General features: G+C 42.3%; 2 protein-coding genes and 1 long non-coding RNA gene across 6 annotated transcripts in view; 1 reads left to right on the top strand and 2 right to left on the bottom strand.

Annotated features, from left to right (window-relative positions):
- LOC121629653 (kinesin-like protein KIF2A) overlaps window positions 1-10,494 on the bottom strand; it is a 20,507-nt gene extending 10,013 nt beyond the window's left edge. For 3 of the 4 annotated variants that reach the window (XM_041969356.1, XM_041969357.1, XM_041969358.1), the window contains exons 1-7: window positions 10,317-10,494; window positions 9,427-9,521; window positions 5,422-5,541; window positions 4,863-4,917; window positions 4,249-4,368; window positions 750-850; window positions 194-289 (exon numbers count right to left, since the gene is read on the bottom strand). In XM_041969356.1, coding sequence (XP_041825290.1) covers window positions 194-289; window positions 750-850; window positions 4,249-4,368; window positions 4,863-4,917; window positions 5,422-5,541; window positions 9,427-9,521; window positions 10,317-10,488 — 759 coding nt within the window. In that variant the 5' untranslated portion in view covers window positions 10,489-10,494. The remainder of the gene's footprint in view (window positions 1-193; window positions 290-749; window positions 851-4,248; window positions 4,369-4,862; window positions 4,918-5,421; window positions 5,542-9,426; window positions 9,522-10,316) is intronic. The other variant, XM_041969355.1, reaches the window with a different exon arrangement.
- Window positions 10,495-19,825: 9,331 nt separating this feature from the next.
- Window positions 19,826-37,063, top strand: LOC121629667. The gene is made up of 3 exons (XR_006008410.1): window positions 19,826-19,926; window positions 26,574-26,582; window positions 37,053-37,063. It is a non-coding gene; the product is annotated as an uncharacterized LOC121629667 (long non-coding RNA).
- A 2,654-nt stretch (window positions 37,064-39,717) lies between these two features.
- On the bottom strand, window positions 39,718-90,632 carry LOC121629662 (zinc finger SWIM domain-containing protein 6-like). Its single transcript, XM_041969371.1, is given in 19 exon segments — window positions 39,718-42,714; window positions 42,717-43,130; window positions 43,132-43,403; window positions 45,462-45,485; window positions 45,488-45,550; window positions 45,621-45,663; window positions 45,666-45,769; window positions 46,685-46,851; window positions 49,026-49,101; window positions 49,104-49,160; window positions 57,506-57,766; window positions 59,890-60,030; window positions 60,891-61,037; window positions 61,126-61,302; window positions 62,074-62,253; window positions 65,856-66,006; window positions 67,526-67,674; window positions 68,846-69,202; window positions 89,886-90,632. Coding segments are annotated over 19 exon segments (3,387 nt in total). The 5' UTR covers window positions 90,313-90,632; the 3' UTR covers window positions 39,718-42,537.
- Window positions 90,633-114,595: the final 23,963 nt, after the last annotated feature.

Here is a 114,595-nt window from a genome sequence, read left to right as displayed (position 1 = left end):
AAGGTGAAGGACAGGCTGAATTATTTGCTCTCCTCTTTCTCTGCATCTTACTTAATCTACTCTTTTCTTTCTTTCCTTCATTCCTCTGGTCTTTCTGACGCCATCTTTTCTCTCCCTGATCTCCAAATCCAGCTCCTCCTTTAACTTCTCTAGCCTTTATTCTCTAGAGGGAGGTGTCCATACGCCGACTCACCAGATCGTTGGAGGTCAGAGGTCGGTAGTCCAGGCTGGCTCTGAAGTCTCTGATCATGCACATGATCTCGTAGTTGGGTAAGTTAACATCCACCTCCTGCAGGGGGAGACCAGGCAGAAACATCCAGCTCAGACACACAGAAACCAGGTTCTGATCCTCAGATCAGGATTCAAACACCGTCAGGTAAACGGTGCAGGAAACCTTGGAAGATATCCAGATGTTAGGAAAGAGTTAACTGTAAATTCTGCTGTTCATCTGGTGTAAAAGTGTCAGAGGAGTCAAGCTTCATTCATTAAAAATATTAAAAACAAAATTAAATAAGACTAAAATAACTAATTAAATAAATCTAAATTAAACAAAACAAAAACTAAAGACAAGAAAAATAAAAACAAAACTGAAATAAAATAATAAAATGAAATGAAATTGAACTGAATTAAATGAATGAAATATTTTGTTGTTTCTGCTGGTTTAAAACAATCTTCCTCTGTGATGGAAACAGGAAATGTGAGGCATGATTTTAGCATGTGCGGTGAGGGTTAGTATGATCTACTCCTACCTGAGCTCTCTTCTCTCTGAGCTCCTGCTGCTGGAGGCGTCTCTTCTCTCGTTTCTCCTGCAGCTTCTCCACCTCCTTCACACAGTTGGATTTCCTCCGTGCTGAAAGGAACCAGCACAAACATTCAGCAGCACATCCAGCGAAGAGGCTGAGAATCAGAGCAGCGATAAACAAGAACCTCTGTTCTGTGTTTCAGAGAGAAATTCACCAACTTTTCTTAATCCACCAGAACATGATGAAGAAAGATTTAACATTTCTGGTTTATCTCAGTTTTAATAAACAAATTATTAAAAAAACAGCAGAAGTCGCTTCATCAACATCTTACAAAAGACATGTCCTCTTCATCAGGTCCACTACCTAGTACCGGGTCCTCCTCTTCATCAGGACCACCACCTAGTACCGGGTCCTCCTCTTCATCAGGACCACCACCTAGTACCGGGTCCTCCTCTTCATCAGGACCACCACCTTGTACCGGGTCCTCCTCTTCATCAGGACCACCACCTTGTACCGGGTCCTCCTCTTCATCAGGACCACCACCTTGTACCGGGTCCTCCTCTTCATCAGGACCACCACCTTGTACCGGGTCCTCCTCTTCATCAGGACCACCACCTTGTACCGGGTCCTCCTCTTCATCAGGACCACCACCTAGTACCGGGTCCTCCTCTTCATCAGGACCACCACCTAGTACCGGGTCCTCCTCTTCATCAGGACCACCACCTTGTACCGGGTCCTCCTCTTCATCAGGACCACCACCTTGTACCGGGTCCTCCTCTTCATCAGGACCACCACCTTGTACCGGGTCCTCCTCTTCATCAGGACCACCACCTTGTACCGGGTCCTCCTCTTCATCAGGACCACCACCTTGTACCGGGTCCTCCTCTTCATCAGGACCACCACCTAGTACCGGGTCCTCCTCTTCATCAGGACCACCACCTAGTACCGGGTCCTCCTCTTCATCAGGACCACCACCTAGTACCGGGTCCTCCTCTTCATCAGGACCACCACCTAGTACCGGGTCCTCCTCTTCATCAGGACCACCACCTTGTACCGGGTCCTCCTCTTCATCAGGACCACCACCTAGTACCGGGTCCTCCTCTTCATCAGGACCACCACCTAGTACCGGGTCCTCCTCTTCATCAGGACCACCACCTAGTACCGGGTCCTCCTCTTCATCAGGACCACCACCTAGTACCGGGTCCTCCTCTTCATCAGGACCACCACCTTGTACCGGGTCCTCCTCTTCATCAGGACCACCACCTAGTACCTTGTCCTCCTCTTCATCAGGACCACCACCTAGTACCGTGTCCTCCTCTTCATAAGGACCACCACCTAGTACCGGGTCCGCCTCTTGATCAGGACCACCACCTTGTACCGGGTCCTCCTCTTCATCAGGACCACCACCTAGTACCGGGTCCTCCTCTTCATCAGGACCACCACCTAGTACCGGGTCCTCCTCTTCATCAGGACCACCACCTAGTACCGGGTCCTCCTCTTCATCAGGACCACCACCTAGTACCGGGTCCTCGTCATCATCAGGACCACCACCTAGTACCGGGTCCTCCTCTTCACCAGGACCACCACCTAGTCCCGGGTCCTCCTCTTCACCAGGACCACCACCTAGTCCCGGGTCCTCCTCTTCACCAGGACCACCACCTAGTACCGGGTCCTCCTCTTCACCAGGACCACCACCTAGTACAGGGTCCTCCTCATCACCAGGACCACCACCTAGTACCGGGTCCTCCTCTTCACCAGGACCACCACCTAGTACCGGGTCCTCCTCTTCACCAGAACCACCACCTAGTACCGGGTCCTCCTCTTCACCAGGACCACCACCTAGTACCGGGTCCTCCTCATCACCAGGACCACCACCTAGTACCGGGTCCTTCTCTTCACCAGGACCACCACCTAGTACCGGGTCCTCCTCTTCACCAGGACCACCACCTAGTACCGGGTCCTCCTCTTCACCAGGACCACCACCTAGTACCGGGTCCTCCTCTTCACCAGGACCACCACCTAGTACCGGGTCCTCCTCTTCACCAGGACCACCACCTAGTACCGGGTCCTCCTCTTCACCAGGACCACCACCTAGTACCGGGTCCTCCTCTTCATCAGGACCACCACCTAGTACCGGGTCGGACCTTTTTAATCCTGGTGTGATAGATGGAAGCAGGTGGTGGAAACCTTCCTCTGAGGTTTTCTCCATATTAACATGACAGCATCACACAGTTGCTGCAGGTTTGTCGGCTGCATCCATGATGAGAATCTCCCGTTCCACCACATCCCAAAGCTGCTCTACTGGACTGAGATCTGGTGGCTGTGGAGGCCGTTGGAGTCCAGTGAACTCATCGTCATGTTCTAGAAAGCAGGTGGAGATGATCTGAGCTTTGTGACATGGTGCATTATCCTGCTGGAAGTAGCATCAGAAGATGCTCCACTGTGGTCATAAAGGGATGGACATGGTCAGCAACAATACTCAGGTAGGCTGTGCTGGTTAAACCAGGCCACGTTGGTACTAAGGGGCCCAAAGTGGACCAAGAAAATCTCCCCCCACCATTACATCAGCAGCAGCCTGAAGCGTTGATCCAAGGCAGGATGGATCCATGTTTTCATGATGTTTCCAGCAGATTCTGAGTCTAGCATCTGAATGTGGAGCTGAAATGGAGACTCATCAGACCAGCAACGTTTCTCCATCTTCTATTGTCCAGTGTTGGTGAGTGTGTGTGAATTGTAGCCTCAGTTTCCTGTTCTTAGCTGGCAGGAGACACCCGGTGTGTCTTCTGCTGCTGTAAACCATCTGCTTCAAGGCTGGACGTGTTGTGTGTTTAGAGATGATGTTCTGCAGACCTTGGTAGGAACCAGTGCTGACTGGACTTCTTGTTGGCTTTCTATCATCTCCAACCAGTCTGCTCATTCTCCTCTGACCTCTGACATCAACAACTGGATATTTTCTCTTCTTCAGACCGATGTCTGGAAATCCTGGAGATGGTTGTTCTGATTCTCAGTTTGAACTTTAAGTCGTCTTCACCATGTCTACAAGACTACATGCTGCCATGTGATTGGCTGGTTGGATATTAGAGTTAACAGGAAGTTGAACTGGTGGAGCTGATAAGGTGGACGGTGAGTGTATGTTGTTATTGGTTTGAACACCAGAGACGTAGCAGAGAAACGACTGTCTGGATTTACAGATTGAAAATCAACTAAAAAAACTCCAGAATTTGGCTTTAAGGTTATTCTGTTAAAAAGATTTGAGAGTTGAATTTTGTTTGAGTTGGTGTTATTTGCATCTTTATGTTGATTCAAACAGCCAGAGAGGAAAACTGGAACAAGTGCTGCAGTATGAAGCTGCAGGCAGTGAAAGAGGCTTTGACGCCCTGAAGCCCACAGCTGTGTGGGAGCATGACATCACTGCTGCTGGCCGCCACTCAAACCCTCCACCAGAAAACAACAGAGACACTGGAAACCACCTCTGACACCAGCTATCCATAACTCAGACTGTTACCGTTCTGCTGCTGGATCAGCGCCTGGTTGACTGCAGGCTGAGGGACGATGGAGGGTGGAGGTGGTTCTGCAGCCTGGCTGTGCTGGCTGGGTCGAGCCCGGGTGGTTCCCACCGCTGCAGCTGAGGAGGAAACACAGTTACCATCAACCAGAGGAAAACCTGAAGGATCAAGCTGGAAATGACCTCTGGTTTCGGCATGGTGGAGAAGCAGCAGCTGAATTCTTTCCATATTCAGCTTTTTATTTGTTTCTTTAACCAGGAAACAATCGCAGAGTCCTGGCCGAGGCAGCAGAACAGAAAGCACGCACACACATAATCCAGAAACATCCCCATCAACACGCAATAAGCATGTCAAATAAAACCAAATAAAACCAGCCGCATCTGCATGCTCACACAAACATGAATATTTTACTCCCAAATCTTTTACCTCTAACCTGCGTTTCTATTTTATTTTGTTGTGTTGGCATTAAAAGTTAGAAATAAATAAAACTTAAAGACCTATAAGGAGTGTTGATGTGATTTTACACATTTGTTTTGTTGTGAAATTAATTTGTACATAATATTTGTAAAACTGGGAAAACTTCTCCAGAGACTGGTTTTCAGGTGAGACGTACCTCTGTTCTCTCGTGGAGCGTTCTCCGGTTTGGGAATCGCTGTGGTCCGTCGGCTCTAAAATAAACACAGAAAATAAAAGTGTGTGAAAAAGCATGTCAGGAAAATCCACTAGCTCCCGACAGCTGAACGTCTCTGACCTGCTGCCACCACGGCAGCTTTCAAATGTCCCAAATCTGATTTATAGTTTTCCCTGCAGACGGAAAGTAAAGTGAAAACAGCTCCATCTTTAACCCTTTAACACCCAATCCGTCACTGCTGATGTAAAATGACGCGTGTCTTCCCATCCCTGGTCTTTTAAGGGTCAAGCTTGAATAGAAATGTTTTATTAGCTAATAAAATATGAAAATCAACTATTATTCTGTTTAATAAAAAGTAATATTTCCGTTAGTTAGATGATTCAATAAAAAATAATTTACATTTTAAATAATCAAGTTTAATTTCTTAAATGAGTGTCTGGTGTTAAAAGATTCTTCTCTATAAAATCCAAATGTCTAATAAACATGCCAAACAACAGCAGGACATGTGTTGGTTTACTGGTGGACACTGGTGAGGACTGACCTTGGGGACTTTGCTGGTTTTGGGGACATTGGAAGGAGGAAGAGGAGGCTCAGGACTTTGTGGTATTTCTTCATCAGGAGCGACGTCTGGATTCAGGATAAAGATGCTCTCCAGGTCGATCTGATGCACAAACCAGGCACAAGTAATTAATGCAGCTGTTATTCATTCACAGGACTCAGAAAACTACGAAGTCAAGAAATTTCTATATTTCTTTCTTTTTTTACTAAATGAAGATCAGCCTGATTTAAGCTCCACACACAGCAGCATGTAAAGCAGAAATTAGAGCTGAAAGTTGGAAGCTTTGCCTCCAGATCTGACAAGTAAAGCCAATGAGGATGAGACTCTCTGCTGCATTCTCCCGAGCAGACAGCAGAGGGTGACATCTCTGGTCCAGGAAATTATCCTACTTTTTACTTTATTTAGCAGTTTTCCTGATAAGGTTGTAAGTCTTTTTCAGCTGTTGTTACAGAGAAGTGTCTGATGTGCTTTAAGTGGTCTTATATCTAGAAACAGAGACTATTTTACATGCTTTTATCTCTATACAGCAGCCTTTATACAGCTAAAAAATAATCGGCTTCTGATGTTTCAGCTGTCAGACTTTTACCAAAAACCAAGAAAAAAGCCACAAGCCTGTTTTAGCCTCCCTAGAGGCTCTTAGTATGCCTTAGAATTGATTTTAAGATCTTATTATTGAATTTTAAGGCCTTTAATGGCCTTTCACCCTCTCATTTATCCAACTTTTTAGAAACATATGAGCTTGTACAAAGTCTGAGATCCTCTGAGAAGACTTGTACTTGTCCCACAGACCAGGTGTGAGTAAAGATTGGAAGAAACTGCCTGAGGAGCTCAGAAAAGCAGAGGTGGCGTCTTCCTTAAAATCTCCTCTAAAAAAAATTATTTTTATAGACAAGCCTGTCTTGATTTTATCTGACAAGGGGTATCATGATTAAAGGTTTTAACTCAGTTACTGAATCTTTACAAAGCCGCTGGTTATCCTGCAGGAGGTGAAACATATTGGATGGATTTCTTGTTATATTCTTATTCAACCATCCACACCCACTAGGCCAGGACTACTCACTTCGGTCCAACGAGGACTGCAGTCCTGCAGGTCTTCTATGTATCCCTGTTCAACACACCTGACTCAAAATAAATGGATCCAACAGCCTATGAAGTTCTGCACAATGACTCAGTAATTTGAGTCAGGTGTGTTGGAGCAGGGAAACAATGAAAACCTGCAGGACTGCGGCCCTTGTGGAACCAAACTGTGTAGCCCTGCGCTGGGAGAAACTTGTCTTCTCCAGAGACACATTTGAGGACATTGTGGACTAAGGGGCTAGCTGTGCAAACAGTGGGAGACCAGTTCTACGACCAGTTCTACCACCTGAGCTGAGAGCATTCATGAAGCCCACAGAATTATGGGTGTGCAAAGTGTCCATGGCTGTGTCCGAATGTCCACCCTACCCCCTAACCCCTCATTCACTACACTTTCATTCACTACAGACTACACTGTCTTGGCGATTCGGACACGAAGCTGCCTATTTTTTCATTGCTACAAACCATGTGACTATCGCCATCACCACGGCAACCACAACCCGTGTCAAGACGTCATTCCAAATCCAATCCAAAGTTGTGTGTGAATATTTTATTTTTATTCCTTATGTTGTATTTTATTCTTTGTTTGTTTGCTTATACGTAATTTCGCGCAGCTCAATTTTTTTAGCCTCCTTGCGCCATTTTGAGCTTCTGCCCGCAATGCATTGTGGTCTATATTGACCCGTTTAGTGACCATCGATGCTCACTACTTTTGAAGTTGCATTGTGGGTAATTTTGAGTGCCCTACTTTTTTCTCTCAGGACAGTCGGACACTAAGACAAAATGGTGTGACCTCTATACAGGGCACCATGTAGGGAGTAGGGAGCACATTCGGACACAGTCCTCGAGTTCACAGAAAGTTCCTCAAAACAGTATTACAGGTCCAGAGTGTAAGAATGACTGTAAAGATGGACATAGCAGGTAGTGAATGTACGGTGGCTGTCAATGGCCAAAATTCTTCCAGACCTAAAGATGTTTTCATCTGTGTGTGGATCCAGTGGCCTCAGGTGCAGTGATGACTGCATTACAAGTAACTACTTCAACATCTGTCTTCTTCTATGGTGTTTTCCCAAACAGAGCTCGAACTCCTACTTAACAAAGCCGGTTCTGTGGTTTTAAAGCTTCACACAGAGGCAATGTGCTGGCACAAATGTGGGCGCTGCCATGCACCATGTATGCCATCGATGATTGAACTTTGATTTTGTTACATGCTGCACCTACAAAGTATCCAGATTACAGGCATTAAAATGACAAACTAAAGAAACACATTTCTATATGAACACCAGCTTACTATCTTCATCTATTCGTTTTCAGATATTCAGATTTTTACCTTTTAGACAACAATAAAAAAGTAAACCCATCATTCCTCCAGCCACTAACTGTGAACATCTGGCACGAACATTTTGCTCATTTGTCATCCCAGTTTATCTTGACACACACCATCGGGTATAAAAGAAGCTGGAATTTCCTTTTAACTGGGAATAAAACAGCACCATTCAGACCCGAGGCGATGAACAGCAGACAGGAAACATCCCCGGGTGACGTTTAAACGCTTACTGCCGTTTTACCACTGACCCCATTTCATCCTGCAGAGGAGTTTCTGATTATAACTCATCCAAAGGCCTCCCTTCTTCAGCCATGTGATACGCCATGTTGAATTTGCCTCGCAGCCCAGAGCTGTTGGAGATGAAGGCTGACGGAAACGGGAGCAGCTCTGCAAACAAACGCTGCTTAAAGTCAGAGGAAGATCGCACAGATCCTCTGGTTCTTCTCTCCACAGCATCACAGACACAGAAGCTCAACAGTCAGCTTCACCCCTCATGTCCTGAGAGAGATCACTCAGAGAAGAGCAAATGGGACTCATAGTTTCTGGATCTTCTCTGACCTGGGATTTCCTAAAAACTGGATCCAGCTTTCTCCTTCCTGCATGTGTGGCACTTCAGTTAGAGATTTAATTTAGTTTAACAGTTGAGAGTTTATTTGTCAGAGAATATCCTCAATAAATACCTGAAATAAAGTATTGTCTGACTTGGAACAGGAGCAACAAAAGCCTGGAAAAGTAACTGGTACAAATAAGAACTGACTGGCAACAGGTCGGTTACACGACTGGATATAAAAGCAGTATTTCAGAGAGGCAGAGTCACTCAGATGGAAAGATGGACAGAGGTTCACCAATCGGAGAAAAAGTAGGTCTAAAACATGTGGAACAATTTCAGACAAATATGCCTCAATGTAAAATTATGAAGACTTTGATACTGTTTATGATTTGTTGAGAATAAAATATGGGCTGATGAGACTGTTTTTATTTATATTTTACACTGCATCTCAGGTTTTTGGAATTTGGACTTTCAGTCTTGTCCAGTGCATACAGAGATTCCTTCTGATTTGCTGAATCTTTTGATGATGTACAGTGATACCAGTGATTTGTACCAGTTAGTTTTCCAGACTTTTGTTGCTCCTGTTCCAACTTTTTACAGGCGTGTTGCTGCCATCAGAGTTACAATCAGCTCGTATTTTCTATGACATGTTAAAGAAATTAAACATCCGATAAGTTGTTCAGTTTCTGTTAAGAATAAAAAATATTTTAAACTTTGTTTTTATCTACATTTTACACAGTGTTCAAACTTTTTAGAATTAGGGTTGTGACTGGGACATCAGCCTTGTCCCAAGCACACAGAGATTCCTTCTGATTCACTGAATCTTTAGATGACATTATACAATGTAGATGGTGTGATCTTCAAAGTCTTCACAACGAAACGATGAGGATTTTTGGACCCAGTTAGTCTCAGATTGATGAACCTCCGTCCAGTCTTACATGTGAGAGACTCTGCCTCTCTGAAATGCTCCTTTTTTGAGATTTTAAAAAATCGTTGCACTTTGTTTTTATTTTAGTTTTACACTTTTTCTTTTTACCTCTTTTCCTTTGGTGTCCCCGTTCTCGATCCACTCCACTGTCACACTGTCGTTGTCTTCATGCAGCGATGTGACCATGGCCTGGTGTATCCGTCCTGCAGAGACCATGTAAACATATATAAAGGCTTGATCAGGTCTGCACTGGCCCCTAGAGTCAATGACAGCAGGACATACACGGACACAACAGCATCGCTCACAACCAACGTTTAATAGGTGAACACTAATGCATGTACATGCACTTTTCTATTTTCAGTGCTTATAGGTTAAACGTTATAATTCGGGTACTCAGTAATGGGTGTGGCTGATAAGAGATGATAGGACACAGACATGCTGGAGAAGTTAGATATCTGCATTTACTAGCTGTTAATTGGATTCCTGGTCATCAGTGAGTCATTATTATTAAAACTATTTTTTAAAAGCCAGAGAGAGGAGTAGAAATCAGCTTCTTAAACATGGCTGTATGCAGTGAGAGGGGGGAGGCCCATGCAGCCATCCTGCAGGCCACTGCTGGATGCTGCAGTGCACCCCATCCTGTGCTGGAGGGGGTTCAGTCCTGACGCGGGGGGAGGGAGGCAGGTCAAGTGACGGTGTCCACAGCTGGACAGCCGCACAGGTGGACCCGCCCGCCTCCTCGGGGCTCCGCAGGCCGACCGGCGTGAGTCTGCGCGACTCCCAGATGACAGCAGCGTGTCGGAGAACACCTCATCAGAGGTTTAAACTCTCCCACACTCCTCTATCCAGTATTTCTAACCGTTCACCCCGATAAAAGGGCTGTGGATCAGATGATGTAGCAGCTCGCTAGCTAGCAGAAAGACCCGGTAACGGTAACGGTTAGCTCCTCTCATCCGGACCAGCCGGATGGAGAGCGGTGTGTGCGAGCGGGGACGTACCGTCGCTTCGCTTTATCTCCACGTAAATGCCAACAAAGATCTTCCCGAAAACCCCGGCCATCGCTCCCCGTGTGGTATTTATGGTGCCGTCCGGTCCAGGTTGTGTTCTGCTGCGGAGACTGAGGTCACTAACGGTCAGGCAGGAGGAGAGGAGCTGGTGCGCAGTGCGCATGCGCGGTCTTCTCCCTACAGCCTGAGCAGAGAAGCATCTTCTGACCACTTCTCCCAAAATCACTGCTGATGTACAGCCTATAAATAAAGAAATAAACAAAAACATCTCTGGAGAGGATTTATTCTGACATTCCTGAAACTCAATATTTCTGCAAATATTTTATTTAACAACTTTATTCTATAGAGCAATAAATAAATATGCAAATACAGACATAAATGCATTAAGAAATTTGTTGTTATCATTGGCAGTATCAAGTGAAAAATAACCAGAATCACTTTAGAATTTATATTTGTAAACCCACCCCCCAAAAAAGAGCAACAAAGGAAACACTGAAGTCTAAATTTGAAAATAATTTAGCTTTTAATCCCTTGCTTTGCTACAAAACCTTCTGTGTTTAATCTAATTAATTATTTTTATTTACTATATGGTATATCTTAATTTTTATAATATTTATATTTGTTTCTTATTTATTTTGTATTTATTAATTAATTTAATAATAACTATTTTATTTTATTCCAGTCTTTTTTTTTACTTTACTTTTTTAAAACTATATTTATTTTGTTTTCATATAATTGTAATTTAATTTAGAGTTTAAAGGGCTACCAGGGAGACCCTGCAGATTTTCAGGAGATGATTTATCAGACTTGTTTTTTTATTCATATTACAAAATTTTTATTATTGGTCAGAAATTTAAAAGGTAAAGAATTTAGACAGGTAAGAATCCATTCAATGCAACTAATAAAGTTCATTTTATAAAGCATCAGCCCCTGATGGAAATATTTTACAAAGATCTAATAACCCAGGAGGTATCTCACACCCCTGAACATGCTGAATGTTCTCAGGCAGAAACATTCATTTACTTCATTAATGTTTATTTTAAGTTGAACTCATTGAGACACAGGATCTAATTTTCAGTGACCTGTCCACAACACAAAGAAGTACTTACAAACATACAGAACAAAATAATGCAGCAGAAACATTAAATTCTCCACAGTGATGCTCTGCAGCTAAAGAGAAACCTGCAGGATCAAAATGCTCTTCAGCTGTGATGAAGTGCAGCAGGAAAACAGCCTCTGAGATGAAGACAGATGATAAAATCAGGCTCTGCGGAAAGCCAACAAAACCTTGCACGAGCTAAAAGTAACTGAGCAGAGATGTACCAGCAGTCAGTCCCCAAAACAGGACGTTCGGGAGCTGAAGGAACGGCTGCAAGATGGAGAAGAAACATCAAGACCAAATAACCAGCAAACTCAAAAGATCCAAAATGTTCAGGAAAAATCAGGAGCTGCAATGCAGACATGGACCGATGAGGAATTAAACCAAATCCAGACACAACAAGCGCGGTACTGAAGATGCAACCGGACGAAGCTGAAGAGCTGCACGCGGAGAAAAAGCTCTGGTTTCTGCAGGAAAACTTCATTTTAATCTCATTATTAATCTGAAATAAGTCGTCAACTTTGGAGAATAAACTGATTCATTAATTATGGTTCTTAAGTGTAATTAAATAAGATGAGTTCATGGAAAGTGGTGATGCAGGGGTTTGTTGCACAATGTTGTTAACGTCTATTAACAACTAATCAATAGCCACAACTAATTACTAACCACAACTAATTACTAACCACAACTAATTACTAACCACAACTAATTACTATTAACAACTAATCACTAACTATTAACAACTAATCACTAACTATTAACAACTAATTACTATTAACAACTAATCAATAGCCACAACTAATTACTAACCACAACTAATTACTAACCACAACTAATTACTAACTATTAACAACTAATCACTAACTATTAACAACTAATTACTAACTATTAACAACTAATCACTAACTATTAACAACTAATCACTAACTATTAACAACTAATTACTATTAACAACTAATCAATAGCCACAACTAATTACTAACCACAACTAATTACTATTAACAACTAATTACTAACTATTAACAACTAATTACTATTAACAACTAATCACTAACTATTAACAACTAATTACTAACCACAACTAATTACTAACTATTAACAACTAATTACTAGCCACAACTAATTACTAACTATTAACAACTAATTACTAACTATTAACAACTAATCACTAACTATTAACAACTAATTACTAACTATTAACAACTAATTACTATCCACAACTAATTACTAACTATTAACAACTAATCACTAACTATTAACAGCTAATCACTAACTATTAACAACAAATTACTAACTATTAACAACTAATTACTATCCACAACTAATTACTAACTATTAACAACTAATCACTAACTATTAACAACTAATTACTAACTATTAACAACTAATTACTAACTATTAACAACTAATCACTAACTATTAACAACAAATTACTAACTATTAACAACTAATTACTATCCACAACTAATTACTAACTATTAACAACTAATCACTAACTATTAACAACTAATTACTAACTATTAACAACTAATTACTAACTATTAACAACTAATCACTAACTATTAACAACTAATTACTATCCACAACTAATTACTAACTATTAACAACTAATCACTAACTATTAACAACTAATTACTATCCACAACTAATTACTAACTATTAACAACTAATCACTAACTATTAACAGCTAATCACTAACTATTAACAACTAATTACTATTCACAACTAATTACTAACTATTAACAACTAATCACTAACTATTAACAACTAATCACTAACTATTAACAACTAATTACTAACTATTAACAACTAATTACTAACTATTAACACCTAATCACTAACTATTAACAGCTAATCACTAACTATTAACAACTAATTACTATCCACAACTAATTACTAACTATTAACAACTAATTACTAACTATTAACAACTAATTACTAACTATTAACAACTAATCACTAACTATTAACAACTAATCACTAACTGTTAACAACTAATTACTATCCACAACTAATTACTAACTATTAACAACTAATCACTAACTATTAACAGCTAATCACTAACTATTAACAACTAATTACTAACTATTAACAACTAATCACTAACTATTAACAACTAATCACTAACTATTAACAACTAATTACTAACTATTAACAGCTAATCACTAACTATTAACAGCTAACTGAGGTCACCTATTGCATGAAACTTTGCAGTTTTACTTTGGGAGCTTAGTAGTAGTTGAAATGACTTAGTACTTTTTGAAAGTACTTTTTTTTTTTTATTTGTCGATCAACAATATTATATAATTTTATTTTTCTAATAAAACATTTAAATAAGAAATATATGTTAGATAAATTTTTTATATTTACATTTTTAAATATGTTTTAAATTAAAGTAATATCTTTCTTTTGTTGTGTTTTTATCTTGTTAAACTTGCTCATCAGCACAGAGGAGCAGCTTCCCAGTCTGGATGTTGAACCTTTATTTAAACCAAACAAACTATATTTCAAACGTTCGTTTGAAAGTGACTCGTCTGTTAGTGAAATCCTGAGTCAGGGAGAGAAATTGAGGATGTGCAAATTGGGGGAAAAAGGAAAGTGAAGAGATGTGAGGCCAGATGAACACAAGATGGCAGCAAACGTCCGCTGGTGACACAGCTGCTTCGTCCACGTCCTCATCCAGAACGCTTAATACCAGTTCCTTAACCTACATTAGAGACATAATTACTGTCTATAATATTTCTACTGAAACAGGTTCATGTACTTATTTCTCTAAAGTTTTTAAAGAGCGACCTCTTGCAGTCGCAGGAATAAATTTGTGTGAATGTGTGACTCAGCATCATTAAAGACCAGGGGAGGGATCATCTTCAGGCTCCTGAATCTTTATCTTTACGTTCCCTCCTGTATGTTTGGACTCCTTACTGAGCTGAAGCATCCCAGCAAAGTGCAGCCATCTCCACACTTCAGGAAAACCTGTAAACCCAGCAGAGGCCTGGAGCCGGTGGATCCCTGCTCTACAGGATGCAGTGAGAAGCTGTCTGGAGACACGTCTTATTGTAGATTTATTAGCCTGAATTTAATTTCCTGTTTCTATTTGCTTATGTTTAAATAACTATGAAATCTTTTCTTACATCTCATGGGATGACATGAATGATTGTATTTCTGGGGGACTGTTGTCAAAGTGTGAGGATGAAGACGAGGATGGGAGGATCGACTGCAGCAGCTGAAACTGAATCAGCTGAGTGACATTTTCTAGAGTTTTTATGTTTCTATAAAAGGGTTTAAGCTCGTCGCTTAACCAAACTACTCTGACATGTGGATGTCACCGGAAACTGAATGCAGACCGCGTGTGCGAACATATTTCTGAGGAAAATTTGCATTATTTTACATACAATTCTGTGTAGTGCTGCAGAGATGCATTTTGCAGACATGGATTATTCATGGCCTGCGCAGAGACTGCATGTGGAAATCTTTTGAAGATGTTTTGGGACTGGGAGACACTTCTTTCCTTCTCTTGCTGTCACTTTGTTAATGCCTGTAAATGCACCTCCCCCTGCTGGAGTTCAGCTCAGCAACATGAAGTTCACCCCGTCTCAGGTGGACAGAATCAGGGAGCTGACGGGTGACATGTCGAGGAATGTGGATGTCTCTATCATTAAAAAACCTTTTCTTTATTTAAGAAACAAAATAGAGCAGTTACTTATTATACATGAGCATCAGCTGAAAATACAAGCTCATTTTTTCATTAAGCCTGACCAAATTTACCAAAAAAATCCTTCCAGCTGTCGGGGAAATTTACAGCTTTTATGGAAATTATTTGCTTCTAAGAAGTAGAGACAGACTTTCTAGGTTGTGAAACCTTCTGGGTAAATATTTAAAACACATACTTCAGGGTTAAGAGACATTTTTTACGTTTGATCTGCCTCTTCTGATCTGAATCCTTGAAGAAAATAACCTGTGGGAACTCCCACATGTTGTTAAATATGGAGTCCTTCTGGAGATTGCTTTCAAAGCTGGATGTTAAATTTCAAGCCAAAGAATGAACAACTTCCATCTTCCTTAAAGTCTTTAGTTCACATCCAGAAGAGATTGTAGATGACTGTGTTATGGCACCTGTTATTACAATATGTTACTACAATCCCACACATCTAACACTTAAGTTCAACTAAAATAATAATATTTATAATATATAATAAAATATAATATCTCTATTATTTTTCTTTACAATATTAAAATGTTTTATCACAAGAACCATGGAGAACATTCCCCTTTAACGATGCCTTAACTTTCCCAATATTTTCCTGTTTCTTTCAGAGTGGTCAGAATTTTTTTGTTGTTGTTGTTGTTCTTTCTAATCATGACAAAGTTTAGCTTTTTCCTCATGAAACTTTTGCTTTGTTGGTCTGTTTGACCACTGCTTCATTCATTTTGCAGGTCCTTGGTATTTAAGGTGCAGTGTGTAAGAATTACTGACATCTAGTGGTAAAGATGGGCATAGCAAGCTGTGAATGTACGATGGCCAAAATTCTTCCAGACTTAAACATGTTTTCATGTGTGAGTGGATCCAGTGGCCTCAGGTCACTGCACATATTTGGATTTTATCTTTTTTGAGTGCAGTGTTTTAAGACAGGATGTCAAAATGAAAAATAACTGTAACATCACATGTGAGGTTTAGCTGAAAAGAATTAAACCAAACAAGACAGGTAAACTGGTTTAAATATATCATAGACCCCAGAGGGTAAAAAACAAATCTATGATGATTGATAAGAAGATATTAGGAAATGAAGCTGAAATGTCCACTAAAAAATAATAAATAAACTTTACCCTTTACGGCAAATCACAAGATGGCACCGCAGGAAGGTTTAAACCTCGATGCGGGAAGGTTTAATCCTCGATGCGGGAAGGTTTAAACCTCGATGCGGGAAGGTTTAAACCTCGATGCGGGAAGGTTTAAACTTCGATGCGGGAAGCTTTATACCTCGATGCGGGAAGGTTTAGACCTCGATGCGGGAAGGTTTAGACCTCGATGCGGGAAGGTTTAAACCTCGATGCGGGAAGGTTTAAACCTCGATGCGGGAAGGTTTAGACCTCGATGCGGGAAGGTTTAAACCTCGATGCGGGAAGGTTTAATCCTCGATGCGGGAAGGTTTAAACCTCGATGCGGGAAGGTTTAGACCTCGATGCGGGAAGGTTTAAACCTCGATGCGGGAAGGTTTAAACCTCGATGCGGGAAGGTTTAATCCTCGATGTGGGAAGGTTTAAACCTCGATGCGGGAAGGTTTAGACCTCGATGCGGGAAGGTTTAATCCTCGATGTGGGAAGGTTTAAACCTCGATGCGGGAAGGTTTAGACCTCGATGCGGGAAGGTTTAAACCTCGATGCGGGAAGGTTTAAACCTCGATGCGGGAAGCTTTATACCTCGATGCGGGAAGGTTTAAACCTCGATGCGGGAAGGTTTAGACCTCGATGCGGGAAGGTTTAAACCTCGATGCGGGAAGGTTTAAACCTCGATGCGGGAAGGTTTAAACCTCGATGCGGGAAGGTTTAAACATCGATGCGGGAAGGTTTAGACCTCGATGCGGGAAGGTTTAAACCTCGATGCGAGAAGGTTTAATCCTCGATGCGGGAAGGTTTAAACCTCGATGCGGGAAGGTTTAGACCTCGATGCGGGAAGGTTTAAACCTCGATGCGGGAAGGTTTAAACATCAATGCGGGAAGGTTTAAACCTTGATGCGGGAAGGTTTAAACCTCGATGCAGGAAGGTTTTTTGGGTGCCTGTAAAATAGGTCCTTCTAATACCTGATGATACCTCTCTGCATATGAATGCACATCTTCTAATTTCCACGTTATGTCGGGTGCTGACATGAGTTGTCATAGCCGGCACACTGAATCAAAGGTGACTCATGAACTGGAAGGCCCCCACCCCCTTCCCCTGCACCGTGATGCCTCGGTATCTGCTGTTAATTAAAAATGTGAAGTTCTGCACAGAAGAACCAGGCCCGAGAGGTCGGAGCCATTCTCAGCCAGGACAAAGATGACAATGGCATTACTATCCATTTTTCTGATCTCATTTCCATGCTGGAGGCCGTGGCAGCGGGTAATGGTTTCCGGCAACGATGGGGCCCTTAGTCCTGTTCAGTGGAGCTGCAACACCCCTTCCACCCCCCTCAGGGATTCATCGGCAGTTAGTTATTATTTCTCTTCTGCTGATGTAATTTAATGAAGAAAAAAGTTATGATTATGATTAACCTCACCACCGTGCTTGTATGCATTAAACAATCCAGACCGTCATTGTATAACTATGGTTTAGTCCAATATGAAAAAAGTAGTTTGGGATTCATATATAAAAGCTGCACCTTAATCCACAAACTGAGGAGCTGAGCTACATTGCAGTGATTGTCAAGGAGCAGGCCAGAGACCTTTAATTGGAGGGTTAGAAACCGAGGAAGAGGAGGAGGGTGGTGCTGTTTTCTGGGGTGAGAGCAGAGACTCCTCCTGGGAAAGGGTGCTTCACTTTGAAGAGAGCGGTAGGAGTGTGTGCAGCAACCCCCCTCCCTCCCTTCGACTTGCAGGCTTTTCTGCAGGGCCATGTTTGCTCATTATGTTTTCATGGTTTGATTCCAGACGCCTGAATCGAATCTTTGGACCCAGGAGAGGCAGACTCCAGGGGAATGGCAATGAGCTGGAGACGCTCGTGTATTTTTCAGGTCGGCTGTCGACATGGATTGATGTGGCTGATGTCAGAAATGCACCTCTGACATGTTAGGAATATGTTACTGGGATTCTTTGACTGACAAGTCGCCTTAGATACCACGTATGGATGACTCTTCCGTCTCTTCTAATGACCTTGAACCAATTAACATCACATTATATTTCTTCATGCTCGCTCGTCCGTGTTAAATGTTCCTTCTTCAGGCTTGACCGAGCTCTCCAGCCTCTTTATCCGGCTCTGCATTTACTTCAAATTATGTCACACAGATGACAAAGAAGAAATCAGTGGGATGATCTTTAGATGGTGCTCGAAGACGTTGGACATTACGATCAGTGTTTAAACTCCTGATTTATGTCTGTAAATCTGTCTTTGTTCACTTTAATATCCATCAAAGGCACTTTTAAAAAGGAAAATTATGGAAACAACAATGAGACACACAAAAGTCAGAAGATACATGATTGTTGGGTAACATGCATTAATCTACCTTTTTTATACTTGTTATGACCCCTCTGTGATCTAGGCCCTGTCAGCTGGGCTATCCCATTTTTTGTTTTTTTCTTGAATTAAATACTTTTTTTAACCATTTCTCAGGTATACAGGTACAAAAATTAAAAGCATATCTGGATATTTTTTTAAATGTCAGTGAACTTTATTTGTAACAGAAATTCATGAAGGTCTCCTCAAGACACTTTCTATGGATCCATTGTAGTCCAGTGATAATCCAATAAAAGTCATTTACTAAATAATCCACATTAGAGCAGATTAAAGTAACTGTGTTCGTGTAAAACAGTTCATTAAAATAATGACGTTGCTAAGGAAACCAACAGATTAGATTTGATTCAGTCCTTCATCCTGAGCTGCACAAAGAGACAATGGAGAGAAAAACCTCCATCAGGACCAGAACCAGGAAGGAAAACCTCCATCAGGACCAGGATCAGGAAAGGAAACCTCCATCAGAACCAGAACCAGGAAGGAAAACCTCCATTAAAACAATAACCAGGAAAGAAAACCTCCATCAGGACCAGAACCAGGAAAGAAAACCTTCATCAGAACCAGAAGCAGGAAGGAAAACCTCCACCAGAACCAGGAAGGAAAACCTCCACCAGAACCAGGACCAGGAAAGGAAAACCTCCACCAGAACCAGAACCAGGAAAGAAAACCTCCATCAGAACCAGAACCAGGAAGGAAAGCCTCCATTAGAACCAGAACCAGGAAGGAAAACCTCCATTAAAACAATGACCAGGAAAGAAAACCTCCATCAGGACCAGAACCAGGAAAGAAAACCTTCATCAGAACCAGAACCAGGAAGGAAAACCTCTATTAGAACCAGGACCAGGAAAGGAAACCTCCATCAGAACCAGAACCAGGAAGGAAAACCTCCATTAAAACAATAACCAGGAAAGAAAACCTCCATCAGGACCAGAACCAGGAAAGAAAACCTTCATCAGAACCAGAAGCAGGAAGGAAAACCTCCACCAGAACCAGGAAGGAAAACCTCCACCAGAACCAGGACCAGGAAAGGAAAACCTCCACCAGAACCAGAACCAGGAAAGAAAACCTCCATCAGAACCAGAACCAGGAAGGAAAGCCTCCATTAGAACCAGAACCAGGAAGGAAAACCTCCATCAGAATCAGGACCAGGAAAGAAAACGGCCATGTTCCTGGACCGGTTGGGGGTGGAGAGGACAGGAAAGAGGGTGAACTAGCAGCAGAACTCTAATCCAGGGATTCCTGCTGAGAAAGAAGAAGAGAAACACAAATGTATGAACAACAACGTCAGATGTTTCTATGTGGACGGACCAACAACAGCTGCAGCGTTCTGGATCAGATGGAGACTTTCAGAACTTTTCTGGATCAGAACAATAATCAGTTGTCCAATCTGAGAGTAACAAATCCATCCATCGAGTTTTCCAGCATAACTCTGAGACAGGATGTTCCTCATTCTGAGTGGGAATGAGTTCCAGTCTGATCAACGTAAAGGAAGAAAAGCCTCGATGGCAAAAGAGGTGACCAGGAACAGCACTGACTTGTAAGTTACATGTAAACAGATCAATTAAATCGACTAGTTTTTTTTCTTCTTGTCGATCTGGTTTAGATTTTTAATGAGATGCACTAGCTCATGGGGTGTCAAACATACAGTCCGGGGGCCAAAATTGACCCACCAGAGGGTCCAATCTGGCCAGAGGGTGAATTTGATTAATATGAAAATCATATGACATAGAAGATATTAATTGGAAGTTCATTTGTAAGACTTTTAGGTTGTATTGCATTTTTAAATAAATACAATATGTAAATAAAGAAATAACTAAATTATGTAAATGAGTAACTGATGCAAAATATGGCTGAAACTGCACTTATTTTTCTCTAAATTTCAGGTTTATCATGTTTTCTGTCATTAAATATAAAGATCCTAGTAATCTTCTTCTTCTTTGCACAAAAATAAAGGAAACAAGGGAAAGATTTCATTATTTATGGGTTATGATGCTGTTATTTTACTGGTCCAGCCCACTAGAGATCAAATCATGTCTGTGGATCCCTGGACTGGAATAGGTTTGACACCCCCCTACAGTGTGAAACAGAACCCAGTATTCCCAGAAATCCTTCCAGCTGCCACTCTATGACCTGGGATTCGGTTTAATCTCGTGTCTCTGGCAGCCATGAAACCTCCTCATTTTCTTCTGTGACTTGTCAAACACATTAAATTGATGTCTTATGAGATGTTTGCACTGTCCATCGATTCCTCTCCAATTTCTCCAGCTGGCGCAACCTTCCTGTCTCACCACTTTTCACTGATTTCAACATGGCCGTCCTCCATGGTGGGACGATAGAGATGTTATCCAGCCCATTCATAAGCTGTCAGGTGACGCCGCAGAGCAGGTAACGGCTACATTTTTCTCCGGTGATGATGCCTCAACCGCTGCCTGAATCGAGATTAAATTTCTTTGTCAGCTTTTATATGAAAATGTAAATTTCTCAAGCAACTGTCTGAACTCATAGCTGTGCTCACAATCCATTTTATTCCCCCCAGTGCTCCCAGCAAGCAAGCCAGTGGGATGCTGGGGGTTGTAACACACTGCAGCACATGACACCTGGAAGATGATGAGGAATGACTGGGCGGCACTGTTAGCAGATGAGTGTATGAAGACAGAATGTAATGCATGTAAAGTTGTGTGGTTCGCCCTCCAGGAAAAAACGTGTAGTTAGGAGAGGAACCTGGTTTGACTCCGCTCTCCAGTGGTTTGCATTCAGATAAACAATAACATGCAGAGAAAATGAGTCGGAACAAACAGAATAAACATGAATGTTCTGCTTGCAGCTGGAATAGAAGAATACATGAAGTCATGCAGCAAAATGTGAAATATTCATTTAAATTAATTAAACTTTTATGTGATGTATTTTTGACTAACGTAATTAAGATTGCATTAAAGCAAACCCTGTAAGAACAGCACATGAGCTACAGGTTACATCATTTCTTTTAATGTTGTAAAGGTCATTTTATGACTCGGTGGTCATTTTTTATGAAGACTTTCTCATTTCTGATATTATTTTGTCTCACTGTTTCCTCCTTTTTGGTGATTTTATCTCGTTTCTTTGTCTGCTTGTTGACTGAGGACTGATTTTCTTGTGAAGTGTATATAGTAGTCCAGGTCCAACCTTAGAAATGTAATTGTTCTGCATCACCCAAGTTTTTGTTGTCAGGCCACAGAAACCAGAACTAGAGGCAGATATTTTAGTTTTTAAGCTCCAGTCTTCTACACCAGTGGTTCCCAACCTTTTTTCTTGGGGACCCCCTTCGTGCCAATACTAAAAAGCCATGGACTCCCTGCCCCATCCTATGCTGGAACTATATGCATTATTACATTGTGAGATTCTCACCATAAATCATGTATTCTGGCTTTGAAGAAGCCAAAGTTAAATTAACAACTTGTAGCTTTACTTTGTGTTCTTTAAATAGGGACAATATGTGGACATTAATCAGCCTTGGGACCCCTTGTGTACTTTTGGGGACCCTTTGGGGGTTCCTGGACCCCAGGTTGGGAACCACTGTTCTAGACCAATGGTTCCCAGCCTATTGTCCTTGAGAAAGACCCCCTTCATGCGACTACCAAAAAGCTGTGGACCCCCTGCCCGCCCCATGTTGAAACCATGCTTTGTTTTATTCTTTCATAAGCTGCTTCTCACCATAAATGCTGCATTCTGGCTGACTCCTTTAAAGCCGCAGTTAAGCTAATTATCAACATACAGCTTTTTATGTTTTATTTAAATAAGGAGGAATCATCTGCATGGTGGTATTTCTCAGACATCCTAATAATGAAATGGTGCAAAGTGTTTTCAGCCTCCTAAAACACTGGTTCCATGTGAATGAAACACCCACATGATAAAAAGATCCACCTCAACTCGTCTCTGTGTGGACATTTAAATTAAATCACACTGTCTCTGAACAGTCAAAGCCTCGGGGACCCCCTGCACTTCTTGGAAAGCATTTCTCTCCTCTTGGCTTCCTCTTTGGTTTCTTTTTAGGCCTTGTTTTCTATGCTTGTTATGTTATGCTTGTCTTCTGTTTATTAGGAAAATTAGGTTTCATTCAAGTAAAAATGGGATGTAAACTCCGGCCTTGTGTTTAAAATAATGATTCATTTCTTTTTTTATGTCTTTTAAAACTTGATGCTTATCAAAGTGGCTTCCAGGTTCTGGATGTGGAGGAGCGATGCTCGATCCAGCTGGAATCCTTGGAGTCCCTGCATCGACAAAGCTGCTGGAGAGAAAACACTTTTCCCCATGAAATATGCATGGTGTGTTCAGCAGAAAATATGTCACTGCTGTCCCGCTCAGAAATGCTTTCCATGATCCGTCTTTCATGAAAAATGCATGTGTGGTTGCCTGAGAACTTCTGCGCAGCCAAACTTCAGTTCGATTAGGAGGAAATCAAAGCGTGGATTCTCCATACGGAATAATTTATCCTCACTGAGACGCACTGGCTTCCCAAAACTTGCAAGACATTAAATAAAGGGGGAGGGAAGACTCTTTTTTGCCTCCTCCATCCTCAAGCTACAATACATTTCCCTCTGTGTAGACGTCTGCACCAAGAACCAGGAATAACTCATTTTAACACTATCACACTACTTTATTTACACAGATGCATCAGACTTCTTCCTTTTTCTGGTGAAGAGTAGATTTATAACAGTGTTAAACCTGCCTCGTCCTCCACCTCTAACACACTCATCACCAACAGCTGGATTAGTGTTGTCTCATCTGCGATTTATAACTAGATATCTGTGGGAAGAGGCTGCATTTCGCAGTAACTGGTGACATATGCAGATCTACTGGCTGATGCTTCCAGCTGACGTCCAGTTACAGCTGCAAACCTGCGGGAGGTGCTGCGAGCCGCTGGACTAACACGGTCTGTTTGGTGTGTTTATCTTCTCCTTCAATGATCACAGGACGAGTATGACAAATAAGACAACGGACCAGACAGAATGAGGCCCGCTGTGTGTTCTTTTGTGCCCTGCAGCAATCAAACGCTCTCCAGTACACAAAGATCGCCGTGTATTTTATCTTGTTAATGCCCTCATACGTTTACCTTCATGTACAAACCTCCATCTGCTGATAACTCGGCTTTGTTATGGTCCAGTGATGATTTTAAACAAGATAGTCACCTAAGACCTAAGATCCTGGCTTCTCTTCACTGGCTTCCTGTGAGTTCCAGGATCGAATTTAAAGTTTTACTACTCACATATAAAGCTCTAAACAACCTTGCTCCACCATACCTTAAAAACCCCGAGTCCTGTACTGTCCCATGAGAACACGAAGCTCTCAAACAGCGAGCCAACTTTTGGTTCCCTGTGTTTCTATAAGTCGATGGGGAGGCAGGGCCTTCAGTTATCAGGCTCTTCTCCTGTGGAACCACCTCCCAGTCAGTGTTCTGGATGCAGACTCTGTCTCTACTTTTACGACCAGGCTTGAAACTTTCCTTTTTGAAAAGGTCTATAGTTGGGCTCAGATTGGGTCCGAGTTTATTTTATGTCTTTTGCAGGACTTTGTCATCAGTTAGTTTTATTTTTTTTACATTTTACTATTAAAATTGATTTTTACTGTCATTAACGTTCAGCTGTTCGCTTGAGTGTTTTAGATTATCTTAATTTTTTTTTACTACTTACTAGAGATGCTGTTCTGTAGACGTTGGTTGGAACCAGTGCTGACTGGACTTCCTGTTGCTTTTCTATCATCTTCAACCAGTCTGCCCATTCTCCTCTGACCTCTGACATCAATAACTGGATATTTTCTCTTCTTCAGACCGTTCTCTGGAAACCCTGGAGATGGTTGTGTGTCCCAGTAAATACTCAGACCAACAACCATGCCATGTTCGAAGTCTCTTAAATCCCCTTTCTTCCTCGTTCTGATGCTCAGTTTGAACCTCAGCAAGTCGTCTTCACCACGTCTACATGACTGCATGCTGCCATGTGATTGGCTGGTTAATAAGCAACCATTAACACAACAAACAGAATGGGGCAGCCTAGGTGGAGTCCAACACGAATTGTGAAAAAGTTTGACTTTATGCTGAGGATACGGACAACGTTGACCTTAGACAAAGCTCAGTGATTGATTTTCCAATTGCTTCATCAGATCTGAGGCACTTTGTCTCAGACACTTGGGTGAAGAGAGGGGTGGAGGTGCCATCTGATCACCACCTGATGATGAGCTGGATCGGGTGGAGGGAAAAACTGCTGGAGAGACCTGGTAAACCCAAAAAAGCAGTGAGGCCTGCTGGAAATGTCTGGTAGATCATAGCATCCAGCACAATGACATATGATTGGCATTGTAAAAAGAGTGGATTTTAGCTCCAACCATGGTTGATTTCTCACTCTAACCAAGTTCATTTTCGGCTAAACCCAATCAGGATGGAAATGTTCTAAGAGGTTATTATTTAAAGGGAATGAACATTTATTTTTATGACTGAGTTGGAGGACTTGTTAAAGCTGCAAAACACAGCTGCATGTTCAAAGCTCCACACAGATGGGCTAACTGTGGACTGACTTCATCATATTCACACACCAAGGGTAGAGTTATTCGTACTACCAGAGAGGGGAGACAAATCTCGTTCTTCATAACCTCTCCTGTTTGACAAACACTCACTTCCATGTTTTGACTAAAATCCTTCGCATCTACAGAGAGAGAACTTATAACAGGGCATTTATAAAGCTGGAGCCAGTTTTGTGTTATTTATGAAGGCATTTATTTAGCCAGGAATCACCAGAATGACCTGACCTAATGTAGACAGGAGAAACACCCCCACAAACACTCTGATAGAAACATCTTCAGCCTGTACAGCGAAGCAGGGACCCGACATTAAAACTCAGACTGTATATCTGCTCACGGCTGAGCAGCTTACTGTAAATACTGCCGTCTCTGTGTGCTGCATCAGACAGATTTATTCGTTCACCCCTCAGAAGCAGCTTTGACCTGATGGTAGGTGACTGTTGCTGTGAAAAGCGCTCAGGGCGGTGTGTTTGTAAGCCTTAAAGTGTGTGTTTCATCATGACAGCATTGTCCCAGATGAATACTGCAGGCAGAAGGTGGGAAGATGGCAGAGTGTAAAGCTGGAAGACACCAAATGCAACTAAAACAAACCCGTTTCATGTTGCATGTTTATTTATTCAAAAGAAATCAAGATATAAAGTCAAACCTGCTTGTGTTGGATATCGTGGTTATTTTACTGTATACTGCAGCCTTTTGTGAAGCTTTGCAGTATGGAATTAGGGGATCAAGAGTTCTTTACACAATTCATATCCATTGACATTTCGTGAGCTCACGGGTTGCACATTGTGCCCCTGTGGAGAAAGCAATCGATGGCCTCAGCATTTCTCTGCGGAGCGACACCGTCCTGCAGCCCAGCGAGTGTGTTCGCCACACAAGGCAGGATCTTGTACCTGCACGGCCCAGGAGACAGCTGTGCACACAACGCTGCAGATTCACACAAGGTGAAAAGGTGGTCAGGATGCTGCTTACTCATCTATTCTGCTCACGCCAACACCAAGAAGCCAGACGGAGGAGGAGGAGGCGGTGGGGGTGTAGCTGAACCCCCACATGTCATGGTGGGGGCAGTGCATCATTGCCATGGAAACCCAGCTTCTGTGATAGTGGATTCTGGTCCTCTACTCACCAGGTTGCTGGTTTTTCTGAGTTTCAGGGCAACCGCGGGGACAGATTGTAGCCACTGGGATTAGCTTTAACTCTGGTGATAATTGGACTGGGGATCAGTGAGCTCCATCTTCATGCTCCATCTGTTTTCCCTGCCTTTCCACATGAAGGCCTTCTTAATCTACTATTTTATGTAATAATTTGTGTTTGAGTGAAATGACCAGGATTGCAAATGTCCCTTCAAAGAATGAGGAATTTTTCTGAGAAAAAACTCCAAAAAGATCTAGAGTTTACAAAGATAAAGAGTGTCAGATTTTCCCATCAGAGCCCTTCACGTTAAAAGGGCGAGTGACAGAATAAAAGGTTTTATTGGTTTAACGGGCGGGCTGATGAGCTGAGCATGCTGGGAGCGTTGGCTGGATGGCGAGTCTCGGAAAAGTATGAACAGATGTGCTGTGAAGAGGCAGGTGTGTGTTACAGGATGCTGAAGCTACGGGGCAGTTAGAAGGTGAGGTCCAGAGGTGAGAGGGCACAAGGCATGATGGGTAAAGTCAAAAATAGGGACATTATACACAGATACATTAATATAATAATATTATTGTTATTTGAGTGTCTGTTATAAACTATTAAAAATATTAAACAGCGAAACAACTCCTGCCTGTTGTGATTACTTTATACTAGTGAAATAGTTCATAACAGACACTCCAAAATGATAATACCAATATTATCATTAATAATAATATTATCTGACTCCTAATGTATCTATGCTAGCTAGCCGTCAGCTTTCATACAAACCAGGGTGCATTTTCACTTGAGCTTCATGTGATTCTTTATACATCTTTTTGGCATGTATTTATTTACTCTGCAATAAACTTACCCCAGCTCGCTGCACCAATGCCCTTTCTGATAAGAGGCTCAACCACAGACTGTGTATAAAGATGGGCGGAGCCTCCGTGACTTCACCCTTAGGTTTCTGAAGAGCTGGCAGCAGCGTCAGAGGCGACATCTACGTGTATATATCTATGGTCGTCGCTCCTGGAAAAGCCAAAGATGGGCAAAGAGGTGGAGCTGAGAGGGAGACTGTGAAGGTTGGGGGTGGATGATTGACACCCATCAAACTCCAAGCTGCCTGTAGCTAAGAGCTAACTGTTGAATCCATCAGGAGAAAGCGTCTGGCACGTTGATCTCCTGATCCATAATGCTGATTGGTGCACCTATCGACTTGCAGCAGCAGATTCAAGAAGTTGTAATCGCTGAGTTGAGGTTGTAACACATTAACACATGCAAAATATAAATGATTACACGTAATCTATGGATGATAACTTGTAGCTGTAACTTTACAGATGTGCAGATTTATGTTTACACAAATAAATACTTTTCTGTGCGTTCACTTTCAACACACGTTTCTGTGAAAATTGGACTTAGAAATGCACATTTTATCCACACGGTCTTACATGCGCTATCTTCCCTTAACTTCAAATTCAGCTCATGTGTGTGTGAGTTTTCTTTACAGCAGATCATTTTAACATATCGTTAAACTTCTCACATTGTATTCTACAAGTTTTTACATCAAGTCTACAAACTTGTTCATTTTTTGGCACATTTTTACTTAAGATGAATGGTCTGTACCTATACAGCGCTTTTATCCAAAGCGCTTTGCATGTACGTCACATTCACCCATTCACACACACATTCACACACTGATGGCGGAAGCTGCCATGCAAGGCGCTCAACCACGACCCATCAGGAGCAATTAGGGGTTCGGTGTCTTGCTCAGGGACACCTCAGCATGAACTCACCGAGCCGAGATTGAACCAGCAATCCCTTGGGCTGCAGGACGACCACTCTATCCACTGAGCCATGTCGCCCCCAAAATGAAGCTGTAAGTTCAGAGCTTCGCCTTCTGGCTCAGCTCCTCATCACTGCAGATGCTGCACCGACCCGCCTGTTGACCTCCCGCTCCATCCTTCCCTCACTCCTGAAATACCTGAGTTCCTCCACTTTAGGCAGGACCTCATTCTAGACCTGGAGAAAACACTCCACCTATTCCAGCTGAGGTTTCCTCGGCTAGTTACTATTTTTATGAACTGGTTTGTAACAGTTATTATAAGTTGGACCAGCGTGAATCATGTGATGGATCTGTATTAACTGGATTATAACTGCAGTTCAGTGAACTAGCCTGTAAAAGTGTTGTGTGATGACTTTGCTGTGACTTGGATCTGTATAAATAAAGATTAATTAAACTGACTTTGATTAGACTGAACCCCAGATGCCTCGTGACTCTTCAGTGTCCAGTTTAATTCTTAAAACTCAAAGGCCAAGTTTTTTTTTTGTCATTTTTAGTCCATCTTTGTTTTGTTTTGTTTTTTTGTTTTTGTTTTTTTTTTAAGGTAAAACTACATGTAGAAGCTGAAGCTTTTAATCCCAGTCAGCAGCATCATGATGTTTCTCAGCTGTCAGACTGGGAGGTAAAATGATGTAAAATGAATGTATGAATAGATGTAGCAGCATAAAGGTCGACCAGAAGAAGAAAGCAGAATTTATTACTAACAGAACTTTGTAGAAATAACACACAGACCAACAGTGACCAAACCTTTTCTCATCTCATCGTTCTCTCAAGTTTTGGCTTTCAGGAGAAAAAATATTGTTATTGAAACAAACACACAACAGAAACTATTTCCATGTTTCCACTTTTTCCTCATTTCCAGTTATTCCTGCTACTATTTACCTGCTATCCTCACTAAACCAACTCCAGCTCAGCTGCTTTGTGGCGCCACCGTGCATCAGAAACGTCTTCTTGGCTTTATTCCAGCCATAGAGGAGCATTATTTTTCTTCTTTTCACACACACATAGAACTTTCTGCTCACTGGTTGATCTTTGGCTGCTCCTGATTGGACGTTACCGTCAATCTAAGCTCTCTGATTGGTGGAAAGTCTGACAGGAAGTGGCTTCATCATCATGTCCAGGTCTAAATAGAGGTCTCTTAGCAACATAGTAGTGATGGTGATGTTTTTATGGTGAAATGTGATAAATAATGCTGTTATCATGGATCATTGTGGATTTACCAGATAGAGTCTCTGAATAAAACTACATTTAGTGGCTGGATTGTAAACCTCCTGGATGGGATGGAAATGCCTGGAAAACATCAGTAAATCACCTAAAGTGTAAAATATCCATCACAGTTTACCCCACAGAGTTACACACCACCAATGATGACTGATGATGATATGAGTGATAGTGCTCAGGAGATCAGGAGAGTTTTAAGGGTTAATCTGAAAGCTTGTCTTCACCTTTCATCTTAGCTACTACTTCAAAAGAAATTTCAATCTGAAAATTGCAAGCTGTAAACGAAGGGGCTATTTTTACTGTTTGTTTAGCTTCAGTCCAATCAGCTGACAAGTCCTCATAATAAACCCTGAATATAGCGTCAATATAGACCCGAAGATTCCTTAAGCTAAATTGCATCAATCTTGTTTGCATGCTGAACAACACGCTTGCCTCTGTCCTATAAATACCAGCTCAACTGGTTTCCTGAGCTGCATCATTTCCATCCAGCTGAGAAACAGAAAACAACACACCTGAGCCACAAACAGCAAAGATGACTGTAACTAACACCACACACATCCCACCGCCTGCAATATGAACCCTTCTGTCTAGACGCCCATTTACCCGCCTGCACCTAAAACACTGGAATCAATACCATCACAGGGAGTCATAATGGTCCAATTACCGTTTGTAGGTCTGTCAATGCCACGTCTCTGAGGACGCCTGCAAAGGCCACACAAGCACACTGTGTGTAGGAGTAATGCCATACATTTCTAATGGTTTGAGCACAGGTGTGTGTTGGATTTTATTTTCTGGACAGCATCGCAGTGACATTTAAGAGAGAAGGGTAGGGGGCTTGTGTGTGTGTGCTCAGGCTTGTTTATACTGTGCCACTGGGCATGAAACAGCAGCATAAACCACCAGCAGTGAGCTGGAAGTCTAAGTGAAGTAAAGAGAAATATAGTTTGGTCCAAATTTTCTGCACCTTAAACAGAAACTGTCTGGTTAGATAGTCAAAGAATAATCTTTATGAAAAAAAAAAAAGAAACAGAACAGTTTGATGTTTACATACAGAGTTTGTGAGGTTGGGTAGGTTTTGTTTGTCATGTTTGGACATTGTTTTTGGAGACCCTCAGGGACGAGTGTTGGGACCCAAACTCTGCTCTGTATGGAGAATTTGCCCCAGACTGGAACTGGCATTACATCTGGAGTCTCTCATTGTTCTTCCGTCCGCCTGTCCTTCCATAATACTCAGTAATTTCCAGAAATCCCTTCTGAAGACTACTACACCAGGAGCAGAGAACACAATGGGGTCAGAGGACACTTTATTATTTAAAAGCATATAAGAACAGCTCGCGATTGCGCGGGGAGTCCACAATATTAAAGAAGTACTGCACTGCACATCAGTTACACATCAACCGGCCATTTAGGATTCTACACTGAACCGGAAGAATCTAACACACCTGTGAAACACAGGTAAGCTACGCTCCACTCTACTACTGCTCCCCACACCAGGGAGCTAAAAGGCTGTTGTATCTAAAACCAGTAAGAACCCGCCCGCCCGGGTTTCGAGACCCTCCCCGTGGTCTGAGCTTGGTGCTGGTCCGGCCCGACAGAGATGGCAGTTCCGGGGTAAGCCAGTCCAGCACTGGGAGGCACCTCCACTGACTGCAGGAGGGCTCTTCCTCTAACTGGAGAGTGGCAGGATCACACTCCTAAGTCCCCCCTAACTAACACACACTTAGCCCACCTAGTGGCAATTCCAGCCCGCCAGCCCCTCTAGCTGTCTTCACCACCGGCAGCCCTACCTGGCTACGATCGACACCCTCCCAACAAGTCCGATTCCCTGAGCTCTTACAGTTCGCCTGGTGGGGCTTCAGATCGGACCCTCGGTTATGACCCCTGGGCCATATGTTTGACACCCCTGACTGATATTCAAAATCAGTTTATTTCTAATGTTGGTTTAGTTTCTAATGATTTCTTCTTGCACCTACAGCCTCCTGCCAGTAGAGGCGCTGCAGCTCCATCATCACCCAACTTTCTGGTGAAGGGTCATCTTTTGCTTGCATTTTACACCCCTCCCCACATCCTGACGCTGAAACCATTGTTATTGTTTTCATTTAAACGCTCTGACTCAGGGCTTGGATTTAAATAGGTCCTTAATTTCTGGTCTAAATAACCCGTTTGCCTCATCTTGATCTTTTAAAGTGAGCTAATTTCCATCTGTCTGCTTTAATTAACGTCACTCAGACCAGAATAAACTATTACTAGTAGTAAAAGGTCCAGGCTGCTAAAAGACCAGCAGAGTTTTGTCATGCAAATGTACTGAAGCCTGGTGTCACCACATCCTCCGGTGCACTGAAGAGGAAAATCACCTTAACGGTTAATTACGTGGTCAAACATCAGCAGCAGTAACTGAACAGCTCGCTAACACAGAGACGGCAGATTCAGTCTGCTTAAAGCACAATAATTAACTGCCCTCACACATTAATGCAATTTAAAGGTAATATATGCCCCGAGGTGAAACTGCACTGCTTTAACAAAGGCACATAAATTAACTGGAATATTTTAATTCCCTCTGACTTCTTTTCTTTATCGTAAATCTCACAGGGGGATTACATTACGCTGGTACATGGGGTGGTAGGAAATGAATGCAGGGAGGTTGGACATCATCAGAAAAGGCGGTTTTGATATTAAATTCTTGCTGCATTTTTCAGGCCTTAATGGGTTTAAGTGAAATATTGCTTAATTCTATTGAAAGCTGGGTTTGCAGGCTTGTTAAGGAGGTGAACTAAATGGTGACTATTAATCTTCTGACAGGGACGGTGTGGGAGAAACCGCTGAGGTGCGTCAGCTCTGGAGGATTTAATTAGTATTTTATTATAAAACCAGCTCATAAATTTTAGTTAAACCTCTTGTGTAGTTTCTCCTGGGAGTAGAGATGAGCTCAGCTCTGTGGATCTTCCCCGTTTCAGCTCAGGACACCATGTTTAATAATGACACAGGACCAGGTGGACTCTGCTGGGTGCCTCAGTAAACCGGCTCAATGTTCATGTGAACTGTTGCTAAAGGAAGGTCAGGACACCCAATCCAGTCGTCGACCTGCTCTGTTTGTCCACTACATGTGAAAGAGACCTTGAGGTCCATAAACACCACTTTGGATCAGCAATTTATCCAGTTCTCCATTTTAAACATTTGGCTGTAAATTGAGAAAAAGAAGCTGTAATTACCCTGGTCTCTCTCACCAGGAAGTGTTCTTATCTGTAACTTTACTGGTGCTCTGCAGACTTTTGTTGTGCTTAAACATCTCTGATGTCCCAGGATATTAACACAAAAGCAGAAGTCATGGCTTAATGGTGCTTGTACTCTGTGGAACGATTACAAATACAAAACAAATAGTCATTTATATCTACGAAAGTAATACTTTTATTTTTAATCATTAATCATCAATGTCATACAAACGTTAAACTAAAGTGCTGAAAATAGTGATGCCTCGTTCATAAACAAGCTGATTCTTTGTAGTGAACAAGAAGAACCGATTCCTGTCTAAGAGAGCCGAATCTTTAGAAGACTTTATTTTGATGGGCACGTTTTTCTATCAGTTCCATACAAGGAAAGACGAGGATCGTACCACAATGTAAAGAAGGGCGGGTTCTTAAGGTGAATTTATAGTCTCGCCGTGTAGCTCCGCGCCTCCACCGTAGACTCAACGCGCTCCTCTTCCAGACCTGAAGTCCACCCCTGCTACACAGACGGTTAACATGGAGGTACTCCCTTGTGATTGGTCAGTTTGGGATAACATGTTACTGGATATCTGGATGTTCTTGCTGAATTTGTGTGGTAACCAGCGTTTTTAAAAACAACACCCACTGGATCAAGTTGATGAGATGCTGATCGAATTATTTCTTTGTTTTCTTCCACAAGCTAATAAAGACACTGAACCAAACTGGACACCATTGTTGTTTTAAAACACAAAATACCACCGAAGTAAAGTGAACCATCGAAAGAACTCAGACCTGGTGAGTTTAGCGGCTGACACCACACCTGCTGAAGACCTTCAGGTTAGGAGGAGAAACTGCAACACAAAACCTAAACAATGTGTACACCCTACGCTCGAGTGCGAGAGCAAACTCACCAGCGTCCGCTACGCCGTAACCGACCGCACGCAGACGCAGCGCGAGTCTAAGTCCGCCTTTACAAGACGAAGTGTAGAGGTGCAGACCAGGTCCACAGAGCTGGAAGCTCGATTTAAATTTAAACAGGCAAAGTGTTCAGAGCTAATTTACTTGATTTTCTAGGTGTGGTTCTGTGTTCAGCTGTTCATTTAAAGGTTTGATTAAAGTATTAAACATAACTACATTTTCAATGAAAAAATGCACAACATAAGTCAATAAGAAAAATTGCTCACCAGCACACAAACCTGTCAAAATTCCTAAATTAGACTAAAAATAGAAGCTCTAAATGAAGAGCAATCAGGTAGCTGAAAGAGCCGACTCTTCAAAGGGAGCCGAGTCATCAGAGCCGAATCTTTGAAAAGAGCCGAACTTCCCATCACGAGGTCGAACCTTCCCCCAGCCGAGGCTCGAACCGCCGACGTTCCTGCTGTGAGGCTGTGGTGCTAACCACCATACCACCGTGCAGCCCACGGTGTCCCACACTCGCCGTATGTAATAACACTTAAGTACATTTTTTGATGAGAAAAATAATAATTATTGAAACTTAAAACAGAAATTTGGCCACAACAGTTACTTGTTTCCCAGTTAGATGAATATAAATCAGCTGTTGGACTAGAAACACGTAAACATGTGAATCATGTGAATCTAACTGGAGTTAATGTGTTTCTGCTTTCGTCGTGCTGGGCGTCATTAAGGAGGTTATTTGTTGTGAAGAGATGGCCTTTCAGGAAACACCTAATTGCTCTTGGCTGTTTCGCTTGCAGTGACATTTATGAAAACTTTATGGACAGCAGTCCCTCTGGCTTGTGACATTTTGGATTCCCTTTAAAGCAGAGAGAATATGATGGTTTTCTATGTTACGGGCCACAGGACGCGAAATGAAAACGCCACCGGTTCCCAGCCTGATGAAAGAGACGGACGCTGGTCTCATCCTGGAAGAAAAGGTCATAAATATGATGCATCCTGATGGAGACAGAAGGTCTTTTTCTGTTAGAAACTGGGTTTTTTGGCAGGCTGTTGAACTCTGGAGGTAATTGAAATGATGAAACAGATGTGTCTGCTGCGGTGGACTCTGGTTCTTACTGCCTGGACTTGATGATTTATTACCACAACAGTATGAAGTAGATTTTTATCTATTCAGACTCTAACTATCACAAAAGAAGCCATTAAATACTAATTAATACTGATTAAACTTCATGAATTAAAGTTTCTGATATTTATTAATCTTTTAAACGGGTATGTTTAAATCTATCTAATAGAAAAGTTAGAAATTTATTTTTTAATGAAGAAAAATAACCAACAGAAAGAAGCACACAATGAGAACACCAAACCTTTCCTTCATTCATTCTGACTCTAACCCACGTTAGCTTGTTTTTCTCTTTTAAGACAGGTTATTACAACATTAGCTGACTTGTTTGTCCCAGTTTTGTGGCTGCCAAGCATCCCTCCTGTAGAGGTTCCCGTCATCGCTGCATGTCAGGACACACTCCTTCTACTGCAGCTGGTGTGACAGTAATGGAGCCCAGAGCCACTGGAAACCAGTTCTGAGACGGAGATCAGACATGGTAAACCCTGATCCTGGTTAAACTTGATCACGTGTTTACCTGGAAGCTAGGCTGGTTTCACCTTTTAGGCTCAGTTGTTCCAGATTTGACTGGTTTTATTTACCGGGCAGAGTTTAGTCCACCGTGCTCTCATGGCTCAGATTATCTTTCCATTATCTGTTCCAAGGACAAGTCGAGGCGTGATGGATGATTGGTGCAGGCTGGTAATCTTCACCAAGCAGCTTCGTTCGTACGTGCAGTGATCTACAAACATGTCTGTCCTCCAGGCTCAGACTCAGGGATGCCTTCAGGTCACACAATCTGAAATCCAGCCTGTTTTTCCAGCCTGTCCTGCTGCTTGGACGAGTTGTTTCATGTAAACTATTGATGCTGAGCTGAGGTGTCTGTGTAAAGTCAGTTTTCCTGAACATGAGTTTCAGTCCTTGTAGTGAGATTTCAGGCTGAGTCGTGATGGAAAAGTTTTGTGCTGATAGTGAGAACATAGACTCTCCGTGCATTGGGATTTAATGAGGTTTTGCAACCGAAGTGCCGCCGTCGCAGACCTACATTTAGCTCACTTAGTGGAGCACAGGTGGGGGTTACGCCTTCTGAGTGCAGCCAGCCCTGGTTTGAGCCCTGGCTTTGGGCTGCACCACTCCCCACTGCTTACAGGCACCAGAACTTCAATATCCGTTTAAAAAGTACCAAAACTAGTTGGACCTGAAGGCACGCTACAGCTGAAACCTGCAGGGAAAAACTGTCAGAGTACGATCAAACGCAGAGCTCAGAGTAGCTTAGTGTGGTGGTGAGAAGCATCACTGCTTTTATTAGACCTACTTCACGTTTGATTGTCATATTGTTAAGCATTGTGTATGTATAGAGTTTCTATTTGCAGTTTTAGTTGCACTGCAGGATTTCTCTATGATGTAACCTGGAATAATCAACACCAGGGAAGACTTTTTTTTGTGCATCTGTGATCGATGTCTGATTTTTTATTATTACAGTCGGAACAGCATAATTTGAGTTAGTCAATTAGAACCAGTCCACTCATGTGGTCCTAAATCAGAGCCAGTGACCTCAGTCTGACCCATCATGTCACATTTCATCCCACTTTTACATCACTATAGTGAGACAATCACAATCTGCACCAGAGGAGGCGGCATACGGTCTGATTGAACACAAACATCTTAATACGACGTGTGTAACATCTATATTTACTTCTGTAAACATGGCGTGTTTGATGGAGGTCACCTTTAAATAAAATGTGAACAACCATGCAGAAAAAAAAGTGTTTATACCAAGCGGCAACCTCGGCCGGTAAAATGTGAAGCCTATGTGGAAGCACAGTTCACCCCTCATCCGCCAGATAAATCCCCACAGTTCCCATGTTAAAAAGACCAACTTCACAGAAATAAACATGCTTAAAGCCTGGTACACAAATCCATTTTAGGATTAATAGGTCAAGTTTACCTTCATGACAACTGTCAGGGGGGTGAGTTTTTTCTAACTCATCCGTTTGGATGTTATTTAATCTTGAAATTCAGCATAATTAGGGGCGTGTCCTTGACAGGTATCCAAGATCAGCGGCAAGACGGAAGAGTGCGCACAACCACGGTTTTTAGCTCAGGTTAGATCTAAGTTGGCTCGGTTAGCTCTTAGCTACAGGCAGCTCAGAGTTTGATGGGTGTCAATCATCCACCCCCACCTTCACAGCCCCCCTCTCAGCTCCACCTCTTTGCCCATTTATGGATTTTACGGGAATGATGACGCATGTGACGCTACCAAGATGGCGACAGTGGGAACCGCCCAACAAGCTTCAATTCAGCTCTTCAGAAACCTACGAGTGATGTCACGAAGGCTCCGCCCTTCTTTTATATACAGTCTATGGTTTAGACCTGCAGTGTAAACACTAGCCTACATTTTAATGGTGGGGGCAGTAGGGACCCTGGATAATGAAGGGGGGCACTGGCTCTAAAAAATAAAATATTATAATAAAACATAGTGCTGTGAAGAAATAAAGCAGCTTTTCTGGAATATTTTCTGGAAAACGGATTCTACGTCTACGTTTTCCTGCTGTTTCAGTGAGCAGACGAAGAGATCCTTTAAAACTGTTTCATTAGAAAATATCACAACAACAATCCCACCTGATCACACTTCAGTCCTTTAGACGCAGGAATCTGATATGAGGAGACAAAGCTGTTCAGAGATGACACGGTTTCTGTAAGTGAATAACAGGCCGGTCCACACCGGATGCGTGTGATTCAGGGGGATGAGATTCATCCGTGGTTCAGAAATAAGCTGCCTGCTGGATGCTGCATGTCTTCTGATTCCTTGTGTTATAGCTATAAAAAGGCCTGGAGCAGCGAGTCTGGCATCCAGACATGAGCCACAATGTGATCGTAGCAATCTAAAAACAAGTTCACGTTACTGTGTGGAAAATATCTGATCTGAGGGATCAGATATTTTAACTGTATGTTAGACAGACGTTTAGATATTTACACATCAGTTCTTTGCAGGACTGCCTGTCCAATCAGGATTATTTATTTATTTATATGTAAGTATTCATTTTTCTTTTTTCCTTATCTATCTATTCATCATTATTATTATAAATAACAGTAATAACAATACTAATAATATTACTTATAATAGTAACTGTGGTATATTTGCACAAGGATTCTGAGTTGCATTCACATTATTGTAACATACACACAACTGCGTATTAATTTAACCTTGTTGGTCCATGTGCTGCTTTATGTCACGTTTGTGGCTTGTTTTGTTTTCCTCTCTTTTTTGGATAAAACATGAAAAAATAAATTAAAGAGGAACCTAAAATGATCTTTGTAGGAAGTCTAACAGTAATTCTGACTTCCTTCTTTAGGGGATTAATTAGTGAGTTATTTATTCTGGTGCTTTTAAATGTTTATATTTACAGCTTTTATCTTCCAGACTCTCTGCAGCAAACTTCTTAATGAGCTGTTATTTTCCACTAAACAGATTATTTTTGGCATCCAGACTGAGCTAAAGTCTAAACAGAAGTTTGAAACGAGGGAGGGAGTTAGAGATCAGATAATCCATCTTCTTCTGTGGAGTCTATCTCTTCAAACATAAATAAAATCTCCTGCAGTCCTCGTGCACGTCCACGTGTTTTCCGCGCTGATGTGATGGAGCTGCTTAACTCTGACTTCCTGCTCTGGGCCTGCAGGTGAAGCTCCCATGATGCACCGAGCACCTGAAGATCCTCATCGTTCTGCGCTGGTTTTGTGCTCTTTTCTCATCTCTGTGGTAGTTTAGTGTTTTTAGAGTTGACTTAGTCATGTGTGAAAGAAAGTACACCATGTCCTAACTCCACATCACATCTGGTCTTCACTAGGTCCTAAAATCCAGCAAATCCACCTCAGATGAAGGGATCGGAATATGTCCCAAATGGCTTGTTTAGTGAAGCATTTTTATCCTGATCAGGATTTAATAATACTTTGTCCACCTGTGGTTGCCTTAGCAACAATCTCCATGGTCCAAACTTTAGGCTTTCTTTAGTTGGGTTTTGCTGGTTAAATCCATCAAGTGCAAGTGAATTAAAAATAGTTTTACTGTGGAAAACACCGACTGAGTCAAGTTAAAAGCATCGATCAAGTTTATAAAGTCTTTGGCCAGAGGTCTGGGTTCACAGCAAACATGGATATGAGAATCCCCATCAAACACTGGTCATAGCGCGGTGATAGGCCTGCCACACAGTCTGTGAAGTCCTGAATAAATCTTCATTAAGCTTTGAAGGGCGACACGCCAGAGCACACAGGACTTGGTTATCAAAGCTTATCACAAAAGTCTGAAGCTCAAAACTGGAAAATGAATCTGCCGGTACCAGCCGACAGGTGTGGATGGGTTTGTACACCGTTGCTAGTCGGGTTTAGATCAATAAGAATCTGAAGGTCATACACTAGCAACCCAGAGACACATTGGCACAAAAATCAACAAGCATCAATTTAAGCGGGTGAAGACACCCTGTCGCCATCTTGCCTTCCATATATATCTTGTGCCTGTGCAACAATGACTTCAAGGTGTCCAGGTCCTGTGGCTCCAGAAAAAGCCCAGATCATCATCCCTCCACCACCGTGCTGACAGCTGCTTTCTGCCCACTGTGGCCTGGTCTGTCCAACATTGTTCCAGATGTCTGGTGGTTTGTTCAGATGCAGCTTCATCAACCTAAGCCATGCTGCCATACTGTTTCCAGAGGGAAGAGGCTTTCTCCTGCAACCCTTTCCAATCAAGCCATACTGGTTCAGTCTTTTCTAACTGGACTGTCATGAACTTTAGTTAACATGCTACCTGAGGCCTGGACAGTCTGAGACGGAGCTCTTGGGTCTGATCTTGGACTGAACTTGCAGGGACGTCCACTCCTGTGAAGATTAGAAGCTGTCCTGTGAATAATCTTTCTCTCTGTGGAATGACTCCAGATAGTTTGGAAATGACTCGATAACCTTCCCGAGCTTGACGAGCAGCAACATTTGCTTCTTAGATCATTGCTGAGGTCTTTCCTCCTTGGCAATGTGGACATATATCTGAATGCTGCAGAACAGCTGCTTCTGGTGATATAACAGTATACTGCATTGATTAGGAGGGTCTGTGGAAGAAGGAAGTTCTTGTGTTTGAAAAAATAATAAAGACAAAAAGACGTCCTCTCAAAAAAACTAATTTAATCAAAACAAAGTGTTGATTCATTAACAAGTTTATAAAACAGTAATTCAGTTACATAAATAAATCAGTGTATCAAACCTTAGTCTCACCTTCATGTCGACATGGTTATACAATCATTTACCTTACATAATAAATAAAGGGAGCATCATTTGTTCCTAAACAAAGGTGCTACTAACAGACAACACCAAAAAACAGATGAGATGAGCTTTTAAAGCACAGAAAACCAGTCGGCCCAGTGACAGACAGACACTGGGAGGCTGGAACACGGATCAGTTTGGTTATTTTAAAGCATTAAGACAAGGCAAGAAAGAAGGCCGTTCCTGTGAGGAAGTCTGGACACATAAAGTTAAAGTAGAGACGTGAGGAAGAGGAGGCGTGATGTCAACCGAGCTGCAGCAGCCTGGTTTTCAGGCGGAAACGTACTTCCTGTCCGCCCGCCGGCCGCTTGTCTGCTTCCTGCACTGATGGCGAACGTTTCAAAGTCACGTGATATGTTTTTTATTTTTTCTTTCAAAAACCAAAAGTACTGCAGCTTCAAGTATTGTGCCTTACGTAGAATATTCTGTCATAAATTAGTTAACATATACATTTTTTCAATAATCAGACGTACTTTCATATTTACAGGACAATAAAATGCTTCTTGTTCTCGTTTTCTGTGTCGGCTTTTTAGAGAAATCCCTGAGAAGGTATGTTGACCGTTTCTATGAGTTTGTCTTCAGGTTGACATGATGAATGTGAGACTAAACTGAGAAGTCTGAAGATGGCAGTGGAACAAATTCTCATCTTGGATCCGGAGGTTTTCTTCAGCAGGGGGAGAGTAAAGCTGGGTCCTTACAAAGGAAGAGGTACGTCAGCTGGAGCTGCTCTGTTGGGTTTAAAGCCTTTTTTCTGAACTTTGAGACTGTGAGCTGAAGGAAGGACGACATTTTGCCACTGGACAATACAGAACACACTCAGTGTAAAACTCTCGCTTTTAAACACGTGAAAGGAAGCACACAAACACCCAGGAACAGTTTTCTTCTTCTTCGGCCTTCCTGGATTTTTACATGCCCAAATCAGGGATCAGATGCATGAACAGAGGGTTCACTGAAGCCACAAATCATCACATAGGGTTTAAAAAAGACGAAGAATTTAGCAGAGATGTGGCAGAAATGGCCCCGCAACACAACATTTTATATTGTTCAAATATTTGACTTTAGTTTAAAATAAAACAATTTAAATTGTTTTAAATTGAATTATTTGTATTCTTATCATTTAATTAGTTTTATTTTAAAATAATTCAAGTTTTAGGTAAAATATTTTCACAAGTAAACATATTTTATTTGTGAAATTATTTTTTCAAATGGTTGTGGTTTGTTACACCAAACACACGTAGCAACAATGAAGCTATAAAATAGTTAAAGGCAACAATTTCCAAGTAAAACCTAAAATTTTTCCCTTTGCAGACTAAAAAAACTGCATTTACACAACAGCAGCATAAAGACATCCTCTGTGCAGACAGAAACACAAACAGGACCGGGGATGATGCAGTGTGCATGCCAGGCCTGTAGAGGGCGGTGAAGCTCAACAACATCCTCAGGCCTGAAGACGTAGCAGCCATCTGTACAGAGGCGCTCTGGTTATCTGCTGCATGTAATCTCTGCATCTTTGCCGACGGCATCAATGTTGCTGGAGAAGCAGGTTCTTCTTTCAGAAACCAAATAACTAAACAAGATTCTGCAGCATAAACAGAAGACGGAGGTCGGCCATTGTTGTCGTGCTGCTTGCGGGCGTAAACAGGGTCTGAATGGCAAGACCATGATGATGTGACGAAGGTCATCGTCACCAGAAGATCTCAGTTCACGTTTATTTGCTTTTGTTTGGATAAAATTTCACTCGGTTCTCAAATCTGTGTTTTTATCCATCCAAAACTCTGTTACCGTGGAAACGAGGGTACAAAACTAACAAAATGTTTGCGTTTTACTGTTCTTTGTATAGAAGCTAGTCTGAAGCAGCAGACACTTCCAGATATTTGGAACTGAACTGATGGGTATTTCTCCTTTAAAGCTTTGATCCAGGGGTCCAGCTCCGCCCTCGAGGGCCACAGTCCTGCAGGTTTTAGACGTTTCCCTGCACCAACACACCGGATTCTACTCAAATGACTCTGTTGTTCTGCCCAAACATGTTGACATATTAATGTGATCCAAAACCTGCAGGACAGCAGCCCTTGCTAACTGCTAACCCATCGCAACATTAGCTGTTTTGGTTTGACCACCACTTGATTTAATGGAAGTACGTCAGCCAGCAAACGTCTCATGATTGAATACCAGCAATTCAGTTTTCTAAAGGCCGGTTTATGCCCCACATCAGGGATGTCAAACCAAGCTGCGCTGCAGCTTTTTGATGCTTCCCTCATCCCTCAAGGACTGGAGTTTGACATCCATGCTCTGAACTCTGCACTGCCCTCTGGTGGATGTTTTGCTGAACAACCATGAAAATACGAGAGCAGCGACACTCTGTTTACATACGTAAAGGGAGCATAAAACGGCCTTAAAAACAAACTTCTGCACACAGTTTGATGCATCTGGTCCCTGATGTCATGTCCAGGCTCAAACTCGACACTTCTTACGAGAAAATTGACTCTACAACACATTTAATTTCCAATCACGTTGGGCCAGAATGCTTCTCGATTCTTTGCCTCCAGGAAACTGTTCTTCACGCTGGACCCATAGGTCCTGAATCACAGGAAAAAGATTCATGTGAATGTTGTTTCACTTCAGAGAGGATAAAAAAAGTAAAGGGTTCATTTGGTGGTTGGGTCCAGTTTCAGCCGAACCGCTCTCGAACGAGCATCATGAGCTTCTTCTTGCCCTTGTAGATCTGTTTCAGGTTGTCTATGAACTGCGTGAACTGAACGAGTCCGTCGTGCGCCATCAGAAACGTCTCTCTGGCTTTGCTGAGGAACTCGATAAACTCGCTGTAGTGGCGCGGGCTGATGGTGCGTCCAGCCGCGAGTGCGTCGTGTTGATGTAGGCCCCGATCGTGGCATCCAGTAGCTGCCTGAGTGGAGCTTTGTCCAGAGACATCAGCTTCCCAGAGTTCCTTCGACTGTGCAGCGCCACCATGCCTGGCGTCGTTAGCGTGCACCGTCGCAGAATGTCCGACAGGACGGTGGCGCACTTCACACTCTTCACCACCAGGGGGATGACGGCCGCCAGCTCGTTCTTCCCCATTGAGTGGCTGAGGGCGCACGCCCACAGCACGTCGTTGATGGCGGGGTGCGTGTCCTGGTTGTAGCTGAGGTTCAGGTGCGTCATGGCTAATGTGGCTAGTTTGTACGCCCTCATGGGATAACCGCGGTGCTCCATGTAGCGCGCTATTGTAAACAGCTGTGTGTAGTTCATCCGGTGGAGGGCGGCGGTCCAGGACGATCTGATAGGCCGTCTCGAAGGCGATGTGGTCCTTCTCGCAGAGCGTCAGAGCCGACAGGGCGCAGTTCTGGGGGTCCTTCATGGCACACTGCAGGGCCAGGGTGCGGGCAGAGTTGGCCAGGTTGTCCTGCTGATGGCAGTCCAGATGCAGGCGCACGATGGTGCTGTTGGACATGACGGTGCTCGCCACCACGCTGGTGGCCTCTGTCGGGGTGAAGAGGGTGAACCAGTTCTGCATGATGCTGTCCAACGCAAACACGCCTGCAGAGAAAAGAAAAGAAACGTTGAAAGCTTCTTCAGAGGGAAAACTAAACCCCTACAACCTTTTTTTATGTAAACCAGCCTGTAGGAACAGAAACCTTTTAATCCCAGTCAGCGTCAGACATGATGTTTCTCAGCTGTCAGATTGGGAGATAAAATGATGTAAAATGAATGTATGAATAGATAAAGCAGCATAAAGGTCGACCAGAAGAAGAAAGCAGAATTTATTACTAACAGAACTTTGTAGAAATAACACACAGACCAACAGTGACCAAACCTTTTCTCATCTCATCGTTCTCTCAAGTCTTGGCTTTCAGGAGAAAAATATTGTATTGAAACAAACACACAACAGAAACTATTTCCATGTTTCCACTTTTTCCTCATTTCCAGTTATTCCTGCTACTATTTACCTGCTATCCCTCACTAAACCACTCCAGCTCAGCTGCTTTGTGGCGCCACCGTGCATCAGAAACGTCTTCTTGGCTTTATTCCAGCATAGAGGAGCATTATTTTTCTTCTTTTCACACACACATACGAAACTTTCTGCTCACTGGTTGATCTTTGGCTGCTCCTGATTGGACATTACCGTCAATCTAAGCTCTCTGATTGGTGGAAAGTCTGACAGGAAGTGGCTTCATCATCATGTCCAGGTCTAAATAGAGGTCTCTTAGCAACATAGTAGTGATTGGTGATGTTTTTATGGTGGAAATGTGATAAATAATGTTATCATGGATCATTGTGGATTTACCAGATAGAGTCTCTGAATAAAACTACATTTAGTGGCTGGTGCCAGTTAGCGCATCAGACTGGACAATCACACACCACAGGATAACCGGACACGATGTGTGCAAACAATCCAACAATCGGACCTTCCAACAGTTTGATCGTGAGCGAGATCGGGATAAAAATGATCCTTTTAGTGTGCACCCGCCTTAAATCGTGGGAAAAAGTTTTACACCTTTTACACAATATTATTTCAAAATAAATTATATACAATTTGTTATTCATTTTCATTATTACTTAATTTTGTATTATAATTTATTAATTCATTTAATTTTTATTTATGTCTCATTATTATTACAAATTAGTTTTATTATAATTTTATTTACTTTAATTTGTCTGCTGGTGGGTAAAGGAAGAGGTTTGTAGTTATCGGGGTTTTTAATATACATATTGTATTTTGTTAAACTAAATAAAAAGGTCAAATATTGAAAAAAAACAGTCAGCAATAATCCCTTCATTCCGGATTAAACCTGCTTCTGTCTGAAAAGTGTGTTGTTTATATTTTACCGTCAGACAGAAAGGTGGTCTCTGGAGGGGCTGATGATATCTGAGGCGGTCTTAGATTAAACCTCAGAGGACTTTAACAAAACAGGAGTTCAGATGTAATGGACGCGTCTCTGGTGGACGTCCTGACCTACAGAAGGACGTAAATGGGCTTTTAGAAGTCATGAACATGATCGGCTGGAAGGGGGCATCGTAACAGAACACAGTATATATTCATCAGTCTCTCTCGAAAGCAGAAATCTTCCATCGGAAAAGAAAGTGCTACAAATTCTTTTAACCATCTAATTGAATTTTCTGTCTCTGACATTTATGACGTCCTCTCTCTGCATCACCAACTGGAAGCTTCTCAATGGATCCATTCAGACTCTCAGAACAGGACTGCTTTAATCCCTAAAATATTCATATGAAATCATCTGGAGGAGGGTTCCCTCTGGACACCACTTCCTGTCCACGTCGGGGACGTCAGTATTGGGCTGAGAGCCCGGTCATACCAAGTCCAAGCTGTTTCTACAGAGTCTCACATCTTAAATGATTTGCTACTTTAAAGGTTTTCTGCTATTATTTTTACTGGTGACCACTGGAGACCAGATTATGCTGAATTAAATTGATTCCTTGGTTTACTCGTGGGGTGTACTGGGCAGAAAATGGTTCTACAGGAAACTCTGTTGGAAAAAGAACCACTGCTCTAGACCACAGAGGTCGGGACAAGGCCTCCTTATTTGCTGCTGTCCTCAGGAAAATGATGCATTACAAGCTCTTTTTTTTCCTCACCAACTTCAGTGGCGCAGGTGACAGCCAGCGCACCATCTCCCCTCCTCCTCAGTTCAGCGTGGACAGCGTCATCCTCATCACCTGCAGACAGACCAGGTCAGCCGGAGTCTCTGATGTGGTTCCAGTGTGTCTCTGTGTGTGTGTTTGGTTACCTGGAGGCCAGCTCCAGGGAAACTTTGAGCAGCGTGATGTCCGGCAGGCTGTACCATGAGCGTGTGCGATTTTGAAGGCATCCTGAGCCAGTTTGAAGATGTGGGAGACGATTGGATGTTCATTCTGGATGGACTCTAACACTGTTTGGAGCTTCCAGCATCACCTGGACACACACGTAACAGGTACACAAATTCAAACCAGAATACAATCAGAAAGTGTGTGAATGAAGCCACATGCTTGTGTAGAATAATTCAGTCCAGGTTTAAACAAGTCTTGTAGTTTCCCAGCAGGACCTGGTCTAATGTTGTTGTGGTCCCCCCTAAAAGCAGTGGAATCGCCCTTATGAGAGTCACAAATCAGAAGCTAACTTCAGGAACGTCAGGCTCCTCACACGTTCAAACCAGCAGGACTTTGCTGTGATTCAGCTTCAGGAAAACATCGTCTTACCATGTAAATCAGAAACTGAGGAAGTAAAACACAAGCTGACCAAACAAGACCTGAAATTTCCTGTGACACATCTGAGCTGCAGGAAGCTGGATCAGTTCACTTTAAACTGGTTAACTGGTCTCCACCGTTTCACTGGGTTCAGGGATGTCTGACTGGACCACGGGTTGAACTTTGGACCGGTCCTCTGTCCATCGTCGGGGCTGCTGACTGGCACGAAGCAGGAGGCGGATGTAACCCACTCCAAGAACAAACGTAGAATCTGGATGTGACAGAAGCTTTTCTGTAGCAGGTTCCAGATCTGAGCCTAAATACCACATCTGAACAAACACAGGACGAACCTGCCGGCACAAGCTGACCCAAACATTTCTTTTAATGACTTTTATTATTTTTTAGCCTTGTTTTTAATTGTTTTCCTGCATGACTGTCGTGTTTTATTTTTTAAGTCACTGCATGGGTTGTTGGAAATGTGCCACATAATCGCATCTTGACCTCGGTTTGCAGGAACAAAGAGACGAACCAGTCTGTTCCCTCACCGGGTGGTTCTCTACAGAAAATCCACATTAGACCAAAGAGGTTGACTTTCAGGACTTAAAGTGTTAATAACACATATTTTCTGGTGTGTGTGCGTGTACCTTTAGCAGCAGTGAGCATGGTGGAGGCCAGTTCACACTGTTGGCTCTCGATGTGGCTCAGGGTGAACCAGCGAGGGTAGCGGTTGGGGACCACCGACACTATGTGGTGAGGCCGGGACAGCACTCCGGAGGGGACCGTGGACTCCAGGACCGGCAACCTGAGCATGGAGGAAAACTTTATGAGCCCAGAACCACAGGAACGTCTGATGTGATGCTCTGAGATCAGGTGGATCTTTGCTTTGGGTTACGAGCGCTGACAAAACCTTGAGTTTGGAAATAAGTCAGTTTCTCTCCAGCTAAACTAAACACTGCTGCACGTTTAAAAGTCCTCCTTTTTGATTCAGTTCTGGAAAAAAACAAAAAGCAGATTCATTTTCTGTGGCGGTCAGAGGGAAAACCAAAAGCAAGTATTTATTATTAACACGTTTTATACAGTCTGTCTCAGCAGTGTTCAATTATTCAGTGAATATTCCAGCAGCTGGAGGTTTTTGTCATTTAAAGCGTCTAAATCTGGCTCCGCCTCAGCACCCCAGCCCAACAGACCCACAGCTCCAGGTTTTTATCCCTCACTGCTTGTTTCATCAGTGTTTTTGTTTTAAATCCTCATTTTCTCTCGGTTCAGCTCAGATACAAACAGCAGAGAAATAGTTGTTCAGACGTCTGAGTGCCCGCCCATTATAGACGTTAGTATGCATAAAATCAGTCTATTAGCATTCTAGAAATGCTTATTATTAAAATGGTTCATATTATTTAAATGCTCCTTTCCTCCCTTGATGTTGCTGCTGCTGGACTGATTTACTTGGTAGGAAAACTGATAAGTTAATTATAAAGAATCCTTCCCTTTATTTACTTTCATTCATTTCTTATTTACATGATCTTTAACTTTCCACTTACTGGTGGAAAATGTAAACATTTAAATTTTTGTCACTTTTTGTTGACAGAATTTATAGCAAATCTGTAAAGTTTCCAGTTCTACTGAGACATCTACTTTTGAAGCTGAATTTCTGTAGAGAATCTTGTTTGTAGCAGATCAAGTTACATCACACGTCGTTTCAAAGTTCAAACTGAGCATCAGAAACGAGGAAAAAAAACAGGGATTTAAGTGACTTTGAACGTGGCATGGTTGTTGGTCTGAGTATTTACTGGGATTTCACCCACAACCATCTCCAGGGGTTTCCAGAGATGGTCTGAGCAGAGAAAATATCCAGCTTGTTGATGTCAGAGGTCAGAGGAGAATGGCAGACTGGTTGGAGATGATAGAAGGACAACAGGAAGTCCAATCAGCACTGGTTCCTACCAATGTCTGCGAACATCATTCTGAACACACAACACGTCCAGCCTTGAAGCAGATGGACTACAGCAGCAGAAGACACCACCGGGTGTCTCCTGCCAGCTAAGAACAGGAAACTGAGGCTATTTCTGTTACCAGAGCCAGGTTTGATTGTTTCCTTTGAAAAACCTTCAGAAAGCTTCAGAATATCAGGACATTTTTCGGTTTTCCCCCTCATTTTCAGCCCAGTCCATTTCCTGTTTTTCAGAGGAGGTGCTACACCTTAAACCTGCTATTTTTTTCCAGGAAGATTATGAACTGTTCACTCTGTTCACTTAAAGAAGAATGACTTCTTCTTATGATGTTAACTGTTAATACCACATTGTTGCATTAAAGGCCACAGCATCAAGCCAAATAGACTGATTTCCCTAGCGTGGACAACAAAGTCTATTGTATCGTATCCTATAAAACACTCAGGGGGTGAACCAGAGTTGTGTCCATAAATAAGAGAAAAAACTTAGCAAAGAAGCAGTTTAAACTGGATCTTTAGGCTCTTTGTCACAACAATTTGTTCACATTTCTTTAGTTTTATCTGTGAAGTCCAGCAAAGATCAGACAGTCTGGCAGGAAAACAGGATTTTAGCATTTTCCATGGAAACACCATGAAAAGCCATTCTAAGGAAGGGAAACAGGGAGAACGCTGAGGTAGGTCACATGACACAAGAACTGGACTGAAGATCAGTGGAAACAGGTCTGATGGAGAGATCGATCCTCTCAGAACCTGGACCTCAACATAACTGACAGAGAACAAAAGGCAGAAACATCCAAATAACTTTGGAAAGTCTTTCAAGGATCCTGGTGAACTATTCCTGGAGATGACTTAAAGACATGACAGAAAGCTTCTTCTAAAAGTGTTCACACTTAGATGAAGAATAAACCTGCTCAAACCAAAAATTCACTTTGAAGTTTTGTTAAAAATGGACAAACTTTGCAACCTTCTGTAACTGATGGACAAAACGGTTCATCCATTTAATACGGTTTCTGTGAGTTTGTTTTACTCACCTCATGGCCCTCAGTGCAATTCTGTACGCCAGCTCGGCGTCATGAGGTAGCAAGGAGGTGAAGAGATACTTGGCAACGTGTGCATGGGGACGCTTTCCCCTGTAGAGTATTCCCCGAGACCACTGTAAGGACCAGCTGAAAGAAACAGGACACAAATGGATCAGAGTAAGCAGATCATTTCCAGTCTGATGCTGATTAAACCAGAGAGAGCGCTGGGTGTGTTGGTACAGGAATACATGGAAAACCTGCTGGATTGCGGCCCTCGTAGGACCGAATTGAGTAGCCCTGTACTAGAGCATGGCAGGATACTACTAAACATGGCTAGAACATGGCAGGAAACTACTAAAACATGGCAGGAAAGTACTAGAACATGGCAGGAAACTACTAGAGCATGGCAGGAAACTACTGGAACATGGCAGGAAACTACTGGAACATGGCAGGAAACTACTAGAGCATGGCAGGAAACTCCTGGAACATGGCAGGAAACTACTGGAACATGGCAGGAAACTACTGGAACATGGCAGGAAACTACTAGAGCATGGCAGGAAACTACTAAACATGGCTAGAACATGGCAGGAAACTACTAAACATGGCTAGAACATGGCAGGAAAGTACTGGAACATGGCAGGAAACTACTGGAACATGGCAGGAAACTACTAGAGCATGGCAGGAAACTACTAAACATGGCTAGAACATGGCAGGAAACTACTAAACATGGCTAGAACATGGCAGGTAACTACTAGAACATGGCAGGAAATTACTAAATATGACTAGAACATGGCAGGAAACTACTAAAACATGGTAGGAAACTACTAGAACATTGCAGCAAACTACTCAACATGGCAGGGAAACTATTAAACATGGCTAGAGCATGGCAGGAAACTATTAAACATGGTAGGAAACTACTAGAACATTGCAGGAAACTACTCAACATGGCAGGAAACTATTAAAACATGGCTAGAACATGGCAGCAAACTAACTGGAACAGGGCAGGCAACTGCTAAACATGGTCAGGAAACTACTGGAAACATGGCAGGAAACTACTAGAGCATGGCAGGAAACTACTGGAACATGGCCAGGAAACTACTGGAACATGGCTACAACATGGCAGGAAACTGCTAAACCATGGCCTAGAGAACATGGCAGGTAAACTACTAGAACATGGCAGGAAACTACTAAACATGACTAGAACATGGCAGGAAACTACTAAACATGGTAGGAAACTACTAGAACATTGCAGGAAACTACTCAACATGGCAGGAAACTATTAAACATGGCTAGAGCATGGCAGGAAACTATTAAACATGGTAGGAAACTACTAGAACATTGCAGGAAACTACTCAACATGGCAGGAAACTATTAAACATGGCTAGAACATGGCAGCAAACTACTGGAACAGGGCAGGCAACTGCTAAACATGGCAGGAAACTACTAAAACATGGCAGGAAACTACTAAACATGGCTAGAACATGACAGCAAACTACTAGAACATGGCAGGAAACTACAAAACATGGCTAGAACATGGCAGGAAACTACTAAACATGGCTAGAACATGGCGGGAAACTACTAGAACATGGCAGGAAACTACTAAACATGGCTATAACGTGGCAGCAAACTACTAGAACATGACAGGAAACTACTAGAACCACAGATGAGTTTAAAAGCAGCTGATTTTACATAAATACACATTTTTTATTTCTCTGCAGGAAGCTTTTTCTTATTTATACCAATGAGGCAGGTACAATACAGCACGACAATATGAAACAATATCATATGATACAATGGGATACCATACATTACTATGAGATACCATATAGCACAATACAACATGACACGATATGATACAATACCATACGATAGGATGCAATACCATACAATACCATACCATACAGAGCGATACAATGAGATACCATATGACAATGCTATATGACACACCAGAACATGATACAATACCATATGGCACAATACCATACGACAGCACGAAATGCTACAGCATGGCATGATACGATACACCACACACACTACTGAACCTCATTTGGATTGTGCTGAGGAATTTCTACACTAGTTGTGTCAGCCTGAATCCAGACCTGCACGGGCTCATAATTTTCACTCACATTGATCATTCTTATGTTATTTAGTCTTCAAAACGTTCCACCACGTAATGAAAAAAAATCAACTGGAATATTTCAGATGTGATGTTTAAGTCTTCCTCCTCATTGTTAAAAAACCAAAAACCTGGTGTGTGAACTTTTCCCTCAGTAAATACGAGCAGGACTTCCTGTGGGCCTCCGCTTTATAATCACAACCAACCAGTTAGCAGAGCTGCTGCTGACGGGCTAACCAGCTCCATCATTACTGGGACTGAAGGCGAGAGAGCCACAAGCTTATTATAGTCCTCTCCACACACACACACACACACAAGGTCAACAAGCAGAGTGACAACACAAAGAAAACATTCACACATTTAGAAATACGGGATTACAAACAGTCAGAGTGTAAATGGACATGCTGAACAGTAAAGTACACACAACAGCACACACACCAACAGGACACATACACACCAACAGGACACACACACCGACAGGACACACTGTTGCAGCACAAAGAGCTGGACGTGGTCCAGACAGCTGATAAAGAACCAGTACGACATGCTGGGAACAAGGATCAGAAACCCTGTGTGATGGATGATGGCAGGAGTTAGCTTAGCTTAGCATAAAGACTAGAAACAAAGGGAAACAGCTAGCCTAGCCTCAGTATCACCAGAGAAAAGAAGATATTCATTCCTTAAAGAGTAGGTTTTCTTCCAGAATTAATTCTCCTGAAGTCTGATATGTTCTTAATTCCGTTTAAATCATCACATACTGGATTCATTTTCCTCTTTTCTTGTCATATAAAGCATCTAAAAAAAAAGAAGAATTGTACCTTAAAGTAATTTTTTTCAGATGTAAAGAGCATGAATTACTATGAATATGGAGTTACTAAAAACTGATCCCAGATTTCCAGTGACGCTCATGGAGTAGTCAGTCAACACTTTACGACCCTTCTCCCACACCAACCTTGGACTCGAAAACTCGAAAATACATTCAGCCCATCTCTTTACGCGCCTCTCATTCGGAGGGGATAAGACGGCAGGAGGACAAGAATGCAGAGAAATTCTGATAAAATCGCTTCAGGCTCCAAGGCTAACAATCCCGGTGGCAAGAGCAATAGCTTAGCAGCTAGCAAAGACTCAGACCGGCTTAAGGCAATAAAGGCCCTGAAAATGGATATAAAGGCTGACAATGAGCGCATGCGAAACAATGTGGACCAACTAGGCCAGGAATTAAATGGCAAACTGGATAATATGGTGGGTGAAATACAAGCTCTGTCCCAACGAACGGATGAGGCTGAGTCCCGCGTTGGCCTAGTTAAGAGCTGGGTGGTAAAGGCTACTGAGGAGTTGTGCGCCTGCCTCGAGGAGGAGAAAAGGCTTCGGGCCAAACTAATAGACCTGGAGGCCCGGTCCCGCAGAAATAATGTGCGGATATGCTGTGTCCCAGAGGGCCAGGAGGGCAGCTCCACGTTGCTGTTTATCGAGAAGCTCTTGAGAACAAATGTTCAATTGGAGGATGATTTCAACTTTAAAATTCAACATGCCCACCGTTCCTTGGCCAGTAAACCTGGCCCAGGATCTCCAACGAGACCAATCATCGTTAACTTTCTCGAATACGCTACAAAAGAGTAGGTTTTAAAGGGCCTGTGGAAGAAAGGCAAGATCCAGGTGAACTTGAGAAACATCTTTTTCGACCATGATTATCCATCCGAGATACGCTGGCATCAAGAAAGCACTTAAAGACAAGGGCATTCGAATCCAAACGCCGCTTACTAATATGAGGATCCACTGGAAGTCCGGCACGCGCACATACCGTAGCGCCCGGGAGGCTTACAACGAGTTGAAGAAACGGGGATTTCATCTGGAAGAACCGGCAACGTCAGACTGCGAAACCATCTCATCGTCTCGGCTTCGTGGCCTTCTGGAATTTCAGAGGGACTATGATGGTGCTGAGCATCCATGACTGTGGTATTTCAATGGTTTGGATTCATTTACCTTACTGCTGTAAAAATAAATGTGTGGGAGCTAAGGTACTGTATTTATCTTGGTTACTTATTGTTGGACTGTTAGGATGAGTGTGTTTCTTTCTTTAGGCACTTTAACTGTCCACTCAGGGCCCTCTCCTCGGAGAGGCTTTTCCCTCGACCCCCGAACAGGTCATAGTTCGGGAGCATCAGTCTCCCATTTGTTTGGAAGTCAGTTCAGTTCTTGGTATTTTTATTTCCCTTTTTTCCCAGGGTCACTGTGGTTGTTCCAGTTAAGCTGTACACCCCAAGCAGATGTATAATCTGAAAATAGCCTCCTTAAATGTAAATGGTATTGGAAACCCAGTCAAAAGAAAGAAAGTCCTAGCAAAAATGAAAAAGGATGGTATACATGTTGCCTTCCTACAGGAAACACATTTGTCAATTCATGAGCATGATAAACTCAAAGCATTTGGTTATTCAAACACCTTTTATAGCTCCTGTAGTAATAGCAGACAGAGAGGAGTAGCGACCCTCATTTCTAACGTGGTGAACTCTGAATTGCTTTCTTTTGTGGGAGATAATGAGGGCTGATACGTAATCCTAAAAGGGAAGATTGACAATGTTTTGGTTACCTTTGCTAATATTTATGCCCCTCCGGAGAGTAACAGGATTTTCTTTAAATAATTTTTTGTTACACTTGTCTCGATATGTGAAGGGGTGCTAATCTGCGGAGGAGATTGGAACACGGTTCTAAACCATACTACAGAAACAACAAGCAATAAAAGACCAAAAACATACAGATCTAAAGGCCTAAATACCCTGATTAATGAAACGGGCCTCTTTGACGTGTGGAGGGCTCTTCACCCTAATCAGAAAGATTTCACTCATTACTCTCCCGCACACAAAAATCTTGGCAAGACGCCTTCGAAAGCAACAATTAAAACATGTAATTACCAAAATTAGGGACCCTTTATCTGGTAATCTGCCCTACGATATCAACCAAATTCACTCCATTTTTACAGATTACAATAGAAAACTATACTCATGTCCACAACCAGTAGAGGAAAGCATCATAACTAACTATTTGTCACAATTAGACCTGCCATCCCTGGGAACAACGCAAAATAAAACTTTAAACGCTCCCATCACTAGAAAGGAATTGGATAGAGCAATCAATAATAATCAAAAGCTAATAAATGCCCTGGCAGCAATGGTTATCCTAATGAGTGGTACAAAATATTCAAGGAAGACCTAGCCCCTACTCCAGCAGAGTAGGGGCTAGGACAAGGCTGAGATTCCTCCATCATGGAGAGAGGCGATGATATTCATCTGCCCCAAAGAGGGGAAAAATAAGGAATACTGCCAATCGTATCGTCCTATCTCCATTTTGAATGTGGACTATAAACTGTTTACTTCAATAATTTCCAGAAGACTAGAACTGTATTTATCAGAGCTAATACATGAAGATCAAACAGGATTTATAAAAGGTCTGCAGACACATGACAGTGTTCGGCGGACGTTACATGATATAGAACAGGCGAAGTCCCATCATTTATGCATGGCCTTAATTAGCCTCAATGTGGAAAAGGCCTTTGACCGCGTAAGTTGGTCCTTCTTGTACAAGGTATTAAGAGCGTCTGGGTTTCAATTGCGAGTTCATCGAATGTATTCAATCGTTATTTGGGAATCCTACGGCCAAAATAAAGATCAACGGCCAACTGTCTAACAACTTCCAGATATTCCAGACATATTTTCAGGGACACTCACCAGGGCTGCTGACTTAGCCCGACCCTGTTCGCTTTGTTCATAGAGCCCCTGGCCCAGGCCATAAGGCAAAACACTGAACTGGAGGGTAATACAATAGCGAATACTGAACATTTAGTAGCTCTTTTCGCTGACGACATAATTGTCTACTTGCAGAATCCAGATGTAACCCTCCCTAAACTTATGACAACCCTGAAGGATTTTGGTCGCCTGTCTGGTTATCTTTTAAATATTACTAAAACTCAAGTCCTAACTATTAATTAAACCCCTAATATAAAACCCAAACGGATTTCAAACTTAACTGGCAAGTCAAAAAGATACAATACCTGGGAGTTTTCCTTTCCTGTGAACTAAAAGATCTGTTTGAACTAAATTTTAGGAATTTGTCCGACACAATAAATGGATACGAAACGCTGGACAACACAGATATTGGACTTTAGTTCAAGAATAGAATGTGTCAGGATGAATCTGCTCCCAAAGTTTCTCTTCCTCTTCATGTCACTCCCTATCATAATTCCAGACTCCCACTTTGATGCATGGGATAAGGTGGTTTCACGTTTCAACTGGGCGGGCGCTAAACCTAGGATTAGATTTAAAACTCTTCAGTTGGATCAAGATCAAGGTGGCTTGGCCCTGCCCAAATCTGAAACTGTATTATTACGCAGCCCAAGTAAGAAATCTAGTGTGCTGGTGCTCCTCTGATTTTACAGCCCGATGGGAAGAAATTGAGTTAAATGTGGATAGTCCTCCTCCCCCCCAAACACAATTGGGACAGAAAACATCCAGTTACTGTAGCAAGGAAAGTACCATTGTGCACAACACATTATTGATTTGGAATAAAATTGTTCAGAATTATAATCTGTTGAATGACATAAAAATCTTGATCTGGCCCTCTTTCGCTCCAAATTTCTACCAGGGTAGACTGGATCCTGCGTTCCTAGGGTGGAATGCTAGGGGCCTAACAGCGATCTGCTTGTTTCTGGAAGGGAATATTTTTAAACCATTTGAGAGGATAAAATCAGAATTCAACCTAGAAAATACAGATTTGTTTAGATACCTTCAAGTTCGTAACTTTTACAACACAGAAATAAACAAAAAGGCTTTCTTGTATTAGGATCGACCTAATAAAATTTTTTACAGATTCTTATAAAGCTCTACCTTCCAAAATTGTCTCTAAATTATATAAAGGGATGCAGAAGTTGAACAAGAACACTTTTTATGTCAAATCAAAATAGGAGAAAGAGCTGGGGATCGACTTATCAGAGGGTGACTGGTGTACAATGTGTGTCACACAGCAAACCTCGACTAGTTCTAGAAGATGGAGGGAATTTGGCTGGAAAAGCTTGATTAGATTTTTTGTTACACCACAAATCTCTGCTTTGATAAAGAGTCACCAGCAATATTGTTGGAGACGGTGTGGGCACACATAGGCCAGTCACTCCCATATCTTCTGGTTATGGACTAAACTGCAGCTTTTTTGGGAGAGGGTTTTATTCTGACATATTCTGTACCAAGGGATCCCAAGTACTTTCTGCTGGGTCTGCTGTTGGGAAATGTAATAGAGAATAAGGATAAGTACCTCTTTAAAATCCTAACAACTGCTTCTAAAAGGGCCATTACAAGGAACTGGCTCAAAACGGACACTCCTCAAAAAGATCAATGGATGGCAATAATTAAGGAAATACATTCTATGGAGAAACTGACTTACTACTTGCTATTATTTTCTCTAAGCGTTGGGCAAAATGGCTGGACTATAATCGATATAGACCTTAATGTCTTCTGTCTGTTTCACCCCCAGTGACCCTCCCTTTTAGTTTCCGGTGTTTTACTGCTTTGTTTGTTAAAACGTATAAAAATAAAGTAAAAAAAAAAAAACCTGATCCCAAAAACAAGATTCCTGCAGAGCCGGTCGACACGTTGGAGCGGTATTAATCTAGATGTTGATGCCAGCTTTACCTGTTAGCAGCAACAAATCAAGAAGAATGTAATTTTAGAAGTAGCCTTAATTAATTAAGTAGTGAACAAATAGCATATATTTTATATAAAATAAAATTTAATTTTAATTAAATTAATACATTTATTAATGTATTTCTCTAATTTTAATGAATTAATAACACATTTAGTTGAATATTAAATGCTATATTTATGAGTTTCTTTGTGGCACTTTTCTCCTCCCATATATGACCTTTATCATCGTTGTTTTAACTCAACGACACCGTTATTGTTATTAACTTTTAACTGTGGGCAAAAGTAGTTATCTAATGATTAATATTTATTCTAATATCTAAGTAATTTCTTTTTATTCAATTAATAATTTTATATTATTTAAATGCTCTTTGTTTTATGCAATTTAATCTATTTATTAAAATTCTTGTATTATTTTACATTATTTATCTGTATATTTATTATTATTATTATTTATTTAACATGTTTTTCGTTTTATTCCAGTCCTTTTTTTCTTTTTCCTTATTTTTTACTAGTTAGTTTAGTTAATTGTAAATAAAGTTAGGCATGGGGTTACTTTTATAAAATTTTTGTCCACTTTTCTTGCTGACCAAATGAAATTTGGTCATATGGAAAATTTGCAGTGTGAAATCCTTGAGTGAAGCCGTCACCGCCTTGTTCAGCGGATGCTGCAGAGGCTGGACGTAACTCACCCTCTAGCAGGTAAGCGGCTTGCTTCTTGAAGACCTTCACCAGCGTGTCGTCCAGGTTGACTTCCTGAAGTTTGGCCAGTAGCTGCTCTTCGTTGCGACACACCTTCTCCTGGGCATAGAGGCCGTCTGGCATCACCCTCTGCTGCCCTAGACCAATCAGAGCCGTCTCCACAGCCAATGACACCAATGACTTGCCTTCCTCTAGAAAACGCTGCGCCATGGCAACAGGACCGTCCACCCTCCTGCCTGAGCCCTGTGAGCCTGAGGGGGAGAGGACAGAGGACGGGGTGAGGGACGACTGGGAGAGGAAGACGTCCCCTCTGGGATGTGGACCGAGCAGAATATTGATAAATCAATTGATCTATTTGTTCATTCTAGTGTTCCTCTTTCACAGTGTGCATCCTCCTGAGGACAGTAATCATGCGTTTTAATGGTTTAATGATGTCTTGGCAGACCTCACGGTTCCTCCCAGGAGAGACGCCGGTCCCTGAACGCCACACAGATAAAAATAGCAGAGCCTTAATTGAAGCCTTTCTAGACAAAGCAACATCAGTTCAGCTGCAGTGAATTCAGACAGCTTCACTTTTAGATTTTATACATTTTGTTTACTGTGTCTGAAAATGACCCACAATCACCCATCATCATAATCAATTTTTTTTCAGGTAATTAAAACTCACAGAGTTCTTGTTTTGCCAGAAATGACGGATCCTGGAAGAGGATAAATCCAGTCTGTGTTAACGAGATGAGACGGCAGCTTGTTGTTCTTGCTGCTTTTGTTTCATATGTCTGTTAATGAAGGACTTTATTTGTTTAGCAATTAATAAACAAAAAAGCTATAGAGTTCATGTTTTTGTTACCATGTTTGTGCTAAAAACGGAGCCTGCAAGAAAATACGAAATTCTGAATCTTGAACAGGACTGAAAACATGCACCTCATCTCATAAATCTCCACCAACTTTGTGGTGAAAAGTTTTGATGGGAGCTACAAAATCCACCTTTAACTTTTCAGAAGCTGGAAGACTTGAGCCCCGTTTCACGTCCAGCTCAGTACACATCTTTTTGCATTTCCACAGGCGAAAACTGAAAAGGGTACCGGACTATCCGAATGGTCCCAACATGTTTGAACCCTTCTCTTGGGGTCCAATCTTCACTGATCTGACCCTAAAGGGTGGAGCTTGACACACTACGATCCGCTGATTGGTCGAAAGAGTCACTTCTTGTGTAACAAGAACAAAGTAGGAACAGCTTCATGTTTAAATATTCTGTGGATTTATTGTTTTTTAAAGCTAGAAAACAAGAAGAAAGAAGAGAAACTGCTGGATCAAGTTTCTCCTTTGTTTCTGGGTCGTGTTCTTCTTCGTTAGAATTCGAGGTAGATGTTGTGGCGCTTTTTTTGCATCCTGCTGTTATGGAGCTGACACATTGGTAAGGATACGGTTACTGTGGAAACGCAACATCAAGGTTTACTGGTCTAAACCGTTCCATCCCGAGCAGGACCCGCTGGTGGAAACAGGGCTTTTGGTTTGGAGACGCCTCCTGAATGTGTCCGGGCTAAAACCTCCAACTTTGTTCTGCTTCACTTCATCAGCGTTGACCAATGCAGAGAAAATGACCACATATCGTTCTATGATCTGATGGAAGGTTGAATTATTCCACAGAGATATTGAGATTCATCCTGAAGGCCATCTTCATCCCTCCTTCACCAGTAACACATACTGATATTCACACGTCCCACAAGTCTTCCCTTTACCGTGACTAAAGAAGTATTCACATGGACCCTGTGGTGGCAGAGATAAACTCATTTCATTACTTTTGACCAATATTTTAAAAAAAGCTGAGGGCTCAGAGGGTTGAGACTTGGGAAGCAAATGACTGAACAGACGCTCAAACTGGTTTTTATTGTGTCAGGACTCAAAAACGTGGAGGTAGCCGTTCAGATCTGGAAGCAGGAACCAGATAGACGGACCAACATCCAGATCTGCTGGACCTGCAGAGACTGGAAGCTGCAGTCGAACAGAGCTCGATGAAGAGCTGTTAGTAGGTGATTTCGGATCAGTTTTCAGCATTTAAAAGTGAAAAAGAAAAGTGCTTTTATTTTACTGAAATGAATCTTGATAAAGTGAAGATGTCTGGATACTTCCCGAATGAGCTGCAGCACGCTGAATTGATCTAACGGAGCTCTCTGCATAATTAATGTGTTTTAATTGGGGTGTTTTTCCTGCTGCATTTCTTATTCATGAGCTGTTACTGGAGGATGACTGGAGGCCAATCAGCACGTCGCTGTCATCTCTGCTGATTCTGGCCCGAGGGCCTGCAGAGACGATCACTGCTGGGTGAGGGTGCGTTCAGGAAGCCGGGAAACCGTTTCTGCTGCTGTGTTTGTACCTGAGAGGTCGAGCGTGGCTCCATCCTCGCCGCTCCTCCACGTCTCCATGAGGGTGCTGAACAGAGTACCGATGGGGTCCAGAGGGTGGCCCACCCAACCCTCCAGGTTGGTGATGGATGTTACTCCTCTGTGGAGCAGCTCTGCAGAAACACAAACACGCTGCAGCGTTATTGCAGGGTTTAAACCAGATGATGTTTAGTACTGAGTGAAGGTTTTAGGCACAAATTCTCATTATTTAATTAAATGACTTGAATGAAACTATGAAAAATAAAGCTTTACTCTGGCCAGAAAGAAAAATAGCAGGGATGATATAGAGCAAAAGAGCATAGCTGTTTTCTTTGAAAAAGTCCACCAAAGAGGATCTCAGTTTGGCTTCCAGAGGGTCATGTGACAAATTAAAGCATGTTATTGGTTGGCTATGGTCTTCCATCCTGCTTAAAATATTGCATCATTCAAAGCGATACATTTAGGGAACGTGCAAGGTCAAAACTTGGTATGTTTCCTGAAGGCAACACGGTGTAGTAGAGGGTTAAACCTTCGTGCTGTATGTTTGGACTCGTTCATTTAACCCTTTTATGCAAACACTCTTTCAGATGTGATTTTGTGGTGTTTCTTCTATGGAAACTGGCAGCCATGACACTGCATGCAAAGTTACTGCTGTTGATACCAAACAAACTTTGAACTTGTTTATGTTTTGTTGTGTTAACAACACCCTCGACTCAGATCAAAAGAAAGAAAAACTTTTAGATGCAACTCTTCTCCAACACATGTGAATCAGATGTCATCTGCATGTCATTCAGCTCTGCAGAGGCCTGGTAACAAGCCAGTCATTTGATTCAGGTGTGTTGGAGAAGGGTTGCATCTAAAAGTTGCAGGTGGTAGATCTCGAGGACCAGACTTTGCCCTGATGTAGATGTACATCCATGATGGACAGATGCTGGAGGAAGAGTAGTGAAATAAAAATGGCTGCAGACCTCTGACAGCGGGAGGATGAACTGACCTTTTTTATGTGTGTGGAAGAGCTCCAGCTGTTTCTGCTGCTGCCTCTGCAGCGTGTTGACGATGGCGATGGCCAGCCTGAGAGCCTCCTTTGGGTAGCCATGTGATCGCAGGGCGTCTACGCGGGCGCACGCCGTAGGGACGTGCTCTACGGTACAAAAGACGAGGAGACATTTTATTCACTCTGTTTGTCCTCTTCCATCTGTCCTTATGCTAAAGACTCCCAGTCCACTTACCGTGCCACAGGGGCCACCCTTGGGCATCAAAGAGAGAGCTGTCCAGGTTGTCATGGTAACAGTAGTTGGCGCAGTGGTCCTCTGTGATGATGTGCTGCAGGTGGGGGTCCTGCCAGTGCAGGTCGCAGGCCTCAATGGCTCGGGTGAAGACGGTTCGGTGAGGACGAGTCAGGGAGTCTGAGGAAGACGGAGATGGTTTTAGACCCAGAAAGGTTCTTTACAAATGGGTTGGATGCTGAGATTCGATCAGATCTCAGACCTTTGTTTACAAGAGTTTTCCCAAACCTGGAAAACTTCCTGATTTTCTTTGTCCTGGTGCTTGTCATGACGAGTCCACATGTGGACTCTGTGGTCTGCATGAGTCCAGATTGACTGTTTAGATCTGGGTACATCTAAATTCACCCTGTTAGCTGTTACATCTGCAGAATCCTGAGAATGATCCCATTTTTTAATGTTTTCTTTCTGTGATTCTGCCAATAACCTGGGACTAGTTACAAAATGTCAACAAATGCACACTAAACAAAAAGCTACGACTCATGGCAGTGGTTTACTTCCTGTTTACATCCCCAAGACATTATGGGAGCTGTAGTAGTGATTAATCCAATCACTCGGTGGTTCTAATCCAATAACATGTGGCAGCAGTAATAAAAGCTCCTCTCTTCTTGTTTGAAACCTTGGACAGAAACATCGATAAGTCTGTATTTTCTCAGATTTGGTGGAAGAAAATGATGAAGAAAAACCAGAAAAAGCTGCAGGACCTGAATCATTCAGACTGAAAAGCTAATAAAGCTCACAAGCACCGAGACTGGAGAAGGGAGACTTGATTAAAAGAGAGGGGGAGAATGCAGGAGCAGGACTTAATAGTGTTAATACAGGAGGAGGAGAGAAACGATGTAGGAGAGGATCCCAAGATAAAAACAAAGGGAGGCCACATCATCTTCATCTCACCTGGGTTGCCGGGAGGGCCCTGGGGCAGAGCGTTGGTCAGATTGGTCAGCTCGCTGCCATGGTTACCGTCCTCCAAGGGACAGACGTCCACACAGTTCCACCTGCGAAGCAGTCGAAGCCAGAATCCCTTCTGCTCGGGTTTACAGTGGGGGTTCAGCACGATGCACATCCACAGGGCGCCTGCACAGACACATCCACACAAATCACTCCAAGGTTCCCGAGCAACAGCTTCATCATCAACCTCAGAACCAGGGAAAGTAGAGTCGAGTAAAGGTGATCTACAGCTGAGTTTTTAGCTTTTAGATAAAAAGTCTTGTATCTTTTAAATGAAATTAAACTTTTTAGGGCTGCCTGGAAAAAGAGCATTGCTATCTGAAACAAATCAAAAAGTGGTTTAACAAGAGGCTTATTACGGTGTTCTGGTTTGGTTGGGAACTTTTAGAAGCTTTTTTCTAAACTTTGACATATTTTTTTATGCAGAACAACAACAAAGAGACTGAAAGCTGCAGATCGATACTGAAATATCCAGACCAGCTTTTTATATTCTAGAATCAATTCTCTTATTAAATATCAACATTTTAGTCATTTGGGGTAAATATATAGTTTATAGATCTTTTATGGCATCATATTTGCCTCAGCCATTTTCTATGCTGGGTTCTGTCTGGGAAGTGGGTCCACTGGGACATGAGGAGGCAGGACGAGCTGGTGAGGGTGACCAGCTTTGTCCAGTTTCTGTCCTCTGGACTCAGTGAAAATGGTGGGTGAGAGAAGGATGTTGGCTAAGCTAACATCCATCCCGACCAACCAGCCTGAAAAAGCAATCATTATTAAATAAAATAATTTTTTGGATTATAATTCTAACCGCGGCGACGGTTTGGATTATAATTCTAACCGCGGCGACGGTTTGGATTATAATTCTAACCTCGGCGACGGTTTGGATTATAATTCTAACCGCGGCAACGGTTTGGATTATAATTCTAACCGCGGCGACGGTTTGGATTATAATTCTAACCGCGGTTCTAACCGCGGCGACGGTTTGGATTATAATTCTAACCGCGGCAACGGTTTGGATTATAATTCTAACCGCGGCGACGGTTTGGATTATAATTCTAACCGCGGCGACGGTTTGGATTATAATTCTAACCGCGGCGACGGTTTGGATTATAATTCTAACCGCGGCGACGGTTTGGATTATAATTCTAACCGCGGCGACGGTTTGGATTATAATTCTAACCGTGGCGACGGTTTGGATTATAATTCTAACCGAGGTTCTAACCGCGGCGACGGTTTGGATTATAATTCTAACCGCGGCGACGGTTTGGATTATAATTCTAACCGCGGCGACGGTTTGGATTATAATTCTAACCGCGGCGACGGTTTGGATTATAATTCTAACCGCGGCGACGGTTTGGATTATAATTCTAACCGCGGTGACGGTTTGGATTATAATTCTAACCGCGGTGACGGTTTGGATTATAATTCTAACCGTGGTGACGGTTTGGATTATAATTCTAACCGCGGTGACGGTTGCTGCTGTGGAAGATAAAACTGTTAATCTGACTTTTTCTATTTGTCTGATCACATGAAACAATGGAGAGAAAAACAATCGTTCTCCACATGAAGAGACAGAAGAGCAAAGATGCTTTTGCTTTCAGTATGATTAGATGTGTAATCAGTCACGTTGATTAATTTCCCTCTGATCGATAAGTCGATTAATTGTTGCTGGCTAAAGCTGGGAAAAGAGCCCGGAGGAGGAAAGCCAGAGAAACCTGAATGTGTTTAGGGATAAATGAAGGATGACAGATGACAAAATGAAACAGGAGGTGAGCTGGAAGGAGAGGTGAGGAAGGGATGGGAGAGGGGGAGGGGAGACTCTTTGTTCGGGCTGGAACAGAGACGACGGCAGAGTGACGAAACGCAGAGAAAGTCTCCAATAAACAAAGATGGTGGAACAGGAAGTAGATCTGACAACAAACAAATTAGGACTCTTCTACATCTACATGTTGCATTGATAACATTCAGAAGTGATGAATTATTGTGAGTAACAAGAAAATAAACCAAAGAAGTCTTTTCTTCTGTTGCTGGACAGCTGAATTATCCTGCTCCTGCAGACGTGCTCAGTGTGAGACTCCGGGAATTAGTCTGAGCCACAGAGAGCATCACAACTCCCCGTAGTGAAGTGAAATGATCTGGAAACAGGGGCAGCAAGCCTCTGCATTTAAAAACAGAGGGAGCAGGTGGTGAAGACGAGGGATCAGGATCCCACATCCTGCCTGAACATCGAAACCGAGCCAGCTCAAGACCAGAATGGATCATTTTCATTCAGAATTATAAGCTAACACAAATTATAATGTAAGGTAATAATTAGCTTTGCAAAATGATGGGGGAATATTTGGGACTTCTGATCATGAAAAAGACAGAAACATCTTAAATATCAACTTTAACAGTTTGAATGCTAATTGGGATACTAATTATGATGCATGACATTGGCCGTGTTAGCTTAGCATGCTAACAGACCAGAATATGCTAATTTGCAGTAAACACAAAGCTGTTTTCCTGTTTCTCTCAACAATGAAGGCCATGTATTTTTTTTACTGAAGACACATCAGCATCATCAATTTCTGACTAGATGTCACAATTACTTAATTGCACATTTAATTGTGTTTCACTATCATTACTTTCCATTAAGGACTATGTCTGAACCATGTCTGCAAATCAGAGCAACTCAGAACAAAAACGTTATTGCTTGTGCTGCTTTGTTCTTTTATTCCATGTTAGTGTGGGAAAGTATAGCAGAGGAACTTACTCACTCCAAACAAACGGATCAAATCATCCTCGTCAGATTTCTGTAGTTATATAAAAAATCACAACGGAGGACGCCCCACCAGCCTAAAGAGCAGCCATAAAAGAGTTGCAGAGAAAGGAACTGAATATGTTTCATCATAAGCAGGATAAATACCAGCTTCGTACACTAAAGTAAAGGTAAATATTCAATAGTTTGGTAAAATGAAGTTAATGTTTATCTAATGTGATATTAAAATGAGATTTTTTAAATTATTTTTGTAATTATGTTTGACCCTAGTTGGGTTTACAGCAACATGACGCGATCACTGAATGTTATACAGATGGAAAAAAAACTAAAAGCGTCTTTTTCATGGATAGTTCTGCTGTTTTAACACAAGTGTTTAATGGTCTGTAGAAGCAAGCGTATTTAATTCCAGATTGGTGGTGTAGTTTCTTTACTTCCACTGTTTCAGTTTTATTTATGTGTCAAACAGCTGCTACTCTGTTTAAGGAAGCTGGACGTCAAAGCTGAATGTGTTTCCTGCTCTCCAAAAGAAATGTTCTAAAGCATTTTTATAATTTAGTTTCCAAACAGAAGATTCCCAAGTCCAGGTATAGGTCCTGTAGCCTTTTCACCTTTATAATCCTCTGGGTTATAATTGGCTATTATTGACAACTTTTGTTTTAACCATTATACTTTATCTTTAAACCAGTTTACCGGCCTTGTTTGCTTTAATTCTGTTTAGCACAACCTCATGTGTGATTTTAGGGTTATTTTTTATTATGACATCCTGTACAGACACACTGGAACCTAAAATAACACAAAAAACCATAATATCTAAGTAGGAAAAAGATAGATTTTTTGTGTGTGTGTGAAAACCACAAACATATTTAACAAACCATTTTTATAACTTAGAATGCAGCAATGCAAAAATTAGCTAACATAGTTTTAAACGACTACTAGTTTATCAAACACAGTTTACTTCTATTTTCTGTACCTAGCTCGTCCCACAGCTGCCGGTACTTGTCCGTCATGGTGGTCCCCTGTTGCCTCCACAGTGCCAGTCTGGGGTCACCCATGAACTGCTCTGTGATTAGCGTTAGCATGCGAGCACCGTTGGAGTCCCTCATCTTCAGCATCTCTCTCACCTGCAGAGACAGAAGAAATTTGGGTTCATTGTAAACATATTTTGAGTTTTTTATAGAGCCCAGAGTTTGGTGATAATATGGGGAAAAAGTCCTACATAACCTGCCAATTACAAAAAAAAAAACATAACAAAATAGTTCACAAGCTATTCCAACTTTTTATGAATGTTCACCCCTGCAACCTAAACCAAGACTGGGTAAAATCTAAAAACTCCAAACACATTAAACACATCACTGAAAAGTAGTTGATGAGGAGCTACATACACAGAAGACTGTCATCTGCATATAAACATACACAGAGTGTAAACAGGACCCAATACAGGCCCTGGTGATACTCCAGAGATATACGAGATTACTACAGAAGTGTCACAATCAAGATACAGTGCATCTGGAAAGTATTCACGATATGTGTCAGAAAGACTTGAGGCTGGAATTGCTGCCAAAAGTGCATCAAGGAAGTATTGAGCAAATGCTGTAAATACTTATGTACGTGTGATTTCTTAGTGTTTTATTTTTAATAAATTTGCAAAAAACAAACAAAAAAAAAACTTTTTCACATTGTCATTATGGGGTATTGTGAGTAGAATTTTGTAAATGGTTATTTCCTCCTAAAAGAAAACACACATCTTTTAGTCAACACCAGAGAAAAGCAGCCCAATTCATCCAGGAATGAGTAAAGTAATCCTCATGTTGTTGTAAAGTAATGAGTAATAGGAGGAACTGTGCTACAGTAGGAGGTAAAAAGTGAACCTGGGCAGGTTTCCAGGTGTTTTAATAGAGGTGTTACGCAGGTAATTATGTCAGGAAGCTATTGGCCGATGATGATGATGATGATGGACACCTCTATCAATGGTTAGAGTCAAGAGGATCCAGGGATAGACCCACATTCACCTTAGAAACACCATGAGGATCCAGAAAGAAGTGAAGATAGTCTATGATAAGAAGAGTGAACCCTTCACTATAAAACCTTCATCTCCATGGAAACCAGCAGGACCTTCATGGTTCATGTTAAACAAAGAGAGTCATCGGAGAACACATTAGCAGAGTTTCTGGAATCAAACTTTTCTCCACAAACAGCAAAAGTAAGACATGATTCTGGTTCTGGCTGCTAGCTCCAGAGTTTCTGTCCCACAGTGATGAGACAGACGTCTTTGTAACCAGCAGAGTCTCTGCTGTCATGTGACTCCTGGTTTGTGTGGAGAAATTAGCAGAAGCTCTGAAGTGGACAGAGCTGTTCTCATGTTTCCTACATTCACATAGAACTGTTGGGGTTTTTTAACTGTTTGGTTTAGATGCTGATGCTTGGTAGAGTCTTTTAGCCGAGTTTCTCTAGTCATGTTGCTATGCTACATGTTAGCATTGCTGCTTCCTGGTGTCTGCAAACATCTTTTAGACTGTAGGATCTTATGATGCCTCCTATATAGGAGGATCTAGTCAAGAAGAGTTTAATCTCAATGAATAAACATTTACCTGGGTAAATAAGGATTAAGAAGAAGAACTTATGTGGTTTCAGGGTTGGTACCTTGCTGAACAGTAAGTTAAGCTGCTTTCCCGAGCCATGGTACCCGCCCTGGGAGAGAAAGAGCTTGACTTGTTCCTGGACTTGCTCCTCGTCCAGATGCCAGCAGTTCTCGTCGTCCACACTCGCCCCTGCCGTCGGATCTGGAGCTCCTGCAGGAAAAGATGGAAAAAAAAGAAAGAAAAAGAAATAAAATCAGTTGGGAACCTTTTCTGAGCATTCATTCTGCATTCATTACTTCACAACATTCAGTGGAACAAGAACTATTCAAAACATTTAGTAAGTTTAGTAGCAGGAAATACAAACGTCTATTTAAATGATTTTTATTCAAGAGCAGTGCACACGAATATGCTCACATCAGCATGAACAACGGCTTGCCCTCTGCCTTAATGCATTAAAGCTTAAACACTGATCGATAGGATAAACTCTGCAACAACAACCCGCCGGCATGAGCAACATCTGTAATGCTCAACATGCATCCCCAGGGGGGATTAAATACATATGATTCCAGCAAAAAAAGGCTTCAGCCGTTTTCCCTGGAGAAAACAGACATGGAAGAAGATACGGAGAAAATGAGGCTAAAAGTGAAACGGGTTCAACCACCAAGAGGCTGCAAATCCTCAAACATGTTACTGCCAATTAACTAATGGGCAAAAAAACAAATGCATGTAAACAAACTGCAGTTTAATAAAGTGCAAAATAAAAATGGAAAATGAGAAATCAAACAAATTTTAGGAGAAAACATTCACGCAGGAGTCCCAATTCCTGCTTCTCTGTGCAGCTTTACAATATTTGTCCCATTAAACACAAGAACATGTTTCCAACGGAAGACAAACTGACACCCACATGATGCAGAGCAACTATCAGAATAATGAAAACACCAATCACACGGCAGCATGAAGTCATGTCGACATGTGAAGACGACCAAGTTCAACGTGAGCATCACAATGAGGAAGAAAGGGGATTTTAGTGGTTTTTGGTCTGAGTATTTACTGGGATTTTTACACACAACCATCCCCAGGGTTTCCAGAGAATGGTCTGAAGAAGAGAAAATATCCAGTTGTTGATGTCAGAGGAGAAAAGGCAGAACAAAATATGTTTGTTTTTTTTGTTTGTTTTTTATGAAAAAATATAACTGAATTGTCTTCCATGGTTTTAATCCTTAGGCTGGTTACCTAGTCATCCAGCATTTTCTTAGAACAACAAAAAGCTCCAGCTGGATTTCTGCTGGTGAAAAACGGAGGACATCGAACACAGAAACCTGCTTTTAGCAGTATGTTTGTTTATACCTGAGCTGCATGTTTGCGTTCGTCCTGAACTCACCGTGGACCTGGTTGATCTCCGAGTTCTGCAGCAGGATTTCATCCGCCAGCTTCTGGGCCGTGGGCAGCACCTCAGTGTGATGCACGGTGATCAGGTACTGCACGAACTTCTGCAGCTGGTCTCTGTTCATCTGGAAAAGAGTCTCTGAGATGGGCAGGCGCAGTTTGACCTGCTCGGGCTTCCGTACCCGGTACAGGGAGAGCGCCACCACGTGGGAGCAGTAGAAGATGTCCTTGTTGCCGCAGCTGCAGGTCACCGACGTGATCTTGCAGCGGTCGAAGCTGACGGACACGTTGCAGACCAGCTCCGGTTCTGAAGATGTGGCCGGTTCCCGTACAGTTCCGCTGAGGTGGAAACCTGCACAAAAACACGGGAAATTACTCCTGTTAGCGATCGCATGACTTTAATTTTCTATCTTTAGTAGAAAATAATGTCCACTTTAAAAACATTGAAATTTTCAGTTCTGTAAAATAGTTGGTCCACAGCAAGGGATTAAGAGATTCTAACAAGCAAAAAGAGGTCTGGTGGGAGAATTATCCACGATCAGGAATGTTTGCCTCACTTGTGGAGAATTTCAAAGTATGAAAGACATGAGAGAAAACACACTGAGCTGCAGAGGTTCATGCCACTAGCCACAAAACAGCTGCGATGATCCCCAAATAAAAACAGCAAAGGTTAAGAACAATGTCTACTGAGGGCATTAAAGACATTACTCTCAGATCTTTGACACAAATTTCAGCAAAGCTTCGGAGAGGTTCAGAGTTGGGTCAGGATTGTTGCTCTGAACCAACATTGTTTACGTTTTTCACCTTCCTGATTGGGCTCCAGTTCCTTGAATCAACCTTCATTTCCCTTTCACAACACCTCCAGGGCTTACCTGACCTGATCACCCTCTTCCTGAGTCAGCACTGACAGGATCACCTCACCCCCAGCTCAGTCCTGCTATCCTACCGCGAACACAAGAACCTGAACGCAGCAGAAATCTGCAGGCATGATGTGTGAGCTTAAACACACTTCTGAAAATCTCTGATAATAAACCTTAGACAAGGCTGACATTTTCCTTTGAATCTGAAAATAAAGAAGGCATGAGTGGGCATGAGGTTCAAATGCTGAGTCAAACTCAGAGAGACAGCAGATGGACATGACTTGCCAAATAATTAACATACAAGAAGTACTTCATGAGCTAAGAAGTTCAGAAACAGATGATCTGATGAGGTTGGTGGGTTGGCCGTGACAACAGATGGTGTCAGAAAGTTGCTCATATAAATAACCGAGTTTATCATCTACATTCAGTCTGTTCTCATCCATCCTCACATGAACACTTTCTTCTTTCCAACAAACACAAACAGGCCGAGCAGTTGCTTATTTAGTCCTGAATCACAGGAGCATGGTGTACTTCTAGCAGCATGCTAGCTGAACAACATGCACGGTGGCCAAACGAGAGGCTGATAAGCCACAAAGCCAGACGGTGGCAGACGAAAGCGCCGTTATTAGATGCTCGTCTGAGCCAAGGGAAGCAGAAAAGTGTCAGAGATCCCACCTTCTGTCCCATCTGCAGGGTTTAAATGAGACGATGTTTCTTCACATGTTAGGTAACCCTGTGGATAGCCTGAGAGGCCCAAACATGACACGGATGCTTTTTTAAATTATTTTAAATTTTAATCTAGTTTTAAATATTTTTCAGATCTATTTTTTATTTATTTTACTTCATTTTAATTTTCTTTTGCTTCATTTACTATTTTTTTTAGCAACATGCCCAAATAATTAAATGTGATTTCTTATATAAAATGAATAAAAGATCAAATAAAAAAGTAAAGTATGAGTGAAGTTCGGAATACAGACGTCTCAGCAAAGAGCAAAATGTTTAGATTTTTTTAGGTTTCATGAGGTTTATTATAATAAATAAATATAAAAGAAGTAAAAGATAAAGACAATATTAAATAAAATTTATTTAATTTCATTCCAGTTATCCAATTAAAAAATAAATAAAATTGTTTGGTGTACTTTCTGAAACCATAATGTTAATAGGTTAAATAAAATAATTGTGCTTCATCTCTCTAAATGCCACCAGCTGGTAGATGAAAACAAGCGAGGGATCATCTCAGCCTTCGGCTCTGCTGGGTCTCAGTATTTCTGACGGCTGCTGTGAAGTTCCTGCAGGGAATTTTAATAAAAACAGAAAAATGAAGAGGTAATAATCTGACGTTTGCTGCAGTAAATCCCCCCTTCATGAAGGTTAGATTAACCCTGATACGTCTGACGTGTTTATGTTTGGTAGGTCTGAAAAGTAAAACCCAGCAGAGCTGGAACATTAGCCCGGAGGTTTGATTTCCACTTTGCTGGGACGTTCTCATGTACGTGTCACGCAGCACATGGCTGACACATATCAGCCCTGCTGGGTGGAAGATGGTGGTAAACTGAGTAGGTGTTAGTCTGCAGATGTGTTTGACGAGCCGCAGTCAAACAGGGCGGAAGGAGTCGATAAGAGGCTGAAACTGGTCTAGAAATAGAGAGGTTGTTGTTTGGGTTCTTCCTGCCAAGCAGTCCCACACCGGGTCTGACTTTACACCGCCCCACATCCTGGCTTTTCTCTGCCTGAGCTCGAACGCCCCGCCCCGGTCATGCCTAACCCACAGCTGAACCTCAGACGTAACAGAAACACAGTGACTGGAGGAGGAAGCGGCTGCTGGAAAGTCTGCACGGCCTCAGCTGAGCGTGCACATGCAGCAGCGTGGGCTTGGCGGCGAGCCAGAGCCCTGAGCTCAGCACTTCCTCTGCTCCTGGCAGCTTGCATAATACAGCTCTGTGCTCCACACACCAACCAAACTTAACCCTTTCACCCCAACGCAGCCTGACACCAGCCTCCGAGTCACGTCTGGCCTTCAGGTTTCTGTCTGATTCCCTCATCGTCCTCATGTCATGCTGACATATTCAAACAAAACAAGTTCTGGCATCTCAGAAATGGGTGAAGGGCTTCAGTTCTGCTTTTAATGGCAGTCACAACGTTTTAGTTAGTCTCCTGCAGCACCAGCCTCGGACATGACTGCTTCTTTGTTCTGGACCAACAGACATGATGCTAACGTAGCACCACTTTTCCTGGCCTGGATCCTGGATGCTGGATCATGGGAATCTGCAAAACACCACACAACTGCTTTTCTGGGGGAAAAATACCCAAAAATGTTTGTGAAATAATTTCAAACTAAAGATTGTTTGATTTTTATATTTTATTTTTTTTATTTTGTCCATCTGGAAGTCAAACTGGTCTGGGACATCGTCGGAGGTCCAGAAATCAAGAGGTTGTTTATTGTCAGGCAGGTCAACAAAAAGAAAACATTCCAACCAACAAGCAAACAACATCTCCACTAACGTACACAAAATGGTTTTTTCTTTAAAATCTCCAAATATAAATACACTAAAGTTATAATAAAAAAACACTAAAATGGGATAAAAATAATTAAATGAAAGAGAAAAATAAATTAAATAGAATAACAACGGTACCCAAAACGCAATCCTTCAACTATGAAGGGAGGACATGACGCCGTAAAGTTTACATGTTCCAGTTTGGATGATTCCTAACTTGGACCCAGACATCCAATCAGATGTTGGTAAATATGCACTTAAAGATGCAAAGAAAAAAAAGAGGCGCCCCGATGAAAATTCAGGTGGATTTACGATCGTGTGGCGTTGGGGTAGCCGGCGTAGGCTTGGGGTAGCCGGCGTAGGCTCGGCGTAGCCGGCGTAGGCTCGGCGTAGCTACGCAGAGGCTCGACGTGCACCTCTGCTACGCAGACAGTTAAGCGGAGGTGCTCCCTTGTGATTGGTCAGTTTGGGATCACATGTTGCCGGATATCTGGATCTTCTCGCTGAATTTGTGTAGTAACCACCGTTTTTAAAAACATTAACCAGTGGATCAAGTTGATGAGAGGCTGATCGAATTCATTCTTCATTTTGTTCCACAAGCTAATAAAGACACTGAACCATACTGGACGCCATTGTTGTTTAAAAACAGGAAATATTACTAAACTGAAGTGAACCCTCAAAAGAACTCTGATCTGGTAAGTTTACTGGCCGATACCACCCCTGCTGCCACCTTCAGGGTAGGAGGAGAAACTGCAACATGACACCAAAACTACGCGTTCTCCCTACGCTCGAGTGCGAGAGCAAACTCACCATCGTCAGCTACGTCGTAGCCAACTGCACACAGACGCCGCTCGAGCATAAATCCGCCTTCAGCGTGCACACCCAGGTGTTGTGTTCCCATCCATGCAGACTGGAGCTAAAGCCAAAGGAAACCCAGTACTAGGGTTTGTTGTCCAGTGTGAAAGGGGCTAAAATTTCTACAAAAATCTCCAAAACGTTTTATGGAGTTAACGTCTAGAAGCTGTTTAGTTTCCTCTACGATTGGCTAACTGAGGAAACCGAACCCGGACTTTAACAGCAACATTCAGAAATCAGGATGAAATCAGCAGATGATTTACCAAACAAGCATTTTCCAAAATGACGTCATATAAAATGGTGACATCATCAACATGAAGAGCTCGTCGGTTTAACCGCCGGCTGATCTGGAAGTGGCTCATCCTGCAAAGCCAGCCATCAGGCGTGAGATAAGAGCTTCCCGGCTACACAGTGTGTGTTTACAAGTGTGTGTGTTATTGTTCTGCTGACAACGGTGAATCTAATCTGTCCCGTGGAGATGCAGCGCTGCCTCTGGGACCGGAGTAAAGGAGTAAACAACTCATCAATAATCATGGTGGATGGATCCCAACCCGACTGTAACCACTGGTTTCAGACCAGTTAGCTAGTTGTAGAAAGTATCTGATGATGATGATGATGATGATGAGGGAGTCTATGAATCCAACACATTGCGGATCATTTCTTTAACCATCTATCTTCACGTTCGCTGACATAATGTTGGGAAACAACTTCACTTCTGTGAATGGAGGAGTTAGCTGTTACAGGAAGTGGTTTAATATGTAAATAACAGAATTTATCATTAATTATTAATCTTTTTATTTCTAACAACAGTATTTCATTCATAATTGATCAGAAAATCTATTAATCCACCATTTTGGCTAAAAGAAATTAGTCAAAGTCACTTTATTTGTCAATTCTGCAGTATGTACAAGACATACAGAGGATGGAAATTGCTTTTCACTCAGACCCAAGGTGCAGACAATAAACATTTAACATACATCTTTAAGTAAATAGGGACATTTATTGACTTTTTCAGCCAAACTAACAGTTGTTGATGGAAAGTTAGATTTTTTCGTGTTTTATTGATGCACATATTTGAGGTGATAAATATCACAGTATAATGACGGGGAAGGGATTAGCATGAACTCCTGTGAATGGGGTAAAGGCATGTGGGGGGTGTGAGGAGTTGGAGGATGCACCTTCCAGCAGGTTGAACTTCAGGTCAGTGAGGATTTGTGTTAAAGTGGGTCAATCTGTGTCCCTGTTAGGTGATCACCTGCAGCTCCTTCCTCGCAGCGTGAGCTGGAACATGTATTGATCCTGATCTTGAGTTGCTGACAGAATATCTGCCTCGTTTGGATGATTTCCACCAACCCACAGTAAGTTTACATGTCTATCTGCTCATTTTAATGAACCTGAACTACATCCTTATTTCTGAAATAGTGCAGCCTTTTCTCAAGACTGAATGGACAATTTGGGAAGAAAACATAAGTTGTGTTTCATCCAGTCAGTGCTGGCACAGACCAGCGATGCTAGTTTACTGTCTTCAGACCTGCTTCTTCATCCAGTCCATCGCCTGCTTTAGAGGCAGAATTTGAGAAATACTACACAGCTGAAGGAGTCCTTCACGGCCCCGTGAACAGAAATTCCTCAGCTCTGTCAGAAAAACAAGAGGCCACCTTTATGTGCATGAGAAATTACAGACGTGCTCGTTACTCAGACGGGAACATGTGCTTCAGCTTGGGTGCAGATGAGGCCTGTGTGGCCTGAAACTGGGGGCATTTTTTATTCCTATACGACAGATACCAGCCTTTTAATAGCAGATAAGAAGCTTTCAGATACCTGAACAACGTGAATCAATGACTAACAAATATGAAAGCACTCACATGAATTTATACATACACACACACACACACATATATATATATATATATATATATAGGGTGGGACTTTAATGCGTTATTACAATTAATTACAAAAAATGAACGCATTTATTTACAGTTTAAATTCTGATCCGTTTCTCAGTGTTCCTGGTACACAGAACACACAAACGAACACGTCAGCGTTTCCTTTCCGTAATTCCCGCCAAATGACTGGATAGATGACTGGCTGGGTGGAGATCCAGGCCAAAGAGGGGGAGTGAGCAGATTATGAGAGTATTCCAGTGATCGCTTCTCCATCAGGAACTGGGATTTAAAGTTTCCGATGACTCCTGGCAACGTGCACTAAGAGAGTACATGCAAGGCTCCACTGGTCCGAAAGTAGACATACCAGAATATGTTCCGGTGTGGAGCTGCTCCCTCCTGCCAGGCTCCGGCCACCCACCATGTTTTAGACATGCCCAAAGTTGGTACCGTTCTGGTCCTCAACTTCTGACACACTCTCTTCTATCTGTGGCAAACAGATGGACCCCGCTCCTGGACCGCATTGTTTGGTGTGGTCCCGGCGATATCTGGGGCACGATGCCATTGCTTTTTCATCCCTAGGAGCCAGACACCTTACTGGAAACCAGTTAGGCCTCCCACACACAGGAGCTGGGCTGAGGAAGTAACGGCACATTTAAAACTTGAGAAACTGAAACAATCAGGGGAGGTTTTACAATGTTTGGCAGCCATTTTTTAACTACTTCCCAGCTTGGTACACTGAGATTACCACTGACTCACCATCGCTGGAATGGGTTAGAATTTGTACTCTCTATTTTCTCTGTTCTCATTATTCTTATCATCATCATTATTATACATGAATGTTTATGTTGCTGCTTTACTTCTCATATATATCTAGAGACCATGTCTTGTTGACCGCGTTGTACATGTTTGCAGCATAAAAAGACAATAAAAATATTTGAATAATATTTTACATTAATCGTATTTATCTTAAGATACTTCCACGTTCTGAAGGGGTTTTTCTCCACAGCACACACACAAGATGCAGATTATTTATCTGACTTGGCTCAGGCAAATAAAACAACTCCTCCATGAAAGATTGCACGAAGCTGAATCTCACCGGCGTTTTTGGTGTCAACTTTTTCTGTTTAGATGTAAATAAAGAAAAAAAAACACTGAGGTTGGAGAAGCGAGGATGTTTCCCCAGTTAAAAGCATCTGTGTGAGTGCTGTCTGTTCCCAGTGTGCTCAGCAGAAGTCCTTAGTTTATCCTCGGAGGACAATCAACGAGTCGGCCAAAGTTTCTCCTCTACAAATGCATTTCCCCTCCCCGGAGACCCGGCAGGTCTCAGCAGGATCCTGACTGAGCTGAGCTGAAGCTGCTAATGAGCAGCAGCTCCATGAAGACTTGAAATCAACTAAAACCTTTTAGCCTTTCCTGACATGTTGGTCGAATCCCAGTTTTCCAGGATCGGAACATTTATGGATCATTCAGGGGAACAACTTGTGGGACATTTTTGATGAGTCACATGTCTGTGGGACTAGAAATGCTGGTGTAGCTTAACGTAAAGACGGGAAGCAAGACTGATGAATTAATCTGATGCCAACCCTTAAAACTCCGACACATCTCTGGCTATTTTTGGTCCACCTGTATTTTTCTATAGGTAAACCAGTGTGTAGAAGCTGAAGCCGTTCCATCCGTCACCCTGCAGACATTGGCCCTCATTTATCAAGCCAACGTGGAAATGAGCTCATCTGATGGCAGGAACGATCTTACGATAGGATCCATGTGTGATTTAAACGTTCGTATCTGACCAATCCAGCGTACGAATGATTGGGTCTTTATAATCTGCTGAAATCCATCGTACTTAATTATTCGTGGTCCAGAGGCCACACCCAGTGAGGTCAAACCATGGAGAGGAGACGTTCTGCTAAATAAAGTCTGTGTCCGAATGTCCACCCTGCTCTCTAACCCCTCGTTCACTACACAGGGCTGCACTACATAGCACATTTGGACATGAAGCTGCATATTTTTTCCTTGCCGCAGACCACATGACTACCAGCCGTCACCATGACAACCAAAACATGTCAAGATGTCATTCCAAATCCAATCCAAAGTGTGTGTAAATATTTTTATTTTAATCCTTATGTTGTATTTTATTCTTTGTTGCATATTTATTCAATAAAAAAAATGTTTTTTCGCCTCCTTGTGCCCACAATGCATTGTGGTCTATATTGACCCGTCTAGTGACCATCAATACTCGCTACTTTTCAAGATGCATTGTGGGTAATTTTGAGTGCCCTACGTTTTTCTCTCTTGACATCCGGACACCCCTACAAAATGGCGTGACCCCTCAATAGGGCACTATGTAGGGAGTACGGCCCAAGAAACTTTTCGGGGGTCGAGTTGGAGAGTCTCACTTGTGAGGTGGAAGGAATAAAGAGGTTGTTTGGCAGCCTAAACACTGGACACAAAGGCATGAACAAAGACATGGAAGGGGATCAGGGAGGCGGTTAATAGCCTCGCCGTCGTTGATCCAACTCTGGCTGAGGTATGAATAAAATTCTCAATAAGCAGCACACATACTCATGATGAATGTTTTATTGGTTTTTAATCTGGATGATGGTCCATGCCTGGTACCAGACAGTCACAATTCTTTACTTTGCTCGCTTATAAAATATAAACGACGCTAAGAGATGAATGAAAATATTAAAACAGCGAATAAAACTTTTTTTAACTGAAGAAGAAGAGAAAGACGTTGGGGAGACCAGGTGCAGTTTATAAGGTTAAACAGGAAAAATCAAGTTTCAGTGAACGCATCACGTTGCTGTAAACCCAACCAGAGCCGTATAAAATACGAAACTCCAACCAGCACGATAACATTTCGTTTCCATGGGACGTTAAAGATTTAGCCACGGTAAATGACGTTAACTGATGAGTCACCTTAACCTGATGACCTCGGTCTGAAAGTGTGAAATGACTCATCATTTACATTACTACAGCAGCATCAGGGAGATTTCAGGTTTCTTCTCATGACTCAACGCTTTTTTATCTATATATGCAGTGTGATGTGAGAGATGTGACGGACATTAACTGGAAGCGGTCTCTGCGGTCTGGCTTGGTCCAGTTTACTGTAAATGTGGCTTCATTATCTTCTCATTTCTGTTTCTGATCCTCTGAGAATCAAGCGGAGGAAGCGGGGCATGCACCTTCCTCCCTCCATGCTCACCCCAACAGACTTCTTCATGTTTGAGGCTGTAAAGAAGCGACAGCTCTGGATGGAAAGCTGCACAAGAAGCATTGAACTAAACTAGGTGTTTCTGAGAATTCATGTTTGATTGATCTGAAGTTGTTCGGAGATGAAAGCCACCGTTCAGGAACTGATGTTCTCGCCTTTAACCCTTAAAACTCCGTAGATCTCCGGCCCCAGAGCGCTGCTGCTTATATACTGGCTGGCCTATATGATGCTGTATTTATGGCTTTTACGGGCTGAACGGCCAACTAGAAGACATGTTGGCTGGGCTTTAACTGTCGCCGTAGCAACGTAACAACGAGCTTCCATCAGAGGAAGTTATGATTTCCTTCCTGCGTCACAGCTGGCAGATGTGCTGGTGGTGGTGGGATCTCTCATCATCACGACCTTCAGCTTCGTTTCTGTTTGGTCTAAACACACAAACGTTTCTGAGATAAACCGTCTGACCCTCCTCTTCATCAGCCTTCATCTTCCTGCTGTACCTGAACAAACACCTGCTCCCAGCCGGACTTTTTAACTTCCTGTTCAGCACCGTGTGATTCGTCACATTTCATCACTGTTCCCGTCTTAGCTGAGACAGAGCGCCTCCGTTTGACCTCAGACCTTCATCATCCTTCATCATCCTTCATCACTCAGGTGCTGAGGAAAAACTACATCTATCAGAGTTGGACAGTAGATGTCCTCAAGCACTAAATGTGAAGCAATTAACGGGAACATCTTTATTAATACATGTTTTCATCTGTTTGGATTATTAAAGTTCATATTTTAGACCAATTTAAATAAAAAAAAAAAACACATTTGATTGATTCTGGCTCTAGATGAGAAAAACTTGGTTTCTTTCCATTAGATTATAGTAAGTAAAGTATTTTAAGGTTTAATTTAAATTAAAACTCAAACAAGGGATTAAAAAAACTAAATAAATCCTAAATTTCTGCAGACAGACCAAACGTCTGAGACATGAAAACAGTTAAATGTAACTGACAGTAAACGCACCGCCGTCTAACTTCCTGATGGTCCTAACATCGTATCATCGCTCCGGCCGCGGCTCCCGCCTTTAAACTGCATTAAAGTGCTGTTGCATCCATTTCCACCACATGTAGTGAGATTACTCATCTTTAACGGATGAAAACAATGACTCAACCTGCAGGCACACGCCAGCCAGGCCTCGCATGAGTCCAGGCCGACCGGATGAGTTCACAGGGCTTCTGAGAGCTTGTGTCATCCCTGAGGTGATTTCTGTGGAGCTGCTGAAGCGATCGATAGCCGGGATAATTCAGAGAGCATCATTACAGCTTCACTGTTACCAGTTCAAAGTGGAACAACTCTGGTTTGTACACAGAGAAACAGAAGTTGACCTCTGCACATGCTTAACGGCGGAGTTTCTGAACCTGAATGAAAGAGCTGCTTCAGAGCTAAAAGCAGGCTAAAGCATCGATGTCCTGCAGCCATTTCAGCGCCTGAGCTTTAAAGGCTCATTTCCACTCCATGTTTTCCAAAAAGTAAAAGTTTGATCCTGATACGTTATAATCAGGGATGTGCATGGCTGATTGATTTTTAAATTTTATTTCCTTTACTAATTTTTTTAATTAATTTAGTCATTTTTTCCTTTTATTTTTAATAAGTATTTGATGAGTTGCATCATGGGAATTATAGGACTCATGTCAGAAACTAGAGGCTTATATCAGATTATAATTAGGTTATTTTCCTTTGAGAAGCAGCAGCCTGCTCAACAAGTCCATGAAATCAATGTTCAGAGGAAACTTTTCTGTTGTGCCAACAACGGTTTCCCTGCAGGGCTTGAGATAACAGACACAAATAGTTCCAGGGTGAGCCTTTAAACCTCGTTTTGTCTACATTTAAGCAGCTCTGAGGCTCGTGCATGTCTGAGTCATGCTGCAGGATGGGTAGAGGCCTGCAGCTGCTGCTGGAACCAGGAGAACAAGATTTGCTTTTTATTACACATTCAGATAAAAGCTTGAAGGTGGAGGATGCAAAGAGGCAGACTAATAAACTGAAACCACAGTTGCAGCTCCCATTGCAGCCGCCCGAGGGTTTATATGAGACGCAAACACTCGGAGCATTTTTGGCTGAGCAAACAGGGAGATGATCTTCATCTCATGGTGCAACAAGAACAGGCACATGTGGCGAGATGGCGAGGCGTTACCTGGCAGAGCAGGTTCACAAGCAGGAAGCAAACACACCGAGCCCAACGTTTCAATCCCCCACTTTCCACCTAGATGTCCTGAATACACTCACATTATCTCTGGGATGCTATGAAGAGGAGGGACAGTGCCAGAAAGTCCTGGTCCAGACCTGGAAAACACCTCAGTCTGGAAGTGGAAACCAGCAGAGCAAACCTCCACTGTGGACGTTTGAGTTTATACATAAAAATGTCTGAAAACATCAAATCCAGACGAGTAATTAAAACTTTTATGAGTCATTTAGGCAGCAGTGACATCAGTCTGAAGGGGGGTGGGTATCATTCACCACAGACCCTTCAGCTTCCTGTTCATGACTAAAGAAAAAGACCCAGAACAGAAGAAACCTCAAGGCGTTCCACCTGTTATCAACTGAACTGCTGTGTTTGCAGAGCCATGGAGCTCTACGGGGCCCCTCCTCTATAGGGACCGGCCTGCGGGCCCCCAGTTCCCGACAGGCGAGGAGGGCGACATGCTTTGGCTTGCAGGGCGAGGCTGAATGAAACTCCCTGGAGACGGACCAGATCAGACATGGTGCAGACTCAGAGGTCGAGCTGTACAACAATCAGCTGATCAGCTCGGGGGGGGGGGGGGGTAAACCAACATTTAGTGGATCTCCACTTTTAGACTTTTTTACTGCACATGTCAGAAACCAGCTCAGAAGTGCAAAAAAACTACATTAAATGATGAAGACCAAATGGAAAAATCCTCATCCTCAGGTCAGACCACGTTCATACGTTTCATGTTTTCCTTCGTGTGAACATGGTGATATGTCCCCCTGGATTCTGACTTTTAAAGCTCACAGCGATGGTGAGCAGATGGACGGCGAACAAGGCAGCAGCTTCACGTGGACGCGTCAGGCTATGAGAACGAGAACACACCAGGACTGATGGAGCCAATGGAGGGCCCTCCTCCATCCACCGGGTAATGATGGAGGGATGCGGATCACACAGACGTGGCTGGACGACGGAGGTAAAGCGTCCAGGAGCAGCAGTGACGACTGGAACAAGAAAGGTCCTGGTCTCTTATTATCAATAAATACTAAACTGGTTTATAATGTTTTTTAATTCCTGATCTTGAATCTTTAATCCACCTTTGAAATAGTCCATTTTAAAACTACAATCCCATCTGTTCTTTACTTATTTAATGAAGATTCAGCCTTTAAAGAGCTAAAAAGTTTTGCTCATGAAGAAGAACCACAGAGAAACGAGCTGGAAAATATCCCGACGTCCCTCCAACCAGCAGCTCCAGCTTGTCAGTTCATGCCGGTAAGCTCGCCGTGGTGTAAGGACAGCTTTCAAAATGGCAGATTTTGCCAATAGCTGGGCCGGCAGCAAGATGCTCCTCCAATAAAAATTGATCTTGCAGAGCAGAAGCACACGGAGGCCAAATGCATGCAACATTAATGCTAAAAGGGCGAGCTGCGAGGTCGTCCCTCTGCGTGCACGCCGTCATCGATTCTTCATCAACCTGCAGATGAGACGCAGCAAGCAGACTTCACACGGCGGAAACTTCCAGGTCTGCAGGACTGCTCGGGTTAGAGGGGGGGTCACATTTAGTTCAGGTCAGGGGCCACAAGCCGGGAAAAGAAGGAACCGAGAAATACTGAAAACGACTCATTTCCCCTCGTTTTAGTACATTATCACAATGTTTGACCCTTTTAGAAAATTTACCATCAGGAACCGTGAACGCCACTGAAAGCCAAACTGACTGTAAATATATTTATAATGGTACATTTACAGTTGTAGTGTTTATCAGAAGAGGTTTCTTACATTTCTTTCTCTTATCCAATAAAAATAAAAGTTCATATTTATCATCTTCATATATAAATAATTATATATATATATATTCATATTTGCCTGGGTTACACATTTATGTGACTTACTTAAAATGGTTTATTAGATTTTTATTTAATTTATACATATATACAAAAATATTATCATATTTTAAAAATAGGTATAAATTTAAAACATCATTATTAAATGTTTTTTTTCCTAACTTGTCCTGTCCAGCATTAAAGCAAACAGAACGATGGCCGGGTCGCTGTGTCGTGCCGAAGAAAATTGCTTTGCCAAGGGGAGGCTTACGGATAAAAAGCTCCTCTTGATAATCTGATTCATTTACTTATTTACTGTTAATTATTTACTTTTAGGAATCATTTACTTGAAGGAATTTATGTAATCCTGCTGGACCTGACCGGAAGGGACAGAAGGAGGAGGAAGACAGCAAAAAGAAGCAAAAAGAAAAGCAGAAATAAGAAAGAAAAACACAACAGACAGAAGCAACGAGCCTTCAATCCAGCCCGACACCAGACAACTCACTGCTACACTTTACCAGAAACACAGCAGAGAAACTCCTACAGCTTTTACAGAAAACAGAGCTGCCAGTGATCAAGAGTTCCTAAATAATACCAAATCAAGAAACATATCACAACCGTGTCACAACAACCACCGAAGTACCAGATACTCAAGAGAAAAAACAAAAGCATCTCTTAGTGTTTGAACCCAATGGACACCTCAGTGAGTGTGTCAGCATGCAGAGGATGAGGAATGAGGAGTGTGATCCTGCAGATGTGACCACGCCTCTACGGAGACTAGAGGCAGACTAGGGTCCAGAGACACAATCGAAGATGATCCCGGTCCCATCCAAAGGGTGGTAGAGGAAGGACCCAGCCCCAACAGCCCGGAGGCAACACAGAGGCAGAGCCGCACACCCGGGAACCAGAGCACCATCAGCCACCGACAGAAAAGGTAGAAACACTTATCCTCCTGCCTGCGGGCCAGAATGGACCCTCTGGAGGCCTGTTTTTGGCCCCCGGGCCATTTGTTTGACACCCCTGATGTAGAGCTTTAACTCAAAATAACCAGAAATTCCAACACTGAACGTCTGAATGAAAATGAAGCCATTTATTTTATTGATGTATAGATTCAACATGTTCCAGGTGTGTTTACGCTGCGTTTCCAGCCCATCAGCAAGCCTAAACCAACGCAGGAAGTCTTAGAAACCAGGTGTCCTGTAAGATAAACCCAAATTTAAAGTTCCATCTTTTCCATCTTAACCTAAAGCACCTCCGGCCCTGTAGACCGACCCCCCTCCTGCTGCCTGTTACAGCATCTCTTTTCCTGATAATCCCAGAGTTTCTCTTTATAAAGTAATCCCTGAAAAATTCCTCCTTTCGTTAGGAACGTGCTGAATGATGGAAAAACGAGGAGTTACCGTAGCAGTCGACACTGCTGTGGTTAAAGTAAGCAGTTACTGGATAGCCAGTGTTTTCACATTAAACATTTCATCCAATTCCTTTGAAATAATTATAAAGAGTTTAAATCATCTAAGGTTCAGATCAGCAGAGAAATTTGACATTTTTCTGGCAGATTTTTCCCAATGGGCTTAATTTCTTCTTAAAAATAACCATTTTAGCTCAGAATAAATAGGCTATTTATTTTAACTTACTAGTCTAACATGTGGATCTGAAATAAATAAATAAATATATACATGAGGACCCTTGGGAGGGCCACAGCCTGCAGGTTGGGAACCACAGATCTAACTGTGAAAATGTGGATCTTTAGGAAAATGCTGCTTCGCTGACCTGTGCGTCATCATGAGGATATTTATCAGATTAAATCTGCTTACATCCTCTAAAGAGTTGATCTAAACCTGCAGGTCTACCCTCCATGTTTATTTGGACTTCTTAAGGACTCAGAACATGAGGAGCAACACTGACGTAGTTGACCCCCATCAGCTGCTCGCCGAGCCAGAACCGGCTCCGTTTGGCCGGACTCTGGCCGGGCTTCAGTCCAGCAGTTACAGAAGTGGAGCAGAGATCTCCCCGAGTGGAGGCAGAGAGCCTCTCGCTGTGAAATCTGATGAAAACGATGCTCAGTTTCATGGCGCTGGACCCGTCAGCCCTTCTGTTTCCGAGGCAACAGGTCGGTGACAGACTTCAGGACTCGCTCTTAAATTCTGCACTTTGGTGCACAAACTCCGCTCCAGCGTTTCTGGAGCAGATGAGCCTCTAAAAGTTCAGATTTTCCATTTGAAGCAGACAAGTGAGCATTTATGAGCAGTTGTACTAAGACTGAGTGTTTATCTTGTTTTTTCTCATGTGCACATCCAAAGAAAATGATCTAATAAAAACTAACTAAATAAAACTTTTTTAAAATCCACGAGATTATTAACTGATTTTCTTGGAAACTACGTTTGTACCGTTGTTTTCACACAAATCTGCACATTGACCAGTAACATAAGAAATCCTCCAGTTCCATCATCTAGATCTGAGGTCCACTAACTTTTCATTACTGTACCTCGGTAGAATAATTATTTAGCCTAGTGCACCCTTTGATCCATGTAAATACTTTTACTTATTTTACATTTACGTATTTTAACTATTTTACACATTTATTATAATGTCCAAATCACACTGGATCTACATTAATGACCAAACATTTAATCCAGGCGTCTTTTCCAGATCTAGAAGTTATTTTAAATCTACATACGTGTACATTTCCATTTCCACATGTGTGTAGTCATCCTGACCACCTGAACTGACTCACCTCATCATACAAACTGAAGTCACATCTAAGTCAGAAAGAGAGAACAAATAGAACAATTTCTCCTCTTTTTTATTTTCTCAGCCCCTGGATTGTCTCCAGGTACCCAGAGGGGGATGGGTACCACTATTTGAGAAACAGGAGGGATAAATTCCTGTTTTCCTCGTCAGCAAAAGCAGGAAAGCGACGGCATCGACGTTTGGAAGACCTCTGACCCAGAGCAGCCGAAGCAGATGGAAGCGAATCAGTGGGGATCAGTGGAAGACGCGAGCGCCCGGGCATAACCTTGACCTGCTGTAAGATGCAAGCAGCTTAAACGTGACCTAATAACCGAGTAAGACGGGTAACAAACACATTACCGGCCTCTGTAAACGCAATGCTGCGTCCTTTTTTCCCTCCTGAAATCACCATGTTTGGTGAGTGTGTCATCACCGCAGCCTATACTCCAGCTCAGAGCTGTAATTCAGGTCAAACCTACAGTCTATACGCTGATGAACCACGTTCACACACACACACACACGGTGTGTTTTCTCCAGCACTTTCATAGTGATCCATTTCAGTGTCTGCACCAAGGTTGTACCAACAGGGTGGGACACAACACCCAACATTAATGTCTTTTCTTACATTCATTAATATATTTTTATTGTATTTGGGTTATTTTTGTGGCGTTTCGATTTAGATTTATTTATTTTCCTCTACTATCAAGCATCATCCTCAGTATCGGTATCAAGGTTGAAACTTTACATCATTTAGAGTCTGAGAGAAAACAACCAATAAGAGAGGAGTTGTGAGGGAGGGGCTTTGGAGGTGGAGCTGAAGCAGAGCAGAGAGGGAGGGGGCGGAGCCTGTAAGTCAGCAAGCTCAGTTTTAATCAGAAGGAAAAGCTGAGGACTGTTTTATAAAACGGTTATATGTCTCAACTGCAGCTTGTTTATGATGAAATAATCTTGGGCCGTCAGACCCTGTGACTGGTGTGAATCTGCAGCCAGTTTTCAGCCATTTATACAGAAAATACACCTAAAATGAATCAGCGTCGCAATGTATCGCAACTAAACTACAGCCTGTAGTTCTGTTTCTTTCTGCTCCACTGAAATGAGAGCAGAAGTTGTTTCTTAACACAGGATGTGTTTCTGCTTCGTGGCCTTGGGTACAAACTGAATTAGACTGAAGCCTTTCATGTTGTCAGCTGCTTCTCAGCATGAAACCTGCTGCAGAGCCGACTTCACACCAGAGAAGATCGTCCTCCCGACTGTGTGTATACACAGCAGGGATCCCCAACTCCGGTCCACAAGGCCCACTATCCTGCACACTTTCAATGTTTCCCTGCTTCAACACACCTAACTCAAATCAATGGCTCATTAGCAGACTTGTGAAGAGCTTGTAAGAGATCCATCAAAACATCTAACGCCTGCAGGGAAGTGGGACTTGAGGACCAAGTTGGTGACCTCTGATAGACAGAATAAAAAGATATAAATAAGGAAGATGTCTGCTTTGGTTTTATTTTCTGTAATTAAGATATATGCATCTTCAAAGAAAGTCTTTTACAACTGTTTTAAGCACCAATTTAAATAAAGATGCTCAGAGTTTCAACTTATTTCTCAGTATGAAAATTTTCTTCCACCATTAACTCTCAAAGTCTTTTTTTTCATTTTTAAATATATAAACAGCCAGTAGCAGTTGAAGCTTTTAATCCCAGCCTGCATGCAGACATGATGTTTCCAGGACAGCCTCAGTTGTCAGGTTATTGATATGATTCTTGGCTTTATTCCAGCCATAGAGGAGCATTATTTTTCTTCTTTTCACACACACATAGAACTTTCTGCTCACTGGTTGATCTTTGGCTGCTCCTGATTGGACGTTACCGTCAATCTAAGCTCTCTGATTGGTGGAAAGTCTGACAGGAAGTGGCTTCATCATCATGTCCAGGTCTAAATAGAGGTCTCTTAGCAACATAGTAGTGATGGTGATGTTTTTATGGTGAAATATGATAAATAATGCTGTTATCATTGATCATTGTGGATTTACCAGATAGAGTCTCTGAATAAAACTATATTTAAACCTCCTGGATGGGATAGAAATACCTGGAAAACGTCCGTAGATCACCTAAAGGGTAACTATCCATCACAGTTTACCCCACACAGCTTCACACTACTGCTCCTGAGACACCGATGATGACAGAGATGCTGCTCAGGAAATTTAGCAGTTTTAAGGGTTAATATCTGAGGTTTTGGTTGAGTTTAACTATTTTTTTTTTCTTCATTTAGTCTATAAAACATCATAAACTTTGTTCAATGTGTATCAAAATTTCTTTAACCCAAAGTTTTTCTTCAGTTTTGTTTTTCTGCTTCCTGTACTCAGATTTGTGTCGTGTAAGACCAAAATAAAGCCAATTTTTAACACACGGGAGGCTGTACACAACAAATTACTTACACCTTTACCACAAAATCAAAATCCAATAGTAAACATTAAGCCCGGTTAACTTTCCAAACACGCAGCTTATAAACAACACTGACCAGCAGCAGGATGGAGGAAAACACGGTGGTGTGATGTGTGTGAGGGTGTGTTGTGGAGTCCGAGGGTCCACACACGCGTGCCAGTTCATTTCCTCAAGGTCTGCTGTGAGAAAACCTCCCTCCTCCGGTGCAGCCCACACGTGGGGAGATTACATCTTTTATTTATCACTTCTCGGCTCTATTTTTCCAGAAAATTCCAGGCTAGAGTGCAATCAGCCAAGAAACCCTCCCCATGTCTGTGTGTGTGTGGACTACTGTTAGTACATCTTTGTAGGAACCCAGATCAGGAACCCAGATTTGGTTTCTTCCCTTCACACTCATTTCCCCCAATATCTGGGAATCTATAGGCCTCCCACTCTGGCAGAGAGTGAGTTGTGTTTGCACAAATACACACACACAGCAACCACCGGCATGTGGGATGATGGAGAAATCCAAGCATTCAGATTGCATTACAAATTAAGCTTGCAGAGTAATGGGATTACAGCCCTGTGAGAGTCTGGGGACTCACAGGTGACAGACTGCAACCGAGTCAGAGCCTCCCGGCCGACTGCATCACGGTAACGGCTGTAAACCGAGGACCATCTTCATCCTCCTCCACTCTGCTTCCCTGGCATCGCATCTTCGCCATCTCAGATACACACAAAGGCACAAACCAACTGGCGGCAGACTGGTGTGAAGCAAGGCCCGTTTAAAGGAAGCACTGGACCCAAAACACCTCCTCCTCCATCCAAATCTCTCCACTTAACAAGGGAGTGAAAGATGCTTTTGTCTGCCTCCTTTTCAGAGGCAACAGGAAGCTTAAAAGACACAAATAAACATGAAAATAGGAACAAAGCGCAAAACTGACAACAGGAAAGCTGGCCATCTGACATGCATGCTGGGTAATTAAAATCTCTGAGGGTCACGTTGAAAAAGGGGAAATAACAGAAAACACCAAATTACGGCATTAACTCTTAAAATTACTCAAGGTAGTGTTTAGCTCTGTGGGGTAAATTTGATGGATAGCTACCCTTTAGGTGATCTATGGAAGTTTTCAAGACATTTCTATCCCGTCCAGGAAGTTTACAATCCAGCCACTAAATGTAGTTTTATTCAGAGACTCTATCTGGTAAACCCACAATGATCCATGATAACAGCATTATTTATCACATTTCATCATAAAAACATCACCATCACTACTATGTTGCTAAGAGACCTCTATTTAGACCTGGACATGATGATGAAGCCACTTCCTGTCAGACTTTCCACCAATCAGAGAGCTTAGATTGACGGTAACGTCCAATCAGGAGCAGCCAAAGATCAACCAGTGAGCAGAAAGTTCTATGTGTGTGTGAAAAGAAGAAAAATAATGCTCCTCTATGGCTGGAATAAAGCCAAGAAGACGTTTCTGATGCACGGTGGCGCCACAAAGCAGCTGAGCTGGAGTTGGTTTAGTGAGGATAGCAGGTAAATAGTAGCAGGAATAACTGGAAATGAGGAAAAAGTGGAAACATATTTTCTTAAATAGACCAAAAATACCAAAAGAAAAAGTATATATATATTTGGAGTTTAAAGTTTTAATTTAAAGAAAAGTTGTCGAACACAAGCACACAAGTTTCTGTTAATGTTTCACAACTTATCTGTGAATTAGAAAGCACAAGTCAGCATGAGATATAATTAAACACGTCTGCAGTTTTTACTTTTTAGGAAGGAGAATTGGGCTCTTTAAACTTCCTGAATGTGAGTGCATGACAATAGTGCATAGTTGACTCATGTCCAGTTCAGCCGTTTATCAGCTTCTTGCTGCAGTGCAGTCTGTTCGTGCATGCTGACAAAGCCACACTGCATTTTTAATTATCTTTAAACAGCATATCAACTGCTCCACACAGAACAACTCATTCAGTTGTAATGTGTGTCAGTTGAGACCCAACCCTGTGCACTTCCCTTATTACTCAATAGTTTTGTGCAATCATCTGAAACTGATTTTACAGGCTAAACTGTGTTTAAGTAGCTCCTTAACGGCGTCATGATGTCAGATTAAAAAGAAAACCTGAGTTTTGATGTCACTAAAGGGTGTTTTTGTGTCACACCCCAGCAGCAGACGGTAAAACAGGCTGATTTATTTTCATTCTGACAAAGTTTCACAATGACTTCTGGCTGCTGAGAGGTGGAAAATGTGGCGATTCCTCCATTGTCTAAGCCACAGCTTGAATTTCCACGCAATTAGAGCATTTTCAGTCATGTCTTTTTCTTATTCAAACTGGCCCTGAACTAAACGGGATTTAAATGCCCCAGTCACACATTCCCATTCAGGCACCCAGCAGATTTAAAGCCCCTTTGTGGCTCCGCAACCACTCTGACGCCCTTTGTTGTAAAACGAGGCTTTCACACACACCGTCGTTAATATTTCTCATGTTCTGGTTTCCTACAGCGGGGTGTTTACGTTAAAACCCGGTGCCATCACTTTACTCACCGACTTGCAGGACGTTGTCCACGCAGCCGCTCTCCAGCAGAGCGATGCCCCGTCGGAACGGCAGCCGCGTCTCATCGCTGCTCTCCCCGCTACTTCCGATCTCCTCCCCGCCGGTGTTGAACGACGAGTACATGCATATTTCCCGTTCGCTCCTCGGGAAAGACCAATACACGATCCGTCTCTGGACGGGCTCCGGGATCCGCTCGAAACGCTCCTCTACCCGCTGAAACGGCCACTTCTCCGCGACTTTCCTCGCCGCGATGTCCAGGAGCGACTCCGGGCTGTGGGTTCGACTCGATCCGCCCTGGGTGAGAGCCGAGCCGCCGTACGGCACCCCCGCGGCCCGCTGGGCTTGTCTACATGTCGCGCCGAAGCCCGGTCTACAGCAGAACCGCTTGGCCGGGGGCTGCTGTACGGGCTCCGCCATGATAGCTCCGCTTTAACGGCGACGGAGGAAGTCAACGCACCATACGAACGGGATGGGGAACGGAAAGCGCGAGCCACGGCTTGATTGCTGGCCGTGTTTGGCCAATTCATCCTTTTAAGGGAACATGAGGGCAGGGCTTCTCCGAGCTTGTCAAACCCCTTTGTTGACAAATTAAAGGAAGGCGGGGTCTGTGCGCCTGGCCCCGATGAAAACGGGCTGAAGGGCGAAATTCCGGCACGGTTGCTAATCCTTTGTCAGGCACGCTTTGAGCTGCGCGTGAAAGGCTTTGAAAGGCGGTTAACGAGCAGCTTTCAGGCGGCGGTTTTACCGGTTGGCAGAGAGGCGAGGCTTTGTCTGGCTGTGAGCCGGAGCAGGAGGAATGAATGCTGGGTCCTATGGGCGGGTATTGGCCTGTCAACACTCCAGCCTCGTGGTTTGGGGGGGAGGGGGCTTTGAAGGCAGCACCGCCCCACTGTGACGTTTACGGTCCACTGGAATGTAAAGCTTTTCAAAAAACTACGGATCATTGTTAGAAGTACAGAAGCCCGTTACTGCCAATCAAAGAAAGACGTATGGCAACATTGATAATTTCAAAGTTAGTTCAGTAAGAATAAAAATAAATATAGTGAGGCTAAAGAAAACACATGCCAGAGATTATGATACATTCATTTGATTTTCAATAATGACAAAAAAAAGCAAATATATTTTAAACCATTTTACAAAATTTGTTTGTGTAATTTATAACACGTGCTTGGTGTTTTTTTATAATTTAATATTTGATTTGAAGAAATTAGTTTTGTTTAAGCAAGTCAACGAACACAATTTTCATTTAATATTTTTATTTCTATGCGTGATAGCCAGCCACATGTGGTTATATCCACATCTCACCACCAGTATATTTCTACTTTAATTTTATTTGCAGCCATAATGGTGGAGTTATACTCGTGTGGTGTCTTTGTCAGGTCGCAGGCTGCAGATGAAATGCACGTATGTACTCGAGTGTATGATAACAGTGTTATGTTGCCTTTTCTTTTCTGGTTCTGCAGGTAGCAGCAGCGCTGGTATCGGCTGGTAAATCCACAGAGCGGAGTTTCTTCAATTGTTCACTTCAGTTCCGGCAAGTATTTCCTTTATTAGCACAAGAATGGCGGCCGACATGGTGCAGCATCTTCGAGAGATCGTGGAAGCAGAGGAAGAAATGATCCATCTGTTGAACATTTTACAGCACAAAAAAGTGAGAAGGAGGAAACGTCGTTGTACAGAAAATCCAGAAAGACATAATCACAAACTGACCAATCATAATGAATTAGCTGGACTGCACGTCTGGTTGGGAGAGGGACGCGTCAAGCCTCTGTGGACCTACACACAGCCTATGGCGGTGACGGCGTAACCGACCTGATGCAGACGCTTCATGAGTATAACTGAGCCCTAAAAGCACCACACATTCCATACCACATTATTCCTTCACAAAATCATTTCCCATATCTTACAATGTTAAATACACCTTGGCACTGTAGGGTCAAATATGTGTGTATGAACTTAATATGTTGGAAATAATTTAAGTCAAGCGTAATCTCAGTATCAAAACTAGAAGCCCTCAGAGAACCAAGCCATAAGGTTACGCACCAGAGGAAAATCCCCGGAAGGCCAACAGCCAACCCAGATGCCAACCGGTAACGTACAGTGCCTTGCGAAAGTATTTGGCCCCCTTGAACCTTGCAACCTTTCGCCACATTTCAGGTGTCAAACATAAAGATATAAACTTTAAGTTTTTAGTCAAGAATCAACAACAAGTGGGACACAATCGTGAAGTGGAACGAAATTTATTGGATAATTTAAACTTTTATAACAAATAAAAAACTGAAAAGTGGGGCGTGCAATATTATTCGGCCCCCTTGCATTAATACTTTGTAGCGCCACCTTTTGCTCCAATTACAGCTGCAAGTCGCTTGGGGTATGTTTCTATCAGTTTTGCACATCGAGAGACTGAAATTCTTGCCCATTCTTCCTTGCAAAACAGCTCGAGCTCAGTGAGGTTGGATGGAGAGCGTTTGTGAACAGCAGTCTTCAGCTCTATCCACAGATTCTCGATTGGATTCAGGTCTGGACTTTGACTTGGCCATTCTAACACCTGGATACGTTTCTTTGTGAACCATTCCATTGTAGATTTGGCTTTATGTTTTGGATCATTGTCCTGTTGGAAGATAAATCTCCGTCCCAGTCTCAGGTCTTGTGCAGACTCCAACAGGTTTTCTTCCAGAATGGTCCTGTATTTGGCTCCATCCATCTTCCCGTCAATTTTAACCAACCTCCCTGTCCCTGCTGAAGAAAAGCAGGCCCAAACCATGATGCTGCCACCACCATGTTTGACAGTGGGGATGGTATGTTCAGGGTGATGAGCTGTGTTGCTTTTACGCCAAACATATCGTTTTGCATTGTGGCCAAAAAGTTCGATTTTGGTTTCATCTGACCAGAGCACCTTCTTCCACATGTTTGGTGCGTCTCCCAGGTGGCTTGTGGCAAACTTTAAACAAGACTTTTTATGGATATCTTTGAGAAATGGCTTTCTTCTTGCCACTCTTCCATAAAGGCCAGATTTGTGCAGTGTATGACTGATTGTTGTCCTATGGACAGACTCTCCCACCTCAGCTGTAGATCTCTGCAGTTCCTCCAGAGTGATCATGGGCCTCTTGGCTGCATCTCTGATCAGTTTTCTCCTTGTTTGAGACGAAAGTTTGGAGGGACGGCCGGGTCTTGGTAGATTTGCAGTGGTCTGATACTCCTTCCATTTCAATATGATTGCTTGCACAGTGCTCCTTGAGATGTTTAAAGCTTGGGAAATCTTTTTGTATCCAAATCCGGCTTTAAACTTCCCCACAACAGTATCTCGGACCTGCCTGGTGTGTTCCTTGGTCTTCATGATGCTCTCTGCGATTTAAACAGAACCCTGAGACTATCACAGAGCAGGTGCATTTATACGGAGACTTGATTACACACAGGTGGATTCTATTTATCATCATCAGTCATTTAGGACAACATTGGATCATTCAGAGATCCTCACTGAACTTCTGGAGTGAGTTTGCTGCACTGAAAGTAAAGGGGCCGAATAATATTGCACGCCCCACTTTTCAGTTTTTTATTTGTTATAAAAGTTTAAATTATCCAATAAATTTCGTTCCACTTCACGATTGTGTCCCACTTGTTGTTGATTCTTGACTAAAAATTTAAAGTTTATATCTTTATGTTTGAAGCCTGAAATGTGGTGATAGGTTGCAAGGTTCAAGGGGGCCGAATACTTTCGCAAGGCACTTTATGCTGTTTCATATTTTAATCACACTGCATCAATATTAACGCTAATAAAATCACATTTAAATGTATTTTGTCTGACAGCAGACAAAACCAGAAACAAAAGTTAACATGTAAGAAAACCATCTCTAAACTACCAGATACACCAGGGGTCACCAACTTCAGACCAGTAGATGTTTCCCTGCTGCAACACGCCTGACTTAAATGAATGGGTCATCAAAAGGCTGGTGCAGAACTTAGGAAGCTGCTGGAGAACCATTTCATTTTCATCAGGTGTGTTGGATAAGGGAAACATCTAAAACCTGCAGGACTGGTGATCCGAGACAGAGCCTGCATTTTATCATCATTTATCATTGTTTTATCCAAATACTCCTGTTGGTGATGTCATTTAAACACATTTTACCTGGACAAACTGTCACAGCCACAGTATGTTTTACACATCAGTTTATTCAAATAACCAGGACTCGTTGCTTTTCAATTATAACTAATTCACTCATCTTTTTTTAATGAAATAAGCCCTTATTTTCCATTTTGGACAAGTATGTTTCCTGGGCAAGTAGCCTGTCAGTCATGAAAAGGTTTAATATCAAGTCCTGAGCTGGCTTCATTACTACAATAAGAAAAAGTTTTCCAGGTTTGCCTGCTGTGTTTAACGCCTCAGTTTATTTACAGTTACACACGTGGACAAAATTGTTGCTTCCCTTAAGTTAATGAAAGAAAAACTCACAATGGTCACAGAAATAACTTGAATCTGACAAAAGTAATAATAAATAAAAATTCTATTAAATTTAACCAATGAAAGTCAGACATTGCTTTTCAACCATGCTTCAACAGAATTATTAAAAAAATAAACTCATGAAACAAAAACGATGGTCCCCCTAGAAAAGACTGAAAATAATGTGACCAAAGGGACGTGTTAATCCAAGGTGTGTCCACTAATTAGCATCACAGGTGTCTACAGTCTTGTAACCAGTCAGTGGGCCTATATATAGGCTACAGGTGGTCACTGTGCTGTTTGGTGACATGGTGTGTACCACACTCAACATGGACCAGAGGAAGCAAAGGAAAGAGTTGTCTCAGGAGATTAGAAAGAAAATTATAGACAAGCGTGTTAAAGGTAAAGGCTATAAGAACATCTCCAAGCAGCTTGATGTTCCTGTGACTACAGCTGCACATATTGTTCAGAAATGTAAGATCCATGGGACTGTAGCCAACCTCCCTGGACGTGGCCGCAGGAGGAAAACTGATGACAAATCAAAGAGACGGATAATACGAACGGTAACAAAAGAGCCCAGAAAAACTTCTAAAGAGATTAAAGGTGAACTTCAAGCTGAAGGAACATCAGTGTCAGATCGCACCATCCGTCGTCGTTTGAGCCAAAGTGGACTTAATGGGAGACGCCCAAGGAGGAACCATTGTTGAAAACAAATCATAAAAAAGCCAAACTACATGCTGACAAGCCACAAAGCTTCTGGGAGAATGTCCTATGGACAGATGAGACAAAAATGGAACTTTTTGAGCTCTATGTTTACAGATGTAAAAATGAAGCATAAGAAGAAAAGAACACCGTCCCTACTGTGGAACATGGAGGAGGTTCTGTTATGTTCTGGGCTGCTTTGCTGCATCTGGTACAGGGTGTCTTGAATCTGTGCAGGTACAATGAAATCTCAAGACTATCAAGGATTCTAGAGAGAAATGTGCTGGCCAGTGTCAGAAAGCTTGGTCTCAGTCGCAGGTCATGGGTCTTACAACAGGACAAAGACCCAAAACACAACTAAAAACACCAAGAATGGCTAAGAGGAAAACATGGACTATTCTAAAGTGGCTTCTATGAGCCCTGAACTAAATCCTACTGAGCATCTTTGGAAGGAGCTGAAACATGGCGTCTGGAAAAGGCTCCTTCAAACCTGAGACAACTGGAGCAGTTTGCTTATGAGGAGTGGATCAAAATATCTGCTGAGAGGTGCAGAAGTCTCATTGACAGTTACAGGAATCGATGGATTGCAGTGATTCCCTCAAAAAGTTGTTCAACAAAATATTAAGTTATGGGTATCTAAAATCCAAATAAATACTTTGAAAGAATAGGAATAAAAAACAAAACATTAGACTATGAAACAAACTAAAATTAAATATTAAATGAATAAAAAATAAAATTAAATATATAACAAAAATTATACATAAAGTAGTAAATAAGTTCTAATAAATAAAATCTATATAATAAAAGGAATAACATTTACAGCAGTTTGATGCAATCAATTTAAGGTCTGTGATTTTGTAAGAGTTTCTCTGACTGCAGGTGGACGTTATTAACTATGTTCTGAAAACAGAATGATGAGATTAACATTTTTACTTTAAAGGAGTAGCTGGATATTTCTGAACAGCAGCAGTGAGCACAAAGACTGAAAACAGCAGAGGCTCTAACAACGAGTTTCTCATGTCTGCATGGGCATTGCATCATTCAAACTATCTTTTAGACTCATTTGTAAATGTTTTCTAACTAAATATACTGTATATTTTTCTTAAACTGTATTCCCTCCATTTCTGCTCTCATTTGCTAAATGTTGCACTAGAAGAAAATTTGCTTCATTCGATGATGTAAATGTCTCACTGATCAGCACCAGGAGTGTGTTTCAGGCACAATTTTAAAGAGTTTTACTGAGCATAAACATGCTGCCATTTGTCAGCGTAATGAGTTTAGCAGAGTTTTTTTTCTTCCAGTTACAGTACCACCTGCTGCTCCTGCAGGACAGCGTTATCAGCAGCCTCATTTCAGCACACTCGCTCCATGCTGTGTAAATGATTCAAACCCCCTGGCTGGAAATCTTGACTATTGTCTCATTTTACCCTGCAGACAGCACCAGAGAAGCTCAGTAATGACTGAGCCTATTCACTCAGCATGGTGGGAGCAGTGGGTGGGCTGGAAAAGGAAGACAGCAGCCCTGACACACACAGTGTCGTCTAACAACTGACTCGGTGCTCATTTTTCAGGCATTTGGATGGATTTATCCTGCACTGTATTAAAATTAAATTCCAGCCCCTCATTATGATAACGAGGTTCTACTGCGACTCTTTGCTGGAAGCAGATATATTTCATCAACATGCCTCATTTACATTGCTGCCATACTGCAGTCTTTTCCTGTCAATCTGCTGATTTGGATCCTACTTCTCACTGGAAAATCTCTGCTATCTGAATTATTGTCACCAAATTTAGCTCTCACATCTCAGAGAATTTATCTTCATGAATTTTAAGTCTTTCTCTAAAATTTTCACCCAACTTAAATAAGTCATAAGATGGATTGTCAAGTAATTTGGTTCACATATTAAATGTGCTGCTGTGCATCATGACCAAGCATGTCCACCCTGGTCCGGTCTGTACAGAGGCTGATTCTGTTCCAGATGTTTTGTGGTTTGTTCAGATGCAGCTTTGCCAGCCTACACCGTGCTGCCATGTTTTCACAGAGAAGAGACTCTCCTGCAATCCTTCCCAACAACTTGGAATGTTTTCCAGAACGATGGACTTCAAATCATGTGGATATGAGCTTATAACCCTTCCCAGACTGAGTCGCAAAGACTTAAAGAACCTCAAGACTGACATCAGTGTTTAGGGTTTCTTCTTGGTGGTGATTAATGTTTTCCATTAAGAATTTTATGGAATATTAATATGTGCCCATAGAAATGTATTAAGTAATTACTGAGCTAGCTCCTCCACTTCCTAACAGCAGCTGTCTAGAATGTGTTGTACTTGTGGATATTCTTTGTCTCTGTAGAAGATCTAAACATGACAAATGATGTGAAAAAATCAATTATTCCAAGTAAAAAGCCATGTATATTTTGCACGATGATTTATGATGGTTGGTTATTATTATTAATGTGTATTATGGTTTGTAATGTGCTAAATATCCTCATGAAATGCTGTAACAGTTTCCATAAGTTATTACAGACACAGAGGTTAGTATTAACCTTTTAAAATTTGAAAGATTCAATTTTGTGTTAAATTTTCACTTGAAATTTTAAGTTCGAAATAAAAATACAAATAATAATAAACAAATATAAATAACACCTCGTTTCTATACAGATCATCACACTGGCCGGATTCAGTTAGGCCCAGTTTACACCACGACAGTAAAAGGCAAACGTTTTGTCACGTCTCTTGTTTCCATGGTAACACTGTTTTGGGTGGATAAAAATTTTCTGGCTCTGGTGGAGGGTTTCCTTCCTGGTTCTGGTCCTGGTGGAGGGTTTCCTTCCTGGTTCTGGTTCTGGTGGAGGTTTTCCTTCCTGGTTCTGGTGGAGGTCTTCCTACCTGGTTCTGGTCCTGATGGAGGTCTTCCTACCTGGTTCTGGTCCTGATGGAGGTTTTCCTACCTGGTTCTGGTCCTGATGGAGGTTTTCCTTCCTGGTTCTGGTCCTGATGGAGGTTTTCCTTCCTGGTTCTGGTCCAGATGGAGGTTTTCCTACCTGGTTCTGGTCCTGATGGAGGTTTTCCTACCTGGTTCTGGTCCTGATGGAGGTTTTCCTTCCTGGTTCTGGTCCTGATGGAGGTTTTCCTTCCTGGTTCTGGTCCTGATGGAGGTTTTCCTACCTGGTTCTGGTCCTGATGGAGGTTTTCCTACCTGGTTCTGGTCCTGATGGAGGTTTTCCTACCTGGTTCTGGTCCTGATGGAGATTTTCCTACCTGGTTCTGGTCCTGATGGAGGTTTTCCTTCCTGGTTCTGGTCCTGATGGAGGTTTTCCTTCCTGGTTCTGGTCCTCATAGAGGTTTTCCTACCTGGTTCTGGTCCTCATAGAGGTTTTCCTACCTGGTTCTGGTCCTGATGGAGGTTTTCCTACCTGGTTCTGGTCCTGATGGAGGTTTTCCTACCTGGTTCTGGTCCTGATGGAGATTTTCCTACCTGGTTCTGGTCCTGATGGAGGTTTTCCTACCTGGTTCTGGTCCTGATGGAGGTTTTCCTTCCTGGTTCTGGTCCTGATGGAGGTTTTCCTACCTGGTTCTGGTCCTGATGGAGGTTTTCCTACCTGGATCTGGTCCTGATGGAGGTTTTCCTACCTGGTTCTGGTCCTGATGGAGGTTTTCTGGGTTTTTCTTTTACAAATCAGATTATATGAACAGTTATTATGAACTGGCCTAATATGGATCATATAATTAGATTTAATTGGATTAGAACTGGACTGTGTCTTAAAGTTACTTGAACTGCCACTATATAAATAAAGCTGAGTTGAACTTTCTGCTCCTGTGTTCCTCTTTCCACTTCCCAAGTGAGGACTGCTGTGTAGACAAATGCTTTTAGATATTTCCGCTCAGTTATTGGAAAGCAGTTTCATGTCCAATCAACGAAGAGCAGCACTCACGCCTGCTGAACATGATGGAGAAGTTCACTTTTAACCCGATGAGGAGATCATGCTGCTTTCACCTCGCAGCAGTCTGCAGGCTGATCGACAACACGTCAGGATTCAGCGTTCATAAACACCGGAATTCATCTCAGTTCGGAGAACAATACTCACACAAAGCTCCTTTGCAAACCAAGCAGCGTATGCAGATATTGATCATGAAGAATGCTGTTAGTTTCCCATTAACATGATTTCTATGCATGGACTCTCTGCTCAGCTAAAGCCACTACTAAGGGTGATAATGACACACTGGCTCACTCCTGGGGATAATCACACACACACACACACACACACAGCAAACACAACCCGTAGTATCCATTCATGCTGGGCTCATTTGCATTCTCATCAGTATGCATGAAATTTCTTGCTGAACTTTAATATCCTAACTGCTGCATAATACACTTTAATGAGCATAAAAGTGAGCATGACAATTAAAAGTCGCATTAATCACTGAACGCTGAGGGGTGGGGATGGGAGGTGAGGAGGGAGGGAGGGAGGGAGGGAAGGATTCTGGGATGAAGGTGGGGGGTGTGAAGGGAAAAATGAAGAAGGGATGAGGCTAATGGAATTAAAGAGGGGGACTGATGAAAGAAATAAAGGCAGAAAGGTGAACAAGGCTCTTATGTGTCTGAGTGGAGACGGAGGCGTCTCCACAGGATAAACAATGAAACGCAGACAATGAGCTTGTTCGTCTGATTCCTTTTCCTTTGTTTTGTTTTTATTCCTCAGTCCTTCCATCATTTCTTCCTCCGTTCCTCTTCCTCTTTTAAGACTGGTAGAAAGTATCGCTCACAGAGAGGATTACATTTCCAGATCATGAAAACCTTTACCTTCCCCCTCCTGGATGCAGATGTGAGGTGATGAATATTCAGCTGAAAGGAACAAATATGATCTCATCTGCTCTTCTTTCACACCTCTGGTCTCTCCTCAAAGCTCAGGTGGAAATTTATTCTGTTTGCTGGTTGTGTGTTACTAAACATTCATATAAGCTTTTCCTCAAATTTTACAAATATCTATCCAGCTGATCAGTTATAGCTCATATTTTAGGGAAAGAAAGCATCATCAGTTAGGTTTAATAAAGGTTGAGCTATGTTTCTTATAATTATTAGTTTGAATTAAAAGAAACGGCTGTTTTTAGGCAAAATGATGTAAAACTTTAATATTTCCTATTGCTTAATGTCAAATCAAACCCTTTTTCAAACATTTGTTTATACATGTTCGAACATTAAATTGATTAAAAACTGATTAAAGACCTATTTGTCCTAACGGGTGATATTCTGATGATATTCCCATCAAACTGTACAACTTCACCAACTTCTGACATAACCTGGTATCTGTGTTGTCCTTTTGTAATTAAATATTGTAGCATTAGAGTAAGTTTAGGCTCTTGTTATAAGACAACTGGTACATGGTCGTTTCCCACCTAATCACCCCGACCTCACCACACACCGACTGTGGGATTGATCCGCCATGTTGGGGGATCCAGCCTTCTCTTTATCGCAGTTCTGAAGCTTGAAACGGGAAATGAAGCAGCAGATTTTCATCCTCCTTTTTTTTATCTTGGAGGCAGTTCAGTGATGAACATCCCAGAGAATCCACACACATCAGCATGAATGTTTGATTTCAGAATCTAAATATCAGAACAACAAATATGTAATAAACCTATAAATGATGAGTCTGATGGTGAAGCTGCACGCAACAGTTTGTAGGTTTTCGTCTATCTGCTTGTAAAATGGCTGCATTAATGGTCAAAAGTTTATAGATTCATGATGTAGGAACTTCCGTCTAACACCAGGTAAACACAGAAACACAGAAACAGGTGGAAACATCTAAACCTGAACTTCATTCATTGTTCAGCAGCTTATCTGAGTTAATAATTAATGCATCTTGACGACGACTCACTTGTCCTGTCAGCTGATCGTGGTGACAACGTCCCTCTCTGGTGTGTTTTTAACATCTTTTTAACTAAGTTTCCTGGTGAGAAACCTGAACGTGTTAATGGAAACAGAAATGCAATCACTACATTTTCAGGTTTGTAATAAAACAACAAACATTTATAAAAACAAATAATTGAGTTGTCCTGAGAGCGATTTCATCCATGAAGGTGACAGAGGTAAATTGTAGTTTAAAGTGGCTCTATTATGCTCATTTCGGGCGAATTTATTTTAATATGTGAGTCCACAAGGGCAGGAATCAATCCAGTATTTTTCACAAACCCCTCTATTTATATCGACCCTCTCCGTAGGCCATCAGACCAGCCAGAAACAAGCAGAATAAGACTCTTCCGCCCTAAGCCCCGCCTGCCCTGATGTGGACTGCCTCTGATTGGTCAGCTGCCGGGCGTAGTTGTTTGGAGTGTGCATGGTTTTTCTCACAGAAACAGACAGCAGAACTCGTAAACAAACCGAAGTGATGTTAATACTCAGTAAACAATGTCAACACAAAACATACAGCCGCACATGTTCAAGCCTGAATCAGACCCCAAAAACGAGTCGTCAACTTAGTAAAACGCAGCAACTCAGAGCGACTCAGCAACCCACAGTGACTCGGCAACCCACAGTGACTCGGCAACCTGCAGTGACTCGGCCACCAGCAGCAACTCAGCAACCCCCAGCTACTTAGCAACCTGCAGCAACTCTGCAACCTGCAGCGACTCAGCAACCAGCAGCAACTTGGCAACCACCAGCCACTAAGCAACCTGCAGCAACTCTGCAACCTGCAGCAACTCAGCAACGCGCAGCAACCTGGCAACCCACAGCCACTGGGCAACCTGCAGCGACTCAGCAACCAGCATCAACTCGGCAACCCCCAGCTACTTAGCAGCCAGCAGCTACTCAGCAACCCCCAGCCACTTGGCAACCCACAGCGACTCAGTAACCCGCAACATATGGGCAACCCACAGTGACTCAGCAACCTGCAGCGACTCGGCAACCCACAGCGATTCAGCAAGTAGCAGCGACTAAGCAACCCGCAGCAACTTGGCAACCCACACCAACTCAGCAACCCGCAGCGACTTGGCAACCCACACCAACTCAGCAACCCGCAGCGACTTGGCAACCCACACCAACTCAGCAACCTGCAGCCACTCAGCAACCTGCAGCGTCTCAACAACCAGCAGCAACTTGGCAACCCGCAGCGACTCGGCAACTCACACCAACCCACACTAACTCTGCAACGTGCAGCGACTTGGCAGCCAGCAGCAACCTGCCTCGAGGAATGCAGCAGGATCTGTTTGGTAAACACTCTGCTTACTAGCTATACTCCAGTATAACACTGTTTGCCGTCCTTCTCGCCTTATATATCTGTACACATCCCCATTAATAGGTGTACATGTGGCAAATGTACCACGATGCAAACAGAGGTGGAAACATCTGCTGCTGAGAAATAGATAAAGTAATGATGCTTTTTTCTAACACTTTCATGCATTGTTACACTATAGTTAGCTGTATTTCTAGCCACTCCATGTACATATTGTTTCATGTGGCTAATCAGCTGGATGTTTTTAGCCTGGTTGCTACATTGCTGATTGCTAACTTTCTGGTCATCATCATGTGTTACCTGCAGGTATTAATCAGGCAAAGTATGTGTGGGTTAATTCCTTTGGTTTGATCGTTGCTCACACACTAACTAAACCGACAGCTTATTCGGTTTTACTTACAGCTTGTGGGATTGGAAATGTGGTCCTTGATTGTAGGAACAGACCCTCCTTTCAGCTAAAGACTGGTCCCAAACCCCTCGTTGTACAGGCCCTTATTCGTCCAGCAGTAGGCGGTGAATTGCTGTTCACAAATGCACATGTTGATGCAATTCTGTGGCTGGTTGTTTCTGTTGTGCAGCCAGAGAAACATTTCTAGTATGACATGTTGACACTGAAAACATTGTGGTGTCCACTGCAATATCTTCCACCTTACACTGAAGGTCGGGGTGCCTTTCTTCTAGTGAACGTGCACAAACTGGAGAAGATTAACCAAATTCCCAGACCAATCCAAAGCACAAGTTTTAGAGTTTTTAAATGTATTCATCATGTTCAGACTTTTCAAGAACTGCAGTTGCATGTGGACGATGAAATCAGAGAAAAATCTGTTGGACTCTACAGCTCATACAACAATGATATCACACACTTGTGCACTATGTTGACTTCAGAGGACATAACGTTGACCTGTACAACGTGACTGTGAGACAGATTAATGTCCTCACAACATGAGTAATACACACACACTCTGTGGATGATCTAATCATCATTTTTGTTGCAGAGTTAACACATTTCTTCCAGTGTTTGACCCTCCTTTGTCCTCTCAGACTAAATGAGAAGCATGTCAAGAGGAGGTGTAATAAAAACTCCATCTGCATTTCCATAAATCAGGCAGGCAGGCCTGTTGTCACCCAGCTGAGGGGCCTGAGAGCAGGGCCCCGGGGTCTGCAGGGATTATAACATGAGTGTGTATCTATGTGCATACACCTTCTCAATAACATCAGCCACAGCTCATCAGCTCGCTAATGTTTAAAACATATTTTCCTGTTTGTCTGCTCTGGTTTCTGTCCCTCATTGTTCCTTCAGATCAGTGACCCCCCCCCCCCATTTATTATCTAGGTCCCCTGCTGCCCCCCACCATTGAAATGTAGGCTAGTGTTACGTTCACACTGCAGGTCTAAACAGTCCATTCAGATTTCTTTGTTTTCACATTATATTTGAATGTCTGATCAGACCCCAGAGTGAACAGTGTGTGATCTTGTATAGTACACGATCCGCATTCACAGACAATGTGACGTCACTGTGTTTACAGAAGTAAATATAAATGCCACTCAGTTGTTTACGTTCAATCAGACCGCGTCGATTAATAGACATATTACCTGAATATCAGACCTAGTGTTGATTGTTTTTGGTTAACTCATAAAAACCTGTAGTGAAAATAAAACTATGTGACTAGAAACTACATATGCAATGCTTAGCAATATGAAAATCAAACTTTAAGTAGGTCTTATTTATAAACAGCTTCACAAGTCATCACATAAAAGCCAGTAATGCTGTTGCACATTAATACACTGAGTTAGCTAACCTCTAAGCTCAGTTTTTGATGGTTCTCTTTTAGTTTTTTCATTGCAGGTTGCAGAAAAGTCCATTTCAACCGTGTTGCACCATCAGATCCAACTAATTGTGCTTCTTTTTAAAAATAATAATATTAATGGATTAGATTTATATTGAGCTTTATTGCTGATGGCACTCATAGCGCTTACATTAGATGCATTATTCATCCACTCCTCATTTATACTTGGTGATGGTAGGAAAATGTGGCAGCCAATGTTTGCTACAGCTTAAAGCTATGAATCAAACCAGGGCCGGCTAAGCTGAATCCCCATGTCTGCAATACAGACAATCCATCTACTCACTAAGAAGCAGCAATCTTTCCACCCAAACAGAGCACAATTTAAACCACAAAAACTTAAAGAAATCATAAAGTTAAAGGTCAAAATTTATATTCCAAGTGAAAAAAGGTATGCTAAAGTCTAGACCTTTGACTCTGTATTTGTTGGAAATGATTCATAAAGCTTCAGATAATTTATTTTATTAGTCACACTGGAGAACTTTGGCAGATTTTCTCAGTGACTCCTGCCAACAGCTAATTCAGCGCCATCTTCGTCCTGTCTCTTCTCTGAGACCTCTCCAGCCAGTAAAAGTCAGTCTCCTCTCTTCCTCCAATAATGTCTTCTTTCATTTCTCTGCTAATTCAGCCACGGAGTGCGTTCAAAAATGGCCAGTGTGTTGATATGCGGTTGCTAGTGTGTGACGTGGTGCATAAAGCAAAGTTCAGCTGCAAAGTTCAGACATCCCAGAAGAAAAAGTAGTGAATTGGCTTCTCAGCTTCAGCACGCTGCTGGACAGCAACAGCTCCAGAAACGTAGATAACAGATGTGTGTTGTCCAGTCAGGAAGCAGTGTTGTAAGGTCAGAAATGTTTTTAGGCTCGACTGTGGCCTTCTTTCATAATATTCTACCTTTGGGTCTACTTCCATCTTGATCATCACTGGTGTTTCTAAGGTAAATTTGGGTGCGAACGCTCATTTCTCTGACTCTGATTGGTCGATAGAGGTGTCAGTCATCCAAATCAAACAATAGATTGCCAACGCCCCCCAACAACATCTCAATGCCCGCCTTTAAAACATCACACCTAGCGCCCCCCAACAGTGTCTGAACGCCCCGTGGGGGGTGGGACCCTCCTCATTTAGAAACTAAATCTAAATTCGGGATGTCCCAGAACATTTAACCCCTTAAGTGCCTGAATTTATTTACAATTATGTACAAACAAAATAAATACAGGGAAAAAAAAAACAATAAAAAATTGAAATTAAATAAAATAATTATTAGTAAATTAAATGCAAAAATCAGAGTGAGTAAAAGGAAATAGATTAAACTAATCAGTTTATTTTACTTCTTTTTATCAAAGACCAGAGGAGGTGACAACAGGCGGTTAGGGGTTAATACACACATGCTGCCAAATGAAGCTACAGTTATAGTTTGATGGAAGCACAATTTAAAAGATTTTAATCCAGATTTTTACGTAACAGAAAATGTAGGATGTTGCAGAGAAATGGCCCAGACGTAAAGACAATCATATTTTATTTTAAGAGGCCATTCTTAACAATAACCTCACATTCAAGATCAGTTCCTGTTTCACTTTAATCATCATGTTTTTTCAGATATTTAGTTATACAGACAAATGTCACCGAGACCCAAGGTATCATTTTCAAGATCAACTTGTCTTAAATTTACAGCAGTGGAAGTCCCTCCAGAAACTTCCTCAGGACGCTCTACTACTCTTTCATACGAAGCCTCGTCTCCTTCGTTACCTGCTGCAGCACCATCAGCCTGTAACACAGAACACGTCTGCACAACGTGGAGAAAGTCTGCTCCACGATCATCGGACCCCCAGCCAGAGCAGATTCTCCATGGCCCCTCCCACGTTCTGTTCCTCAGTTTGATTGGCCCCGTCAGGACGCCGACTCTGCTGCAGGACACAGAGGAGGAGGAGGATGATCTTAGTTGCCAAGGTCATCCAACTCCTCAGCTTTTCTCTTCCCCCATACCTCACTGCACCACCCATCCATCCAAGACCCTCCCACACACCCTCCTAACAAAGCACACAACCCTGAACCTGAACTAGCTCACACAGACTGGTGGCATCCCAGCTCACCCCACTCCACACAACTATTTGCATAGCTGATATTTCCATATGTAAATGTATGAACAGCCCACTTTTTCATGTTTATCTTAATTAGTTTTCCTTTGTTGGTTTAAATGTTTAATGTTTTATGTTTAAAACCTTTAGTTCAGTGAAGCTGCAGCTTCAGGTGCTGTTGCAATTTGTTCCAAATAAAAGGAGCATTATAAGAAAATGCCTTTTTCCCAAGTTCTATACGTACAGAAGGAACAGTGGATGTAATAAAAGCTTGTGAGCGGAGGCGGTAGTTACCCTGTTTAACTGACAAAGGAAGTTAGATATACTAGTAGTACTAATTTATAAATGGAAATATACAATGCCAGTTAACCACAGAGTATAAAGTACAAAAGTAGGTACGAGTCTTACATCCCAGGATTAATCTCAGTGTTCCAGGAAAAACAACATCTAGAGCTGACAGAGCGTTAATGTGAGGTTAGATGTTTATTCACGTTAAAAAAAAAACATGATTTATTTCTACAGAAAAACCCTAGTTTTATACATACAGTTTTATACTTAAAATGAAGATTTAAATGTAAAAAACTGATATTTTAAATGTTCAGATGCTTTTTATCAGCATGTAGAATCTCATTTAGAACATCTGATTAAATTATGTTTTGAGACCATCATATTCATCAAAACTGTCTCAACCTACAGCTGAGCTAAAAACCAAAATAATTCAACTTATTTGTGTTTAACCACATTTCAACTGAAGCTATCAGACTGTTCTGAAATGATGAAAAAGTGGTTGCTGATTATTTCTCCGGTAAATATAAAATAACTACTTTTTATTAGATCTGAAGAGAAATAAGATGACCTTTTGTCTTAGATCTTGGTTTTATCTCCTCATTCTTTATTTAAATAGCAGGTGAAACAGGGACAGAGGAGGAGACAGATGGAGGGAAAAAAACTGACCCAGAACCTCTGGGCATGTCATGCAGCAGTTTAAATTAATTTGAGACTCAGAAACGTCTCCAAGCCCATCATTTAACTCTCGTCATCATTTATGTTCTTCTCAATTACACAAAGGAGTTTTAAACTGTTATTAATCTGCAACCTCTTCTCCTAAAAGTTTCTGGAAACCTTCCCAAAAGATTTTCCCTCAGAGGGTTCGGCAGTAAAGATAGCGAAGGGCGTCCCACCTGATCCGATCCAGTGGGTTTGCTGTGGTGAAACTGATCCTTGTGGTGGATGCGCTGACAAATGAATGAGGAAGAGGAGAAGAAGACGGTTTGTTCTGTCTCTGAATAATACAGCATGAAGACAGCCAGAAAACAAAAGCACTCCACAGAGGAATGCTTAAATTACAGATGAGAGTGGAAACAACTTTTTTTAATGTTTTGCTGGCTGTTAAACATTGATGGGAGGAGATGGTGTCTTAATGTCTGACCAGCTAAAAAAAAAGGGACTGGAAGATATAAGCTCCCAAATGGGCAGTTTTTTAATATTTGCTGGCATAAAATATATTTTCTTCCATTAAACTGCATCGCTTCAGGGTGGAAAAAATTAAAGAATGCCAAGTAATGGTATCCAAATTCCCTAAACATGATTAAACATAAATGTGTGAAGTCTCAGCAAGAAGATTTACCCGTAAATAATTAACAACGCTGTATTATATTCCTGTAGGAAATATTCTGCCTCAAAATGCTCATTTCAGCCTGCATGTGTTTTTAACATGCATGCATCTGAAAAATAATTGAAGGGTCTGCTCGCTGCTGAATATTTCATCCACCTACACCACTCTTGTCCAAATTTTCATAGGCTGAACGATGGCTTTTGCACCCCAAAAAGAGGAGGATATGAATTTTTTAGGCATTTTAAATAATTAAGCCCAAAGTGTTTGGAAGGCGGCAAAGCCCTGATAAACTAATCTGAGACCAGGGAGGGAAAAAAGAAAGTTCTGAGAGGGACATTAGAAATTTATTATTTTATCAGCAGCTATTTATTATTAACACAGAGAGATCCCATTAGTATTCATAGACAAAGGGACTCCTGGGAGGATGCCCTGTGGATTTCAAGGTGATCCGTTAAAAGTGAGAAGTTGAAGAAGGAGAAAGTATCAGCTTCGGTCCATAATCTGCATACCAACCTACACCTTTCAGCCTGAGACGTCGGTAGGGTTCTTTAGGTGGATTTTCTTAGTGGAACACAAACACATCAGACCTGAGATTATTCTGACTGCACATAGTGAATAATTGATGCCAGAAATTTACAAGACCTGTGTCCCCTCATCATGGGGGAGTACACAGAGGTCAGGGTTATAGAGGGGAGGGGGCAGCCCTTTGTGAGTTTCAGTGACTTGGTTTTCTAAATAGACCCAAATTATGCATTAAAAAGGATTTTGTGATGATGATGATGAGCTTCACTTTAGACCCTCTGCATTCTTTATAAATCGTGATAACAAGTATTTACATTTAAAGAAGCAAAAGTAAACACAGGGTGTTGAGACGTGATGAGTTATACCGACATACAGACGAGAGAAAGGAATACTAAACAAAAAGGAAGCAGCGAGTAAGTGACTGAGAGAAAGTGGGAGAAAAAGATGCATATAAAAGATATGCATACATTCATCAGATAAGATGGCAAAAAGTAAAGATCATATAATGTGAAATCATCGAAAAGATTCCAAGACTAAAACCAATAAAACTGGCAGGATCAGGGAAAATAAACAGGACAAAATAATTATTTTTGTCATTAAACTACAGGAAACCTCAGGCTGCATTCACACCAGCACTTTTCATTCAAGTCCTACTTCATTTGTTCAGAAGGTCTGGAGCACAAACGGACTGATTCAGGTCAAAGAACCGAACCTGGTCTGCATACAAACGCAGGTCTCGTCCACTTCAGATGAACCAAATACAGGAAGAGGACTGCAAAGCAAAGGGCATTGTGGGTAAACACAACCAAAGCAAAGAGGCGGTTGTGAACGGGAAAGAAATGTCTCAAGATCAGATATGGAAGAAGTCAGTAAAAGTTCTGATAGAAATGTGATCAACCCTTTACCTGCTGTTAAGTAAATTAATGGAGGACATGAACAAATTCAGTATTATTTTATCACAAATAATTTACTCAGATTACCAACATCCTCCACAGCTGCAGCTCTTTTATGGCTGATTTAGAGAAATAGAAGATAATTGGGGCAGTTAGACTTTTCAGCTGGATTTCATACTGAGAAACTGGCATGTTATGGATTTGAAGTGAAGCGTGGGGTGCCACTGGGGAGTTGCCTCGGACCACTGTTATACAGCATTTTTACAAACGATCTACCACTGATCCTAAATAGAGCAAAGTGTGTGATGTATGCTGACAATTCTACCATATATCCATCTGCATTTACTATTAATGAGCAGGGGGAACTACAACCAGTGAACCAATCGGTGGTGCAAATTCAACTAATTATTAATAAATTAACATGAAAAAAGCATGTTTACAGCTAAAATGGAAGATGTGATCCCTGCCAGCTTTCTGACACCACAAGCAATGAGACAAGTTATCCAGTCATTGACTTAGTAAAACTAGTCCCCAGTAATCTGGTCCAGAGCCACAATAGAAACATTAATGAAACTACAAATGTTAGGAAGCCGAGCAGCACTGAAATGTAATTATAGGAATAACGTAAATCCACGCATCAACAATTAAACTGGTTACACGTCAAAGACAGACTTCTATATTTTTTACTTTTATTCATCCGAAATATCTTAATAATTCATAAGAACCTGGAATTTAGTGCAAGTAAACATACATGTACTACTAGACATGCTGTTGTTGGTAATTTCTCTTTATCAGAAGTTAAACTAACACCATCAAGCAAACTGTTCTCTACAGCACGTCGTATGAGTGGAATTTATTACACAAATACATCTCACAAACAGATAGTAAAACTCAGTTTAAAGGCTGAATAATCAGGATTTTTTCAGTAAAAATAATTTAAAATGTTTTCATTTGTTGCGAGGAATAAAAGGAAGCTTCATTATAAACAACCTGTCTCTCTACATCAACAATGTTTTCGTCAAACTTTTCTCCTTTCAAATAAGAGTTACGTGACGGAGTAACCGGCGCACTGTGTAGCTCTTTCCTACTTCCTGGTTCCTTAACCAATCATATGCGACTCCCCACAGTTGACAAACAACATCACAACATTTGGTGTTTTATGTCGGCAAAAAGAGTCGCAGCCTGCAGGTATGGAAGCTAGTAAAAGAAGCGGCCCAGAAATTGTTTCAGAAAAAGCTCCGTTCCCATCAGCTGCCTCTGGAGTCCCACAGGCTAAAAAGGCCCGATAGGACTCCTTCTTCAACTTGATGGCATCTCTTACTGCCGGTGTCCACCAACGAGTTCGGGGGTTATCGCCACACAAACAGGCACCGATGACCTTACGGCCACAGATGCGGCTGGCTGCCTCGACAATAGAGGCACAGAACGCAGCCCACTCGGACTCAATGTCCCCTACCTCACCTGGGACATGACCAGGGTAAACCCCAACGTACAGGTGCCAAGTCGGGGGGCAATGAACATGCCCACACCTGCTCGGTGCCTCTCACCGGGAACAACTCCAGAATGGAAGAGGGTCCAGCCCCTCTCAAGGACAGTGGCTCCAGAGCCCAAGCCGTGCGTCGAGGTGAGTCCAACTATATCTAGCCGGAACCGTTCAACCTCGCGCACCAGCTCAGGCTCCTTCCCCGCCAGAGAGGTGACATTCCACATCCCTAGAGCTAGCTTCTGCAGCCGAGGATCAGACCGCCAGGGTCCCCGCCTCTGGCAGCCGTCCAGCTCACACTGCACCCGACCCCTATGGCCCCTCCTGCAGGTGGTGAGCCCATGGGCCCAACCGAGCAGTTGGGGTGTTAAGGGTTTTGTTCAAGGGTCCCCAGTGGTTCACCTTTGTTGGCACAAAGGGGACTTGAAGGCAGGTTCATTAGGCTTCCACTCCCCCAATGGGAGAATAAAACTCCCTGGAAAAACACATCCAAAATGTGGGTAAAAACTGAGAGGAAAATTACCTAAAAGGACAAAAAGAGAGTCCGTAATTACCCCCAATGATAGATTCATAATATTATAATATAACCGATATTAATCCGGCAGCATGACTGTATGAATAAAACCATGCTACATAAATTTTTCTTACAAAGTTTCTAGCTTGAATTTTGTAAATTAATTTAAGACAAGCACTGTTTGATGACTTATGGTGGCCCCTGTCACTTTATCAACTTATTTCACTAAATTACGTTTATTCACACCTGTGGAGAAACCTGAGGTCTGTCAAATGTACAAAGACTGTAGGTTCATGCATGACTGCACAAGAAAAAGATCCAATTTCTGTTTATGTGAGAAAAATCCAATAAGAAAGCAGCTGAGACAGAAAACTGACCCTATCTCAGCCAACAGCAGCACACACACATTATGAAAATATCCTCAAGTCAATCAGGTTCTGCAAATTTCATAAGTCGACCGTTGTCTTCCTGAATTTCATAACAGGTTGTCAATGTAATCAAGAAGCCGAGTGCTGAATCCGAAAGGCGTCTGCTCTGTTATCAACGGACCGATCTCTTCTCATCTCATACTGTAACCATGCTGCGTGACCAGAACAGAAATCTCATCACAGGAAATTTGAGGGAGACTGTAGCACCGCAGCATCGCCTCCATCATCTGGTTCTCGGAGGGAATCGAAAAGAAAATTTAAAAGAGTCTGCAGCAAAGCTCACTTTATTTCTATGAAACTCCTCTGAGCTGAATGCTGATGCAAGAATCAGGAAGACGGTGCAGAAAATGTATGAGGTACAAACTCAGCTCAGTCAGGCTTTTAACCGAATAGAGGTTTTTTTTAAGCCTATATTGAACACATTTTAATTAAACCAAAACTAAAAAAGAGGTAATCGTGTTTTTTTTTTAATATAAGAAAACAAGTGGTGCCACATTTCTGGTGGAGCAAACCAAGACAGACCTATTCATACCTTGGTGATGGTCTTTAGTCACAACTTTGGACTTGTTTTGTAATTGCACAACAAGATTTGTAAATGAGACCAGTTTTATTGGGAACTTGGCGCCAGAAGATGTGAGCACAAAAATTTAGAAAAATCTCAATGACAACGTGCTAATTTACATTTAACATAAGTCGAGCTAAATACAATCCAACTCTGATCTTAAAGTCATTTACGGGCAAGTGGACAACAGAAAATAACTTTACTTTAATCAGGAACTCCAGCAGCACCGGACCTGATAACATGGGGAATAAATACAGTCGGCGAGAAGAGCAGGGGCGGGGCTTAAGGGGCGGCCTCAGGTGATTGACAGGTCACAGGAGAAGGACAGAAACAAAGTTCCAGACCTGTGTGGGTCACAACAGTTTTAAGTATATTTTAAAGTAGTTTCCTAATTATTCATTGTTTAAAAATACTGACATGTAGCTGCACATTTCTTGAAGAGATTTTGTCACTGTGCAAGTAAAACTGCTAATGTTAAGGCTGTCTGATGTTAGCATGAAGCTTTGCAGCAGTGCTAATCTAGTTCTTTGCTAGCACAAGATTAGTTTCAGAGAGCACTACAGAACTTTGGAACATTTTCTCAATGATGTTTTCTCTATCGATGGTTCATTCAGCATCGATCTTGATTTGGTCTTTTCTGATAATGACCTCTTACTTTTCTTTGCTGAATCAGCCACTGTGCTTGTTAAAAAAGTCCAGTGTGTTGACATCTGCTTCCTAGCATGTGATGCGGAGCGTAAAGCGAAGTTCAGTTGCAATGGCACATAGCTTCCTGGAAGTAGTGAAGGGGTTTCTTAGAATTGGGATGCTGCTGAACAGCAACAGCTCCAGAACTGTGCATAGCATATGTCACTGTGTCATAAAACAAGTCCAGAACGCGTGTTTTAATGTTGGAAAGTTTCGTAGTGCAACTTTAGAATAATGTAGGGAAATGTGATATTTAGTTTTCAGTGAGTGTATTTAGGGACTACTACATTGAAGCTGAAAATAAACCATAAAGATGCTGAAAGAGAACCTCAGTGTCCATGTTACTTAGCGCTGACTAAGCTAGCGCTACATGATCCAGTTTCATTTAAACAGGAGGCTAGCAAGGATGCTAGTTGGTTTGATACTTAAGCATTAAAATGTGGAGAAACAGATCCTGGAACCAGTTTGGTTTAGTAGAGGAAGATATAAGAATGACGTTAAAGGGAGATGTTTCTGACTTTTAGTAAAGAGGAAGGACACAGACCAGGTGGAGACAGACCCCAGAACCAGTATCAGCAGCCAACGTGGAGCTAGCCACACCAGTATCCAGTCTACCATGGGGCGGTGGGGCTCAGCGAGGGAGAGCGGTCGTCTCGTAACCCGAGGGTTGCCGGTTCGATCCTCGGCCAAGTTGAGTTCATGTCGAGGTGTCTTTGGGCAAGACACCGAACCCCAGTGTGTGAATGGGTGAATGTGATGTATAATGTAAATTGCTTTGGGTATCGTTCCAGGTACAGTAAAGCGCTATATAAATATGGACCACTTACCACCACCAGACAGTAGACCAGACCTGATCCCCCTACTACCACATCAGGATCCAGTCCACCACCACCACCAGACAGCAGACCAGAACTGATCCCCCTACTACCACATCAGGATCCAGTCCACCACCACCACCACCACCACCAGACAGCAGACCAGAACTGATCCCCCTACTACCACATCAGGATCCAGTCCACCACCACCACCACCACCACCAGACAGCAGACCAGAACTGATCCCCCTACTACCACATCAGGATCCAGTCCACCACCACCACCAGACAGCAGACCAGAACTGATCTCCCGATTACCACATCAGGATCCACATACTGCCCCCAAAACCACCATCCTACCTTCTATGGACCTTTTCCAGCTTGTTGTTAATCCAGATTATTAATGTAAAGATGTTTTATTTCTCATGTCTCTCTGATGTGAAACACAGTTATCACAGCTTAGAGTTAGAGAGAGGAACACAATAATTTCCATTCTTAGTATACGACCCACCCTCTGGCCCCACCATTTAGAAAAGGCTACGCCACTGGAGAGCTCAGAGCATCATGGGATATCCGCCTCAGCCTACGACAACACATAAGCTTAAAGGAATAGTTCAGGATCACCTAAACCAGAAGTATGAGCTTGATGATAAGAAAAAAGTTTTAAGCCGAATCTTGAAGGTGAAGAAGGCTTCTCCTTCCTGAATCCACAGCAGGAATTCCTGGGTGTCTGAAAACTCTGCTTCCTGTCCGAAACAAAACTAAATACACTTCTTCGGAAAACAAGATGCTACAAGAATGAAATATAAAGCACTCCATAACCTCAGGAAATGATGGACAGCATGCAGCTGAAGGAGGCGCTGCAGCACTGCAGACCATAGAAAACAGAAGGACGTA

Source organism: Melanotaenia boesemani, chromosome 19 (assembly GCF_017639745.1).
Source record: "Melanotaenia boesemani isolate fMelBoe1 chromosome 19, fMelBoe1.pri, whole genome shotgun sequence".
Classification (NCBI taxonomy): domain Eukaryota; kingdom Metazoa; phylum Chordata; class Actinopteri; order Atheriniformes; family Melanotaeniidae; genus Melanotaenia; species Melanotaenia boesemani.
Note: the sequence above shows the minus strand (reverse complement) of the source record. Positions and strands in the feature narration are given on the sequence as shown.